This window comes from Ambystoma mexicanum, chromosome 6q, assembly GCF_040938575.1.
Source record: "Ambystoma mexicanum isolate Mex_15411 chromosome 6q, UKY_AmexF1_1, whole genome shotgun sequence".
NCBI lineage: Eukaryota > Metazoa > Chordata > Amphibia > Caudata > Ambystomatidae > Ambystoma > Ambystoma mexicanum.
The window spans coordinates 1,657,605,383-1,657,749,561 of NC_090937.1; positions in this window are offsets into that span (position 1 = coordinate 1,657,605,383).

Sequence of the window (144,179 nt, forward strand, 5' to 3'; positions counted from 1 at the left end):
GAGACCCAGATCATAGCCTGCAGCCTGGGCCAGGTAACTTACCTGCAGATATCCCAGATCATAGCCTGCAGCCTGGGCAGAGGTACCTTACCTGAAGATACCCCAGATCATAGCCTGCAGCCTGGGGACAGGGAACTTACCTGCAGATGCCCCAGATCATAGCCTGCATCCTATGCACAGGGAACTTACCTGCAGATACCCCAGATCATAGCCTGCAGCCTGGGCACAGGAAACTTACCTGCAGATACCCCAGATCATAGCCTGCAGCCTGGGCACAGGGAACCTACCTCCAGATACCCCAGATCATAGCCTGCAGCCTGGGCACAGGGAACTTAACTGAAGATACCCCAGATCACAGCCTGCAGCCTGGGCAAAGGGAACTTACCTGCAGATACCCCAGATCATAGCCTGCAGCCTGGGCACAGGGAACTTACCTGCAGATACCCCAGATCATAGCCTGCAGCCTGGGCAGAGGGAACTTACCTGAAAATACCCCAGATCATAGCCTGCCGCCTGGGCACAGGGAATTTACCTGAAGATACCCCAGATCATAGCCTGCAGCCTGGGCACATGGAACTTACCTGAAGATACCCCAGATCATAGCCTGCAGCCTGGGCCAGGGAACCTACCTGTAGATACCCCAGATCATAGCCCGCAGCTTGGAACAGGGAACTTACCTGCAGATACCCCAGATCATAGCCTGCAGCCTGGGCAGACGGAACTTACCTGCAGATACCCCAGATCATAGCCTGCAGCCTGGGCACAGGGATCATACCTGCAGATACACCAGATCATAGCCTGCAGCCTGGGCACAGGGAATTTACCCTCAGATACCCCAAATCATAGCCTGCAGCCTGGGCACAGGGAACTTACCTACAGAGACCCAGATCATAGCCTGCAGCCTGGGCCAGGTAACTTACCTGCAGATATCCCAGATCATAGCCTGCAGCCTGGGCAGAGGTACCTTACCTGAAGATACCCCAGATCATAGCCTGCAGCCTGGGGACAGGGAACTTACCTGCAGATGCCCCAGATCATAGCCTGCATCCTATGCACAGGGAACTTACCTGCAGATACCCCAGATCATAGCCTGCAGCCTGGGCACAGGAAACTTACCTGCAGATACCCCAGATCATAGCCTGCAGCCTGGGCACAGGGAACCTACCTCCAGATACCCCAGATCATAGCCTGCAGCCTGGGCACAGGGAACTTAACTGAAGATACCCCAGATCACAGCCTGCAGCCTGGGCAAAGGGAACTTACCTGCAGATACCCCAGATCATAGCCTGCAGCCTGGGCACAGGGAACTTACCTGCAGATACCCCAGATCATAGCCTGCAGCCTGGGCAGAGGGAACTTACCTGAAAATACCCCAGATCATAGCCTGCCGCCTGGGCACAGGGAATTTACCTGAAGATACCCCAGATCATAGCCTGCAGCCTGGGCACATGGAACTTACCTGAAGATACCCCAGATCATAGCCTGCAGCCTGGGCCAGGGAACCTACCTGTAGATACCCCAGATCATAGCCTGCAGCCTGGGCCTGGGAACCTACCTGCAGATACCCCAGATCATAGCCTGCAGCGTGGGCACATGGAACTTACCTGAAGATACCCCAGATCATAGCCTGCAGCCTGGGCACAAGGAACCTACCTGCAGATACCCCAGATCATAGCCTGCAGCTGGGCGAGGGAACCTACCCGCAGATACCCCAGATCATAGCCTGCAGCCTGGGCACATGGAACTTACCTGAAGATACCCCAGATCATAGCCTGCAGCCTGGGCACAAGGAACCTACCCACAGATACCCCGGATCATAGCCTGCAGCCTGGGCCAGGGAACCTACCTGCAGACACCCAACATCATAGCCTGCAACCTGGGCCAGGGAACCTACCTGCAGATAGCCCAGATCATAGCCTGCAGCCTGGGCACATGGAACTTACCTGAAGATACCCCAGATCATCGCCTGCTGCCTGGGCACAGGGAATTTACCTGCTGATACCCCAGATCATAGCCTGCAGCCTGGGCACAGGGAACTTACCTGCAGATACCCCAGATCACAGCGTGCAGCCTGGGCACAGGGAACTTACCTGAAGATACCCCAGATCATAGCCTGCAGCCTGGGCCAGGTAACTTACCTACAGATACCACAGATCATAGCCTGCAGCCTGGGCACAGGGAATTTACCTGCAGATACCCCAGATCATAGCCTGCAGCCTGGGCCAGGGAACTTACCTGCAGATACCCCAGATCATAGCCTGCAGCCTGAGCAGAGGGAACCTACCCAGATACCCCAGATCATAGCCTGCAGCCTGGGCACAGGGAATTTACCTGCAGATACCCCAGATCATAGCCTGCAGCCTGGGCACAGGGAACTTACCTGAAGATACCCCAGATCATAGCCTGCAGCCTGGGGACAGGGAACTTACCTGCAGATGCCCCAGATCATAGCCTGCATCCTATGCACAGGGAACTTACCTGCAGATACCCCAGATCATAGCCTGCAGCCTGGGCACAGGAAACTTACCTGCAGATACCCCAGATCATAGCCTGCAGCCTGGGCACAGGGAACCTACCTCCAGATACCCCAGATCATAGCCTGCAGCCTGGGCACAGGGAACTTACCTGAAGATACCCCAGATCACAGCCTGCAGCCTGGGCAAAGGGAACTTACCTGCAGATACCCCAGATCATAGCCTGCAGCCTGGGCACAGGGAACTTACCTGCAGATACCCCAGATCATAGCCTTCAGCCTGGGCAGAGGGAACTTACCTGAAAATACCCCAGATCATAGCCTGCCGCCTGGGCACAGGGAATTTACCTGAAGATACCCCAGATCATAGCCTGCAGCCTGGGCACATGGAACTTACCTGAAGATACCCCAGATCATAGCCTGCAGCCTGGGCCAGGGAACCTACCTGTAGATACCCCAGATCATAGCCTGCAGCCTGGGCCTGGGAACCTACCTGCAGATACCCCAGATCATAGCCTGCAGCGTGGGCACATGGAACTTACCTGAAGATACCCCAGATCATAGCCTGCAGCCTGGGCACAAGGAACCTACCTGCAGATACCCCAGATCATAGCCTGCAGCTGGGCCAGGGAACCTACCTGCAGATACCCCAGATCATAGCCTGCAGCCTGGGCACATGGAACTTACCTGAAGATACCCCAGATCATAGCCTGCAGCCTGGGCACAAGGAACCTACCCACAGATACCCCGGATCATAGCCTGCAGCCTGGGCCAGGGAACCTACCTGCAGACACCCCACATCATAGCCTGCAACCTGGGCCAGGGAACCTACCTGCAGATAGCCCAGATCATAGCCTGCAGCCTGGGCACATGGAACTTACCTGAAGATACCCCAGATCATCGCCTGCTGCCTGGGCACAGGGAATTTACCTGCTGATACCCCAGATCATAGCCTGCAGCCTGGGCACAGGGAACTTACCTGCAGATACCCCAGATCACAGCGTGCAGCCTGGGCACAGGGAACTTACCTGAAGATACCCCAGATCATAGCCTGCAGCCTGGGCCAGGTAACTTACCTACAGATACCACAGATCATAGCCTGCAGCCTGGGCACAGGGAATTTACCTGCAGATACCCCAGATCATAGCATGCAGCCTGGGCCAGGGAACTTACCTGCAGATACCCCAGATCATAGCCTGCAGCCTGAGCAGAGGGAACCTACCCAGATACCCCAGATCATAGCCTGCAGCCTGGGCACAGGGAACTTACCTGAAGATACCCCAGATCACAGCCTGCAGCCTGGGCAAAGGGAACTTACCTGCAGATACCCCAGATCATAGCCTGCAGGCTGGGCACAGGGAATTTACCTGCAGATACCCCAGATCATAGCCTGCAGCCTGGGCACAGGGAACTTACCTGAAGATACCCCAGATCATAGCCTGCAGCCTGGGCACAGGGAACCTACCTGCAGATACCCCAGATCATAGCCTGCAGCCTGGGCACAGGGAACTTACCTTAAGATACCCCAGATCATAGCTTGCAGCCTGGGCACAGGGAATTTACCTGAAGATACCCTATACCATAGCCTGCAGCGTGGGCACAGGGAACTTACCTGAAGATACCCCAGATCACAGCCTGAAGCCTGGGCCAGGTAACTTACCTGCAGATACCCCAGATAATAGCCTGCAGCCTGGGCACAGGGAACTTACCTGAAGATACCCCAGATCATAGCCTGCAGCCTGGGCCAGGTAACTTACTTGCAGATACCACAGATCACAGCCTGCAGCCTGGGCGCAGGGAACTTACCTGCAGATACCCCAGATCATAGCCTGCAGCTTGGGCCAGGTAACTTACCTGCAGATACCCAAGATCATAGCCTGCAGCCTGGGCCAGGTAACTTACCTGCAGATACCCCAGATCATAGCCTGCAGCCTGGGGACAGGGAACCTACCTGCAGATACCCCAGATCATAGCCTGCAGCCTGGGCACAGGGAACTTAACTGCAGATACCCCAGATTATAGCATGCAGCCTGGGCCACGTAACTTACATGCAGATACCCCAGATCATAGCCTGCAGCCTGGGCACACTGAATTTACCTGCAGATACCCCAGATCATAGCCTGCAGCCTGGGCACAGGGAACTTACCTGCAGATACCCCAAATCATTGCCTGCAGCCTGGGCACAGGGAACTCACCTGCAGATACCCCAGATCATAGCCTGCAGCCTGGGCACAGGGAAATTACCTGCAGACACCCCAGATCATAGCCTGCAGCCTGGGCACAGGGAACTTACCTGAAGATACACCTGATCATAGCCTGCAGCCTGGGCCACGTAACTTTCCTGCAGATACCCCAGATCATAGCCTACAGCCTGGGCCAGAGAACTTACCTGCAGATACACAGGTCATAGCCTGCAGCCTGGGCACACGGAATTTACCTGCAGATACCCCAGATCATAGCCTGCAGCCTGGGCACAGGGAACTTACCTGCAGATACCCCAAATCATTGCCTGCAGCCTGGGCACAGGGAACTTACCTGCAGATACCCCAGATCATAGCCTGCAGCCTGGGCACAGGGAACTTACCTGCAGACACCCCAGATCATAGCCTGCAGCCTGGGCACAGGGAACTTACCTGCAGATACACCTGATCATAGCCTGCAGCCTGGGCCACGTAACTTTCCTGCAGATACCCCAGATCATAGCCTGCAGCTGGGCCAGGGAACCTACCTGCAGATAGCCCAGATCATAGCCTGCAGCCTGGGCACATGGAACTTACCTGAAGATACCCCAGATCATCGCCTGCTGCCTGGGCACAGGGAATTTACCTGCTGATACCCCAGATCATAGCCTGCAGCCTGGGCACAGGGAACTTACCTGCAGATACCCCAGATCACAGCGTGCAGCCTGGGCACAGGGAACTTACCTGAAGATACCCCAGATCATAGCCTGCAGCCTGGGCCAGGTAACTTACCTGCAGATACCACAGATCATAGCCTGCAGCCTGGGCACAGGGAATTTACCTGCAGATACCCCAGATCATAGCCTGCAGCCTGGGCCAGGGAACTTACCTGCAGATACCCCAGATCATAGCCTGCAGCCTGAGCAGAGGGAACCTACCCAGATACCCCAGATCATAGCCTGCAGCCTGGGCACAGGGAACTTACCTGAAGATACCCCAGATCACAGCCTGCAGCCTGGGCAAAGGGAACTTACCTGCAGATACCCCAGATCATAGCCTGCAGCCTGGGCACAGGGAATTTACCTGCAGATACCCCAGATCATAGCCTGCAGCCTGGGCACAGGGAACTTACCTGAAGATACCCCAGATCATAGCCTGCAGCCTGGGCACAGGGAACCTACCTGCAGATACCCCAGATCATAGCCTGCAGCCTGGGCACAGGGAACTTACCTGAAGATACCCCAGATCATAGCTTGCAGCCTGGGCACAGGGAATTTACCTGAAGATACCGTATACAATAGCCTGCAGCCTGGGCACAGGGAACTTACCTGAAGATACCCCAGATCACAGCCTGAAGCCTGGGCCAGGTAACTTACCTGCAGATACCCCAGATAATAGCCTGCAGCCTGGGCACAGGGAACTTACCTGAAGATACCCCAGATCATAGCCTGCAGCCTGGGCCAGGTAACTTACTTGCAGATACCACAGATCATAGCCTGCAGCCTGGGCGCAGGGAACTTACCTGCAGATACCCCAGATCATAGCCTGCAGCTTGGGCCAGGTAACTTACCTGCAGATACCCAAGATCATAGCCTGCAGCCTGGGTCAGGTAAATTACCTGCAGATACCCCAGATCATAGCCTGCAGCCTGGGGACAGGGAACCTACCTGCAGATACCCCAGATCATAGCCTGCAGCCTGGGCACAGGGAACTTAACTGCAGATACCCCAGATTATAGCATGCATCCTGGGCCAGGTAACTTACATGCAGATACCCCAGATCATAGCCTGCAGCCTGGGCACACGGAATTTACCTGCAGATACCCCAGATCATAGCCTGCAGCCTGGGCAGAGGGAATTTACCTGCAGATACCCCAAATCATTGCCTGCAGCCTGGGCACAGGGAACTTACCTGCAGATACCCCAGATCATAGCCTGCAGCCTGGGCACAGGGAACTTACCTGCAGACACCCCAGATCATAGCCTGCAGCCTGGGCACAGGGAACTTACCTGCAGATACACCTGATCATAGCCTGCAGCCTGGGCCACGTAACTTTCCTGCAGATACCCCAGATCATAGCCTACAGCCTGGGCCAGAGAACTTACCTGCAGATACACAGGGCATAGCCTGCAGCCTGGGCCAGGTAACTTACCTGCAGATACCCCAGATCATAGCCTGCAGCCTGGGCACAGGGAACTTACCTGCAGATACCCCAGATCATAGCCTACAGCCTGGGCACAGGGAACTTACCTGCAGATACCCCAGATCATAGCCTGCAGCCTGGGCAGAGGGAACTTACCTATAGAGACTCAGATCATAGCCTGCAGCCTGGGCCAGGTAACCTACCTGCAGATACCCCAGATCATAGCCTGCAGCCTGGGCACAGGGAACATACCTGCAGATACACCAGCTCATAGCCTGCAGCCTGGGCACAGGGAACTTATCTACAGAGACCGAGATCATAGCCTGAGGCCTGGGCCAGTTAACTTACCTGCAGATACCAGATCATAGCCTGCAGCCTGGGCACAGGGAACTTAATTACAGATACCCCGGATCATAGCCTGCAGCCTAGGCACAGGGAAATTACCTGCAGATACACAGATCATAGCCTGCAGCCTGGACCAGGTAACTTACCTGCTGATACCCCAGAACATAGCCTGCAGCCTGGGCACAGGAAACTTACCTACAGACACCCAGATCATAGCCTGCAGCCTGGGCCAGGTAATTTACCTGCAGATACCCCAGATCATAGCCTGCAGCCTGGGCAGAGGGAACCTACCTGCAGATACCCCAGATCATAGCCTGCAGCCTGGGCACAGGGAACTTACCTGCAGATACCCCAGATCATAGCCTGCAGCCTGGGCACAGGAAACTTACCTGCAGATACCCCAGATCATAGCCTGCAGCCTGGGCACAGGGAATTTACCTGCAGATACCCCAGATCATAGCCTGCAGCCTGCGCACAGGAAACTTACCTGCAGATACCCCAGATCATAGCCTGCAGTCTGGGCACAGGGAACTTACCGCAGATACCCGAGATCATATCCTGCAGCCTGGGCATAGGGAACTTACCTACAGAGACCCAGATCATAGCCTGCAGCCTGGGCCAGGTAACTTACCTGCAGATACTCCTGATCATAGCCTGCAGCCTGGGCACAGGGAGCTTACCTGCAGATACCCCAGATCATAGCCTGCAGCCTGGGCATAGATAACTTACCTGCAGATACCCCAGATCATAGCATGCAGCCTGGGCACAGGGAACCTACCTGCAGATACACCAGATCATAGCCTGCAGTCTGGGCACAGGGTACTTACCTGAAGATACCCCAGATCATAGCCTGCAGCCTGGGCCAGGGAACTTACCTGCAGATACACAGGTCATAGCCTGCAGCCTGGGCCAGGTAACTTACCCAAAGATACCCCAGATCACAGCCTGCAGCCTGAGCACAGGGAACCTACCTGCAGATACCCCAGATCATAGCCTTCAGCCTGGGAACAGGGACTCAACCTGCAGATACCCCATATCATAGCCTGCATCCTAGGGACAGGGAACTTACCTGCAGATACCCCACATCATAGCCTGCAGCCTGGGCCAGGGAACCTACCTGCAGATACACAAATCATAGCCTGCAGCCTGAGCATAGGGAACCTACCTGCAGATTCACTAAATCATTGCCTGCAGCCTGAGCACAGGGAACTTACCTGCAGATACACAGATCATAGCCTGCATCCTAGCACAAGGAACCTGCCTGCAGATACCCCAGATTACAGCCTGCAGCCTGGCACAAGGAACTTACCTGCAGATACTCCTGATCATAGCCTTCAGCATGGGCACAGGGAACTTACCTGCAGATACACAGATCATAGGCTGCAGCCTGGACACAGGGAACTTACCTGCAGATACCCCAGAGCACAGCCTGCAGACTGAACACAGGGAACCTGCCTGCAGATACCCCAGATCATAGCCTTCAGCCTGGGTACAGTGACTCAACCTGCAGATACCCCATTCATAGCCTGCAGCCTGGGCACAGGGAACTTACCTGCAGATACCCTAGATCATAGCCTGCAGCCTGGGCAGAGGGAACTTGCCTGCAGATGCCCCAGATCATAGCCTGCAGCCTGGGCACAGGGAACTTACCTGCAGATACCCCTGATCATAGCCTGCAGCCTGGGCACATGGAATTTACCTGCAGATACCCAAGATCACAGCCTGTAGACTGGGCACAGGGAACTTACCTGCAGATACACCAGATCATAGCCTGCAGTGTGGGCACAGGGAACTTTCCTGCAGATACCCCAGATCATAGCCTGCAGCCTGGGCACAGGGAACTTACCTGCAGATACACCAGATCATAGCCTGCAGCTTGGGCACAGGGAACTTACCTACAGAGACCCAGATCATAGCCTGCAGCCTGGGGCAGGTAATTTACCTGCAGATACCCGAGATCACAGCCTGCAGCCTGAGCACAGGGAACCTACCTGCAGATACCCCAGATCATACGCTTCAGCCTGGGCACAAGGACTCAACCTGCAGATACCCCGTATCATAGCCTGCAGCCTGGGCACAGGGAACTTACCTGCAGATACCCCAAATCATTGCCTGCAGCCTGGGCACAGGGAACTCACCTGCAGATACCCCAGATCATAGCCTGCAGCCTGGGCACAGGGAAATTACCTGCAGACACCCCAGATCATAGCCTGCAGCCTGGGCACAGGGAACTTACCTGAAGATACACCTGATCATAGCCTGCAGCCTGGGCCACGTAACTTTCCTGCAGATACCCCAGATCATAGCCTACAGCCTGGGCCAGAGAACTTACCTGCAGATACACAGGTCATAGCCTGCAGCCTGGGCACACGGAATTTACCTGCAGATACCCCAGATCATAGCCTGCAGCCTGGGCACAGGGAACTTACCTGCAGATACCCCAAATCATTGCCTGCAGCCTGGGCACAGGGAACTTACCTGCAGATACCCCAGATCATAGCCTGCAGCCTGGGCACAGGGAACTTACCTGCAGACACCCCAGATCATAGCCTGCAGCCTGGGCACAGGGAACTTACCTGCAGATACACCTGATCATAGCCTGCAGCCTGGGCCACGTAACTTTCCTGCAGATACCCCAGATCATAGCCTGCAGCTGGGCCAGGGAACCTACCTGCAGATAGCCCAGATCATAGCCTGCAGCCTGGGCACATGGAACTTACCTGAAGATACCCCAGATCATCGCCTGCTGCCTGGGCACAGGGAATTTACCTGCTGATACCCCAGATCATAGCCTGCAGCCTGGGCACAGGGAACTTACCTGCAGATACCCCAGATCACAGCGTGCAGCCTGGGCACAGGGAACTTACCTGAAGATACCCCAGATCATAGCCTGCAGCCTGGGCCAGGTAACTTACCTGCAGATACCACAGATCATAGCCTGCAGCCTGGGCACAGGGAATTTACCTGCAGATACCCCAGATCATAGCCTGCAGCCTGGGCCAGGGAACTTACCTGCAGATACCCCAGATCATAGCCTGCAGCCTGAGCAGAGGGAACCTACCCAGATACCCCAGATCATAGCCTGCAGCCTGGGCACAGGGAACTTACCTGAAGATACCCCAGATCACAGCCTGCAGCCTGGGCAAAGGGAACTTACCTGCAGATACCCCAGATCATAGCCTGCAGCCTGGGCACAGGGAATTTACCTGCAGATACCCCAGATCATAGCCTGCAGCCTGGGCACAGGGAACTTACCTGAAGATACCCCAGATCATAGCCTGCAGCCTGGGCACAGGGAACCTACCTGCAGATACCCCAGATCATAGCCTGCAGCCTGGGCACAGGGAACTTACCTGAAGATACCCCAGATCATAGCTTGCAGCCTGGGCACAGGGAATTTACCTGAAGATACCGTATACCATAGCCTGCAGCCTGGGCACAGGGAACTTACCTGAAGATACCCCAGATCACAGCCTGAAGCCTGGGCCAGGTAACTTACCTGCAGATACCCCAGATAATAGCCTGCAGCCTGGGCACAGGGAACTTACCTGAAGATACCCCAGATCATAGCCTGCAGCCTGGGCCAGGTAACTTACTTGCAGATACCACAGATCATAGCCTGCAGCCTGGGCGCAGGGAACTTACCTGCAGATACCCCAGATCATAGCCTGCAGCTTGGGCCAGGTAACTTACCTGCAGATACCCAAGATCATAGCCTGCAGCCTGGGTCAGGTAAATTACCTGCAGATACCCCAGATCATAGCCTGCAGCCTGGGGACAGGGAACCTACCTGCAGATACCCCAGATCATAGCCTGCAGCCTGGGCACAGGGAACTTAACTGCAGATACCCCAGATTATAGCATGCATCCTGGGCCAGGTAACTTACATGCAGATACCCCAGATCATAGCCTGCAGCCTGGGCACACGGAATTTACCTGCAGATACCCCAGATCATAGCCTGCAGCCTGGGCAGAGGGAATTTACCTGCAGATACCCCAAATCATTGCCTGCAGCCTGGGCACAGGGAACTTACCTGCAGATACCCCAGATCATAGCCTGCAGCCTGGGCACAGGGAACTTACCTGCAGACACCCCAGATCATAGCCTGCAGCCTGGGCACAGGGAACTTACCTGCAGATACACCTGATCATAGCCTGCAGCCTGGGCCACGTAACTTTCCTGCAGATACCCCAGATCATAGCCTACAGCCTGGGCCAGAGAACTTACCTGCAGATACACAGGTCATAGCCTGCAGCCTGGGCTAGGTAACTTACCTGCAGATACCCCAGATCATAGCCTGCAGCCTGGGCACAGGGAACTTACCTGCAGATACCCCAGATCATAGCCTACAGCCTGGGCACAGGGAACTTACCTGCAGATACCCCAGATCATAGCCTGCAGCCTGGGCAGAGGGAACTTACCTATAGAGACTCAGATCATAGCCTGCAGCCTGGGCCAGGTAACCTACCTGCAGATACCCCAGATCATAGCCTGCAGCCTGGGCACAGGGAACATACCTGCAGATACACCAGCTCATAGCCTGCAGCCTGGGCACAGGGAACTTATCTACAGAGACCGAGATCATAGCCTGAGGCCTGGGCCAGTTAACTTACCTGCAGATACCAGATCATAGCCTGCAGCCTGGGCACAGGGAACTTAATTACAGATACCCCGGATCATAGCCTGCAGCCTAGGCACAGGGAAATTACCTGCAGATACACAGATCATAGCCTGCAGCCTGGACCAGGTAACTTACCTGCTGATACCCCAGAACATAGCCTGCAGCCTGGGCACAGGAAACTTACCTACAGACACCCAGATCATAGCCTGCAGCCTGGGCCAGGTAATTTACCTGCAGATACCCCAGATCATAGCCTGCAGCCTGGGCAGAGGGAACCTACCTGCAGATACCCCAGATCATAGCCTGCAGCCTGGGCACAGGGAACTTACCTGCAGATACCCCAGATCATAGCCTGCAGCCTGGGCACAGGAAACTTACCTGCAGATACCCCAGATCATAGCCTGCAGCCTGGGCACAGGGAATTTACCTGCAGATACCCCAGATCATAGCCTGCAGCCTGCGCACAGGAAACTTACCTGCAGATACCCCAGATCATAGCCTGCAGTCTGGGCACAGGGAACTTACCGCAGATACCCGAGATCATATCCTGCAGCCTGGGCATAGGGAACTTACCTACAGAGACCCAGATCATAGCCTGCAGCCTGGGCCAGGTAACTTACCTGCAGATACTCCTGATCATAGCCTGCAGCCTGGGCACAGGGAGCTTACCTGCAGATACCCCAGATCATAGCCTGCAGCCTGGGCATAGATAACTTACCTGCAGATACCCCAGATCATAGCATGCAGCCTGGGCACAGGGAACCTACCTGCAGATACACCAGATCATAGCCTGCAGTCTGGGCACAGGGTACTTACCTGAAGATACCCCAGATCATAGCCTGCAGCCTGGGCCAGGGAACTTACCTGCAGATACACAGGTCATAGCCTGCAGCCTGGGCCAGGTAACTTACCCAAAGATACCCCAGATCACAGCCTGCAGCCTGAGCACAGGGAACCTACCTGCAGATACCCCAGATCATAGCCTTCAGCCTGGGAACAGGGACTCAACCTGCAGATACCCCATATCATAGCCTGCATCCTAGGGACAGGGAACTTACCTGCAGATACCCCACATCATAGCCTGCAGCCTGGGCCAGGGAACCTACCTGCAGATACACAAATCATAGCCTGCAGCCTGAGCATAGGGAACCTACCTGCAGATTCACTAAATCATTGCCTGCAGCCTGAGCACAGGGAACTTACCTGCAGATACACAGATCATAGCCTGCATCCTAGCACAAGGAACCTGCCTGCAGATACCCCAGATTACAGCCTGCAGCCTGGCACAAGGAACTTACCTGCAGATACTCCTGATCATAGCCTTCAGCATGGGCACAGGGAACTTACCTGCAGATACACAGATCATAGGCTGCAGCCTGGACACAGGGAACTTACCTGCAGATACCCCAGAGCACAGCCTGCAGACTGAACACAGGGAACCTGCCTGCAGATACCCCAGATCATAGCCTTCAGCCTGGGTACAGTGACTCAACCTGCAGATACCCCATTCATAGCCTGCAGCCTGGGCACAGGGAACTTACCTGCAGATACCCTAGATCATAGCCTGCAGCCTGGGCAGAGGGAACTTGCCTGCAGATGCCCCAGATCATAGCCTGCAGCCTGGGCACAGGGAACTTACCTGCAGATACCCCTGATCATAGCCTGCAGCCTGGGCACATGGAATTTACCTGCAGATACCCAAGATCACAGCCTGTAGACTGGGCACAGGGAACTTACCTGCAGATACACCAGATCATAGCCTGCAGTGTGGGCACAGGGAACTTTCCTGCAGATACCCCAGATCATAGCCTGCAGCCTGGGCACAGGGAACTTACCTGCAGATACACCAGATCATAGCCTGCAGCTTGGGCACAGGGAACTTACCTACAGAGACCCAGATCATAGCCTGCAGCCTGGGGCAGGTAATTTACCTGCAGATACCCGAGATCACAGCCTGCAGCCTGAGCACAGGGAACCTACCTGCAGATACCCCAGATCATACGCTTCAGCCTGGGCACAAGGACTCAACCTGCAGATACCCCGTATCATAGCCTGCAGCCTGGGCACAGGGAACTTACCTGCAGATACCTCAGATCATAGCCTGCAGCCTGGGCCAGGGAACCTACCTGCAGATACTCCTGATCATAGCCTGCAGCCTGGGCACAGGGAGCTTACCTGCAGATACCCAAGATCATAGCCTGCAGCCTGGGCATAGATAACTTACCTGCAGATACCCCAGATCATAGCATGCAGCCTGGGCACAGGGAACCTACCTGCAGATACACCAGATCATAGCCTGCAGCCTGGGCCAGGGAACTTACCTGCAGATACACCTGATCATAGCCTGCAGCCTGGGCAGGTTTCTTACCTGCAGATACCCCAGATCATAGCCTGCAGCCTGGGCACAGGGAACTTACCTGGAGATACCCCAGATCATAGCCTGCAGCCTGGGCAGAGGGAACATACCTGTAGATACCCCAGATCATAGCCTGCAGCATGGGCATAGGGAACTTACCTACAGAGACCCAGATCATAGCCTGCAGCCGGGGCACAGGGAACTTACCTGCAGATCCCCCAGATCATAGCCTGCAGCCTGGGCCAGGGAACTTACCTGCAGATACACAGGTCATAGCCTGCAGCCTGGGCCAGGTAACTTACCTGCAGATACCCCATGTCATAGCCTGCAGCCTGGGCACAGGGAACTTACCTGCAGATACCCCAGATCATAGCCTGCTGCCTGGGCAGAGGGAACTTACCTATAGAGACTCAGATCATAGCCTGCAGCCTTGGCCAGGTAAATTACCTGCAGATACCCCAGATCATAGCCTGCAGCCTGGGCACAGGGAACTTACCTGCAGATACACCAGATCATAGACTGCAGCCAGGGCACAGGGAACTTACCTGCAGATACCCCAGATCATAGCCTACAGCCTAGGCACAGGGAAATTACCTGCAGATACACAGATCACAGCCTGCAGCCAGGGCGCAAGGAACTTACCTGAACTTACCCCAGATCATAGCCTGCAACCTGGGCATAGCCTGCAACTTACCTGCAGATACCCCAGGTCATAGCCTGCAACCTGGGCCAGGTAATTTACCTGCAGATACCCCAGATCATAGCCTGCAGCCTGGGCAGAGGGAACCTACCTGCAGAAACCCCAGATCATAGCCTGCAGCCTGGGCACAGGGAACTTACCTGCAGATACCCCAGATCATAGCCTGCAGCCTGGGCACAGGGAACGTACCTGCAGATACACCAGATCATAGCCTTTAGCCTGGGCGCTGGGAACATACCTGCAGATACCCCAGATCATAGCCTGCAGCCTGGGCACAGGTAACCCACCTACAGAGACCCAGATCATAGCCTGCAGCCTGGGCCAGGTAGCTTACCTGCAGATATCCCAGATCATAGCCTGCAGCCTGGGCAGAGGGCCCTTACCTGAAGATACTCCAGATCATAGCCTGCAGACTGGGGACAGGAAACTTACCTGCATATACCCCAGATCACAGCCTGCAGCCTGGACATAGGGAACTTACCTGAAGATACCCCAGATCACAGCCTGCAGCCTGAGCACAGGGAACCTACCTGCAGATACCCCAGACCATAGCCTTCAGCCTGGGCACAGGGACTCAACCTGCAAATACCCCATATCATAACCTGCATCCTAGGCACAGGGAACTTACCTGCAGATACCCCAGATCATAGCCTGCAGCCTGGGCCAGGGAACCTGGCTGCAGATACACAGATCATAGCCTGCAGCCTGAGCATAGGGAACCTACCTGCAGATTCACTAAATCATTGCCTGCAGCCTGAGCACAGGGAACTTACCTGCAGATACACAGATCATAGCCTGCATCCTAGCACAAGGAACTTACCTGCAGATACCCCAGATTACAGCCTGCAGCCTGGCACAAGGAACTTACCTGCAGATACTCCTGATCATAGCCTTCAGCATGGGCACAGGGAACTTACCTGCAGATACACAGATCATAGGCTGCAGCCTGGACACAGGGAACTTACCTGCAGATACCCCAGATCACAGCCTGCAGACTGAACACAGGAACCTGCCTGCCGATACCCCAGATCATAGCCTTCAGCCTGGGTACAGTGACTCAACCTGCAGATACCCCATTCATAGCCTGCAGCCTGGGCACAGGGAATTTACCTGCAGATACCCCAGATCATAGCCTGCAGCCTGGACACAAGGAACCTACCTGCAGATACCCCAGATCATAGCCTGCAGCCTGGGCAGAGGGAACTTGCCTGCAGATGCCCCAGATCATAGCCTGCAGCCTGGGCACAGGGAACTTACCTGCAGATACCCCTGATCATAGCCTGCAGCCTGGGCACATGGAATTTACCTGCAGATACCCCAGATCACAGCCTGTAGACTGGGCACAGGGAACTTACCTGCAGATACACCAGATCATAGCCTGCAGTGTGGGCACAGGGAACTTTCCTGCAGATACCCCAGATCATAGCCTGCAGCCTGGGCACAGGGAACTTACCTGCAGATACACCAGATCATAGCCTGCAGCCTGGGCACAGGGAACTTACCTACAGAGACCCAGATCATAGCCTGCAGCCTGGGCCAGGTAATTTACCTGCAGATACCCGAGATCACAGCCTGCAGCCTGAGCACAGGGAACCTACCTGCAGATACCCCAGATCATACCCTTCAGCCTGGGCACAAGGACTCAACCTGCAGATACCTCAAATCATAGCCTGCAGCCTGGGCAAGGGGCCTTACCTGCAGATACCTCAGATCATAGACTGCAGCCTGGGCCAGGGAACCTACCTGCAGATACCCCAGATCATAGCCTTCAACCTGGGCACAACCTGTAGATACCCCATATCATAGCCTGCAGCCTGGCACAAGGAACGTACCTGCAGATACTCCTGATCATAGCCTTCAGCATTGGAACTTACCTGCAGATAACCAGGTCATAGCCTGCAGCCTGAGCAAGGTAACATACCTGCAGATACCCCAGATCATAGCCTGCAGCCTGGGCACAGTGAACTTACCTGCAGATACCCCAGATCATAGCCGGCAGCCTGGGCATAGGGAACATACCTACAGATACCCCAGATCATAGCCTGCAGCCTGGGCACAGGGAACTTACCTGGAAATACCCCAGATCATAGCCTGCAACCTGGGCAGAGGGAACCTACCTGAAGATACCCCAGATCATAGCCTGCAGCCTGGGCAAAGGGAACTTACCTGCAGATACCCCAGATCACAGCCTGCAGCCTGAGCACAGGGAACCTACCTGCAGATACCCCAGATCATAGCCTTCAGCCTGAGTAAAGAGGCTCAACCTGCAGATACCCCATATCATAGCCTGCAGCCTGGACACAGGGATTTTACCTGCATATACCCCAGATCATAGCCCGCAGCTTGGAACAGGGAACTTACCTGCAGATACCCCAGATCATAGCCTGCAGCCTGGGCAGACGGAACTTACCTGCAGATACCCCAGATCATAGCCTGCAGCCTGGGCACAGGGATCATACCTGCAGATACACCAGATCATAGCCTGCAGCCTGGGCACAGGGAATTTACCCTCAGATACCCCAAATCATAGCCTGCAGCCTGGGCACAGGGAACTTACCTACAGAGACCCAGATCATAGCCTGCAGCCTGGGCCAGGTAACTTACCTGCATATATCCTAGATCATAGCCTGCAGCCTGGGCAGAGGTACCTTACCTGAAGATACCCCAGATCATAGCCTGCAGCCTGGGGACAGGGAACTTACCTGCAGATGCCCCAGATCATAGCCTGCATCCTATGCACAGGGAACTTACCTGCAGATACCCCAGATCATAGCCTGCAGCCTGGGCCAGGGAACCTACCTACAGATACACAGATCACAGCCTGCAGCCTGAGCACAGGGAACCTACCTGCAGATACCCCAGATCATAGCCTTCAGCCTGGGCACAGGGACTCAACCTGCAGATACCCCATATCATAGCCTGCATCCTAGGCACAGGGAATTTACCTGCAGATACACCAGATCATAGCCTGCAGCCTGGGCCAGGGAACCTACCTACAGATACACAGATCATAGCCTGCAGCCCGAGCATAGGAAACTTACCTGCAGATACACAGATCATAGCCTGCAGCCTGGGCACAGGGAACTTACCTGCAGATACACAGATTATAGCCTGCAGCCTAGACTCGGGGAACTTACCTACAGATACTCCAGATCATAGCCTGCAGCCTAGCACACGGAACTTACCTGCATATACCCCAGATTACAGCCTGCAGCCTGGCACAAGGAAATTACCTGCAGATACTCCTGATCATAGCCTTCAGCATGGGCACAGGGAACTTACCTGCAGATACACAGATCATAGGCTGCAGCCTGGACACAGGTAACTTACCTGCAGATACACAGATCATAGGCTGCAGCCTGTACACAGGGAACTTACCTGCAGATACCCCAGATCACAGCCTGCAGCCTGAACACAGGGAACCTGCCTGCAGATACCCCAGATCATAGCCTTCAGCCTGGGTACAGTGATTCAACCTGCAGATACCCCATATCATAGCCTGCAGCCTGGGCACAGGGAACTTACCTGCAGATACCCCAGATCATAGCCTGCAGTTTGGAACAGGGAACCTACCTGCAGATACCCCAGATCATAGCCTGCAGCCTGGGCAGAGGGAACCTACCTGCAGATACCCCAGATCATAGCCTGCAGCCTGGGCACTGGGAACTTACCTACAGATACCCCTGAACATAGCCTGCAGCCTGGGCACAGGGAATTTACCTGCAGATACCCCAGATCACAGCCTACAGACTGAACACAGGGAACTTACCTGCAGATACACCAGATCATAGCCTGCAGCGTGGGCACAGGGAACTAACCTGCAGATACCCCAGATCATAGCCTGCAGCCTGGGCACAGGGAACTTACCTGCAGATACACATATCATAGCCTGCAGCCTGGGCACAGGGAACTTACCTGCAGATACCCCAGATCATAGCCTGCAGCCTGGGCCAGGTAACATACCTGCAGATACCCCAGATCACAGCCTGCAGCCTGAGCACAGGGAACCTACCTGCAGATACCCCAGATCATACCCTTCAGCCTGGGCACAGGGACTCAACCTGCAGATACCCCATATCATAGCCTGCAGCTTGGGCGCAGGGAAGTTACCTGCAGATACCTCAGATCATAGCCTGCAGCCTGGGCCAGGGAACCTACCTGCAGATACCCCAGATCATAGCCTTCAACCTGGGCACAGGGACTCAACCTGCAGATAAACCATAGCCATAGCCTGCAGCCTGACACAAGGAACTTACCTGCAGATACTCCTGATCATAGCCTTCAGCATGGGCACAGGGAACTTACCTGCAGATACACAGGTCAGAGCCTGCAGCCTGAGCAAGGTAACATACCTGCAGATACCCCAGATCATAGCTTGAAGCTTGGGCACAGGGAACTTTACTACAGAGACCCAGATCATAGCCTGCAGCCTGAGCCAGGTCCCTTACCTGCAGATACCCCAGATCATAGCCTGCAGCCTGGGCAGAGGGAACGTACCTGCAGATACCCCAGATCATAGCCTGCAGCCTGGGCACAGTGAACTTACCTGCAGATACCTCAGATCATAGCCTGCAGCCTGGGCACAGTGAACTTACCTGCAGATACCCCAGATCATAGCCGGCAGCCTGGGCACAGGGAACATACCTGCAGATACCCCAGATCATAGCCTGCAGCCTGGGCACAGGGAACTTACCTGCAAATACCCCAGATCATAGCCTGCAGACTGGGCAGAGGGAACCTACCTGAAGATACCCCAGATCATAGCCTGCAGCCTGGGCAAAGGGAATTTACCTGCAGATACCCCAGATCACAGCCTGCAGCCTGAGCACGGGGAACCTACCTGCAGATACCCCAGATCATAGACTTCAGCCTGGGTACAGAGGCTCAACCTGCAGATACCCCATATCATAGCCTGGAGCCAGGGCACAGGGAACTTACCTGCAGATACCCCAGATCATAGCCTGCAGCCTGGAACAGGGAACCTACCTGCAGATACCCCAGATCATAGCCTGCAGCCTGGGCAGAGGGAACTTACCTGCAGATACCCCTGATCATAGCCTGCAGCCTGGAACAGGGAACCTACCTGCAGATACCCCAGATCATAGCCTACAGCCTGGGCTCCGAGAACTTACCTACAGAGGCCCAAATCATAGCCTGCAGCCTGGGCCAGGTAACTTACCTGCAGATACCTCAGATCATAGCCTGCAGCCAGGGCAGAGGGAACTTACCTAAAGATACCCCAGATTATAGCCTGCAGCCTGGGCACAGGGAACTTACCTGCAGATTCCCCTGATCATAGCCTGCAGCCTGGGTACAGGGAATGTACCTGTCGATACCCCAGATCATAGCCTGCAGCCTGGGAACAGGGCATTTACCTGCAGATACCTCAGATCACAGCCTGCAGCCTGAGCACAGGGAACCTACCTGCAGATACCCAAGATCATAGCATTCAGCCTGGGCACAGGGACTCAACTTGCAGAGACCCCATATCATAGCCTGCAGCGTGGTCACAGGGAACTTACATGCAGAATCCCCAGATCATAGCCTGCAGCCTGGGCCAGGGAACCTACCTGCAGATACTCATGATCAGAGCCAGCATCCTGGCACAGGGAATATACCAGCAGATACCCCTGATCATAGCCTACAGCCTGGCACAGGAAACATACCTGCAGATACCCCTGATCATAGCCTGCAGCCTGGCACAGGGATCTTACCTGCAGATACCCCAGATCATAGAGTGCAGCCTGGGAACAGGGAACTTACCTGCAAATACCTCAGATCATAGCCTGCAGCCTGGGCCAGGGAACCTACCTGCAGATACCCCAGATCATAGCCTTCAACCTGGGCACAGGGACTCAACCTGCAGATAAACCATAGCCATAGCCTGCAGCCTGACACAAGGAACTTACCTGCAGATACTCCTGATTATAGCCTTCAGCATGGGCACAGGGAACTTACCTGCAGATACACAGGTCAGAGCCTGCAGCCTGAGCAAGGTAACATACCTGCAGATACCCCAGATCATAGCTTGAAGCTTGGGCACAGGGAACTTTACTACAGAGACCAAGATGTTAGCCTGCAGCCTGAGCCAGGTCCCTTACCTGCAGATACCCCAGATCATAGCCTGCAGCCTGGGCAGAGGGAACGTACCTGCAGATACCCCAGATCATAGCCTGCAGCCTGGGCACAGTGAACTTACCTGCAGATACCTCAGATCATAGCCTGCAGCCTGGGCACAGTGAACTTACCTGCAGATACCCCAGATCATAGCCGGCAGCCTGGGCACAGGGAACATACCTGCAGATACCCCAGATCATAGCCTGCAGCCTGGGCACAGGGAACTTACCTGCACATACCCCAGATCATAGCCTGCAGACTGGGCAGAGGGAACCTACCTGAAGATACCCCAGATCATAGCCTGCAGCCTGGGCAAAGGGAATTTACCTGCAGATACCCCAGATCACAGCCTGCAGCCTGAGCACGGGGAACCTACCTGCAGATACCCCAGATCATAGCCTTCAGCCTGGGTACAGAGGCTCAACCTGCAGATACCCCATATCATAGCCTGGAGCCTGGGCACAGGGAACTTACCTGCAGATACCCCAGATCATAGCCTGCAGCCTGGAACAGGGTACCTACCTGCAGATACCCCAGATCATAGCCTGCAGCCTGGGCAGAGGGAACTTACCTGCAGATACCCCTGATCATAGCCTGCAGCCTGGAACAGGGAACCTACCTGCAGATACCCCAGATCATAGCCTACAGCCTGGGCTCCGAGAACTTACCTACAGAGACCCAAATCATAGCCTGCAGCCTGGGCCAGGTAACTTACCTGCAGATACCTCAGATCATAGCCTGCAGCCAGGGCAGAGGGAACTTACCTAAAGATACCCCAGATCATAGCCTGCAGCCTGGGCACAGGGAACTTACCTGCAGATTCCCCTGATCATAGCCTGCAGCCTGGGTACAGGGAATGTACCTGTCGATACCCCAGATCATAGCCTGCAGCCTGGGAACAGGGCATTTACCTGCAGATACCTCAGATCACAGCCTGCAGCCTGAGCACAGGGAACCTACCTGCAGATACCCCAGATCATAGCATTCAGCCTGGGCACAGGGACTCAACTTGCAGAGACCCCATATCATAGCCTGCAGCGTGGTCACAGGGAACTTACATGCAGAATCCCCAGATCATAGCCTGCAGCCTGGGCCAGGGAATCTACCTGCAGATACTCATGATCAGAGCCAGCATCCTGGCACAGGGAATATACCAGCAGATACCCCTGATCATAGCCTACAGCCTGGCACAGGAAACATACCTGCAGATACCCCTGATCATAGCCTGCAGCCTGGCACAGGGATCTTACCTGCAGATACCCCAGATCATAGAGTGCAGCCTGGGAACAGGGAACTTACCTGCAAATACCCCAGATCATAGCCTGCAGCATGGGCAGAGGGAACTTACCTGAAGATACCCCAGATCTTAGCCTGCAGCCTGGGCACAGGGAACTTACCTGCAGATACCCCAGATCACAGCCTGCAGCCTGAGCACAGGGAACCTACCTGCAGATACCCCATATCATAGCCTGCAGCCTGGGCAGAGGGAACGTACCTGCAGATACCCCAGATCATAGCCTGCAGTCTGGGCACAGGGAACTTAACTGCAGATACCGCAGATCATAGCCTGCAGCCTGGGCACAGGGAACTTACCTGCAGATACCCCAGATCACAGCCTGCAGCCTGGGTACAGGGAACTAAACTGCAGATACCTCAGATTATAGCATGCAGCCTGGGCCAGGTAACTTACCTGCAGATACCCCAGATCATAGCCTGCAGCCTGGGCACACAGAATTTACCTGCAGATACCCCAGATCATAGCCTGCAGCCTGGGCACAGGGAACTTACCTGCAGATACCCCAAATCATTGCCTGCAGCCTGGGCACAGGGAACTTACCTGCAGATACCCCAGATCATAGCCTGCAGCCTGGGCACAGGGAAATTACCTGCAGACACCCCAGATCATAGCCTGCAGCCTGAGCACAGGGAACCTTCCTGCAGATACACCAGATCATAGCCTGCAGCCTGGGCACAGGGAACTTATCTACAGAGACCGAGATCATAGCCTGAAGCCTAGGCCAGGTAAATTACCTGCAGATACTTCTGATCATAGCCTGCAGCCTGGGCACAGGGAACCTTCCTGCAGATACACCAGATCATAGCCTGCAGCCTGGGCACAGGGAACTTATCTACAGAGACCGAGATCATAGCCTGAAGCCTAGGCCAGGTAATTTACCTGCAGATACTCCTGATCATAGCCTGCAGCCTGGGCACTGGAAACTTACCTGCAGATAACCCAGATCATAGCCTGCAGCCTGGGCACAGGGAACTTACCTGCAGATACACCAGATCATAGCCTGCAGTCTGGGCACAGGGAACTTACCTACAGAGACCCAGATCATAGCCTGCAGCCTGGGCACAGGGAATATACCTGCAGATACACAAGTCAATGCCTGCAGCCTGGACCAGGTAACTTACCTGCTGATACCCCAGATCATAGCCTGCAGCCTGGGCACAGGGAATTTACCTACAGACACGCAGATCATAGCCTGCAGCCTGGGCCAGGTAATTTATCTGCAGATACCCCAGATCATAGCCTGCAGCCTGGGCAGAGGGAACCTACCTGCAGATACCACAGATCATAGCCTGCAGCCTGGGCACAGGGAACTTACCTGCAGATACCCCAGATCATAGCCTGCAGCCTTGGCAGAGGGAACCTACCTGCAGATACCACAGATCATAGCCTGCAGCCTGGGCACAGGGAACTTACCTGCAGATACCCCAGATCATAGCCTGCAGCCTGGGCACAGGAAACTTACCTGCAGATACCCCAGATCATAGCCTGCAGCCTGGGCACAGGGAACTTACCTGCAGATACACCAGATCATAGCCTGCAGTCTGGGCACATGGAACTTACCTGCAGATACCCCAGATCATAGCCTGCAGCCTGGGCACAGGGAACTTACCTACAGAGACCCAGATCATAGCCTGCAGCCTGGGCCAGGTAACTTACCTGCAGATACTCCTGATCATAGCCTGCAGCCTGGGCACAGGAAACTTACCTGCAGATAACCCAGATCATAGCCTGCAGCCTGGGCACAGGGAACTTACCTGCAGATACACCTGATCATAGCCTGCAGCCTGAGCCAGATAACTTACCTGCAGATACCGCAGATCATAGCCTGCAGCCTGGGCACAGGGAACATACCTGTAGATACCCCAGATCATAGCCTGCAGCATGGGCACAGGGAACTTACCAACAGAGACCCAGATCATAGCCTGCAGCCGGGGCACAGGGAATTTACCTGCAGATACCCCAGATCATAGACTGCAGCCTGGGCCAGGGAACTTACCTGCAGATACACAGGTCATAGCCTGCAGCCTGGGCCAGGTAACTTACCTGCAGATACACCTGATCATAGCCTGCAGCCTGGACACAGGGAACTTACCTGAAGATACCCCAGATCACAGCCTGCAGCCTGGACACAGGGAACTTACCTGAAGATACCCCAGATCACAGCCTGCAGCCTGGACACAGGGAACTTAACTGAAGATACCCCAGATCACAGCCTGCAGCCTGGACACAGGGAACTTACCTGAAGATACCCCAGATCACAGCCTGCAGCCTGGACACAGGGAACTTACCTGAAGATACCACAGATCACAGCCTGCAGCATGGGCACAGGGAACTTACCTGAAGATACCCCAGATCACAGCCTACAGCCTGGACACAGGGAACTTACCTGAAGATACCCCAGATCACAGCCTGCAGCCTGGGGACAGGGAACTTACCTGCAGATACCCCAGATCATAGCCTGCAGCCTGGGCACCCGGAATTTACCAGAAGATACCCCATGTCATAGCCTGCAGCCTGGGCAAAGGGAACTTACCTGCAGCTACCCCAGATCATAGGCTGCAGCCTGGGCCAGGTAACTTACCTGCAGATACCCCAGATCATAGCCTGCAGCCTGGGCACAGGGAACTTACCTGCAGATACCCCAGATCATAGCCTGCAGCCTGGGCAGAGGGAACTTACCTATAGAGACTCAGATCATAGCCTGCAGCCTGGGCCAGGTAACTTACCTGCAGATACACCAGATCATAGCCTGCAGCCTGGGCACAGGGAACTTACCTGCAGATACACCAGCTCATAGCCTGCAGCCTGGGCACAGGGAACTTATCTTCAGAGACCGAGATCATAGCCTGAAGCCTGGGCCAGTTAACTTACCTGCAGATACCAGATCATAGCCTGCAGTCTGGGCACAGGGAATTTACCTACAGATATCCCAGCTCATAGCCTGCAGCCTAGGCACAGGGAAATTACCTGCAGATACACAGATCATAGCCTGCAGCCAGGGCACAGGGAATATACCTGCAGATACATAGGTCCTAGCCTGCAGCCTGGACCAGGTAACTTACCTGCTGATACCCCAGATCATAGCCTGCATCCTGGGCACAGGGAACTTACCTACAGACACCCAGATCATAGCCTGCAGTCTGGGCCAGGTAATTTTCCTGCAGATACCCCAGATCATAGCCTGCAGCCTGGGCAGAGGGAACCTACCTGCAGATACCCCAGATCATATCCTGCAGCCTGGGCACAGGGAATTTACCTGCAGATACCCTAGATCGTAGCCTGCAGCCTGGGCCCAGGAAACCTACCTGCAGATACCCCAGATCATAGCCTGCAGCCTTGGCACAGGGAACTTACCTGCAGATACACCAGATCATAGCCTGCAGTCTGGGCACAGGGAACCAGATACCCCAGATCATAGCCTGCAGCCTAGGCACATGGAACTTACCTACAGATACTCCTGATCATAGCCTGCAGCCTGGGCACAGGGAGTTTACCTGTAGATACCCCAGATCATAGCCTGCAGCTTGGGCATAATAAACTTACCTGCAGATACCCCAGATCATAGCATGCAGCCTGGGCACAGGGAACCTACCTGCAGATACACCAGATCATAGCCTGCAGCCTTGGCACAGGGTATTTACCTGAAGATACCCCAGATCATAGCCTGCAGCGTAGGCCAGGGTACTTACCTGCCGATACACCTGATCATAGCCTGCAACCTGGGCCAGGGAACTTACCTGCAGATACCCCAGATCATAGCCTTCAGCCTGGGCACAGGGACTCAACTTGCAGAGACCCCATATCATAGCCTGCAGCGTGGTCACAGGGAACTTACCTGCAGATACCCAAGATCATAGCCTGCAGCCTGGGCCAGGGAACCTACCTGCAGATACACCAGATCATAGCCTGCAGACTGGGCAGAGGGAATTTAGCTGCAGATACCCCAGATCATAGCCTGCAGCCTGAGCACAGGGAATTTACCTGCAGATACACAGATCATAGGCTGCAGCCTGGACATAGGGAATTTACCTGCAGATACACAGATCATAGCCTGCAGCCTGGGCACAGGAACTTACCTGCAGATACCCATGATCATAGCTAGCAGCCTGGCACAGGGAATATACCAGCAGCTACCCCTGATCATAGCCTACAGCCTGGCACAGGAAACTTACCTGCAGATACCCCTGATCATAGCCTGCAGCCTGGCAACAGGAACTTACCTGCAGATACCCCTGATCATAGCCTGCAGCCTGGCAACAGGAACTTACCTGCAGATACCCATGATCCTAGCCAGCAGCCTGGCACAGGGAATATACCAGCAGATACCCCTGATCATAGCCTAAAGCCTGGCACAGGAAACTTACCTGCAGATACCCCTGATCATAGCCTACAGCCTGGCACAGGGATCTTACCTGCAGATACCCCTGATCATAGCCTGCAGCCTGGCACAGGGATCTTACCTGCAGATACTCCAGATCATAGCCTACTGCCTGGGCAAAGGGAACTTACCTGCAGATAGCTAGATCATAGACTGCAGCCTGGGCACAAGGAACTTACCTGCAGATACCCCAGATCATAGCTTGCAGCATGGTATATTGGACTTACCTGAAGATACCCCAGATCATAGCCTGCAGCCTGGACACAGGGAACTTGCCTGCAGATACCCCAGATCATAGCCTGCAGCCTGGACACAGGGAACTTACCTGAAGATAACCCAGATCATAGCATGCAGCCTGGACACAGGGAACTTACCTGCAGATACCTCAGATCATAGCCTGCAGCCTGGGCACAAGGAACTTACCTGAAGATACCCCAGACCATAGCCTGCAGCCTGGGCACAATGAACGTACTTGAAGATACCCCAAATCGTAGCCTGCAGCCTGGGCAGATGGAACTTACCTGCGGATACTCTTGATCATAGCTTGCAGCATGGGCACAGGGAACCTACCTGCAGATCCACAGATCATAGGCTGCTGCCTGTGCCAGGGAACTTACCTGCAGATACCCAGATCATAGCCTGCAGCCTGGGCCAGGGAAATACCTGCAGATACCCCTGATCATCACCTGCAGCCTGGGCCAGGGAACCTACCTGCAGATACCCCTGATCATCAACTGCATGCTGGGCACAGGGAATTTACCGGCAGATACCCCAGATCATAGTCTGCAGCCTGAGCATAGGGAACATACCTGCAGATATCCCAGATCATAGCCTGCAGCATGGGCACAGAGAACTTACCTGCAGATACCCCAGATCATAGCCTGCAGCCTGAGCACAGGGAACTTACCTGCAGATACACTAGATCATAGCCTACAGCCTGGCACAGGGAACTTACCTGCAGATACACAGATCAAAGCCTGCAGCCTGGGCCAGGGACTTAAACTGCAGATACCCTATATCATAGCCTGCAGCCTGAGCACAGGGAACTTACCTGCAGATACACTAGATCATAGCCTACAGACTGGCACAGGGAACTTACCTGCAGATACACAGATCAAAGCCTGCAGCCTGGGCCAGGGACTTAACCTGCAGATACCCTATATCATAGCCTGCAGCCTGGGCACATGGAACTTACCTGCAGATACACAGATCATAGCCTGCTGCCTAGACTCAGGGAAATTACCTGCAGATACTCAGATCATAGCCTGCAGCGTGTCACAAGGAACTTACCTGCAGATACCCCAGATCATAGAGTGCAGCCTGGGAACAGGGAACTTACCTGCAAATACCCCAGATCATAGCCTGCAGCCTGGGCAGAGGGAACTTACCTGAAGATACCCCAGATCATAGCCTGCAGCCTGGGCACAGGGAACTGACCTGCAGATACCCCAGATCACAGCCTGCAGCCTGAGCACAGGGATCCTACCTGCAGATACCCCAGATCATATCTTTCAGCCTGGGTACAGGGACTCAACCTGCAGATACCCCATATCATAGCCTGCAGCCTGGGCACAGGGAATTTACCTGCAGATACCCCAGATCATAGCCTGCAGCCTGGGCACAGGGAACTTACCTACAGAGACCCAGATCATAGCCTGTAGCCTGGGCCAGGTAACTTACCTGCAGATACTCCTGATCATAGCCTGCAGCCTGGGCACAGGAAACTTACCTGCAGATAACCCAGATCATAGCCTGCAGCCTGGGCACAGGGAACTTACCTGCAGATACACCTGATCATAGCCTGCAGCCTGAGCCAGATAACTTACCTGCAGATACCGCAGATCATAGCCTGCAGCCTGGGCACAGGGAACATACCTGTAGATACCCCAGATCATAGCCTGCAGCATGGGCACAGGGAATTTACAAACAGAGACCCAGATCATAGCCTGCAGCCGGGGCACAGGGAATTTACCTGCAGATACCCCAGATCATAGACTGCAGCCTGGGCCAGGGAACTTACCTGCAGATACACAGGTCATAGCCTGCAGCCTGGGCCAGGTAACTTACCTGCAGATACACCTGATCATAGCCTGCAGCCTGGACACAGGGAACTTACCTGAAGATACCCCAGATCACAGCCTGCAGCCTGGACACAGGGAACTTACCTGAAGATACCCCAGATCACAGCCTGCAGCCTGGACACAGGGAACTTACCTGAAGATACCCCAGATCACAGCCTGCAGCCTGGACACAGGGAACTTACCTGAAGATACCCCAGATCACAGCCTGCAGCCTGGACACAGGGAACTTACCTGAAGATACCACAGATCACAGCCTTCAGCATGGGCACAGGGAACTTACCTGAAGATACCCCAGATCACAGCCTGCAGCCTGGACACAGGGAACTTACCTGAAGATACCCCAGATCACAGCCTGCAGCCTGGGGACAGGGAACTTACCTGCAGATACCCCAGATCACAGCCTGCAGCCTGGGGACAGGGAACTTACCTGCAGATACCCCAGATCACAGCCTGCAGCCTGGGTACAGGGAACTAAACTGCAGATACCCCAGATCACAGCCTGCAGCCTGGGCACAGGGAACGTACCTGCAGATACCCCAAATCATTGCCTGCAGCCTGGGCACAGGGAACTTACCTGCAGATACCCCAGATCATAGCCTGCAGCCTGGGCACAGGGAAATTACCTGCAGACACCCCAGATCATAGCATGCAGCCTGAGCACAGGGAACCTTCCTGCAGATACACCAGATCATAGCCTGCAGCCTGGGCACAGGAAACTTACCCACAGAGCCCCAGATCATAGCCTGCCACCTGGGCACAGAGAACTTACCTGCAGATACACCTGATCATAGCCTGCAGCCTGGGCCAGGGAACTTACCTTCAGATACACAGGTCATAGCCTGCAGCCTGGGCCAGGTAACTTTCCTGCAGATACCCCAGATCATAGCCTGCAGCCTGGACACAGGGAACTTACCTGCAGACACCCCAGATCATAGCCTGCAGCCTGGGCACAGGGAACTTACCTACAGAGACCCAGATCATAGCCTGCAGCCTGGTCACAGAGAACTTACCTGCAGATACACCTGATCATAGCCTACAGCCTGGGCACAGGGAACTTACCTGCAGATACACAGGTCATAGTCTACAGCCTGGGCCAGGTAACTTACCTGCAGATACCCCAGATCATAGCCTGCAGCCTGGGCACAGGGAACTTACCTGCAGATACCCCAGATCATAGCCTGCAGCCTGGGCACAGGGAACTTACCTGCCGATACCCCAGATCATAGACTGCAGGCTGGGCAGAGGGAATTTACCTATAGAGACTCAGATCATAGCCTGCAGCCTGGGCAAGGTAATTTACCTGCAGATACCCCAGATCATAGCCTGCAGCTTGGGCACAGGGAACTTACCTGCAGATACACCAGCTCATAGCCTGCAGCCTGGGCACAGGGAACTTATCTACAGAGACCGAGATCATAGCCTGAAGCCTAGGCCAGGTAACTTACCTGCAGATACTCCTGATCATAGCCTGCAGCCTGGGCACAGGAAACTTACCTACAGATAACCCAGATCATAGCCTGCAGCCTGGGCACAGGGAACTTACCTGCAGATACACCAGATCATAGCCTGCAGTCTGGGCACAGGGAACTTACCTACAGATACCCCAGATCATAGCCTGCAGCCTAGGCACAGGGAAATTACCTGCCACAGGGAACTTACCTACAGAGACCCAGATCATAGCCTGCAGCCTGGGCACAGGGAATATACCTGCAGATACACAGGTCAATGCCTGCAGCCTGGACCAGGTAACTTACCTGCTGATACCCCAGATCATAGCCTGCAGCCTGGGCACAGGGAACTTACCTACAGACATGCAGATCATAGCCTGCAACCTGGGCCAGGTAATTTATCTGCAGATACCCCAGATAATAGCCTGCAGCCTGGGCAGAGGGAACCTATCTGCAGATACCACAGATCATAGCCTGCAGCCTGGGCACAGGGAACTTACCTGCAGATACCCCAGATCATAGCCTGCAGCCTGGGCAGAGGGAACCTACCTGCAGATACCACAGATCATAGCCTGCAGCCTGGGCACAGGGAACTTACCTGCAGATACCCCAGATCATAGCCTGCAGCCTGGGCACAGGAAACTTACCTGCAGATACCCCAGATCATAGCCTGCAGCCTGGGCACAGGGAACTTACCTGCAGATACACCAGATCATAGCCTGCAGTCTGGGCACAGGGAACTTACCTGCAGATACCCCAGATCATAGCCTGCAGCCTGGGCACAGGGAACTTACCTACAGAGACCCAGATCATAGCCTGCAGCCTGGGCCAGGTAACTTACCTGCAGATACTCCTGATCATAGCCTGCAGCCTGGGCACAGGAAACTTACCTGCAGATAACCCAGATCATAGCCTGCAGTCTGGGCACAGGGAACTTACCTGCAGATACCCCAGATCATAGCCTGCAGCCTTGGCACAGGGAACTTACCTACAGAGACCCAGATCATAGCCTGCAGCCTGGGCCAGGTAACTTACCTGCAGATACTCCTGATCATAGCCTGCAGCCTGGGCACAGGGAGCTTACCTGCAGATACCCCAGATCATAGCCTGCAGCCTGGGCATAGATAACTTACCTGCAGATACCCCAGATCATAGCATGCAGCCTGGGCACAGGGAACCTACCTGCAGATACACCAGATCATAGCCTGCAGCCTGGGCCAGGGAACTTACCTGCAGATACACCTGATCATAGCCTGCAGCCTGAGCCAGGTAACTTACCTGCAGATACCGCAGATCATAGCCTGCAGCCTGGGCACAGGGAACATACCTGTAGATACCCCAGATCATAGCCTGCAGCATGGGCACAGGGAACTTACCTACAGAGACCCAGATCATAGCCTGCAGCCGGGGCACAGGGAATTTACCTGCAGATACCCCAGATCATAGACTGCAGCCTGGGCCAGGGAACTTACCGGCAGATACACAGGTCATAGCCTGCAGCCTGAGCCAGGTAAGTTAGCTGCAGATACCCCAGATCATAGCCTGCAGCCTGGGCACCCGGAATTTACCAGAAGATACCCCATGTCATAGCCTGCAGCCTGGGCAAAGGGAACTTACCTGCAGCTACCCCAGATCATAGGCTGCAGCCTGGGCCAGGTAACTTACCTGCAGATACCCCAGATCATAGCCTGCAGCCTGGGCACAGGGAACTTACCTGCAGATACCCCAGATCATAGCCTGCAGCCTGGGCAGAGGGAACTTACCTATAGAGACTCAGATCATAGCCTGCAGCCTGGGCCAGGAAACTTACCTGCAGATACCCCAGATCATAGCCTGCAGCCTGGGCACAGGGAACTTACCTGCAGATACACCAGCTCATAGCCTGCAGCCTGGGCACAGGGAACCTATCTACAGAGACCGAGATCATAGCCTGAAGCCTGGGCCAGTTAACTTACCTGCAGATACCAGATCATAGCCTGCAGTCTGGGCACAGGGAATTTACCTACAGATATCCCAGATCATAGCCTGCAGCCTAGGCACAGGGAAATTACCTGCAGATACACAGATCATAGCCTGCAGCCAGGGCACAGGGAATATACCTGCAGATACATAGGTCATAGCCTGCAGCCTGGACCAGGTAACTTACCTGCTGATACCACAGATCATAGCCTGCATCCTGGGCACAGGGAACTTACCTACAGACACCCAGATCATAGCCTGCAGCCTGGGCCAGGTAATTCTCCTGCAGATACCCCAGATCATAGCCTGCAGCCTGGGCAGAGGGAACCTACCTGCAGATACCCCAGATCATATCCTGCAGCCTGGGCACAGGGAATTTACCTGCAGATACCCCAGATTATAGCCTGCAGCCTGGGCACAGGAAACTTACCTGCAGATACCCCAGATCATAGCCTGCAGCCTTGGCACAGGGAACTTACCTGCAGATACACCAGATCATAGCCTGCAGTCTGGGCACAGGGAACTTACCTGCAGATACCCCAGATCATAGCCTGCAGCCTAGGCACATGGAACTTACCTGCAGATACTCCTGATCATAGCCTGCAGCCTGGGCACAGGGAGTTTACCTGTAGATACCCCAGATCATAGCCTGCAGCTTGGGCATAAATAACTTACCTGCAGATACCCCAGATCATAGCATGCAGCCTGGGCACAGGGAACCTACCTGCAGATACACCAGATCATAGCCTGCAGCCTTGGCACAGGGTATTTACCTGAAGATACCCCAGATCATAGCCTGCAGCGTAGGCCAGGGTACTTACCTTCCGATACACCTGATCATAGTCTGCAACCTGGGCCAGGGAACTTACCTGCAGATACCCCAGATCATAGCCTTCAGCCTGGGCACAGGGACTCAACTTGCAGAGACCCCATATCATAGCCTGCAGCGTGGTCACAGGGAACTTACCTGCAGATACCCAAGATCATAGACTGCAGCCTGGGCCAGGGAACTTACCTGCAGATACACAGGTCATAGCCTGCAGCCTGAGCCAGGTAACTTAGCTGCAGATACCCCAGATCATAGCCTGCAGCCTGGGCACCCGGAATTTACCAGAAGATACCCCATGTCATAGCCTGCAGCCTGGGCAAAGGGAACTTACCTGCAGCTACCCCAGATCATAGGCTGCAGCCTGGGCCAGGTAACTTACCTGCAGATACCCCAGATCATAGCCTGCAGCCTGGGCACAGGGAACTTACCTGCAGATACCCCAGATCATAGCCTGCAGCCTGGGCAGAGGGAACTTACCTATAGAGACTCAGATCATAGCCTGCAGCCTGGGCCAGGTAACTTACCTGCAGATACACCAGATCATAGCCTGCAGCCTGGGCACAGGGAACTTACCTGCAGATACACCAGCTCATAGCCTGCAGCCTGGGCACAGGGAACTTATCTACAGAGACCGAGATCATAGCCTGAAGCCTGGGCCAGTTAACTTACCTGCAGATACCAGATCATAGCCTGCAGTCTGGGCACAGGGAATTTACCTACAGATATCCCAGCTCATAGCCTGCAGCCTAGGCACAGGGAAATTACCTGCAGATACACAGATCATAGCCTGCAGCCAGGGCACAGGGAATATACCTGCAGATACATAGGTCATAGCCTGCAGCCTGGACCAGGTAACTTACCTGCTGATACCCCAGATCATAGCCTGCATCCTGGGCACAGGGAACTTACCTACAGACACCCAGATCATAGCCTGCAGCCTGGGCCAGGTAATTTTCCTGCAGATACCCCAGATCATAGCCTGCAGCCTGGGCAGAGGGAACCTACCTGCAGATACCCCAGATCATATCCTGCAGCCTGGGCACAGGGAATTTACCTGCAGATACCCTAGATCATAGCCTGCAGCCTGGGCACAGGAAACCTACCTGCAGATACCCCAGATCATAGCCTGCAGCCTTGGCACAGGGAACTTACCTGCAGATACACCAGATCATAGCCTGCAGTCTGGGCACAGGGAACTTACCTGCAGATACCCCAGATCATAGCCTGCAGCCTAGGCACATGGAACTTACCTGCAGATACTCCTGATCATAGCCTGCAGCCTGGGCACAGGGAGTTTACCTGTAGATACCCCAGATCATAGCCTGCAGCTTGGGCATAAATAACTTACCTGCAGATACCCCAGATCATAGCATGCAGCCTGGGCACAGGGAACCTACCTGCAGATACACCAGATCATAGCCTGCAGCCTTGGCACAGGGTATTTACCTGAAGATACCCCAGATCATAGCCTGCAGCGTAGGCCAGGGTACTTACCTGCCGATACACCTGATCATAGCCTGCAACCTGGGCCAGGGACCTTACCTGCAGATACCCCAGATCATAGCCTTCAGCCTGGGCACAGGGACTCAACTTGCAGAGACCCCATATCATAGCCTGCAGCGTGGTCACAGGGAACTTACCTGCAGATACCCAAGATCATAGCCTGCAGCCTGGGCCAGGGAACCTACCTGCAGATACACCAGATCATAGCCTGTAGACTGGGCAGAGGGAATTTAGCTGCAGATACCCCAGATCATAGCCTGCAGCCTGAGCACAGGGAATTTACCTGCAGATACACAGATCATAGGCTGCAGCCTGGACATAGGGAATTTACCTGCAGATACACAGATCATAGCCTGCAGCCTGGGCACAGGAACTTACCTGCAGATACCCATGATCATAGCTAGCAGCCTGGCACAGGGAATATACCAGCAGCTACCCCTGATCATAGCCTACAGCCTGGCACAGGAAACTTACCTGCAGATACCCCTGATCATAGCCTGCAGCCTGGCAACAGGAACTTACCTGCAGATACCCCTGATCATAGCCTGCAGCCTGGCAACAGGAACTTACCTGCAGATACCCATGATCCTAGCCAGCAGCCTGGCACAGGGAATATACCAGCAGATACCCCTGATCATAGCCTAAAGCCTGGCACAGGAAACTTACCTGCAGATACCCCTGATCATAGCCTACAGCCTGGCACAGGGATCTTACCTGCAGATACCCCTGATCATAGCCTGCAGCCTGGCACAGGGATCTTACCTGCAGATACTCCAGATCATAGCCTACTGCCTGGGCAAAGGGAACTTACCTGCAGATAGCTAGATCATAGACTGCAGCCTGGGCACAAGGAACTTACCTGCAGATACCCCAGATCATAGCTTGCAGCATGGTATATTGAACTTACCTGAAGATACCCCAGATCATAGCCTGCAGCCTGGACACAGGGAACTTGCCTGCAGATACCCCAGATCATAGCCTGCAGCCTGGACACAGGGAACTTACCTGAAGATAACCCAGATCATAGCATGCAGCCTGGACACAGGGAACTTACCTGCAGATACCTCAGATCATAGCCTGCAGCCTGGGCACAAGGAACTTACCTGAAGATACCCCAGACCATAGCCTGCAGCCTGGGCACAATGAACGTACTTGAAGATACCCCAAATCGTAGCCTGCAGCCTGGGCAGATGGAACTTACCTGCGGATACTCTTGATCATAGCTTGCTGCCTGTGCCAGGGAACTTACCTGCAGATACCCAGATCATAGCCTGCAGCCTGGGCCAGGGAAATACCTGCAGATACCCCTGATCATCACCTGCAGCCTGGGCCAGGGAACCTACCTGCAGATACGCCTGATCATCAACTGCATGCTGGGCACAGGGAACTTACCGGCAGATACCCCAGATCATAGTCTGCAGCCTGAGCATAGGGAACATACCTGCAGATATCCCAGATCATAGCCTGCAGCATGGGCACAGAGAACTTACCTGCAGATACCCCAGATCATAGCCTGCAGCCTGAGCACAGGGAACTTACCTGCAGATACCTCAGATCATAGCCTGCAGCCTGGGCACAAGGAACTTACCTGAAGATACCCCAGACCATAGCCTGCAGCCTGGGCACAATGAACGTACTTGAAGATACCCCAAATCGTAGCCTGCAGCCTGGGCAGATGGAACTTACCTGCGGATACTCTTGATCATAGCTTGCAGCATGGGCACAGGGAACTTACCTGCAGATCCACAGATCATAGGCTGCTGCCTGTGCCAGGGAACTTACCTGCAGATACCCAGATCATAGCCTGCAGCCTGGGCCAGGGAAATACCTGCAGATACCCCTGATCATCACCTGCAGCCTGGGCCAGGGAACCTACCTGCAGATACGCCTGATCATCAACTGCATGCTGGGCACAGGGAACTTACCGGCAGATACCCCAGATCATAGTCTGCAGCCTGAGCATAGGGAACATACCTGCAGATATCCCAGATCATAGCCTGCAGCATGGGCACAGAGAACTTACCTGCAGATACCCCAGATCATAGCCTGCAGCCTGAGCACAGGGAACTTACCTGCAGATACACTAGATCATAGCCTACAGCCTGGCACAGGGAACTTACCTGCAGATACACAGATCAAAGCCTGCAGCCTGGGCCAGGGACTTAACCTGCAGATACCCTATATCATAGCCTGCAGCCTGAGCACAGGGAACTTACCTGCAGATACACTAGATCATAGCCTACAGACTGGCACAGGGAACTTACCTGCAGATACACAGATCAAAACCTGCAGCCTGGGCCAGGGACTTAATCTGCAGATACCCTATATCATAGCCTGCAGCCTGGGCACATGGAACTTACCTGCAGATACACAGATCATAGCCTGCTGCCTAGACTCAGGGAAATTACCTGCAGATACTCAGATCATAGCCTGCAGCGTGTCACAAGGAACTTACCTGCAGATACCCCAGATCATAGAGTGCAGCCTGGGAACAGGGAACTTACCTGCAAATACCCCAGATCATAGCCTGCAGCCTGGGCAGAGGGAACGTACCTGCAGATACCCCAGATCATAGCCTGCAGCCTGGGCACAGTGAACTTACCTGCAGATACCTCAGATCATAGCCTGCAGCCTGGGCACAGTGAACTTACCTGCAGATACCCCAGATCATAGCCGGCAGCCTGGGCACAGGGAACATACCTGCAGATACCCCAGATCATAGCCTGCAGCCTGGGCACAGGGAACTTACCTGCACATACCCCAGATCATAGCCTGCAGACTGGGCAGAGGGAACCTACCTGAAGATACCCCAGATCATAGCCTGCAGCCTGGGCAAAGGGAATTTACCTGCAGATACCCCAGATCACAGCCTGCAGCCTGAGCACGGGGAACCTACCTGCAGATACCCCAGATCATAGCCTTCAGCCTGGGTACAGAGGCTCAACCTGCAGATACCCCATATCATAGCCTGGAGCCTGGGCACAGGGAACTTACCTGCAGATACCCCAGATCATAGCCTGCAGCCTGGAACAGGGTACCTACCTGCAGATACCCCAGATCATAGCCTGCAGCCTGGGCAGAGGGAACTTACCTGCAGATACCCCTGATCATAGCCTGCAGCCTGGAACAGGGAACCTACCTGCAGATACCCCAGATCATAGCCTACAGCCTGGGCTCCGAGAACTTACCTACAGAGACCCAAATCATAGCCTGCAGCCTGGGCCAGGTAACTTACCTGCAGATACCTCAGATCATAGCCTGCAGCCAGGGCAGAGGGAACTTACCTAAAGATACCCCAGATCATAGCCTGCAGCCTGGGCACAGGGAACTTACCTGCAGATTCCCCTGATCATAGCCTGCAGCCTGGGTACAGGGAATGTACCTGTCGATACCCCAGATCATAGCCTGCAGCCTGGGAACAGGGCATTTACCTGCAGATACCTCAGATCACAGCCTGCAGCCTGAGCACAGGGAACCTACCTGCAGATACCCCAGATCATAGCATTCAGCCTGGGCACAGGGACTCAACTTGCAGAGACCCCATATCATAGCCTGCAGCGTGGTCACAGGGAACTTACATGCAGAATCCCCAGATCATAGCCTGCAGCCTGGGCCAGGGAATCTACCTGCAGATACTCATGATCAGAGCCAGCATCCTGGCACAGGGAATATACCAGCAGATACCCCTGATCATAGCCTACAGCCTGGCACAGGAAACATACCTGCAGATACCCCTGATCATAGCCTGCAGCCTGGCACAGGGATCTTACCTGCAGATACCCCAGATCATAGAGTGCAGCCTGGGAACAGGGAACTTACCTGCAAATACCCCAGATCATAGCCTGCAGCATGGGCAGAGGGAACTTACCTGAAGATACCCCAGATCTTAGCCTGCAGCCTGGGCACAGGGAACTTACCTGCAGATACCCCAGATCACAGCCTGCAGCCTGAGCACAGGGAACCTACCTGCAGATACCCCATATCATAGCCTGCAGCCTGGGCAGAGGGAACGTACCTGCAGATACCCCAGATCATAGCCTGCAGTCTGGGCACAGGGAACTTAACTGCAGATACCGCAGATCATAGCCTGCAGCCTGGGCACAGGGAACTTACCTGCAGATACCCCAGATCACAGCCTGCAGCCTGGGTACAGGGAACTAAACTGCAGATACCTCAGATTATAGCATGCAGCCTGGGCCAGGTAACTTACCTGCAGATACCCCAGATCATAGCCTGCAGCCTGGGCACACAGAATTTACCTGCAGATACCCCAGATCATAGCCTGCAGCCTGGGCACAGGGAACTTACCTGCAGATACCCCAAATCATTGCCTGCAGCCTGGGCACAGGGAACTTACCTGCAGATACCCCAGATCATAGCCTGCAGCCTGGGCACAGGGAAATTACCTGCAGACACCCCAGATCATAGCCTGCAGCCTGAGCACAGGGAACCTTCCTGCAGATACACCAGATCATAGCCTGCAGCCTGGGCACAGGGAACTTATCTACAGAGACCGAGATCATAGCCTGAAGCCTAGGCCAGGTAAATTACCTGCAGATACTTCTGATCATAGCCTGCAGCCTGGGCACAGGGAACCTTCCTGCAGATACACCAGATCATAGCCTGCAGCCTGGGCACAGGGAACTTATCTACAGAGACCGAGATCATAGCCTGAAGCCTAGGCCAGGTAATTTACCTGCAGATACTCCTGATCATAGCCTGCAGCCTGGGCACTGGAAACTTACCTGCAGATAACCCAGATCATAGCCTGCAGCCTGGGCACAGGGAACTTACCTGCAGATACACCAGATCATAGCCTGCAGTCTGGGCACAGGGAACTTACCTACAGAGACCCAGATCATAGCCTGCAGCCTGGGCACAGGGAATATACCTGCAGATACACAAGTCAATGCCTGCAGCCTGGACCAGGTAACTTACCTGCTGATACCCCAGATCATAGCCTGCAGCCTGGGCACAGGGAATTTACCTACAGACACGCAGATCATAGCCTGCAGCCTGGGCCAGGTAATTTATCTGCAGATACCCCAGATCATAGCCTGCAGCCTGGGCAGAGGGAACCTACCTGCAGATACCACAGATCATAGCCTGCAGCCTGGGCACAGGGAACTTACCTGCAGATACCCCAGATCATAGCCTGCAGCCTTGGCAGAGGGAACCTACCTGCAGATACCACAGATCATAGCCTGCAGCCTGGGCACAGGGAACTTACCTGCAGATACCCCAGATCATAGCCTGCAGCCTGGGCACAGGAAACTTACCTGCAGATACCCCAGATCATAGCCTGCAGCCTGGGCACAGGGAACTTACCTGCAGATACACCAGATCATAGCCTGCAGTCTGGGCACATGGAACTTACCTGCAGATACCCCAGATCATAGCCTGCAGCCTGGGCACAGGGAACTTACCTACAGAGACCCAGATCATAGCCTGCAGCCTGGGCCAGGTAACTTACCTGCAGATACTCCTGATCATAGCCTGCAGCCTGGGCACAGGAAACTTACCTGCAGATAACCCAGATCATAGCCTGCAGCCTGGGCACAGGGAACTTACCTGCAGATACACCTGATCATAGCCTGCAGCCTGAGCCAGATAACTTACCTGCAGATACCGCAGATCATAGCCTGCAGCCTGGGCACAGGGAACATACCTGTAGATACCCCAGATCATAGCCTGCAGCATGGGCACAGGGAACTTACCAACAGAGACCCAGATCATAGCCTGCAGCCGGGGCACAGGGAATTTACCTGCAGATACCCCAGATCATAGACTGCAGCCTGGGCCAGGGAACTTACCTGCAGATACACAGGTCATAGCCTGCAGCCTGGGCCAGGTAACTTACCTGCAGATACACCTGATCATAGCCTGCAGCCTGGACACAGGGAACTTACCTGAAGATACCCCAGATCACAGCCTGCAGCCTGGACACAGGGAACTTACCTGAAGATACCCCAGATCACAGCCTGCAGCCTGGACACAGGGAACTTAACTGAAGATACCCCAGATCACAGCCTGCAGCCTGGACACAGGGAACTTACCTGAAGATACCCCAGATCACAGCCTGCAGCCTGGACACAGGGAACTTACCTGAAGATACCACAGATCACAGCCTGCAGCATGGGCACAGGGAACTTACCTGAAGATACCCCAGATCACAGCCTACAGCCTGGACACAGGGAACTTACCTGAAGATACCCCAGATCACAGCCTGCAGCCTGGGGACAGGGAACTTACCTGCAGATACCCCAGATCATAGCCTGCAGCCTGGGCACCCGGAATTTACCAGAAGATACCCCATGTCATAGCCTGCAGCCTGGGCAAAGGGAACTTACCTGCAGCTACCCCAGATCATAGGCTGCAGCCTGGGCCAGGTAACTTACCTGCAGATACCCCAGATCATAGCCTGCAGCCTGGGCACAGGGAACTTACCTGCAGATACCCCAGATCATAGCCTGCAGCCTGGGCAGAGGGAACTTACCTATAGAGACTCAGATCATAGCCTGCAGCCTGGGCCAGGTAACTTACCTGCAGATACACCAGATCATAGCCTGCAGCCTGGGCACAGGGAACTTACCTGCAGATACACCAGCTCATAGCCTGCAGCCTGGGCACAGGGAACTTATCTTCAGAGACCGAGATCATAGCCTGAAGCCTGGGCCAGTTAACTTACCTGCAGATACCAGATCATAGCCTGCAGTCTGGGCACAGGGAATTTACCTACAGATATCCCAGCTCATAGCCTGCAGCCTAGGCACAGGGAAATTACCTGCAGATACACAGATCATAGCCTGCAGCCAGGGCACAGGGAATATACCTGCAGATACATAGGTCCTAGCCTGCAGCCTGGACCAGGTAACTTACCTGCTGATACCCCAGATCATAGCCTGCATCCTGGGCACAGGGAACTTACCTACAGACACCCAGATCATAGCCTGCAGTCTGGGCCAGGTAATTTTCCTGCAGATACCCCAGATCATAGCCTGCAGCCTGGGCAGAGGGAACCTACCTGCAGATACCCCAGATCATATCCTGCAGCCTGGGCACAGGGAATTTACCTGCAGATACCCTAGATCGTAGCCTGCAGCCTGGGCCCAGGAAACCTACCTGCAGATACCCCAGATCATAGCCTGCAGCCTTGGCACAGGGAACTTACCTGCAGATACACCAGATCATAGCCTGCAGTCTGGGCACAGGGAACCAGATACCCCAGATCATAGCCTGCAGCCTAGGCACATGGAACTTACCTACAGATACTCCTGATCATAGCCTGCAGCCTGGGCACAGGGAGTTTACCTGTAGATACCCCAGATCATAGCCTGCAGCTTGGGCATAATAAACTTACCTGCAGATACCCCAGATCATAGCATGCAGCCTGGGCACAGGGAACCTACCTGCAGATACACCAGATCATAGCCTGCAGCCTTGGCACAGGGTATTTACCTGAAGATACCCCAGATCATAGCCTGCAGCGTAGGCCAGGGTACTTACCTGCCGATACACCTGATCATAGCCTGCAACCTGGGCCAGGGAACTTACCTGCAGATACCCCAGATCATAGCCTTCAGCCTGGGCACAGGGACTCAACTTGCAGAGACCCCATATCATAGCCTGCAGCGTGGTCACAGGGAACTTACCTGCAGATACCCAAGATCATAGCCTGCAGCCTGGGCCAGGGAACCTACCTGCAGATACACCAGATCATAGCCTGCAGACTGGGCAGAGGGAATTTAGCTGCAGATACCCCAGATCATAGCCTGCAGCCTGAGCACAGGGAATTTACCTGCAGATACACAGATCATAGGCTGCAGCCTGGACATAGGGAATTTACCTGCAGATACACAGATCATAGCCTGCAGCCTGGGCACAGGAACTTACCTGCAGATACCCATGATCATAGCTAGCAGCCTGGCACAGGGAATATACCAGCAGCTACCCCTGATCATAGCCTACAGCCTGGCACAGGAAACTTACCTGCAGATACCCCTGATCATAGCCTGCAGCCTGGCAACAGGAACTTACCTGCAGATACCCCTGATCATAGCCTGCAGCCTGGCAACAGGAACTTACCTGCAGATACCCATGATCCTAGCCAGCAGCCTGGCACAGGGAATATACCAGCAGATACCCCTGATCATAGCCTAAAGCCTGGCACAGGAAACTTACCTGCAGATACCCCTGATCATAGCCTACAGCCTGGCACAGGGATCTTACCTGCAGATACCCCTGATCATAGCCTGCAGCCTGGCACAGGGATCTTACCTGCAGATACTCCAGATCATAGCCTACTGCCTGGGCAAAGGGAACTTACCTGCAGATAGCTAGATCATAGACTGCAGCCTGGGCACAAGGAACTTACCTGCAGATACCCCAGATCATAGCTTGCAGCATGGTATATTGGACTTACCTGAAGATACCCCAGATCATAGCCTGCAGCCTGGACACAGGGAACTTGCCTGCAGATACCCCAGATCATAGCCTGCAGCCTGGACACAGGGAACTTACCTGAAGATAACCCAGATCATAGCATGCAGCCTGGACACAGGGAACTTACCTGCAGATACCTCAGATCATAGCCTGCAGCCTGGGCACAAGGAACTTACCTGAAGATACCCCAGACCATAGCCTGCAGCCTGGGCACAATGAACGTACTTGAAGATACCCCAAATCGTAGCCTGCAGCCTGGGCAGATGGAACTTACCTGCGGATACTCTTGATCATAGCTTGCAGCATGGGCACAGGGAACCTACCTGCAGATCCACAGATCATAGGCTGCTGCCTGTGCCAGGGAACTTACCTGCAGATACCCAGATCATAGCCTGCAGCCTGGGCCAGGGAAATACCTGCAGATACCCCTGATCATCACCTGCAGCCTGGGCCAGGGAACCTACCTGCAGATACCCCTGATCATCAACTGCATGCTGGGCACAGGGAATTTACCGGCAGATACCCCAGATCATAGTCTGCAGCCTGAGCATAGGGAACATACCTGCAGATATCCCAGATCATAGCCTGCAGCATGGGCACAGAGAACTTACCTGCAGATACCCCAGATCATAGCCTGCAGCCTGAGCACAGGGAACTTACCTGCAGATACACTAGATCATAGCCTACAGCCTGGCACAGGGAACTTACCTGCAGATACACAGATCAAAGCCTGCAGCCTGGGCCAGGGACTTAAACTGCAGATACCCTATATCATAGCCTGCAGCCTGAGCACAGGGAACTTACCTGCAGATACACTAGATCATAGCCTACAGACTGGCACAGGGAACTTACCTGCAGATACACAGATCAAAGCCTGCAGCCTGGGCCAGGGACTTAACCTGCAGATACCCTATATCATAGCCTGCAGCCTGGGCACATGGAACTTACCTGCAGATACACAGATCATAGCCTGCTGCCTAGACTCAGGGAAATTACCTGCAGATACTCAGATCATAGCCTGCAGCGTGTCACAAGGAACTTACCTGCAGATACCCCAGATCATAGAGTGCAGCCTGGGAACAGGGAACTTACCTGCAAATACCCCAGATCATAGCCTGCAGCCTGGGCAGAGGGAACTTACCTGAAGATACCCCAGATCATAGCCTGCAGCCTGGGCACAGGGAACTGACCTGCAGATACCCCAGATCACAGCCTGCAGCCTGAGCACAGGGATCCTACCTGCAGATACCCCAGATCATATCTTTCAGCCTGGGTACAGGGACTCAACCTGCAGATACCCCATATCATAGCCTGCAGCCTGGGCACAGGGAATTTACCTGCAGATACCCCAGATCATAGCCTGCAGCCTGGGCACAGGGAACTTACCTACAGAGACCCAGATCATAGCCTGTAGCCTGGGCCAGGTAACTTACCTGCAGATACTCCTGATCATAGCCTGCAGCCTGGGCACAGGAAACTTACCTGCAGATAACCCAGATCATAGCCTGCAGCCTGGGCACAGGGAACTTACCTGCAGATACACCTGATCATAGCCTGCAGCCTGAGCCAGATAACTTACCTGCAGATACCGCAGATCATAGCCTGCAGCCTGGGCACAGGGAACATACCTGTAGATACCCCAGATCATAGCCTGCAGCATGGGCACAGGGAATTTACAAACAGAGACCCAGATCATAGCCTGCAGCCGGGGCACAGGGAATTTACCTGCAGATACCCCAGATCATAGACTGCAGCCTGGGCCAGGGAACTTACCTGCAGATACACAGGTCATAGCCTGCAGCCTGGGCCAGGTAACTTACCTGCAGATACACCTGATCATAGCCTGCAGCCTGGACACAGGGAACTTACCTGAAGATACCCCAGATCACAGCCTGCAGCCTGGACACAGGGAACTTACCTGAAGATACCCCAGATCACAGCCTGCAGCCTGGACACAGGGAACTTACCTGAAGATACCCCAGATCACAGCCTGCAGCCTGGACACAGGGAACTTACCTGAAGATACCCCAGATCACAGCCTGCAGCCTGGACACAGGGAACTTACCTGAAGATACCACAGATCACAGCCTTCAGCATGGGCACAGGGAACTTACCTGAAGATACCCCAGATCACAGCCTGCAGCCTGGACACAGGGAACTTACCTGAAGATACCCCAGATCACAGCCTGCAGCCTGGGGACAGGGAACTTACCTGCAGATACCCCAGATCACAGCCTGCAGCCTGGGGACAGGGAACTTACCTGCAGATACCCCAGATCACAGCCTGCAGCCTGGGTACAGGGAACTAAACTGCAGATACCCCAGATCACAGCCTGCAGCCTGGGCACAGGGAACGTACCTGCAGATACCCCAAATCATTGCCTGCAGCCTGGGCACAGGGAACTTACCTGCAGATACCCCAGATCATAGCCTGCAGCCTGGGCACAGGGAAATTACCTGCAGACACCCCAGATCATAGCATGCAGCCTGAGCACAGGGAACCTTCCTGCAGATACACCAGATCATAGCCTGCAGCCTGGGCACAGGAAACTTACCCACAGAGCCCCAGATCATAGCCTGCCACCTGGGCACAGAGAACTTACCTGCAGATACACCTGATCATAGCCTGCAGCCTGGGCCAGGGAACTTACCTTCAGATACACAGGTCATAGCCTGCAGCCTGGGCCAGGTAACTTTCCTGCAGATACCCCAGATCATAGCCTGCAGCCTGGACACAGGGAACTTACCTGCAGACACCCCAGATCATAGCCTGCAGCCTGGGCACAGGGAACTTACCTACAGAGACCCAGATCATAGCCTGCAGCCTGGTCACAGAGAACTTACCTGCAGATACACCTGATCATAGCCTACAGCCTGGGCACAGGGAACTTACCTGCAGATACACAGGTCATAGTCTACAGCCTGGGCCAGGTAACTTACCTGCAGATACCCCAGATCATAGCCTGCAGCCTGGGCACAGGGAACTTACCTGCAGATACCCCAGATCATAGCCTGCAGCCTGGGCACAGGGAACTTACCTGCCGATACCCCAGATCATAGACTGCAGGCTGGGCAGAGGGAATTTACCTATAGAGACTCAGATCATAGCCTGCAGCCTGGGCAAGGTAATTTACCTGCAGATACCCCAGATCATAGCCTGCAGCTTGGGCACAGGGAACTTACCTGCAGATACACCAGCTCATAGCCTGCAGCCTGGGCACAGGGAACTTATCTACAGAGACCGAGATCATAGCCTGAAGCCTAGGCCAGGTAACTTACCTGCAGATACTCCTGATCATAGCCTGCAGCCTGGGCACAGGAAACTTACCTACAGATAACCCAGATCATAGCCTGCAGCCTGGGCACAGGGAACTTACCTGCAGATACACCAGATCATAGCCTGCAGTCTGGGCACAGGGAACTTACCTACAGATACCCCAGATCATAGCCTGCAGCCTAGGCACAGGGAAATTACCTGCCACAGGGAACTTACCTACAGAGACCCAGATCATAGCCTGCAGCCTGGGCACAGGGAATATACCTGCAGATACACAGGTCAATGCCTGCAGCCTGGACCAGGTAACTTACCTGCTGATACCCCAGATCATAGCCTGCAGCCTGGGCACAGGGAACTTACCTACAGACATGCAGATCATAGCCTGCAACCTGGGCCAGGTAATTTATCTGCAGATACCCCAGATAATAGCCTGCAGCCTGGGCAGAGGGAACCTATCTGCAGATACCACAGATCATAGCCTGCAGCCTGGGCACAGGGAACTTACCTGCAGATACCCCAGATCATAGCCTGCAGCCTGGGCAGAGGGAACCTACCTGCAGATACCACAGATCATAGCCTGCAGCCTGGGCACAGGGAACTTACCTGCAGATACCCCAGATCATAGCCTGCAGCCTGGGCACAGGAAACTTACCTGCAGATACCCCAGATCATAGCCTGCAGCCTGGGCACAGGGAACTTACCTGCAGATACACCAGATCATAGCCTGCAGTCTGGGCACAGGGAACTTACCTGCAGATACCCCAGATCATAGCCTGCAGCCTGGGCACAGGGAACTTACCTACAGAGACCCAGATCATAGCCTGCAGCCTGGGCCAGGTAACTTACCTGCAGATACTCCTGATCATAGCCTGCAGCCTGGGCACAGGAAACTTACCTGCAGATAACCCAGATCATAGCCTGCAGTCTGGGCACAGGGAACTTACCTGCAGATACCCCAGATCATAGCCTGCAGCCTTGGCACAGGGAACTTACCTACAGAGACCCAGATCATAGCCTGCAGCCTGGGCCAGGTAACTTACCTGCAGATACTCCTGATCATAGCCTGCAGCCTGGGCACAGGGAGCTTACCTGCAGATACCCCAGATCATAGCCTGCAGCCTGGGCATAGATAACTTACCTGCAGATACCCCAGATCATAGCATGCAGCCTGGGCACAGGGAACCTACCTGCAGATACACCAGATCATAGCCTGCAGCCTGGGCCAGGGAACTTACCTGCAGATACACCTGATCATAGCCTGCAGCCTGAGCCAGGTAACTTACCTGCAGATACCGCAGATCATAGCCTGCAGCCTGGGCACAGGGAACATACCTGTAGATACCCCAGATCATAGCCTGCAGCATGGGCACAGGGAACTTACCTACAGAGACCCAGATCATAGCCTGCAGCCGGGGCACAGGGAATTTACCTGCAGATACCCCAGATCATAGACTGCAGCCTGGGCCAGGGAACTTACCGGCAGATACACAGGTCATAGCCTGCAGCCTGAGCCAGGTAAGTTAGCTGCAGATACCCCAGATCATAGCCTGCAGCCTGGGCACCCGGAATTTACCAGAAGATACCCCATGTCATAGCCTGCAGCCTGGGCAAAGGGAACTTACCTGCAGCTACCCCAGATCATAGGCTGCAGCCTGGGCCAGGTAACTTACCTGCAGATACCCCAGATCATAGCCTGCAGCCTGGGCACAGGGAACTTACCTGCAGATACCCCAGATCATAGCCTGCAGCCTGGGCAGAGGGAACTTACCTATAGAGACTCAGATCATAGCCTGCAGCCTGGGCCAGGTAACTTACCTGCAGATACCCCAGATCATAGCCTGCAGCCTGGGCACAGGGAACTTACCTGCAGATACACCAGCTCATAGCCTGCAGCCTGGGCACAGGGAACCTATCTACAGAGACCGAGATCATAGCCTGAAGCCTGGGCCAGTTAACTTACCTGCAGATACCAGATCATAGCCTGCAGTCTGGGCACAGGGAATTTACCTACAGATATCCCAGATCATAGCCTGCAGCCTAGGCACAGGGAAATTACCTGCAGATACACAGATCATAGCCTGCAGCCAGGGCACAGGGAATATACCTGCAGATACATAGGTCATAGCCTGCAGCCTGGACCAGGTAACTTACCTGCTGATACCACAGATCATAGCCTGCATCCTGGGCACAGGGAACTTACCTACAGACACCCAGATCATAGCCTGCAGCCTGGGCCAGGTAATTCTCCTGCAGATACCCCAGATCATAGCCTGCAGCCTGGGCAGAGGGAACCTACCTGCAGATACCCCAGATCATATCCTGCAGCCTGGGCACAGGGAATTTACCTGCAGATACCCCAGATTATAGCCTGCAGCCTGGGCACAGGAAACTTACCTGCAGATACCCCAGATCATAGCCTGCAGCCTTGGCACAGGGAACTTACCTGCAGATACACCAGATCATAGCCTGCAGTCTGGGCACAGGGAACTTACCTGCAGATACCCCAGATCATAGCCTGCAGCCTAGGCACATGGAACTTACCTGCAGATACTCCTGATCATAGCCTGCAGCCTGGGCACAGGGAGTTTACCTGTAGATACCCCAGATCATAGCCTGCAGCTTGGGCATAAATAACTTACCTGCAGATACCCCAGATCATAGCATGCAGCCTGGGCACAGGGAACCTACCTGCAGATACACCAGATCATAGCCTGCAGCCTTGGCACAGGGTATTTACCTGAAGATACCCCAGATCATAGCCTGCAGCGTAGGCCAGGGTACTTACCTTCCGATACACCTGATCATAGTCTGCAACCTGGGCCAGGGAACTTACCTGCAGATACCCCAGATCATAGCCTTCAGCCTGGGCACAGGGACTCAACTTGCAGAGACCCCATATCATAGCCTGCAGCGTGGTCACAGGGAACTTACCTGCAGATACCCAAGATCATAGACTGCAGCCTGGGCCAGGGAACTTACCTGCAGATACACAGGTCATAGCCTGCAGCCTGAGCCAGGTAACTTAGCTGCAGATACCCCAGATCATAGCCTGCAGCCTGGGCACCCGGAATTTACCAGAAGATACCCCATGTCATAGCCTGCAGCCTGGGCAAAGGGAACTTACCTGCAGCTACCCCAGATCATAGGCTGCAGCCTGGGCCAGGTAACTTACCTGCAGATACCCCAGATCATAGCCTGCAGCCTGGGCACAGGGAACTTACCTGCAGATACCCCAGATCATAGCCTGCAGCCTGGGCAGAGGGAACTTACCTATAGAGACTCAGATCATAGCCTGCAGCCTGGGCCAGGTAACTTACCTGCAGATACACCAGATCATAGCCTGCAGCCTGGGCACAGGGAACTTACCTGCAGATACACCAGCTCATAGCCTGCAGCCTGGGCACAGGGAACTTATCTACAGAGACCGAGATCATAGCCTGAAGCCTGGGCCAGTTAACTTACCTGCAGATACCAGATCATAGCCTGCAGTCTGGGCACAGGGAATTTACCTACAGATATCCCAGCTCATAGCCTGCAGCCTAGGCACAGGGAAATTACCTGCAGATACACAGATCATAGCCTGCAGCCAGGGCACAGGGAATATACCTGCAGATACATAGGTCATAGCCTGCAGCCTGGACCAGGTAACTTACCTGCTGATACCCCAGATCATAGCCTGCATCCTGGGCACAGGGAACTTACCTACAGACACCCAGATCATAGCCTGCAGCCTGGGCCAGGTAATTTTCCTGCAGATACCCCAGATCATAGCCTGCAGCCTGGGCAGAGGGAACCTACCTGCAGATACCCCAGATCATATCCTGCAGCCTGGGCACAGGGAATTTACCTGCAGATACCCTAGATCATAGCCTGCAGCCTGGGCACAGGAAACCTACCTGCAGATACCCCAGATCATAGCCTGCAGCCTTGGCACAGGGAACTTACCTGCAGATACACCAGATCATAGCCTGCAGTCTGGGCACAGGGAACTTACCTGCAGATACCCCAGATCATAGCCTGCAGCCTAGGCACATGGAACTTACCTGCAGATACTCCTGATCATAGCCTGCAGCCTGGGCACAGGGAGTTTACCTGTAGATACCCCAGATCATAGCCTGCAGCTTGGGCATAAATAACTTACCTGCAGATACCCCAGATCATAGCATGCAGCCTGGGCACAGGGAACCTACCTGCAGATACACCAGATCATAGCCTGCAGCCTTGGCACAGGGTATTTACCTGAAGATACCCCAGATCATAGCCTGCAGCGTAGGCCAGGGTACTTACCTGCCGATACACCTGATCATAGCCTGCAACCTGGGCCAGGGACCTTACCTGCAGATACCCCAGATCATAGCCTTCAGCCTGGGCACAGGGACTCAACTTGCAGAGACCCCATATCATAGCCTGCAGCGTGGTCACAGGGAACTTACCTGCAGATACCCAAGATCATAGCCTGCAGCCTGGGCCAGGGAACCTACCTGCAGATACACCAGATCATAGCCTGTAGACTGGGCAGAGGGAATTTAGCTGCAGATACCCCAGATCATAGCCTGCAGCCTGAGCACAGGGAATTTACCTGCAGATACACAGATCATAGGCTGCAGCCTGGACATAGGGAATTTACCTGCAGATACACAGATCATAGCCTGCAGCCTGGGCACAGGAACTTACCTGCAGATACCCATGATCATAGCTAGCAGCCTGGCACAGGGAATATACCAGCAGCTACCCCTGATCATAGCCTACAGCCTGGCACAGGAAACTTACCTGCAGATACCCCTGATCATAGCCTGCAGCCTGGCAACAGGAACTTACCTGCAGATACCCCTGATCATAGCCTGCAGCCTGGCAACAGGAACTTACCTGCAGATACCCATGATCCTAGCCAGCAGCCTGGCACAGGGAATATACCAGCAGATACCCCTGATCATAGCCTAAAGCCTGGCACAGGAAACTTACCTGCAGATACCCCTGATCATAGCCTACAGCCTGGCACAGGGATCTTACCTGCAGATACCCCTGATCATAGCCTGCAGCCTGGCACAGGGATCTTACCTGCAGATACTCCAGATCATAGCCTACTGCCTGGGCAAAGGGAACTTACCTGCAGATAGCTAGATCATAGACTGCAGCCTGGGCACAAGGAACTTACCTGCAGATACCCCAGATCATAGCTTGCAGCATGGTATATTGAACTTACCTGAAGATACCCCAGATCATAGCCTGCAGCCTGGACACAGGGAACTTGCCTGCAGATACCCCAGATCATAGCCTGCAGCCTGGACACAGGGAACTTACCTGAAGATAACCCAGATCATAGCATGCAGCCTGGACACAGGGAACTTACCTGCAGATACCTCAGATCATAGCCTGCAGCCTGGGCACAAGGAACTTACCTGAAGATACCCCAGACCATAGCCTGCAGCCTGGGCACAATGAACGTACTTGAAGATACCCCAAATCGTAGCCTGCAGCCTGGGCAGATGGAACTTACCTGCGGATACTCTTGATCATAGCTTGCTGCCTGTGCCAGGGAACTTACCTGCAGATACCCAGATCATAGCCTGCAGCCTGGGCCAGGGAAATACCTGCAGATACCCCTGATCATCACCTGCAGCCTGGGCCAGGGAACCTACCTGCAGATACGCCTGATCATCAACTGCATGCTGGGCACAGGGAACTTACCGGCAGATACCCCAGATCATAGTCTGCAGCCTGAGCATAGGGAACATACCTGCAGATATCCCAGATCATAGCCTGCAGCATGGGCACAGAGAACTTACCTGCAGATACCCCAGATCATAGCCTGCAGCCTGAGCACAGGGAACTTACCTGCAGATACCTCAGATCATAGCCTGCAGCCTGGGCACAAGGAACTTACCTGAAGATACCCCAGACCATAGCCTGCAGCCTGGGCACAATGAACGTACTTGAAGATACCCCAAATCGTAGCCTGCAGCCTGGGCAGATGGAACTTACCTGCGGATACTCTTGATCATAGCTTGCAGCATGGGCACAGGGAACTTACCTGCAGATCCACAGATCATAGGCTGCTGCCTGTGCCAGGGAACTTACCTGCAGATACCCAGATCATAGCCTGCAGCCTGGGCCAGGGAAATACCTGCAGATACCCCTGATCATCACCTGCAGCCTGGGCCAGGGAACCTACCTGCAGATACGCCTGATCATCAACTGCATGCTGGGCACAGGGAACTTACCGGCAGATACCCCAGATCATAGTCTGCAGCCTGAGCATAGGGAACATACCTGCAGATATCCCAGATCATAGCCTGCAGCATGGGCACAGAGAACTTACCTGCAGATACCCCAGATCATAGCCTGCAGCCTGAGCACAGGGAACTTACCTGCAGATACACTAGATCATAGCCTACAGCCTGGCACAGGGAACTTACCTGCAGATACACAGATCAAAGCCTGCAGCCTGGGCCAGGGACTTAACCTGCAGATACCCTATATCATAGCCTGCAGCCTGAGCACAGGGAACTTACCTGCAGATACACTAGATCATAGCCTACAGACTGGCACAGGGAACTTACCTGCAGATACACAGATCAAAACCTGCAGCCTGGGCCAGGGACTTAATCTGCAGATACCCTATATCATAGCCTGCAGCCTGGGCACATGGAACTTACCTGCAGATACACAGATCATAGCCTGCTGCCTAGACTCAGGGAAATTACCTGCAGATACTCAGATCATAGCCTGCAGCGTGTCACAAGGAACTTACCTGCAGATACCCCAGATCATAGAGTGCAGCCTGGGAACAGGGAACTTACCTGCAAATACCCCAGATCATAGCCTGCAGCCTGGGCAGAGGGAACTTACCTGAAGATACCCCAGATCATAGCCTGCAGCCTGGGCACAGGGAACTTACCTGCAGATACCCCAGATCACAGCCTGCAGCCTGAGCACAGGGAACCTACCTGCAGATACCCCAGATCATATCCTTCAGCCTGGGTACAGGGACTCAACCTGCAGATACCCCATATCATAGCCTGCAGCCTGGGCACAGGGAATTTACCTGCAGATACCCCAGATCATAGCCTGCAGCCTGGGCACAGGGAACTTACCTACAGAGACCCAGATCATAGCCTGCAGCCTGGGCCAGGTAACTTACCTGCAGATACTCCTGATCATAGCCTGCTGCCTGGGCACAGGAAACTTACCTGCAGATAACCCAGATCATAGCCTGCAGCCTGGGCACAGGGAACTTACCTGCAGATACACCTGATCATAGCCTGCAGCCTGAGCCAGATAACTTACCTGCAGATACCGCAGATCATAGCCTGCAGCCTGGGCACAGGGAACATACCTGTAGATACCCCAGATCATAGCCTGCAGCATGGGCACAGGGAACTTACCAACAGAGACCCAGATCATAGCCTGCAGCCGGGGCACAGGGAATTTACCTGCAGATACCCCAGATCATAGACTGCAGCCTGGGCCAGGGAACTTACCTGCAGATACACAGGTCATAGACTGCAGCCTGGGCCAGGTAACTTACCTGCAGATACACCTGATCATAGCCTGCAGCCTGGACACAGGGAACTTACCTGAAGATACCCCAGATCACAGCCTGCAGCCTGGACAAAGGGAACTTACCTGAAGATACCCCAGATCACAGCCTGCAGCCTGGACACAGGGAACTTACCTGAAGATACCCCAGATCACAGCCTGCAGCCTGGACACAGGGAACTTACCCGAAGATACCCCAGATCACAGCCTGCAGCCTGGACACAGGGAACTTACCCGAAGATACCACAGATCACAGCCTGCAGCATGGGCACAGGGAACTTACCTGAAGATACCCCAGATCACAGCCTGCAGCCTGGACACAGGGAACTTACCTGAAGATACCCCAGATCACAGCCTGCAGCCTGGGGACAGGGAACCTACCTGTAGATACCCCAGATCACAGCCTGCAGCCTGGGGACAGGGAACTTACCTGCAGATACCCCAGATCACAGCCTGCAGCCTGGATACAGGGAACTAAACTGCAGATACCTCAGATTATAGCATGCAGCCTGGGCCAGGTAACTTACCTGCAGATACCCCAGATCATAGCCTGCAGCCTGAGCACACGGAATTTACCTGCAGATACCCCAGATCATAGCCTGCAGCCTGGGCACAGGGAACGTACCTGCAGATACCCCAAATCATTGCCTGCAGCCTGGGCACAGGGAACTTACCTGCAGATACCCCAGATCATAGCCTGCAGCCTGGGCACAGGGAAATTACCTGCAGACACCCCAGATCATAGCATGCAGCCTGAGCACAGGGAACCTTCCTGCAGATACACCAGATCATAGCCTGCAGCCTGGGCACAGGAAACTTACCTACAGAGCCCCAGATCATAGCCTGCCACCTGGGCACAGAGAACTTACCTGCAGATACACCTGATCATAGCCTGCAGCCTGGGCCAGGGAACTTACCTTCAGATACACAGGTCATAGCCTGCAGCCTGGGCCAGGTAACTTTCCTGCAGATACCCCAGATCATAGCCTGCAGCCTGGACACAGGGAACTTACCTGCAGACACTCCAGATCATAGCCTGCAGCCTGGGCACAGGGAACTTACCTACAGAGACCCAGATCATAGCCTGCAGCCTGGTCACAGAGAACTTACCTGCAGATACACCTGATCATAGCCTACAGCCTGGGCACAGGGAACTTACCTGCAGATACACAGGTCATAGTCTACAGCCTGGGCCAGGTAACTTACCTGCAGATACCCCAGATCATAGCCTGCAGCCTGGTCACAGGGAACTTACCTGCAGATACCCCAGATCATAGCCTGCAGCCTGGGCACAGGGAACTTACCTGCCGATACCCCAGATCATAGACTGCAGGCTGGGCAGAGGGAATTTACCTATAGAGACTCAGATCATAGCCTGCAGCCTGGGCAAGGTAATTTACCTGCAGATACCCCAGATCATAGCCTGCAGCTTGGGCACAGGGAACTTACCTGCAGATACACCAGCTCATAGCCTGCAGCCTGGGCACAGGGAACTTATCTACAGAGACCGAGATCATAGCCTGAAGCCTAGGCCAGGTAACTTACCTGCAGATACTCCTGATCATAGCCTGCAGCCTGGGCACAGGAAACTTACCTGCAGATAACCCAGATCATAGCCTGCAGCCTGGGCACAGGGAACTTACCTGCAGATACACCAGATCATAGCCTGCAGTCTGGGCACAGGGAACTTACCTACAGATACCCCAGATCATAGCCTGCAGCCTAGGCACAGGGAAATTACCTGCCACAGGGAACTTACCTACAGAGACCCAGATCATAGCCTGCAGCCTGGGCACAGGGAATATACCTGCAGATACACAGGTCAATGCCTGCAGCCTGGACCAGGTAACTTACCTGCTGATACCCCAGATCATAGCCTGCAGCCTGGGCACAGGGAACTTACCTACAGACATGCAGATCATAGCCTGCGACCTGGGCCAGGTAATTTATCTGCAGATACCCCAGATCATAGCCTGCAGCCTGGGCAGAGGGAACCTATCTGCAGATACCACAGATCATAGCCTGCAGCCTGGGCACAGAGAACTTACCTGCAGATACCCCAGATCATAGCCTGCAGCCTGGGCAGAGGGAACCTACCTGCAGATACCACAGATCATAGCCTGCAGCCTGGGCACAGGGAACTTACCTGCAGATACCCCAGATCATAGCCTGCAGCCTGGGCACAGGAAACTTACCTGCAGATACCCCAGATCATAGCCTGCAGCCTGGGCACAGGGAACTTACCTGCAGATACACCAGATCATAGCCTGCAGCCTGGCAACAGGAACTTACCTGCAGATACCCCTGATCATAGCCTGCAGCCTGGCAACAGGAACTTACCTGCAGATACCCATGATCCTAGCCAGCAGCCTGGCACAGGGAATATACCAGCAGATACCCCTGATCATAGCCTAAAGCCTGGCACAGGAAACTTACCTGCAGATACCCCTGATCATAGCCTACAGCCTGGCACAGGGATCTTACCTGCAGATACCCCTGATCATAGCCTGCAGCCTGGCACAGGGATCTTACCTGCAGATACTCCAGATCATAGCCTACTGCCTGGGCAAAGGGAACTTACCTGCAGATAGCTAGATCATAGACTGCAGCCTGGGCACAAGGAACTTACCTGCAGATACCCCAGATCATAGCTTGCAGCATGGTATATTGAACTTACCTGAAGATACCCCAGATCATAGCCTGCAGCCTGGACACAGGGAACTTGCCTGCAGATACCCCAGATCATAGCCTGCAGCCTGGACACAGGGAACTTACCTGAAGATAACCCAGATCATAGCATGCAGCCTGGACACAGGGAACTTACCTGCAGATACCTCAGATCATAGCCTGCAGCCTGGGCACAAGGAACTTACCTGAAGATACCCCAGACCATAGCCTGCAGCCTGGGCACAATGAACGTACTTGAAGATACCCCAAATCGTAGCCTGCAGCCTGGGCAGATGGAACTTACCTGCGGATACTCTTGATCATAGCTTGCAGCATGGGCACAGGGAACTTACCTGCAGATCCACAGATCATAGGCTGCTGCCTGTGCCAGGGAACTTACCTGCAGATACCCAGATCATAGCCTGCAGCCTGGGCCAGGGAAATACCTGCAGATACCCCTGATCATCACCTGCAGCCTGGGCCAGGGAACCTACCTGCAGATACGCCTGATCATCAACTGCATGCTGGGCACAGGGAACTTACCGGCAGATACCCCAGATCATAGTCTGCAGCCTGAGCATAGGGAACATACCTGCAGATATCCCAGATCATAGCCTGCAGCATGGGCACAGAGAACTTACCTGCAGATACCCCAGATCATAGCCTGCAGCCTGAGCACAGGGAACTTACCTGCAGATACACTAGATCATAGCCTACAGCCTGGCACAGGGAACTTACCTGCAGATACACAGATCAAAGCCTGCAGCCTGGGCCAGGGACTTAACCTGCAGATACCCTATATCATAGCCTGCAGCCTGAGCACAGGGAACTTACCTGCAGATACACTAGATCATAGCCTACAGACTGGCACAGGGAACTTACCTGCAGATACACAGATCAAAACCTGCAGCCTGGGCCAGGGACTTAATCTGCAGATACCCTATATCATAGCCTGCAGCCTGGGCACATGGAACTTACCTGCAGATACACAGATCATAGCCTGCTGCCTAGACTCAGGGAAATTACCTGCAGATACTCAGATCATAGCCTGCAGCGTGTCACAAGGAACTTACCTGCAGATACCCCAGATCATAGAGTGCAGCCTGGGAACAGGGAACTTACCTGCAAATACCCCAGATCATAGCCTGCAGCCTGGGCAGAGGGAACTTACCTGAAGATACCCCAGATCATAGCCTGCAGCCTGGGCACAGGGAACTTACCTGCAGATACCCCAGATCACAGCCTGCAGCCTGAGCACAGGGAACCTACCTGCAGATACCCCAGATCATATCCTTCAGCCTGGGTACAGGGACTCAACCTGCAGATACCCCATATCATAGCCTGCAGCCTGGGCACAGGGAATTTACCTGCAGATACCCCAGATCATAGCCTGCAGCCTGGGCACAGGGAACTTACCTACAGAGACCCAGATCATAGCCTGCAGCCTGGGCCAGGTAACTTACCTGCAGATACTCCTGATCATAGCCTGCTGCCTGGGCACAGGAAACTTACCTGCAGATAACCCAGATCATAGCCTGCAGCCTGGGCACAGGGAACTTACCTGCAGATACACCTGATCATAGCCTGCAGCCTGAGCCAGATAACTTACCTGCAGATACCGCAGATCATAGCCTGCAGCCTGGGCACAGGGAACATACCTGTAGATACCCCAGATCATAGCCTGCAGCATGGGCACAGGGAACTTACCAACAGAGACCCAGATCATAGCCTGCAACCGGGGCACAGGGAATTTACCTGCAGATACCCCAGATCATAGACTGCAGCCTGGGCCAGGGAACTTACCTGCAGATACACAGGTCATAGACTGCAGCCTGGGCCAGGTAACTTACCTGCAGATACACCTGATCATAGCCTGCAGCCTGGACACAGGGAACTTACCTGAAGATACCCCAGATCACAGCCTGCAGCCTGGACAAAGGGAACTTACCTGAAGATACCCCAGATCACAGCCTGCAGCCTGGACACAGGGAACTTACCTGAAGATACCCCAGATCACAGCCTGCAGCCTGGACACAGGGAACTTACCCGAAGATACCCCAGATCACAGCCTGCAGCCTGGACACAGGGAACTTACCCGAAGATACCACAGATCACAGCCTGCAGCATGGGCACAGGGAACTTACCTGAAGATACCCCAGATCACAGCCTGCAGCCTGGACACAGGGAACTTACCTGAAGATACCCCAGATCACAGCCTGCAGCCTGGGGACAGGGAACCTACCTGTAGATACCCCAGATCACAGCCTGCAGCCTGGGGACAGGGAACTTACCTGCAGATACCCCAGATCACAGCCTGCAGCCTGGATACAGGGAACTAAACTGCAGATACCTCAGATTATAGCATGCAGCCTGGGCCAGGTAACTTACCTGCAGATACCCCAGATCATAGCCTGCAGCCTGAGCACACGGAATTTACCTGCAGATACCCCAGATCATAGCCTGCAGCCTGGGCACAGGGAACGTACCTGCAGATACCCCAAATCATTGCCTGCAGCCTGGGCACAGGGAACTTACCTGCAGATACCCCAGATCATAGCCTGCAGCCTGGGCACAGGGAAATTACCTGCAGACACCCCAGATCATAGCATGCAGCCTGAGCACAGGGAACCTTCCTGCAGATACACCAGATCATAGCCTGCAGCCTGGGCACAGGAAACTTACCTACAGAGCCCCAGATCATAGCCTGCCACCTGGGCACAGAGAACTTACCTGCAGATACACCTGATCATAGCCTGCAGCCTGGGCCAGGGAACTTACCTTCAGATACACAGGTCATAGCCTGCAGCCTGGGCCAGGTAACTTTCCTGCAGATACCCCAGATCATAGCCTGCAGCCTGGACACAGGGAACTTACCTGCAGACACTCCAGATCATAGCCTGCAGCCTGGGCACAGGGAACTTACCTACAGAGACCCAGATCATAGCCTGCAGCCTGGTCACAGAGAACTTACCTGCAGATACACCTGATCATAGCCTACAGCCTGGGCACAGGGAACTTACCTGCAGATACACAGGTCATAGTCTACAGCCTGGGCCAGGTAACTTACCTGCAGATACCCCAGATCATAGCCTGCAGCCTGGTCACAGGGAACTTACCTGCAGATACCCCAGATCATAGCCTGCAGCCTGGGCACAGGGAACTTACCTGCCGATACCCCAGATCATAGACTGCAGGCTGGGCAGAGGGAATTTACCTATAGAGACTCAGATCATAGCCTGCAGCCTGGGCAAGGTAATTTACCTGCAGATACCCCAGATCATAGCCTGCAGCTTGGGCACAGGGAACTTACCTGCAGATACACCAGCTCATAGCCTGCAGCCTGGGCACAGGGAACTTATCTACAGAGACCGAGATCATAGCCTGAAGCCTAGGCCAGGTAACTTACCTGCAGATACTCCTGATCATAGCCTGCAGCCTGGGCACAGGAAACTTACCTGCAGATAACCCAGATCATAGCCTGCAGCCTGGGCACAGGGAACTTACCTGCAGATACACCAGATCATAGCCTGCAGTCTGGGCACAGGGAACTTACCTACAGATACCCCAGATCATAGCCTGCAGCCTAGGCACAGGGAAATTACCTGCCACAGGGAACTTACCTACAGAGACCCAGATCATAGCCTGCAGCCTGGGCACAGGGAATATACCTGCAGATACACAGGTCAATGCCTGCAGCCTGGACCAGGTAACTTACCTGCTGATACCCCAGATCATAGCCTGCAGCCTGGGCACAGGGAACTTACCTACAGACATGCAGATCATAGCCTGCGACCTGGGCCAGGTAATTTATCTGCAGATACCCCAGATCATAGCCTGCAGCCTGGGCAGAGGGAACCTATCTGCAGATACCACAGATCATAGCCTGCAGCCTGGGCACAGAGAACTTACCTGCAGATACCCCAGATCATAGCCTGCAGCCTGGGCAGAGGGAACCTACCTGCAGATACCACAGATCATAGCCTGCAGCCTGGGCACAGGGAACTTACCTGCAGATACCCCAGATCATAGCCTGCAGCCTGGGCACAGGAAACTTACCTGCAGATACCCCAGATCATAGCCTGCAGCCTGGGCACAGGGAACTTACCTGCAGATACACCAGATCATAGCCTGCAGTCTGGGCACAGGGAACTTACCTGCAGATACCCCAGATCATAGCCTGCAGCCTGGGCACAGGGAACTTACCTACAGAGACCCAGATCATAGCCTGCAGCCTGGGCCAGGTAACTTACCTGCAGATACTCCTGATCATAGCCTGCAGCCTGGGCACAGGAAACTTACCTGCAGATAACCCATATCATAGCCTGCAGCCTGGGCACAGGGAACTTACCTGCAGATACACCAGATCATAGCCTGCAGTCTGGGCACAGGGAACTTACCTGCAGATACCCCAGATCATAGCCTGCAGCCTTGGCACAGGGAACTTACCTACAGAGACCCAGATCATAGCCTGCCGCCTGGGCCAGGTAACTTACCTGCAGATACTCCTGATCATAGCCTGCAGCCTGGGCACAGGGAGCTTACCTGCAGATACCCCAGATCATAGCCTGCAGCCTGGGCATAGATAACTTACCTGCAGATACCCCAGATCATAGCATGCAGCCTGGGCACAGGGAACCTACCTGCAGATACACCAGATCATAGCCTGCAGCCTGGGCCAGGGAACTTACCTGCAGATACACCTGATCATAGCCTGCAGCCTGAGCCAGGTAACTTACCTGCAGATACCGCAGATCATAGCCTGCAGCCTGGGCACAGGGAACATACCTGTAGATACCCCAGATCATAGCCTGCAGCATGGGCACAGGGAACTTACCTACAGAGACCCAGATCATAGCCTGCAGCCGGGGCACAGGGAATTTACCTGCAGATACCCCAGATCATAGACTGCAGCCTGGGCCAGGGAACTTACCGGCAGATACACAGGTCATAGCCTGCAGCCTGAGCCAGGTAACTTAGCCGCAGATACCCCAGATCATAGCCTGCAGCCTGGGCACCTGGAATTTACCAGAAGATACCCCATGTCATAGCCTGCAGCCTGGGCAAAGGGAACTTACCTGCAGCTACCCCAGATCATAGGCTGCAGCCTGGGCCAGGTAACTTACCTGCAGATACCCCAGATCATAGCCTGCAGCCTGGGCACAGGGAACTTACCTGCAGATACCCCAGATCATAGCCTGCAGCCTGGGCAGAGGGAACTTACCTATAGAGGCTCAGATCATAGCCTGCAGCCTGGGCCAGGTAACTTACCTGCAGATACACCAGCTCATAGCCTGCAGCCTGGGCACAGGGAACCTATCTACAGAGACCGAGATCATAGCCTGAAGCCTGGGCCAGTTAACTTACCTGCAGATACCAGATCATAGCCTGCAGTCTGGGCACAGGGAATTTACCTACAGATATCCCAGATCATAGCCTGCAGCCTAGGCACAGGGAAATTACCTGCAGATACACAGATCATAGCCTGCAGCCAGGGCACAGGGAATATACCTGCAGATACATAGGTCATAGCCTGCAGCCTGGACCAGGTAACTTACCTGCTGATACCCCAGATCATAGCCTGCATCCTGGGCACAGGGAACTTACCTACAGACACCCAGATCATAGCCTGCAGCCTGGGCCAGGTAATTTTCCTGCAGATACCCCAGATCATAGCCTGCAGCCTGGGCAGAGGGGACCTACCTGCAGATACCCCAGATCATATCCTGCAGCCTGGGCACAGGGAATTTACCTGCAGATACCCCAGATCATAGCCTGCAGCCTGGGCACAGGAAACTTACCTGCAGATACCCCAGATCATAGCCTGCAGCCTTGGCACAGGGAACTTACCTGCAGATACACCAGATCATAGCCTGCAGTCTGGGCACAGGGAACTTACCTGCAGATACCCCAGATCATAGCCTGCAGCCTAGGCACATGGAACTTACCTGCAGATACTCCTGATCATAGCCTGCAGCCTGGGCACAGGGAGTTTACCTGTAGATACCCCAGATCATAGCCTGCAGCTTGGGCATAAATAACTTACCTGCAGATACCCCAGATCATAGCATGCAGCCTGGGCACAGGGAACCTACCTGCAGATACACCAGATCATAGCCTGCAGCCTTGGCACAGGGTATTTACCTGAAGATACCCCAGATCATAGCCTGCAGCGTAGGCCAGGGTACTTACCTGCCAATACACCTGATCATAGCCTGCAACCTGGGCCAGGGAACTTACCTGCAGATACCCCAGATCATAGCCTTCAGCCTGGGCACAGGGACTCAACTTGCAGAGACCCCATATCATAGCCTGCAGCGTGGTCACAGGGAACTTACCTGCAGATACCCAAGATCATAGACTGCAGCCTGGGGCAGGGATCTTACCTGCAGATACACAGGTCATAGCCTGCAGCCTGAGCCAGGTAACTTAGCTGCAGATACCCCAGATCATAGCCTGCAGCCTGGGCACCCGGAATTTACCAGAAGATACCCCATGTCATAGCCTGCAGCCTGGGCAAAGGGAACTTACCTGCAGCTACCCCAGATCATAGGCTGCAGCCTGGGCCAGGTAACTTACCTGCAGATACCCCAGATCATAGCCTGCAGCCTGGGCACAGGGAACTTACCTGCAGATACCCCAGATCATAGCCTGCAGCCTGGGCAGAGGGAACTTACCTATAGAGACTCAGATCATAGCCTGCAGCCTGGGCCAGGTAACTTACCTGCAGATACACCAGATCATAGCCTGCAGCCTGGGCACAGGGAACTTACCTGCAGATACACCAGCTCATAGCCTGCAGCCTGGGCACAGGGAACTTATCTACAGAGACCGAGATCATAGCCTGAAGCCTGGGCCAGTTAACTTACCTGCAGATACCAGATCATAGCCTGCAGTCTGGGCACAGGGAATTTACCTACAGATATCCCAGCTCATAGCCTGCAGCCTAGGCACAGGGAAATTACCTGCAGATACACAGATCATAGCCTGCAGCCAGGGCACAGGGAATATACCTGCAGATACATAGGTCATAGCCTGCAGCCTGGACCAGGTAACTTACCTGCTGATACCCCAGATCATAGCCTGCATCCTGGGCACAGGGAACTTACCTACACACACCCAGATCATAGCCTGCAGCCTGGGCCAGGTAATTTTCCTGCAGATACCCCAGATCATAGCCTGCAGCCTGGGCAGAGGGAACTTACCTGAAGATACCCCAGATCATAGCCTGCAGCCTGGGCACAGGGAACTTACCTGCAGATACCCCAGATCACAGCCTGCAGCCTGAGCACAGGGAACCTACCTGCAGATACCCCAGATCATATCTTTCAGCCTGGGTACAGGGACTCAACCTGCAGATACCCCATATCATAGCCTGCAGCCTGGGCACAGGGAATTTACCTGCAGATACCCCAGATCATAGCCTGCAGCCTGGGCACAGGGAACTTACCTACAGAGACCCAGATCATAGCCTGCAGCCTGGGCCAGGTAACTTACCTGCAGATACTCCTGATCATAGCCTGCAGCCTGGGCACAGGAAACTTACCTGCAGATAACCCAGATCATAGCCTGCCGCCTGGGCACAGGGAACTTACCTGCAGATACACCTGATCATAGCCTGCAGCCTGAGCCAGATAACTTACCTGCAGATACCTATGATCATAGCCTGCAGCCTGGGCACAGGGAACATACCTGTAGATACCCCAGATCATAGCCTGCAGCATGGGCACAGGGAACTTACCAACAGAGACCCAGATCATAGCCTGCAGCCGGGGCACAGGGAATTTACCTGCAGATACCCCAGATCAGAGACTGCAGCCTGGGCCAGGGAACTTACCTGCAGATACACAGGTCATAGCCTGCAGCCTGGGCCAGGTAACTTACCTGCAGATACACCTGATCACAGCCTGCTGCCTGGACACAGGGAGCTTACCTGAAGATACCCCAGATCACAGCCTGCAACCTGGACACAGGGAACTTACCTGAAGATACCCCAGATCACAGCCTGCAGCCTGGACACAGGGAACTTACCTGAAGATACCCCAGATCACAGCCTGCAGCCTGGACACAGGGAACTTACCTGAAGATACCACAGATCACAGCCTGCAGCATGGGCACAGGGAACTTACCTGAAGATACCCCAGATCACAGCCTGCAGCCTGGACACAGGGAACTTACCTGAAGATACCCCAGATCACAGCCTGCAGCCTGGGGACAGGGAACTTACCTGCAGATACCCCAGATCACAGCCTGCAGCCTGGGGACAGGGAACTTACCTGCAGATACCCCAGATCACAGCCTGCAGCCTGGGTACAGGGAACTAAACTGCAGATACCCCAGATCACAGCCTGCAGCCTGGGCACAGGGAACGTACCTGCAGATACCCCAAATCATTGCCTGCAGTCTGGGCACAGGGAACTTACCTGCAGATACCCCAGATCATAGCCTGCAGCCTGGGCACAGGGAAATTACCTGCAGACACCCCAGATCATAGCATGCAGCCTGAGCACAGGGAACCTTCCTGCAGATACACCAGATCATAGCCTGCAGCCTGGGCACAGGAAACTTACATACAGAGCCCCAGATCATAGCCTGCCACCTGGGCACAGAGAACTTACCTGCAGATACACCTGATCATAGCCTGCAGCCTGGGCCAGGGAACTTACCTTCAGATACACAGGTCATAGCCTGCAGCCTGGGCCAGGTAACTTTCCTGCAGATACCCCAGATCATAGCCTGCAGCCTGGACACAGGGAACTTACCTGCAGACACCCCAGATCATAGCCTGCAGCCTGGGCACAGGGAACTTACCTACAGAGACCCAGATCATAGCCTGCAGCCTGGTCACAGAGAACTTACCTGCAGATACTCCTGATCATAGCCTACAGCCTGGGCACAGGGAACTTACCTGCAGATACACAGGTCATAGTCTACAGCCTGGGCCAGGTAACTTACCTGCAGATACCCCACATCATAGCCTGCAGCCTGGGCACAGGGAACTTACCTGCAGATACCCCAGATCATAGCCTGCAGCCTGGGCACAGGGAACTTACCTGCCGATACCCCAGATCATAGACTGCAGGCTGGGCAGAGGGAATTTACCTATAGAGACTCAGATCATAGCCTGCAGCCTGGGCAAGGTAATTTACCTGCAGATACCCCAGATCATAGCCTGCAGCTTGGGCACAGGGAACTTACCTGCAGATACACCAGCTCATAGCCTGCAGCCTGGGCACAGGGAACTTATCTACAGAGACCGAGATCATAGCCTGAAGCCTAGGCCAGGTAACTTACCTGCAGATACTCCTGATCATAGCCTGCAGCCTGGGCACAGGAAACTTACCTGCAGATAACCCAGATCATAGCCTGCAGCCTGGGCACAGGGAACTTACCTGCAGATACACCAGATCATAGCCTGCAGTCTGGGCACAGGGAACTTACCTACAGATACCCCAGATCATAGCCTGCAGCCTGGGCACAGGGAATATACCTGCAGATACACAGGTCAATGCCTGCAGCCTGGACCAGGTAACTTACCTGCTGATACCCCAGATCATAGCCTGCAGCCTGGGCACAGGGAACTTACCTACAGACATGCAGATCATATCCTTCAACCTGGGCCAGGTAATTTATCTGCAGATACCCCAGATCATAGCCTGCAGCCTGGGCAGAGGGAACCTATCTGCAGATACCACAGATCATAGCCTGCAGCCTGGGCACAGGGAACTTACCTGCAGATACCCCAGATCATAGCCTGCAGCCTGGGCAGAGGGAACCTACCTGCAGATACCACAGATCATAGCCTGCAGCCTGGGCACAGGGAACTTACCTGCAGATACCCCAGATCATAGCCTGCAGCCTGGGCACAGGAAACTTACCTGCAGATACCCCAGATCATAGCCTGCAGCCTGGGCACAGGGAACTTACCTTCAGATACACCAGATCATAGCCTGCAGTCTGGGCACAGGGAACTTACCTGCAGATACCCCAGATCATAGCCTGCAGCCTGGGCACAGGGAACTTACCTACAGAGACCCAGATCATAGCCTGCAGCCTGGGCCAGGTAACTTACCTGCAGATACTCCTGATCATAGCCTGCAGCCTGGGCACAGGAAACTTACCTGCAGATAACCCAGATCATAGCCTGCAGCCTGGGCACAGGGAACTTACCTGCAGATACACCAGATCATAGCCTGCAGTCTGGGCACAGGGAACTTACCTGCAGATACCCCAGATCATAGCCTGCAGCCTTGGTACAGGGAACTTACCTACAGAGACCCAGATCATAGCCTGCAGCCTGGGCCAGGTAACTTACCTGCAGATACTCCTGATCATAGCCTGCAGCCTGGGCACAGGGAGCTTACCTGCAGATACCCCAGATCATAGCCTGCAGCCTGGGCATAGATAACTTACCTGCAGATACCCCAGATCATAGCATGCAGCCTGGGCACAGGGAACCTACCTGCAGATACACCAGATCATAGCCTGCAGCCTGGGCCAGGGAACTTACCTGCAGATACACCTGATCATAGCCTGCAGCCTGAGCCAGGTAACTTACCTGCAGATACCGCAGATCATAGCCTGCAGCCTGGGCACAGGGAACATACCTGTAGATACCCCAGATCATAGCCTGCAGCATGGGCACAGGGAACTTACCTACAGAGACCCAGATCATAGCCTGCAGCCGGGGCACAGGGAATTTACCTGCAGATACCCCAGATCATAGACTGCAGCCTGGGCCAGGGAACTTACCGGCAGATACACAGGTCATAGCCTGCAGCCTGAGCCAGGTAACTTAGCTGCAGATACCCCAGATCATAGCCTGCAGCCTGGGCACCCGGAATTTACCAGAAGATACCCCATGTCATAGCCTGCAGCCTGGGCAAAGGGAACTTACCTGAAGCTACCCCAGATCATAGGCTGCAGCCTGGGTCAGGTAACTTACCTGCAGATACCCCAGATCATAGCCTGCAGCCTGGGCACAGGGAACTTACCTGCAGATACCCCAGATCATAGCCTGCAGCCTGGGCAGAGGGAACTTACATATAGAGACTCAGATCATAGCCTGCAGCCTGGGCCAGGTAACTTACCTGCAGATACCCCAGATCATAGCCTGCAGCCTGGGCACAGGGAACTTACCTGCAGATACACCAGCTCATAGCCTGCAGCCTGGGCACAGGGAACCTATCTACAGAGACCGAGATCATAGCCTGAAGCCTGGGCCAGTTAACTTACCTGCAGATACCAGATCATAGCCTGCAGTCTGGGCACAGGGAATTTACCTACAGATATCCCAGATCATAGCCTGCAGCCTAGGCACAGGGAAATTACCTGCAGATACACAGATCATAGCCTGCAGCCAGGGCACAGGGAATATACCTGCAGATACATAGGTCATAGCCTGCAGCCTGGACCAGGTAACTTACCTGATGATACCCCAGATCATAGCCTGCATCCTGGGCACAGGGAACTTACCTACAGACACCCAGATCATAGCCTGCAGCCTGGGCCAGGTAATTTTCCTGCAGATACCCCAGATCATAGCCTGCAGCCTGGGCAGAGGGAACCTACCTGCAGATACCCCAGATCATATCCTGCAGCCTGGGCACAGGGAATTTACCTGCAGATACCCCAGATCATAGCCTGCAGCCTGGGCACAGGAAACTTACCTGCAGATACCCCAGATCATAGCCTGCAGCCTTGGCACAGGGAACTTACCTGCAGATACACCAGATCATAGCCTGCAGTCTGGGCACAGGGAACTTACCTGCAGATACCCCAGATCATAGCCTGCAGCCTAGGCACATGGAACTTACCTGCAGATACTCCTGATCATAGCCTGCAGCCTGGGCACAGGGAGTTTACCTGTAGATACCCCAGATCATAGCCTGCAGCTTGGGCATAAATAACTTACCTGCAGATACCCCAGATCATAGCATGCAGCCTGGGCACAGGGAACCTACCTGCAGATACACCAGATCATAGCCTGCAGCCTTGGCACAGGGTATTTACCTGAAGATACCCCAGATCATAGCCTGCAGCGTAGGCCAGGGTACTTACCTGCCGATACACCTGATCATAGCCTGCAACCTGGGCCAGGGAACTTACCTGCAGATACCCCAGATCATAGCCTTCAGCCTGGGCACAGGGACTCAACTTGCAGATACCCCATATCATAGCCTGCAGCGTGGTCACAGGGAACTTACCTGCAGATACCCAAGATCATAGACTGCAGCCTGGGCCAGGGAACTTACCTGCAGATACACAGGTCATAGCCTGCAGCCTGAGCCAGGTAACTTAGCTGCAGATACCCCAGATCATAGCCTGCAGCCTGGGCACCCGGAATTTACCAGAAGATACCCCATGTCATAGCCTGCAGCCTGGGCAAAGGGAACTTACCTGCAGCTACCCCAGATCATAGGCTGCAGCCTGGGCCAGGTAACTTACCTGCAGATACCCCAGATCATAGCCTGCAGCCTGGGCACAGGTAACTTACCTGCAGATACCCCAGATCATAGCCTGCAGCCTGGGCAGAGGGAACTTACCTATAGAGACTCAGATCATAGCCTGCAGCCTGGGCCAGGTAACTTACCTGCAGATACACCAGATCATAGCCTGCAGCCTGGGCACAGGGAACTTACCTGCAGATACACCAGCTCATAGCCTGCAGCCTGGGCACAGGGAACTTATCTACAGAGACCGAGATCATAGCCTGAAGCCTGGGCCAGTTAACTTACCTGCAGATACCAGATCATAGCCTGCAGTCTGGGCACAGGGAATTTACCTACAGATATCCCAGCTCATAGCCTGCAGCCTAGGCACAGGGAAATTACCTGCAGATACACAGATCATAGCCTGCAGCCAGGGCACAGAGAATATACCTGCAGATACATAGGTCATAGCCTGCAGCCTGGACCAGGTAACTTACCTGCTGATACCCCAGATCATAGCCTGCATCCTGGGCACAGGGAACTTACCTACAGACACCCAGATCATAGCCTGCAGCCTGGGCCAGGTAATTTTCCTGCAGATACCCCAGATCATAGCCTGCAGCCTGGGCAGAGGGAACCTACCTGCAGATACCCCAGATCATATCCTGCAGCCTGGGCACAGGGAATTTACCTGCAGATACCCTAGATCATAGCCTGCAGCCTGGGCACAGGAAACCTACCTGCAGATACCCCAGATCATAGCCTGCAGCCTTGGCACAGGGAACTTACCTGCAGATACACCAGATCATAGCCTGCAGTCTGGGCACAGGGAACTTACCTGCAGATACCCCAGATCATAGCCTGCAGCCTAGGCACATGGAACTTACCTGCAGATACTCCTGATCATAGCCTGCAGCCTGGGCACAGGGAGTTTACCTGTAGATACCCCAGATCATAGCCTGCAGCTTGGGCATAAATAACTTACCTGCAGATACCCCAGATCATAGCATGCAGCCTGGGCACAGGGAACCTACCTGCAGATACACCAGATCATAGCCTGCAGCCTTGGCACAGGGTATTTACCTGAAGATACCCCAGATCATAGCCTGCAGCGTAGGCCAGGGTACTTACCTGCCGATACACCTGATCATAGCCTGCAACCTGGGCCAGGGAACTTACCTGCAGATACCCCAGATCATAGCCTTCAGCCTGGGCACAGGGACTCAACTTGCAGAGACCCCATATCATAGCCTGCAGCGTGGTCACAGGGAACTTACCTGCAGATACCCAAGATCATAGCCTGCAGCCTGGGCCAGGGAACCTACCTGCAGATACACCAGATCATAGCCTGCAGCCTTGGCACAGGGTATTTACCTGAAGATACCCCAGATCATAGCCTGCAGCGTAGGCCAGGGTACTTACCTGCCAATACACCTGATCATAGCCTGCAACCTGGGCCAGGGAACTTACCTGCAGATACCCCAGATCATAGCCTTCAGCCTGGGCACAGGGACTCAACTTGCAGAGACCCCATATCATAGCCTGCAGCGTGGTCACAGGGAACTTACCTGCAGATACCCAAGATCATAGCCTGCAGCCTGGGCCAGGGAACCTACCTGCAGATACACCAGATCATAGCCTGCAGACTGGGCAGAGGGAATTTAGCTGCAGATACCCCAGATCATAGCCTGCAGCCTGAGCACAGGGAATTTACCTGCAGATACACAGATCATAGGCTGCAGCCTGGACATAGGGAATTTACCTGCAGATACACAGATCATAGCCTGCAGCCTGGGCACAGGAACTTACCTGCAGATACCCATGATCATAGCTAGCAGCCTGGCACAGGGAATATACCAGCAGCTACCCCTGATCATAGCCTACAGCCTGGCACAGGAAACTTACCTGCAGATACCCCTGATCATAGCCTGCAGCCTGGCAACAGGAACTTACCTGCAGATACCCCTGATCATAGCCTGCAGCCTGGCAACAGGAACTTACCTGCAGATACCCATGATCCTAGCCAGCAGCCTGGCACAGGGAATATACCAGCAGATACCCCTGATCATAGCCTAAAGCCTGGCACAGGAAACTTACCTGCAGATACCCCTGATCATAGCCTACAGCCTGGCACAGGGATCTTACCTGCAGATACCCCTGATCATAGCCTGCAGCCTGGCACAGGGATCTTACCTGCAGATACTCCAGATCATAGCCTACTGCCTGGGCAAAGGGAACTTACCTGCAGATAGCTAGATCATAGACTGCAGCCTGGGCACAAGGAACTTACCTGCAGATACCCCAGATCATAGCTTGCAGCATGGTATATTGAACTTACCTGAAGATACCCCAGATCATAGCCTGCAGCCTGGACACAGGGAACTTGCCTGCAGATACCCCAGATCATAGCCTGCAGCCTGGACACAGGGAACTTACCTGAAGATAACCCAGATCATAGCATGCAGCCTGGACACAGGTAACTTACCTGCAGATACCTCAGATCATAGCCTGCAGCCTGGGCACAAGGAACTTACTTGAAGATACCCCAGACCATAGCCTGCAGCCTGGGCACAATGAACGTACTTGAAGATACCCCAAATCGTAGCCTGCAGCCTGGGCAGATGGAACTTACCTGCGGATACTCTTGATCATAGCTTGCAGCATGGGCACAGGGAACTTACCTGCAGATCCACAGATCATAGGCTGCTGCCTGTGCCAGGAAACTTACCTGCAGATACCCAGATCATAGCCTGCAGCCTGGGCCAGGGAAATACCTGCAGATACCCCTGATCATCACCTGCAGCCTGGGCCAGGGAACCTACCTGCAGATACCCCTGATCATCAACTGCATGCTGGGTACAGGGAACTTACCGGCAGATACCCCAGATCATAGTCTGCAGCCTGAGCATAGGGAACATACCTGCAGATATCCCAGATCATAGCCTGCAGCATGGACACAGAGAACTTACCTGCAGATACCCCAGATCATAGCCTGAGCACAGGGAACTTACCTGCAGATACACTAGATCATAGCCTACAGCCTGGCACAGGGAACTTACCTGCAGATACACAGATCAAAGCCTGCAGCCTGGGCCAGGGACTTAACCTGCAGATACCCTATATCATAGCCTGCAGCCTGAGCACAGGGAACTTACCTGCAGATACACTAGATCATAGCCTACAGACTGGCACAGGGAACGTACCTGCAGATACACAGATCAAAGCCTGCAGCCTGGGCCAGGGACTTAACCTGCAGATACCCTATATCATAGCCTGCAGCCTGGGCACATGGAACTTACCTGCAGATACACAGATCATAGCCTGCTGCCTAGACTCAGTGAAATTACCTGCAGATACTCAGATCATAGCCTGCAGCGTGTCACAAGGAACTTACCTGCAGATACCCCAGATCATAGAGTGCAGCCTGGGAACAGGGAACTTACCTGCAAATACCCCAGATCATAGCCTGCAGCCTGGGCAGAGGGAACTTACCTGAAGATACCCCAGATCATAGCCTGCAGCCTGGGCACAGGGAACTTACCTGCAGATACCCCAGATCACAGCCTGCAGCCTGAGCACAGGGAACCTACCTGCAGATACCCCAGATCATATCCTTCAGCCTGGGTACAGGGACTCAACCTGCAGATACCCCATATCATAGCCTGCAGCCTGGGCACAGGGAATTTACCTGCAGATACCCCAGATCATAGCCTGCAGCCTGGGCACAGGGAACTTACCTACAGAGACCCAGATCATAGCCTGCAGCCTGGGCCAGGTAACTTACCTGCAGATACTCCTGATCATAGCCTGCAGCCTGGGCACAGGAAACTTACCTGCAGATAACCCAGATCATAGCCTGCAGCCTGGGCACAGGGAACTTACCTGCAGATACACCTGATCATAGCCTGCAGCCTGAGCCAGATAACTTACCTGCAGATACCGCAGATCATAGCCTGCAGCCTGGGCACAGGGAACATACCTGTAGATACCCCAGATCATAGCCTGCAGCATGGGCACAGGGAACTTACCAACAGAGACCCAGATCATAGCCTGCAGCCGGGGCACAGGGAATTTACCTGCAGATACCCCAGATCATAGACTGCAGCCTGGGCCAGGGAACTTACCTGCAGATTCACAGGTCATAGCCTGCAGCCTGGGCCAGGTAACTTACCTGCAGATACACCTGATCATAGCCTGCAGCCTGGACACAGGGAACTTACCTGAAGATACCCCAGATCACAGCCTGCAGCCTGGACACAGGGAACTTACCTGAAGATACCCCAGATCACAGCCTGCAGCCTGGACACAGGGAACTTACCTGAAGATACCCCAGATCACAGCCTGCAGCCTGGACACAGGGAACTTACCTGAAGATACCCCAGATCACAGCCTGCAGCCTGGACACAGGGAACTTACCTGAAGATACCACAGATCACAGCCTGCAGCATGGGCACAGGGAACTTACCTGATGATACCCCAGATCACGGCCTGCAGCCTGGACACAGGAAACTTACCTGAAGATACCCCAGATCACAGCCTGCAGCCTGGGGACAGGGAACTTACCTGTAGATACCCCAGATCACAGCCTGCAGCCTGGGGACAGGGAACTTACCTGCAGATACCCCAGATCACAGCCTGCAGCCTGGATACAGGGAACTAAACTGCAGATACCTCAGATTATAGCATGCAGCCTGGGCCAGGTAACTTACCTGCAGATACCCCAGATCATAGCCTGCAGCCTGAGCACACGGAATTTACCTGCAGATACCCCAGATCATAGCCTGCAGCCTGGGCACAGGGAACGTACCTGCAGATACCCCAAATCATTGCCTGCAGCCTGGGCACAGGGAACTTACCTGCAGATACCCCAGATCATAGCCTGCAGCCTGGGCACAGGGAAATTACCTGCAGACACCCCAGATCATAGCATGCAGCCTGAGCACAGGGAACCTTCCTGCAGATACACCAGATCATAGCCTGCAGCCTGGACACAGGAAACTTACCTACAGAGCCCCAGATCATAGCCTGCCACCTGGGCACAGAGAACTTACCTGCAGATACACCTGATCATAGCCTGCAGCCTGGGCCAGGGAACTTACCTTCAGATACACAGGTCATAGCCTGCAGCCTGGGCCAGGTAACTTTCCTGCAGATACCCCAGATCATAGCCTGCAGCCTGGACACAGGGAACTTACCTGCAGACACCCCAGATCATAGCCTGCAGCCTGGGCACAGGGAACTTACCTACAGAGACCCAGATCATAGCCTGCAGCCTGGTCACAGAGAACTTACCTGCAGATACACCTGATCATAGCCTACAGCCTGGGCACAGGGAACTTACCTGCAGATACACAGGTCATAGTCTACAGCCTGGGCCAGGTAACTTACCTGCAGATACCCCAGATCATAGCCTGCAGCCTGGGCACAGGGAACTTACCTGCAGATACCCCAGATCATAGCCTGCAGCCTGGGCACAGGGAATTTACCTGCCGATACCCCAGATCATAGACTGCAGGCTGGGCAGAGGGAATTTACCTATAGAGACTCAGATCATAGCCTGCAGCCTGGGCAAGGTAATTTACCTGCAGATACCCCAGATCATAGCCTGCAGCTTGGGCACAGGGAACTTACCTGCAGATACACCAGCTCATAGCCTGCAGCCTGGGCACAGGGAACTTATCTACAGAGACCGAGATCATAGCCTGAAGCCTAGGCCAGGTAACTTACCTGCAGATACTCCTGATCATAGCCTGCAGCCTGGGCACAGGAAACTTACCTGCAGATAACCCAGATCATAGCCTGCAGCCTGGGCACAGGGAACTTACCTGCAGATACACCAGATCATAGCCTGCAGTCTGGGCACAGGGAACTTACCTACAGATACCCCAGATCATAGCCTGCAGCCTAGGCACAAGGAAATTACCTGCCACAGGGAACTTACCTACAGAGACCCAGATCATAGCCTGCAGCCTGGGCACAGGGAATATACCTGCAGATACACAGGTCAATGCCTGCAGCCTGGACCAGGTAACTTACCTGCTGATACCCCAGATCATAGCCTGCAGCCTGGGCACAGGGAACTTACCTACAGACATGCAGATCATAGCCTGCAACCTGGGCCAGGTAATTTATCTGCAGATACCCCAGATCATAGCCTGCAGCCTGGGCAGAGGGAACCTATCTGCAGATACCACAGATCATAGCCTGCAGCCTGGCAACAGGAACTTACCTGCAGATACCCATGATCCTAGCCAGCAGCCTGGCACAGGGAATATACCAGCAGCTACCCCTGATCATAGCCTACAGCCTGGCACAGGAAACTTACCTGCAGATACACCTGATCATAGCCTGCAGCCTGGCAACAGGAACTTACCTGCAGATATCCCTGATCATAGCCTGCAGCCTGGCAACAGGAACTTACCTGCAGATACCCATGATCCTAGCCAGCACAGGGAATATACCAGCAGATACCCCTGATCATAGCCTAAAGCCTGGCACAGGAAACTTACCTGCAGATACCCCTGATCATAGCCTACAGCCTGGCACAGGGATCTTACCTGCAGATACCCCTGATCATAGCCTGCAGCCTGGCACAGGGATCTTACCTGCAGATACTCCAGATCATAGCCTACTGCCTGGGCAAAGGGAACTTACCTGCAGATAGCTAGATCATAGTCTGCAGCCTGGGCACAAGGAACTTACCTGCAGATACCCCAGATCATAGCTTGCAGCATGGTATATTGAACTTACCTGAAGATACCCCAGATCATAGCCTGCAGCCTGGACACAGGGAACTTGCCTGCAGATACCCCAGATCATAGCCTGCAGCCTGGACACAGGGAACTTACCTGAAGATAACCCAGATCATAGCATGCAGCCTGGACACAGGTAACTTACCTGCAGATACCTCAGATCATAGCCTGCAGCCTGGGCACAAGGAACTTACTTGAAGATACCCCAGACCATAGCCTGCAGCCTGGGCACAATGAACGTACTTGAAGATACCCCAAATCGTAGCCTGCAGCCTGGGCAGATGGAACTTACCTGCGGATACTCTTGATCATAGCTTGCAGCATGGGCACAGGGAACATACCTGCAGATCCACAGATCATAGGCTGCTGCCTGTGCCAGGGAACTTACCTGCAGATACCCAGATCATAGCCTGCAGCCTGGGCCAGGGAAATACCTGCAGATACCCCTGATCATCACCTGCAGCCTGGGCCAGGGAACCTACCTGCAGATACCCCTGATCATCAACTGCATGCTGGGCATAGGGAACTTACCGGCAGATACCCCAGATCATAGTCTGCAGCCTGAGCATAGGGAACATACCTGCAGATATCCCAGATCATAGCCTGCAGCATGGACACAGAGAACTTACCTGCAGATACCCCAGATCATAGCCTGCAGCCTGAGCACAGGGAACTTACCTGCAGATACACTAGATCATAGCCTACAGCCTGGCACAGGGAACTTACCTGCAGATACACAGATCAAAGCCTGCAGCCTGGGCCAGGGACTTAACCTGCAGATACCCTATATCATAGCCTGCAGCCTGAGCACAGGGAACTTACCTGCAGATACACTAGATCATAGCCTACAGACTGGCACAGGGAACCTACCTGCAGATACACAGATCAAAGCCTGCAGCCTGGGCCAGGGACTTAACCTGCAGATACCCTATATCATAGCCTGCAGCCTGGGCACATGGAACTTACCTGCAGATACACAGATCATAGCCTGCTGCCTAGACTCAGGGAAATTACCTGCAGATACTCAGATCATAGCCTGCAGCGTGTCACAAGGAACTTACCTGCAGATACCCCAGATCATAGAGTGCAGCCTGGGAACAGGGAACTTACCTGCAAATACCCCAGATCATAGCCTACAGCCTGGGCAGAGGGAACTTACCTGAAGATACCCCAGATCATAGCCTGCAGCCTGGGCACAGGGAACTTACCTGCAGATACCCCAGATCACAGCCTGCAGCCTGAGCACAGGGAACCTACCTGCAGATACCCCAGATCATATCCTTCAGCCTGGGTACAGGGACTCAACCTGCAGATACCCCATATCATAGCCTGCAGCCTGGGCACAGGGAATTTACCTGCAGATACCCCAGATCATAGCCTGCAGCCTGGGCACAGGGAACTTACCTACAGAGACCCAGATCATAGCCTGCAGCCTGGGCCAGGTAACTTACCTGCAGATACTCCTGATCATAGCCTGCAGCCTGGGCACAGGAAACTTACCTGCAGATAACCCAGATCATAGCCTGTAGCCTGGGCACAGGGAACCTACCTGCAGATACACCTGATCATAGCCTGCAGCCTGAGCCAGATAACTTACCTGCAGATACCGCAGATCATAGCCTGCAGCCTGGGCACAGGGAACATACCTGTAGATACCCCAGATCATAGCCTGCAGCATGGGCACAGGGAACTTACCAACAGAGACCCAGATCATAGCCTGCAGCCGGGGCACAGGGAATTTACCTGCAGATACCCCAGATCATAGACTGCAGCCTGGGCCAGGGAACTTACCTGCAGATTCACAGGTCATAGCCTGCAGCCTGGGCCAGGTAACTTACCTGCAGATACACCTGATCATAGCCTGCAGCCTGGACACAGGGAACTTACCTGAAGATTCCCCAGATCACAGCCTGCAGCCTGGACAAAGGGAACTTACCTGAAGATACCCCAGATCACAGCCTGCAGCCTGGACACAGGGAACTTACCTGAAGATACCCCAGATCACAGCCTGCAGCCTGGACACAGGGAACTTACCTGAAGATACCCCAGATCACAGCCTGCAGCCTGGACACAGGGAACTTACCTGAAGATACCACAGATCACAGCCTGCAGCATGGGCACAGGGAACTTACCTGAAGATACCCCAGATCACAGCCTGCAGCCTGGACACAGGGAACTTACCTGAAGATACCCCAGATCACAGCCTGCAGCCTGGGGACAGGGAACTTACCTGTAGATACCCCAGATCACAGCCTGCAGCCTGGGGACAGGGAACTTACCTGCAGATACCCCAGATCACAGCCTGCAGCCTGGATACAGGGAACTAAACTGCAGATACCTCAGATTATAGCATGCAGCCTGGGCCAGGTAACTTACCTGCAGATACCCCAGATCATAGCCTGCAGCCTGAGCACACGGAATTTACCTGCAGATACCCCAGATCATAGCCTGCAGCCTGGGCACAGGGAACGTACCTGCAGATACCCCAAATCATTGCCTGCAGCCTGGGCACAGGGAACTTACCTGCAGATACCCCAGATCATAGCCTGCAGCCTGGGCACAGGGAAATTACCTGCAGACACCCCAGATCATAGCATGCAGCCTGAGCACAGGGAACCTTCCTGCAGATACACCAGATCATAGCCTGCAGCCTGGACACAGGAAACTTACCTACAGAGCCCCAGATCATAGCCTGCCACCTGGGCACAGAGAACTTACCTGCAGATACACCTGATCATAGCCTGCAGCCTGGGCCAGGGAACTTACCTTCAGATACACAGGTCATAGCCTGCAGCCTGGGCCAGGTAACTTTCCTGCAGATACCCCAGATCATAGCCTGCAGCCTGGACACAGGGAACTTACCTGCAGACACCCCAGATCATAGCCTGCAGCCTGGGCACAGGGAACTTACCTACAGAGACCCAGATCATAGCCTGCAGCCTGGTCACAGAGAACTTACCTGCAGATACACCTGATCATAGCCTGCAGCCTGGACACAGGGAACTTACCTGAAGATACCCCAGATCACAGCCTGCAGCCTGGACAAAGGGAACTTACCTGAAGATACCCCAGATCCCAGCCTGCAGCCTGGACACAGGGAACTTACCTGAAGATACCCCAGATCACAGCCTGCAGCCTGGACACAGGGAACTTACCTGAAGATACCCCAGATCACAGCCTGCAGCCTGGACACAGGGAACTTACCTGAAGATACCACAGATCACAGCCTGCAGCATGGGCACAGGGAACTTACCTGAAGATACCCCAGATCACAGCCTGCAGCCTGGACACAGGGAACTTACCTGAAGATACCCCAGATCACAGCCTGCAGCCTGGGGACAGGGAACTTACCTGTAGATACCCCAGATCACAGCCTGCAGCCTGGGGACAGGGAACTTACCTGCAGATACCCCAGATCACAGCCTGCAGCCTGGATACAGGGAACTAAACTGCAGATACCTCAGATTATAGCATGCAGCCTGGGCCAGGTAACTTACCTGCAGATACCCCAGATCATAGCCTGCAGCCTGAGCACACGGAATTTACCTGCAGATACCCCAGATCATAGCCTGCAGCCTGGGCACAGGGAACGTACCTGCAGATACCCCAAATCATTGCCTGCAGCCTGGGCACAGGGAACTTACCTGCAGATACGCCAGATCATAGCCTGCAGCCTGGGCACAGGGAAATTACCTGCAGACACCCCAGATCATAGCATGCAGCCTGAGCACAGGGAACCTTCCTGCAGATACACCAGATCATAGCCTGCAGCCTGGACACAGGAAACTTACCTACAGAGCCCCAGATCATAGCCTGCCACCTGGGCACAGAGAACTTACCTGCAGATACACCTGATCATAGCCTGCAGCCTGGGCCAGGGAACTTACCTTCAGATACACAGGTCATAGCCTGCAGCCTGGGCCAGGTAACTTTCCTGCAGATACCCCAGATCATAGCCTGCAGCCTGGACACAGGGAACTTACCTGCAGACACCCCAGATCATAGCCTGCAGCCTGGGCACAGGGAACTTACCTACAGAGACCCAGATCATAGCCTGCAGCCTGGTCACAGAGAACTTACCTGCAGATACACCTGATCATAGCCTACAGCCTGGGCACAGGGAACTTACCTGCAGATACACAGGTCATAGTCTACAGCCTGGGCCAGGTAACTTACCTGCAGATACCCCAGATCATAGCCTGCAGCCTGGGCACAGGGAACTTACCTGCAGATACCCCAGATCATAGCCTGCAGCCTGGGCACAGGGAACTTACCTGCCGATACCCCAGATCATAGACTGCAGGCTGGGCAGAGGGAATTTACCTATAGAGACTCAGATCATAGCCTGCAGCCTGGGCAAGGTAATTTACCTGCAGATACCCCAGATCATAGCCTGCAGCTTGGGCACAGGGAACTTACCTGCAGATACACCAGCTCATAGCCTGCAGCCTGGGCACAGGGAACTTATCTACAGAGACCGAGATCATAGCCTGAAGCCTAGGCCAGGTAACTTACCTGCAGATACTCCTGATCATAGCCTGCAGCCTGGGCACAGGAAACTTACCTGCAGATAACCCAGATCATAGCCTGCAGCCTGGGCACAGGGAACTTACCTGCAGATACACCAGATCATAGCCTGCAGTCTGGGCACAGGGAACTTACCTACAGATACCCCAGATCATAGCCTGCAGCCTAGGCACAGGGAAATTACCTGCCACAGGGAACTTACCTACAGAGACCCAGATCATAGCCTGCAGCCTGGGCACAGGGAATATACCTGCAGATACACAGGTCAATGCCTGCAGCCTGGACCAGGTAACTTACCTGCTGATACCCCAGATCATAGCCTGCAGCCTGGGCACAGGGAACTTACCTACAGACATGCAGATCATAGCCTGCAACCTGGGCCAGGTAATTTATCTGCAGATACCCCAGATCATAGCCTGCAGCCTGGGCACAGGGAACCTATCTGCAGATACCACAGATCATAGCCTGCAGCCTGGGCACAGGGAACTTACCTGCAGATACCCCAGATCATAGCCTGCAGCCTGGGCAGAGGGAACCTACCTGCAGATACCACAGATCATAGCCTGCAGCCTGGGCACAGGGAACTTACCTGCAGATACCCCAGATCATAGCCTGCAGCCTGGGCACAGGAAACTTACCTGCAGATACCCCAGATCATAGCCTGCAGCCTGGGCACAGGGAACTTACCTGCAGATACACCAGATCATAGCCTGCAGTCTGGGCACAGGGAACTTACCTGCAGATACCCCAGATCATAGCCTGCAGCCTGGGCACAGGGAACTTACCTACAGAGACCCAGATCATAGCCTGCAGCCTGGGCCAGGTAACTTACCTGCAGATACTCCTGATCATAGCCTGCAGCCTGGGCACAGGAAACTTACCTGCAGATAACCCATATCATAGCCTGCAGCCTGGGCACAGGGAACTTACCTGCAGATACACCAGATCATAGCCTGCAGTCTGGGCACAGGGAACTTACCTGCAGATACCCCAGATCATAGCCTGCAGCCTTGGCACAGGGAACTTACCTACAGAGACCCAGATCATAGCCTGCAGCCTGGGCCAGGTAACTTACCTGCAGATACTCCTGATCATAGCCTGCAGCCTGGGCACAGGGAGCTTACCTGCAGATACCCCAGATCATAGCCTGCAGCCTGGGCATAGATAACTTACCTGCAGATACCCCAGATCATAGCATGCAGCCTGGGCACAGGGAATCTACTTGCAGATACACCAGATCATAGCCTGCAGCCTGGGCCAGGGAACTTACCTGCAGATACACCTGATCATAGCCTGCAGCCTGAGCCAGGTAACTTACCTGCAGATACCGCAGATCATAGCCTGCAGCCTGGGCACAGGTAACATACCTGTAGATACCCCAGATCATAGCCTGCAGCATGGGCACAGGGAACTTACCTACAGAGACCCAGATCATAGCCTGCAGCCGGGGCACAGGGAATTTACCTACAGATACCCCAGATCATAGACTGCAGCCTGGGCCAGGGAACTTACCGGCAGATACACAGGTCATAGCCTGCAGCCTGAGCCAGGTAACTTAGCTGCAGATACCCCAGATCATAGCCTGCAGCCTGGGCACCCGGAATTTACCAGAAGATACCCCATGTCATAGCCTGCAGCCTGGGCAAAGGGAACTTACCTGCAGCTACCCCAGATCATAGGCTGCAGCCTGGGCCAGGTAACTTACCTGCAGATACCCCAGATCATAGCCTGCAGCCTGGGCACAGGGAACTTACCTGCAGATACCCCAGATCATAGCCTGCAGCCTGGGCAGAGGGAACTTACCTATAGAGACTCAGATCATAGCCTGCAGCCTGGGCCAGGTAACTTACCTGCAGATACCCCAGATCATAGCCTGCAGCCTGGGCACAGGGAACTTACCTGCAGATACACCAGCTCATAGCCTGCAGCCTGGGCACAGGGAACCTATCTACAGAGACCGAGATCATAGCCTGAAGCCTGGGCCAGTTAACTTACCTGCAGATACCAGATCATAGCCTGCAGTCTGGGCACAGGGAATTTACCTACAGATATCCCAGATCATAGCCTGCAGCCTAGGCACAGGGAAATTACCTGCAGATACACAGATCATAGCCTGCAGCCAGGGCACAGGGAATATACCTGCAGATACATAGGTCATAGCCTGCAGCCTGGACCAGGTAACTTACCTGCTGATACCCCAGATCATAGCCTGCATCCTGGGCACAGGGAATTTACCTACAGACACCCAGATCATAGCCTGCAGCCTGGGCCAGGTAATTTTCCTGCAGATACCCCAGATCATAGCCTGCAGCCTGGGCAGAGGGGACCTACCTGCAGATACCCCAGATCATATCCTGCAGCCTGGGCACAGGGAATTTACCTGCAGATACCCCAGATCATAGCCTGCAGCCTGGGCACAGGAAACTTACCTGCAGATACCCCAGATCATAGCCTGCAGCCTTGGCACAGGGAACTTACTTGCAGATACACCAGATCATAGCCTGCAGTCTGGGCACAGGGAACTTACCTGCAGATACCCCAGATCATAGCCTGCAGCCTAGGCACATGGAACTTACCTGCAGATACTCCTGATCATAGCCTGCAGCCTGGGCACAGGGAGTTTACCTGTAGATACCCCAGATCATAGCCTGCAGCTTGGGCATAAATAACTTACCTGCAGATACCCCAGATCATAGCATGCAGCCTGGGCACAGGGAACCTACCTGCAGATACACCAGATCATAGCCTGCAGCCTTGGCACAGGGTATTTACCTGAAGATACCCCAGATCATAGCCTGGAGCGTAGGCCAGGGTACTTACCTGCCGATACACCTGATCATAGCCTGCAACCTGGGCCAGAGAACTTACCTGCAGATACCCCAGATCATAGCCTTCAGCCTGGGCACAGGGACTCAACTTGCAGAGACCCCATATCATAGCCTGCAGCGTGGTCACAGGGAACTTACCTGCAGATACCCAAGATCATAGACTGCAGCCTGGGCCAGGGAACTTACCTGCAGATACACAGGTCATAGCCTACAGCCTGAGCCAGATAACTTAGCTGCAGATACCCTAGATCATAGCCTGCAGCCTGGGCACCCGGAATTTACCAGAAGATACCCCATGTCATAGCCTGCAGCCTGGGCAAAGGGAACTTACCTGCAGCTACCCCAGATCATAGGCTGCAGCCTGGGCCAGGTAACTTACCTGCAGATACCCCAGATCATAGCCTGCAGCCTGGGCACAGGGAACTTACCTGCAGATACCCCAGATCATAGCCTGCAGCCTGGGCAGAGGGAACTTACCTATAGAGACTCAGATCATAGCCTGCAGCCTGGGCCAGGTAACTTACCTGCAGATACACCAGATCATAGCCTGCAGCCTGGGCACAGGGAACTTACCTGCAGATACACCAGCTCATAGCCTGCAGCCTGGGCACAGGGAACTTATCTACAGAGACCGAGATCATAGCCTGAAGCCTGGGCCAGTTAACTTACCTGCAGATACCAGATCATAGCCTGCAGTCTGGGCACAGGGAATTTACCTACAGATATCCCAGCTCGTAGCCTGCAGCCTAGGCACAGGGAAATTACCTGCAGATACACAGATCATAGCCTGCAGCCAGGGCACAGGGAATATACCTGCAGATACATAGGTCATAGCCTGCAGCCTGGACCAGGTAACTTACCTGCTGATACCCCAGATCATAGCCTGCATCCTGGGCACAGGGAACTTACCTACAGACACCCAGATCATAGCCTGCAGCCTGGGCCAGGTAATTTTCCTGCAGATACCCCAGATCATAGCCTGCAGCCTGGGCAGAGGGAACCTACCTGCAGATACCCCAGATCATATCCTGCAGCCTGGGCACAGGGAATTTACCTGCAGATACCCTAGATCATAGCCTGCAGCCTGGGCACAGGAAACCTACCTGCAGATACCCCAGATCATAGCCTGCAGCCTTGGCACAGGGAACTTACCTGCAGATACACCAGATCATAGCCTGCAGTCTGGGCACAGGGAACTTACCTGCAGATACCCCAGATTATAGCCTGCAGCCTAGGCACATGGAACTTACCTGCAGATACTCCTGATCATAGCCTTCAGCCTGGGCACAGGGACTCAACTTGCAGAGACCCCATATCATAGCCTGCAGCGTGGTCACAGGGAACTTACCTGCAGATACCCAAGATCATAGCCTGCAGCCTGGGCCAGGGAACCTACCTGCAGATACACCAGATCATAGCCTGCAGCCTTGGCACAGGGTATTTACCTGAAGATACCCCAGATCATAGCCTGCAGCGTAGGCCAGGGTACTTACCTGCCAATACACCTGATCATAGCCTGCAACCTGGGCCAGGGAACTTACCTGCAGATACCCCAGATCATAGCCTTCAGCCTGGGCACAGGGACTCAACTTGCAGAGACCCCATATCATAGCCTGCAGCGTGGTCACAGGGAACTTACCTGCAGATACCCAAGATCATAGCCTGCAGCCTGGGCCAGGGAACCTACCTGCAGATACACCAGATCATAGCCTGCAGACTGGGCAGAGGGAATTTAGCTGCAGATACCCCAGATCATAGCCTGCAGCCTGAGCACAGGGAATTTACCTGCAGATACACAGATCATAGGCTGCAGCCTGGACATAGGGAATTTACCTGCAGATACACAGATCATAGCCTGCAGCCTGGGCACAGGAACTTACCTGCAGATACCCATGATCATAGCTAGCAGCCTGGCACAGGGAATATACCAGCAGCTACCCCTGATCATAGCCTACAGCCTGGCACAGGAAACTTACCTGCAGATACCCCTGATCATAGCCTGCAGCCTGGCAACAGGAACTTACCTGCAGATACCCCTGATCATAGCCTGCAGCCTGGCAACAGGAACTTACCTGCAGATACCCATGATCCTAGCCAGCAGCCTGGCACAGGGAATATACCAGCAGATACCCCTGATCATAGCCTAAAGCCTGGCACAGGAAACTTACCTGCAGATACCCCTGATCATAGCCTACAGCCTGGCACAGGGATCTTACCTGCAGATACCCCTGATCATAGCCTGCAGCCTGGCACAGGGATCTTACCTGCAGATACTCCAGATCATAGCCTACTGCCTGGGAAAAGGGAACTTACCTGCAGATAGCTAGATCATAGACTGCAGCCTGGGCACAAGGAACTTACCTGCAGATACCCCAGATCATAGCTTTCAGCATGGTATATTGAACTTACCTGAAGATACCCCAGATCATAGCCTGCAGCCTGGACACAGGGAACTTGCCTGCAGATACCCCAGATCATAGCCTGCAGCCTGGACACAGGGAACTTACCTGAAGATAACCCAGATCATAGCATGCAGCCTGGACACAGGTAACTTACCTGCAGATACCTCAGATCATAGCCTGCAGCCTGGGCACAAGGAACTTACCTGAAGATACCCCAGACCATAGCCTGCAGCCTGGGCACAATGAACGTACTTGAAGATACCCCAAATCGTAGCCTGCAGCCTGGGCAGATGGAACTTACCTGCGGATACTCTTGATCATAGCTTGCAGCATGGGCACAGGGAACTTACCTGCAGATCCACAGATCATAGGCTGCTGCCTGTGCCAGGGAACTTACCTGCAGATACCCAGATCATAGCCTGCAGCCTGGGCCAGGGAAATACCTGCAGATACCCCTGATCATCACCTGCAGCCTGGGCCAGGGAACCTACCTGCAGATACCCCTGATCATCAACTGCATGCTGGGTACAGGGAACTTACCGGCAGATACCCCAGATCATAGTCTGCAGCTTGAGCATAGGGAACATACCTGCAGATATCCCAGATCATAGCCTGCAGCATGGACACAGAGAACTTACCTGCAGATACCCCAGATCATAGCCTGAGCACAGGGAACTTACCTGCAGATACACTAGATCATAGCCTACAGCCTGGCACAGGGAACTTACCTGCAGATACACAGATCAAAGCCTGCAGCCTGGGCCAGGGACTTAACCTGCAGATACCCTATATCATAGCCTGCAGCCTGAGCACAGGGAACTTACCTGCAGATACACTAGATCATAGCCTACAGACTGGCACAGGGAACGTACCTGCAGATACACAGATCAAAGCCTGCAGTCTGGGCCAGGGACTTAACCTGCAGATACCCTATATCATAGCCTGCAGCCTGGGCACATGGAACTTACCTGCAGATACACAGATCATAGCCTGCTGCCTAGACTCAGTGAAATTACCTGCAGATACTCAGATCATAGCCTGCAGCGTGTCACAAGGAACTTACCTGCAGATACCCCAGATCATAGAGTGCAGCCTGGGAACAGGGAACTTACCTGCAAATACCCCAGATCATAGCCTGCAGCCTGGGCAGAGGGAACTTACCTGAAGATACCCCAGATCATAGCCTGCAGCCTGGGCACAGGGAACTTACCTGCAGATACCCCAGATCACAGCCTGCAGCCTGAGCACAGGGAACCTACCTGCAGATACCCCAGATCATATCCTTCAGCCTGGGTACAGGGACTCAACCTGCAGATACCCCATATCATAGCCTGCAGCCTGGGCACAGGGAATTTACCTGCAGATACCCCAGATCATAGCCTGCAGCCTGGGCACAGGGAACTTACCTACAGAGACCCAGATCATAGCCTGCAGCCTGGGCCAGGTAACTTACCTGCAGATACTCCTGATCATAGCCTGCAGCCTGGGCACAGGAAACTTACCTGCAGATAACCCAGATCATAGCCTGCAGCCTGGGCACAGGGAACTTACCTGCAGATACACCTGATCATAGCCTGCAGCCTGAGCCAGATAACTTACCTGCAGATACCGCAGATCATAGCCTGCAGCCTGGGCACAGGGAACATACCTGTAGATACCCCAGATCATAGCCTGCAGCATGGGCACAGGGAACTTACCAACAGAGACCCAGATCATAGCCTGCAGCCGGGGCACAGGGAATTTACCTGCAGATACCCCAGATCATAGACTGCAGCCTGGGCCAGGGAACTTACCTGCAGATTCACAGGTCATAGCCTGCAGCCTGGGCCAGGTAACTTACCTGCAGATACACCTGATCATAGCCTGCAGCCTGGACACAGGGAACTTACCTGAAGATACCCCAGATCACAGCCTGCAGCCTGGACACAGGGAACTTACCTGAAGATACCCCAGATCACAGCCTGCAGCCTGGACACAGGGAACTTACCTGAAGATACCCCAGATCACAGCCTGCAGCCTGGACACAGGGAACTTACCTGAAGATACCCCAGATCACAGCCTGCAGCCTGGACACAGGGAACTTACCTGAAGATACCACAAATCACAGCCTGCAGCATGGGCACAGGGAACTTACCTGATGATACCCCAGATCACAGCCTGCAGCCTGGACACAGGAAACTTACCTGAAGATACCCCAGATCACAGCCTGCAGCCTGGGGACAGGGAACTTACCTGTAGATACCCCAGATCACAGCCTGCAGCCTGGGGACAGGGAACTTACCTGCAGATACCCCAGATCACAGCCTGCAGCCTGGATACAGGGAACTAAACTGCAGATACCTCAGATTATAGCATGCAGCCTGGGCCAGGTAACTTACCTGCAGATACCCCAGATCATAGCCTGCAGCCTGAGCACACGGAATTTACCTGCAGATACCCCAGATCATAGCCTGCAGCCTGGGCACAGGGAACGTACCTGCAGATACCCCAAATCATTGCCTGCAGCCTGGGCACAGGGAACTTACCTGCAGATACCCCAGATCATAGCCTGCAGCCTGGGCACAGGGAAATTACCTGCAGACACCCCAGATCATAGCATGCAGCCTGAGCACAGGGAACCTTCCTGCAGATACACCAGATCATAGCCTGCAGCCTGGACACAGGAAACTTACCTACAGAGCCCCAGATCATAGCCTGCCACCTGGGCACAGAGAACTTACCTGCAGATACACCTGATCATAGCCTGCAGCCTGGGCCAGGGAACTTACCTTCAGATACACAGGTCATAGCCTGCAGCCTGGGCCAGGTAACTTTCCTGCAGATACCCCAGATCATAGCCTGCAGCCTGGACACAGGGAACTTACCTGCAGACACCCCAGATCATAGCCTGCAGCCTGGGCACAGGGAACTTACCTACAGAGACCCAGATCATAGCCTGCAGCCTGGTCACAGAGAACTTACCTGCAGATACACCTGATCATAGCCTACAGCCTGGGCACAGGGAATTTACCTGCAGATACACAGGTCATAGTCTACAGCCTGGGCCAGGTAACTTACCTGCAGATACCCCAGATCATAGCCTGCAGCCTGGGCACAGGGAACTTACCTGCAGATACCCCAGATCATAGCCTGCAGCCTGGGCACAGGGAACTTACCTGCCGATACCCCAGATCATAGACTGCAGGCTGGGCAGAGGGAATTTACCTATAGAGACTCAGATCATAGCCTGCAGCCTGGGCAAGGTAATTTACCTGCAGATACCCCAGATCATAGCCTGCAGCTTGGGCACAGGGAACTTACCTGCAGATACACCAGCTCATAGCCTGCAGCCTGGGCACAGGGAACTTATCTACAGAGACCGAGATCATAGCCTGAAGCCTAGGCCAGGTAACTTACCTGCAGATACTCCTGATCATAGCCTGCAGCCTGGGCACAGGAAACTTACCTGCAGATAACCCAGATCATAGCCTGCAGCCTGGGCACAGGGAACTTACCTGCAGATACACCAGATCATAGCCTGCAGTCTGGGCACAGGGAACTTACCTACAGATACCCCAGATCATAGCCTGCAGCCTAGGCACAAGGAAATTACCTGCCACAGGGAACTTACCTACAGAGACCCAGATCATAGCCTGCAGCCTGGGCACAGGGAATATACCTGCAGATACACAGGTCAATGCCTGCAGCCTGGACCAGGTAACTTACCTGCTGATACCCCAGATCATAGCCTGCAGCCTGGGCACAGGGAACTTACCTACAGACATGCAGATCATAGCCTGCAACCTGGGCCAGGTAATTTATCTGCAGATACCCCAGATCATAGCCTGCAGCCTGGGCAGAGGGAACCTATCTGCAGATACCACAGATCATAGCCTGCAGCCTGGCAACAGGAACTTACCTGCAGATACCCATGATCCTAGCCAGCAGCCTGGCACAGGGAATATACCAGCAGCTACCCCTGATCATAGCCTACAGCCTGGCACAGGAAACTTACCTGCAGATACCCCTGATCATAGCCTGCAGCCTGGCAACAGGAACTTACCTGCAGATACCCCTGATCATAGCCTGCAGCCTGGCAACAGGAACTTACCTGCAGATACCCATGATCCTAGCCAGCACAGGGAATATACCAGCAGATACCCCTGATCATAGCCTAAAGCCTGGCACAGGAAACTTACCTGCAGATACCCCTGATCATAGCCTACAGCCTGGCACAGGGATCTTACCTGCAGATACCCCTGATCATAGCCTGCAGCCTGGCACAGGGATCTTACCTGCAGATACTCCAGATCATAGCCTACTGCCTGGGCAAAGGGAACTTACCTGCAGATAGCTAGATCATAGACTGCAGCCTGGGCACAAGGAACTTACCTGCAGATACCCCAGATCATAGCTTGCAGCATGGTATATTGAACTTACCTGAAGATACCCCAGATCATAGCCTGCCACCTGGGCACAGAGAACTTACCTGCAGATACACCTGATCATAGCCTGCAGCCTGGGCCAGGGAACTTACCTTCAGATACACAGGTCATAGCCTGCAGCCTGGGCCAGGTAACTTTCCTGCAGATACCCCAGATCATAGCCTGCAGCCTGGACACAGGGAACTTACCTGCAGACACCCCAGATCATAGCCTGCAGCCTGGGCACAGGGAACTTACCTACAGAGACCCAGATCATAGCCTGCAGCCTGGTCACAGAGAACTTACCTGCAGATACACCTGATCATAGCCTACAGCCTGGGCACAGGGAACTTACCTGCAGATACACAGGTCATAGTCTACAGCCTGGGCCAGGTAACTTACCTGCAGATACCCCAGATCATAGCCTGCAGCCTGGGCACAGGGAACTTACCTGCAGATACCCCAGATCATAGCCTGCAGCCTGGGCACAGGGAACTTACCTGCCGATACCCCAGATCATAGACTGCAGGCTGGGCAGAGGGAATTTACCTATAGAGACTCAGATCATAGCCTGCAGCCTGGGCAAGGTAATTTACCTGCAGATACCCCAGATCATAGCCTGCAGCTTGGGCACAGGGAACTTACCTGCAGATACACCAGCTCATAGCCTGCAGCCTGGGCACAGGGAACTTATCTACAGAGACCGAGATCATAGCCTGAAGCCTAGGCCAGGTAACTTACCTGCAGATACTCCTGATCATAGCCTGCAGCCTGGGCACAGGAAACTTACCTGCAGATAACCCAGATCATAGCCTGCAGCCTGGGCACAGGGAACTTACCTGCAGATACACCAGATCATAGCCTGCAGTCTGGGCACAGGGAACTTACCTACAGATACCCCAGATCATAGCCTGCAGCCTAGGCACAAGGAAATTACCTGCCACAGGGAACTTACCTACAGAGACCCAGATCATAGCCTGCAGCCTGGGCACAGGGAATATACCTGCAGATACACAGGTCAATGCCTGCAGCCTGGACCAGGTAACTTACCTGCTGATACCCCAGATCATAGCCTGCAGCCTGGGCACAGGGAACTTACCTACAGACATGCAGATCATAGCCTGCAACCTGGGCCAGGTAATTTATCTGCAGATACCCCAGATCATAGCCTGCAGCCTGGGCAGAGGGAACCTATCTGCAGATACCACAGATCATAGCCTGCAGCCTGGCAACAGGAACTTACCTGCAGATACCCATGATCCTAGCCAGCAGCCTGGCACAGGGAATATACCAGCAGCTACCCCTGATCATAGCCTACAGCCTGGCACAGGAAACTTACCTGCAGATACCCCTGATTATAGCCTGCAGCCTGGCAACAGGAACTTACCTGCAGATACCCCTGATCATAGCCTGCAGCCTGGCAACAGGAACTTACCTGCAGATACCCATGATCCTAGCCAGCACAGGGAATATACCAGCAGATACCCCTGATCATAGCCTAAAGCCTGGCACAGGAAACTTACCTGCAGATACCCCTGATCATAGCCTACAGCCTGGCACAGGGATCTTACCTGCAGATACCCCTGATCATAGCCTGCAGCCTGGCACAGGGATCTTACCTGCAGATACTCCAGATCATAGCCTACTGCCTGGGCAAAGGGAACTTACCTGCAGATAGCTAGATCATAGACTGCAGCCTGGGCACAAGGAACTTACCTGCAGATACCCCAGATCATAGCTTGCAGCATGGTATATTGAACTTACCTGAAGATACCCCAGATCATAGCCTGCAGCCTGGACACAGGGAACTTGCCTGCAGATACCCCAGATCATAGCCTGCAGCCTGGACACAGGGAACTTACCTGAAGATAACCCAGATCATAGCATGCAGCCTGGACACAGGTAACTTACCTGCAGATACCTCAGATCATAGCCTGCAGCCTGGGCACAAGGAACTTACTTGAAGATACCCCAGACCATAGCCTGCAGCCTGGGCACAATGAACGTAATTGAAGATACCCCAAATCGTAGCCTGCAGCCTGGGCAGATGGAACTTACCTGCGGATACTCTTGATCATAGCTTGCAGCATGGGCACAGGGAACATACCTGCAGATCCACAGATCATAGGCTGCTGCCTGTGCCAGGGAACTTACCTGCAGATACCCAGATCATAGCCTGCAGCCTGGGCCAGGGAAATACCTGCAGATACCCCTGATCATCACCTGCAGCCTGGGCCAGGGAACCTACCTGCAGATACCCCTGATCATCAACTGCATGCTGGGCATAGGGAACTTACCGGCAGATACCCCAGATCATAGTCTGCAGCCTGAGCATAGGGAACATACCTGCAGATATCCCAGATCATAGCCTGCAGCATGGACACAGAGAACTTACCTGCAGATACCCCAGATCATAGCCTGCAGCCTGAGCACAGGGAACTTACCTGCAGATACACTAGATCATAGCCTACAGCCTGGCACAGGGAACTTACCTGCAGATACACAGATCAAAGCCTGCAGCCTGGGCCAGGGATTAACCTGCAGATACCCTATATCATAGCCTGCAGCCTGAGCACAGGGAACTTACCTGCAGATACACTAGATCATAGCCTACAGACTGGCACAGGGAACCTACCTGCAGATACACAGATCAAAGCCTGCAGCCTGGGCCAGGGACTTAACCTGCAGATACCCTATATCATAGCCTGCAGCCTGGGCACATGGAACTTACCTGCAGATACACAGATCATAGCCTGCTGCCTAGACTCAGGGAAATTACCTGCAGATACTCAGATCATAGCCTGCAGCGTGTCACAAGGAACTTACCTGCAGATACCCCAGATCATAGAGTGCAGCCTGGGAACAGGGAACTTACCTGCAAATACCCCAGATCATAGCCTGCAGCCTGGGCAGAGGGAACTTACCTGAAGATACCCCAGATCATAGCCTGCAGCCTGGGCACAGGGAACTTACCTGCAGATACCCCAGATCACAGCCTGCAGCCTGAGCACAGGGAACCTACCTGCAGATACCCCAGATCATATCCTTCAGCCTGGGTACAGGGACTCAACCTGCAGATACCCCATATCATAGCCTGCAGCCTGGGCACAGGGAATTTACCTGCAGATACCCCAGATCATAGCCTGCAGCCTGGGCACAGGGAACTTACCTACAGAGACCCAGATCATAGCCTGCAGCCTGGGCGAGGTAACTTACCTGCAGATACTCCTGATCATAGCCTGCAGCCTGGGCACAGGAAACTTACCTGCAGATAACCCAGATCATAGCCTGTAGCCTGGGCACAGGGAACTTACCTGCAGATACACCTGATCATAGCCTGCAGCCTGAGCCAGATAACTTACCTGCAGATACCGCAGATCATAGCCTGCAGCCTGGGCACAGGGAACATACCTGTAGATACCCCAGATCATAGCCTGCAGCATGGGCACAGGGAACTTACCAACAGAGACCCAGATCATAGCCTGCAGCCGGGGCACAGGGAATTTACCTGCAGATACCCCAGATCATAGAATGCAGCCTGGGCCAATGAACTTACCTGCAGATTCACAGGTCATAGCCTGCAGCCTGGGCCAGGTAAGTTACCTGCAGATACACCTGATCATAGCCTGCAGCCTGGACACAGGGAACTTACCTGAAGATTCCCCAGATCACAGCCTGCAGCCTGGACAAAGGGAACTTACCTGAAGATACCCCAGATCACAGCCTGCAGCCTGGACACAGGGAACTTACCTGAAGATACCCCAGATCACAGCCTGCAGCCTGGACACAGGGAACTTACCTGAAGATACCCCAGATCACAGCCTGCAGCCTGGACACAGGGAACTTACCTGAAGATACCACAGATCACAGCCTGCAGCATGGGCACAGGGAACTTACCTGAAGATACCCCAGATCACAGCCTGCAGCCTGGACACAGGGAACTTACCTGAAGATACCCCAGATCACAGCCTGCAGCCTGGGGACAGGGAACTTACCTGTAGATACCCCAGATCACAGCCTGCAGCCTGGGGACAGGGAACTTACCTGCAGATACCCCAGATCACAGCCTGCAGCCTGGATACAGGGAACTAAACTGCAGATACCTCAGATTATAGCATGCAGCCTGGGCCAGGTAACTTACCTGCAGATACCCCAGATCATAGCCTGCAGCCTGAGCACACGGAATTTACCTGCAGATACCCCAGATCATAGCCTGCAGCCTGGGCACAGGGAACGTACCTGCAGATACCCCAAATCATTGCCTGCAGCCTGGGCACAGGGAACTTACCTGCAGATACCCCAGATCATAGCCTGCAGCCTGGGCACAGGGAAATTACCTGCAGACACCCCAGATCATAGCATGCAGCCTGAGCACAGGGAACCTTCCTGCAGATACACCAGATCATAGCCTGCAGCCTGGACACAGGAAACTTACCTACAGAGCCCCAGATCATAGCCTGCCACCTGGGCACAGAGAACTAACCTGCAGATACACCTGATCATAGCCTGCAGCCTGGGCCAGGGAACTTACCTTCAGATACACAGGTCATAGCCTGCAGCCTGGGCCAGGTAACTTTCCTGCAGATACCCCAGATCATAGCCTGCAGCCTGGACACAGGGAACTTACCTGCAGACACCCCAGATCATAGCCTGCAGCCTGGGCACAGGGAACTTACCTACAGAGACCCAGATCATAGCCTGCAGCCTGGTCACAGAGAACTTACCTGCAGATACACCTGATCATAGCCTGCAGCCTGGACACAGGGAACTTACCTGAAGATACCCCAGATCACAGCCTGCAGCCTGGACAAAGGGAACTTACCTGAAGATACCCCAGATCACAGCCTGCAGCCTGGACACAGGGAACTTACCTGAAGATACCCCAGATCACAGCCTGCAGCCTGGACACAGGGAACTTACCTGAAGATACCCCAGATCACAGCCTGCAGCCTGGACACAGGGAACTTACCTGAAGATACCACAGATCACAGCCTGCAGCATGGGCACAGGGAACTTACCTGAAGATACCCCAGATCACAGCCTGCAGCCTGGACACAGGGAACTTACCTGAAGATACCCCAGATCACAGCCTGCAGCCTGGGGACAGGGAACTTACCTGTAGATACCCCAGATCACAGCCTGCAGCCTGGGGACAGGGAACTTACCTGCAGATACCCCAGATCACAGCCTGCAGCCTGGATACAGGGAACTAAACTGCAGATACCTCAGATTATAGCATGCAGCCTGGGCCAGGTAACTTACCTGCAGATACCCCAGATCATAGCCTGCAGCCTGAGCACACGGAATTTACCTGCAGATACCCCAGATCATAGCCTGCAGCCTGGGCACAGGGAACGTACCTGCAGATACCCCAAATCATTGCCTGCAGCCTGTGCACAGGGAACTTACCTCCAGATACCCCAGATCATAGCCTGCAGCCTGGGCACAGGGAAATTACCTGCAGACACCCCAGATCATAGCATGCAGCCTGAGCACAGGGAACCTTCCTGCAGATACACCAGATCATAGCCTGCAGCCTGGACACAGGAAACTTACCTACAGAGCCCCAGATCATAGCCTGCCACCTGGGCACAGAGAACTTACCTGCAGATACACCTGATCATAGCCTGCAGCCTGGGCCAGGGAACTTACCTTCAGATACACAGGTCATAGCCTGCAGCCTGGGCCAGGTAACTTTCCTGCAGATACCCCAGATCATAGCCTGCAGCCTGGACACAGGGAACTTACCTGCAGACACCCCAGATCATAGCCTGCAGCCTGGGCACAGGGAACTTACCTACAGAGACCCAGATCATAGCCTGCAGCCTGGTCACAGAGAACTTACCTGCAGATACACCTGATCATAGCCTACAGCCTGGGCACAGGGAACTTACCTGCAGATACACAGGTCATAGTCTACAGCCTGGGCCAGGTAACTTACCTGCAGATACCCCAGATCATAGCCTGCAGCCTGGGCACAGGGAACTTACCTGCAGATACCCCAGATCATAGCCTGCAGCCTGGGCACAGGGAACTTACCTGCCGATACCCCAGATCATAGACTGCAGGCTGGGCAGAGGGAATTTACCTATAGAGACTCAGATCATAGCCTGCAGCCTGGGCAAGGTAATTTACCTGCAGATACCCCAGATCATAGCCTGCAGCTTGGGCACAGGGAACTTACCTGCAGATACACCAGCTCATAGCCTGCAGCCTGGGCACAGGGAACTTATCTACAGAGACCGAGATCATAGCCTGAAGCCTAGGCCAGGTAACTTACCTGCAGATACTCCTGATCATAGCCTGCAGCCTGGGCACAGGAAACTTACCTGCAGATAACCCAGATCATAGCCTGCAGCCTGGGCACAGGGAACTTACCTGCAGATACACCAGATCATAGCCTGCAGTCTGGGCACAGGGAACTTACCTACAGATACCCCAGATCATAGCCTGCAGCCTAGGCACAGGGAAATTACCTGCCACAGGGAACTTACCTACAGAGACCCAGATCATAGCCTGCAGCCTGGGCACAGGGAATATACCTGCAGATACACAGGTCAATGCCTGCAGCCTGGACCAGGTAACTTACCTGCTGATACCCCAGATCATAGCCTGCAGCCTGGGCACAGGGAACTTACCTACAGACATGCAGATCATAGCCTGCAACCTGGGCCAGGTAATTTATCTGCAGATACCCCAGATCATAGCCTGCAGCCTGGGCACAGGGAACCTATCTGCAGATACCACAGATCATAGCCTGCAGCCTGGGCACAGGGAACTTACCTGCAGATACCCCAGATCATAGCCTGCAGCCTGGGCAGAGGGAACCTACCTGCAGATACCACAGATCATAGCCTGCAGCCTGGGCACAGGGAACTTACCTGCAGATACCCCAGATCATAGCCTGCAGCCTGGGCACAGGAAACTTACCTGCAGATACCCCAGATCATAGCCTGCAGCCTGGGCACAGGGAACTTACCTGCAGATACACCAGATCATAGCCTGCAGTCTGGGCACAGGGAACTTACCTGCAGATACCCCAGATCATAGCCTGCAGCCTGGGCACAGGGAACTTACCTACAGAGACCCAGATCATAGCCTGCAGCCTGGGCCAGGTAACTTACCTGCAGATACTCCTGATCATAGCCTGCAGCCTGGGCACAGGAAACTTACCTGCAGATAACCCATATCATAGCCTGCAGCCTGGGCACAGGGAACTTACCTGCAGATACACCAGATCATAGCCTGCAGTCTGGGCACAGGGAACTTACCTGCAGATACCCCAGATCATAGCCTGCAGCCTTGGCACAGGGAACTTACCTACAGAGACCCAGATCATAGCCTGCAGCCTGGGCCAGGTAACTTACCTGCAGATACTCCTGATCATAGCCTGCAGCCTGGGCACAGGGAGCTTACCTGCAGATACCCCAGATCATAGCCTGCAGCCTGGGCATAGATAACTTACCTGCAGATACCCCAGATCATAGCATGCAGCCTGGGCACAGGGAATCTACTTGCAGATACACCAGATCATAGCCTGCAGCCTGGGCCAGGGAACTTACCTGCAGATACACCTGATCATAGCCTGCAGCCTGAGCCAGGTAACTTACCTGCAGATACCGCAGATCATAGCCTGCAGCCTGGGCACAGGTAACATACCTGTAGATACCCCAGATCATAGCCTGCAGCATGGGCACAGGGAACTTACCTACAGAGACCCAGATCATAGCCTGCAGCCGGGGCACAGGGAATTTACCTACAGATACCCCAGATCATAGACTGCAGCCTGGGCCAGGGAACTTACCAGCAGATACACAGGTCATAGCCTGCAGCCTGAGCCAGGTAACTTAGCTGCAGATACCCCAGATCATAGCCTGCAGCCTGGGCACCCGGAATTTACCAGAAGATACCCCATGTCATAGCCTGCAGCCTGGGCAAAGGGAACTTACCTGCAGCTACCCCAGATCATAGGCTGCAGCCTGGGCCAGGTAACTTACCTGCAGATACCCCAGATCATAGCCTGCAGCCTGGGCACAGGGAACTTACCTGCAGATACCCCAGATCATAGCCTGCAGCCTGGGCAGAGGGAACTTACCTATAGAGACTCAGATCATAGCCTGCAGCCTGGGCCAGGTAACTTACCTGCAGATACCCCAGATCATAGCCTGCAGCCTGGGCACAGGGAACTTACCTGCAGATACACCAGTTCATAGCCTGCAGCCTGGGCACAGGGAACCTATCTACAGAGACCGAGATCATAGCCTGAAGCCTGGGCCAGTTAACTTACCTGCAGATACCAGATCATAGCCTGCAGTCTGGGCACAGGGAATTTACCTACAGATATCCCAGATCATAGCCTGCAGCCTAGGCACAGGGAAATTACCTGCAGATACACAGATCATAGCCTGCAGCCAGGGCACAGGGAATATACCTGCAGATACATAGGTCATAGCCTGCAGCCTGGACCAGGTAACTTACCTGCTGATACCCCAGATCATAGCCTGCATCCTGGGCACAGGGAATTTACCTACAGACACCCAGATCATAGCCTGCAGCCTGGGCCAGGTAATTTTCCTGCAGATACCCCAGATCATAGCCTGCAGCCTGGGCAGAGGGGACCTACCTGCAGATACCCCAGATCATATCCTGCAGCCTGGGCACAGGGAATTTACCTGCAGATACCCCAGATCATAGCCTGCAGCCTGGGCACAGGAAACTTACCTGCAGATACCCCAGATCATAGCCTGCAGCCTTGGCACAGGGAACTTACTTGCAGATACACCAGATCATAGCCTGCAGTCTGGGCACAGGGAACTTACCTGCAGATACCCCAGATCATAGCCTGCAGCCTAGGCACATGGAACTTACCTGCAGATACTCCTGATCATAGCCTGCAGCCTGGGCACAGGGAGTTTACCTGTAGATACCCCAGATCATAGCCTGCAGCTTGGGCATAAATAACTTACCTGCAGATACCCCAGATCATAGCATGCAGCCTGGGCACAGGGAACCTACCTGCAGATACACCAGATCATAGCCTGCAGCCTTGGCACAGGGTATTTACCTGAAGATACCCCAGATCATAGCCTGGAGCGTAGGCCAGGGTACTTACCTGCCGATACACCTGATCATAGCCTGCAACCTGGGCCAGGGAACTTACCTGCAGATACCCCAGATCATAGCCTTCAGCCTGGGCACAGGGACTCAACTTGCAGAGACCCCATATCATAGCCTGCAGCGTGGTCACAGGGAACTTACCTGCAGATACCCAAGATCATAGACTGCAGCCTGGGCCAGGGAACTTACCTGCAGATACACAGGTCATAGCCTGCAGCCTGAGCCAGATAACTTAGCTGCAGATACCCCAGATCATAGCCTGCAGCTGGGGCACCCGGAATTTACCAGAAGATACCCCATGTCATAGCCTGCAGCCTGGGCAAAGGGAACTTACCTGCAGCTACCCCAGATCATAGGCTGCAGCCTGGGCCAGGTAACTTACCTGCAGATACCCCAGATCATAGCCTGCAGCCTGGGCACAGGGAACTTACCTGCAGATACCCCAGATCATAGCCTGCAGCCTGGGCAGAGGGAACTTACCTATAGAGACTCAGATCATAGCCTGCAGCCTGGGCCAGGTAACTTACCTGCAGATACACCAGATCATAGCCTGCAGCCTGGGCACAGGGAACTTACCTGCAGATACACCAGCTCATAGCCTGCAGCCTGGGCACAGGGAACTTATCTACAGAGACCGAGATCATAGCCTGAAGCCTGGGCCAGTTAACTTACCTGCAGATACCAGATCATAGCCTGCAGTCTGGGCACAGGGAATTTACCTACAGATATCCCAGCTCATAGCCTGCAGCCTAGGCACAGGGAAATTACCTGCAGATACACAGATCATAGCCTGCAGCCAGGGCACAGGGAATATACCTGCAGATACATAGGTCATAGCCTGCAGCCTGGACCAGGTAACTTACCTGCTGATACCCCAGATCATAGCCTGCATCCTGGGCACAGGGAACTTACCTACAGACACCCAGATCATAGCCTGCAGCCTGGGCCAGGTAATTTTCCTGCAGATACCCCAGATCATAGCCTGCAGCCTGGGCAGAGGGAACCTACCTGCAGATACCCCAGATCATATCCTGCAGCCTGGGCACAGGGAATTTACCTGCAGATACCCTAGATCATAGCCTGCAGCCTGGGCACAGGAAACCTACCTGCAGATACCCCAGATCATAGCCTGCAGCCTTGGCACAGGGAACTTACCTGCAGATACACCAGATCATAGCCTGCAGTCTGGGCACAGGGAACTTACCTGCAGATACCCCAGAATATAGCCTGCAGCCTAGGCACATGGAACTTACCTGCAGATACTCCTGATCATAGCCTGCAGCCTGGGCACAGGGAGTTTACCTGTAGATACCCCAGATCATAGCCTGCAGCTTGGGCATAAATAACTTACCTGCAGATACCCCAGATCATAGCATGCAGCCTGGGCACAGGGAACCTACCTGCAGATACACCAGATCATAGCCTGCAGCCTTGGCACAGGGTATTTACCTGAAGATACCCCAGATCATAGCCTGCAGCGTAGGCCAGGGTACTTACCTGCCGATACACCTGATCATAGCCTGCAACCTGGGCCAGGGAACTTACCTGCAGATACCCCAGATCATAGCCTTCAGCCTGGGCACAGGGACTCAACTTGCAGAGACCCCATATCATAGCCTGCAGCGTGGTCACAGGGAACTTACCTGCAGATACCCAAGTTCATAGCCTGCAGCCTGGGCCAGGGAACCTACCTGCAGATACACCAGATCATAGCCTGCAGACTGGGCAGAGGGAATTTAGCTGCAGATACCCCAGATCATAGCCTGCAGCCTGAGCACAGGCAATTTACCTGCAGATACACAGATCATAGGCTGCAGCCTGGACATAGGGAATTTACCTGCAGATACACAGATCATAGCCTGCAGCCTGGGCACAGGAACTTACCTGCAGATACCCATGATCATAGCTAGCAGCCTGGCACAGGGAATATACCAGCAGCTACCCCTGATCATAGCCTACAGCCTGGCACAGGAAACTTACCTGCAGATACCCCTGATCATAGCCTGCAGCCTGGCAACAGGAACTTACCTGCAGATACCCCTGATCATAGCCTGCAGCCTGGCAACAGGAACTTACCTGCAGATACCCATGATCCTAGCCAGCAGCCTGGCACAGGGAATATACCAGCAGATACCCCTGATCATAGCCTAAAGCCTGGCACAGTAAACTTACCTGCAGATACCCCTGATCATAGCCTACAGCCTGGCACAGGGATCTTACCTGCAGATACCCCTGATCATAGCCTGCAGCCTGGCACAGGGATCTTACCTGCAGATACTCCAGATCATAGCCTACTGCCTGGGCAAAGGGAACTTACCTGCAGATAGCTAGATCATAGACTGCAGCCTGGGCAAAAGGAACTTACCTGCAGATACCCCAGATCATAGCTTGCAGCATGGTATATTGAACTTACCTGAAGATACCCCAGATCATAGCCTGCAGCCTGGACACAGGGAACTTGCCTGCAGATACCCCAGATCATAGCCTGCAGCCTGGACACAGGGAACTTACCTGAAGATAACCCAGATCATAGCATGCAGCCTGGACACAGGGAACTTACCTGCAGATACCTCAGATCATAGCCTGCAGCCTGGGCACAAGGAATTTACCTGAAGATACCCCAGACCATAGCCTGCAGCCTGGGCACAATGAACGTACTTGAAGATACCCCAAATCGTAGCCTGCAGCCTGGGCAGATGGAACTTACCTGCGGATACTCTTGATCATAGCTTGCAGCATGGGCACAGGGAACTTACCTGCAGATCCACAGATCATAGGCTGCTGCCTGCGCCAGGGAACTTACCTGCAGATACCCAGATCATAGCCTGCAGCCTGGGCCAGGGAAATACCTGCAGATACCCCTGATCATCACCTGCAGCCTGGGCCAGGGAACCTACCTGGAGATACCCCTGATCATCAACTGCATGCTGGGCACAGGGAACTTACCGGCAGATACCCCAGATCATAGTCTGCAGCCTGAGCATAGGGAACATACCTGCAGATATCCCATATCATAGCCTGCAGCATGGGCACAGAGAACTTACCTGCAGATACCCCAGATCATAGCCTGCAGCCTGAGCACAGGGAACTTACCTGCAGATACACTAGATCATAGCCTACAGCCTGGCACAGGGAACTTACCTGCAGATACACAGATCAAAGCCTGCAGCCTGGGCCAGGGACTTAACCTGCAGATACCCTATATCATAGCCTGCAGCCTGAGCACAGGGAACTTACCTTCAGATACACTAGATCATAGCCTACAGACTGGCACAGGGAACTTACCTGCAGATACACAGATCAAAGCCTGCAGCCTGGGCCAGGGACTTAACCTGCAGATACCCTATATCATAGCCTGCAGCCTGGGCACATGGAACTTACCTGCAGATACACAGATCATAGCCTGCTGCCTAGACTCAGGGAAATTACCTGCAGATACTCAGATCATAGCCTGCAGCGTGTCACAAGGAACTTACCTGCAGATACCCCAGATCATAGAGTGCAGCCTGGGAACAGGGAACTTACCTGCAAATACCCCAGATCATAGCCTGCAGCTTGGGCAGAGGGAACTTACCTGAAGATACCCCAGATCATAGCCTGCAGCCTGGGCACAGGGAACTTACCTGCAGATACCCCAGATCACAGCCTGCAGCCTGAGCACAGGGAACCTACCTGCAGATACCCCAGATCATATCCTTCAGCCTGGGTACAGGGACTCAACCTGCAGATACCCCATATCATAGCCTGCAGCCTGGGCACAGGGAATTTACCTGCAGATACCCCAGATCATAGCCTGCAGCCTGGGCCAGGGAACCTACCTGCAGATACCCCAGATTATAGCCTGCAGCCTGGGCAGAGGGAACGTACCTGCAGATACCCCAGATCATAGCCTGCAGCCTGGGCACAGGGAACTTACCTGCAGATACACTAGATCATAGCCTGCAGCCTAGACTCAGGGAATTTACCTGCAGATACTCCAGATCATAGCCTGCAGCCTAGCACAAGGAATTTACCTCAGATACCCCAGATCACAGCCTGCAGCCTGGCACAAGGAACTTACCTTCAGATACTCCTGATAAGAGCCTTCAGCATGGGCACAGGGACCTTACCTGCCGATACACAGATCATAGGCTGCAGCCTGAGCACAGGGAACTTACCTGCAGATACCCATGATCAAAGCCAGCAGCCTGGCACAGGGAACCTACCTGCAGATACCCCTGATCATAGCCTACAGCCTGGCACAGGGAACTTTCCTGCAGATACCCCTGATCATAGCCTGCAGACTGGACACAGGGACCTTGCCTGCAGATACCCCAGATCATAGCCTGCAGCCTGGGCACAAGGAACATACCTGCATATACCCCAGATCATTGCATGCAGCCTGGGCACAGGGAACTAACCTGCAGAGACCCTATATCATAGCCTGCAGCCTGGGCAGAGGGAACTTACCTGCAGATACCCCAGATCATAGCATGCAGCCTGGACACAGGGAACTTGACTGCAGATACCCCAGATCATAGCCTGCAGCCTGGACACAGGGAACTTGACTGTAGATACCCCAGATCATAGCCTGCAGCCTGGACACAGGGAACTTGACTGTAGATACCCCAGATCATAGCCTGCAACCTGGACACAGGGAACTTACCTGCAGATAACCCAGATCATAGCCTGCAGCCTGGACACAGGGAACTTACCAGAAGATAACCCAGATCATAGCATGCAGCCTGGACACAGGGTACTTACCTGAAGATAACCCAGATCATAGCCTGCAGCCTGGACACAGGGAACTTGACTGTAGATACCCCAGATCATAGCCTGCAGCCTGGACACAGGGAACTTGCCTGCAAATACCCCAGATCATAGCCTGCAGCCTGGACACAGGGAGCTTACCTGAAGATAACCCAGATCATAGCATGCAGCCTGGACACAGGGAACTTATCTGCAGATACCTCAGATCATAGCCTGCAGCCTGGGCACAAGGAACTTACCTGCAGATACCCCAGATCATAGCCTGCAGCCTGGGCAGAGGGAACTTACCTGCAGATACCCCAAATCATAGCCTGCAGCCTGGGCACAGTGAATTTACCTGCAGATACCCCAGATCATAGCCGGCAGCCTGGGCACTGGGAACATACCTGCAGATACCCCAGATCATAGCCTGCAGCCTGGGCACAGGGAACTTACCTGCAAATGCTCCAGATCATAGACTGCTGCCTGGGCAGAGGGAACCTAACTGAAGATACCCCAGATCATAGCCTGCAGCCTGGGCACAGGGAATTTACCTGCAGATACCCCAGATCTTAGCCTGCAGCCTGGAACAGGGAACCTACCTGCAGATACCCCAGATCATAGCCTGCAGCCTGGGCAGAGGGAAATTACCTGCAGATGCCGCAGACCATAGCCCGCAGCCTGGGCACAGGGAACTTACCTGCAGATACCCCTGATCATAGCCTGCAGCCTGGGCACAGGGAACTTACCTGCAGATACACCAGATCATAGCCTGCAGCGTGGGCACAGGGAACTTACCTGCAGATACACAGATCATAGTTTGCAGCCTGGGCACAGGGAATTTACCTACAGAGACCCAGATCATAGCCTGCAACCTGGGCCAGGTAACTTACCTGCAGATACCTCAGATCATAGCCTGCCGCCGGGGCACAGGGAACTTACCTGCAGATACCCAGATCACAGCCTGCAGCCTGAGTACAGGGAACCTGTGTGCAGATACCCCAGATCATAGCCTTCAGCCTGGGCACAGGGAATTTACCTGCAGATACCCCAGATCATAGCCTGCAGCCTGGGCACAGGAAACTTACCTGCAGATACCCCAGATCATAGCCTGCAGCCTTGGCACAGGGAACTTACCTGCAGATACACCAGATCATAGCCTGCAGTCTGGGCACAGGGAACTTACCTGCAGATACCCCAGATCATAGCCTGCAGCCTAGGCACATGGAACTTACCTGCAGATACTCCTGATCATAGCCTGCAGCCTGGGCACAGGGAGTTTACCTGTAGATACCCCAGATCATAGCCTGCAGCTTGGGCATAAATAACTTACCTGCAGATACCCCAGATCATAGCATGCAGCCTGGGCACAGGGAACCTACCTGCAGATACACCAGATCATAGCCTGCAGCCTTGGCACAGGGTATTTACCTGAAGATACCCCAGATCATAGCCTGCAGCGTAGGCCAGGGAACTTACCTGCTGATACACCTGATCATAGCCTGCAACCTGGGCCAGGGAAATTACCTGCAGATACCCCAGATCATAGCCTTCAGCCTGGGCACAGGGACTCAACTTGCAGAGACCCCATATCATAGCCTGCAGCGTGGTCACAGGGAACTTACCTGCAGATACCCAAGATCATAGCCTGCAGCCTGGGCCAGGGAACCTACCTGCAGATACACCAGATCATAGCCTGCAGCCTGGGCAGAGGGAATTTACCTGCAGATACCCCAGATCATAGCCTGCAGCCTGAGCACAGGGAATTTACCTGCAGATACACAGATCATAGGCTGCAGCCTGGACATAGGGAATTTACCTGCAGATACACAGATCATAGCCTGCAGCCTGGGCACAGGAACTTACCTGCAGATACCCATGATCATAGCTAGCAGCCTGGCACAGGGAATATACCAGCAGCTACCCCTGATCATAGAATACAGCCTGGCACAGGAAACTTACCTGCAGATACCCCTGATCATAGCCTGCAGCCTGGCAACAGGAACTTACCTGCAGATACCCCTGATCATAGCCTGCAGCCTGGCAACAGGAACTTACCTGCAGATACCCATGATCCTAGCCAGCAGCCTGGCACAGGGAATATACCAGCAGATACCCCTGATCATAGCCTAAAGCCTGGCACAGGAAACTTACCTGCAGATACCCCTGATCATAGCCTGCAGCCTGGCACAGGGATCTTACCTGCAGATACCCCTGATCATAGCCTGCAGCCTGGCACAGGGATCTTACCTGCAGATACTCCAGATCATAGCCTACTGCCTGGGCAAAGGGAACTTACCTGCAGATAGCTAGATCATAGCCTGCAGCCTGGGCACAAGGAACTTACCTGCAGATACCCCAGATCATAGCTTGCAGCATGGTATATTGAACTTACCTGAAGATACCCCAGATCATAGCCTGCAGCCTGGACACAGGGAACTTGCCTGCAGATACCCCAGATCATAGCCTGCAGCCTGGACACAGGGAACTTACCTGAAGATAACCCAGATCATAGCATGCAGCCTGGACAGAGGCAACTTACCTGCAGATACCTCAGATCATAGCCTGCAGCCTGGGCACAAGGAACTTACCTGAAGATACCCCAGACCATAGCCTGCAGCCTGGGCACAATGAACGTACTTGAAGATACCCCAAATCGTAGCCTGCAGCCTGGGCAGATGGAACTTACCTGCGGATACTCTTGATCATAGCTTGCAGCATGGGCACAGGGAACTTACCTGCAGATCCACAGATCATAGGCTGCTGCCTGTGCCAGGGAACTTACCTGCAGATACCCAGATCATAGCCTGCAGCCTGGGCCAGGGAAATACCTGCAGATACCCCTGATCATCACCTGCAGCCTGGGCCAGGGAACCTACCTGCAGATACCCCTGATCATCAACTGCATGCTGGGCACAGGGAACTTACCGGCAGATACCCCAGATCATAGTCTGCAGCCTGAGCATAGGGAACATACCTGCAGATATCCCAGATCATAGCCTGCAGCATGGGCACAGAGAACTTACCTGCAGATACCCCAGATAATAGCCTGCAGCCTGAGCACAGGGAACTTACCTGCAGATACACTAGATCATAGCCTACAGCCTGGCACAGGGAACTTACCTGCAGATACACAGATCAGAGCCTGCAGCCTGGGCCAGGGACTTAACCTGCAGATACCCTATATCAAAGCCTGCAGCCTGAGCACAGGGAACTTACCTGCAGATACACTAGATCATAGCCTACAGACTGGCACAGGGAACTTACCTGCAGATACACAGATCAGAGCCTGCAGCCTGGGCCAGGGACTTAACCTGCAGATACCCTATATCATAGCCTGCAGCCTGGGCACATGGAACTTACCTGCAGATACACAGATCATAGCCTGCTGCCTAGACTCAGGGAAATTACCTGCAGATACTCAGATCATAGCCTGCAGCGTGTCGCAAGGAACTTACCTGCAGATACCCCAGATCATAGAGTGCAGCCTGGGAACAGGGAACTTACCTGCAAATACCCCAGATCATAGCCTGCAGCCTGGGCAGAGGGAATTTACCTGAAGATACCCCAGATCATAGCCTGCAGCCTGGGCACAGGGAACTTACCTGCAGATACCCCAGATCACAGCCTGCAGCCTGAGCACAGGGAACCTACCTGCAGATACCCCAAATCATAGCCTGCAGCCTGGGCACAGTGAATTTACCTGCAGATACCCCAGATCATAGCCGGCAGCCTGGGCACTGGGAACATACCTGCAGATACCCCAGATCATAGCCTGCAGCCTGGGCACAGGGAACTTACCTGCAAATGCTCCAGATCATAGCCTGCAGCCTGGGCAGAGGGAAATTACCTGCAGATGCCGCAGACCATAGCCTGCAGCCTGGGCACAGTGAACTTACCTGCAGATACCCCTGATCATAGCCTTCAGGCTGGGCACACAGAATTTACCTGTCTATACCCCAGATCATAGCCTGCAGCCTGGGCAAAGGGAACTTACCTGCAGATACACCAGATCATAGCCTGCAGCGTGGGCACAGGGAACTTACCTGCAGATAGACAGATCATAGCCTGCAGCCTGGGCACAGGGAATTTACCTACAGAGACCCAGATCATAGCCTGCAGCCTGGGCCAGGTAACTTACCTGCAGATACCTCAGATCATAGCCTGCCGCCGGGGCACAGGGAACTTACCTGCAGATACCCAGATCACAGCCTGCAGCCTGAGTACAGGGAACCTGCGTGCAGATACCCCAGATCATAGCCTTCAGCCTGGGCACAGGGACTCAACCTGCAGAGACCCCATATCATAGCCTGCAGCGTGGTCACAGAGAACTTTCCTGCAGATACCCCAGATCATAGCCTGCAGCCTGGGCAGAGGGAACTTACCTGAAGATACCCCAGATCATAGCCTGTAGCCTGGGCACAGGGAACTTACCTGCAGATACCCCAGATCACAGCCTGCAGTCTGAGCACAGGGAACCTACCTGCAGATACCCCAGTCATTGCCTTCAGCCTGGGCACAGGGATTCAACCTGCAGAGACTCTATATCATAGCCTGCAGCCTGAGCACAGGGAACTTACCTGCAGATACACTAGATCATAGCCTACAGACTGGCACAGGGAACTTACCTGCAGATACACAGATCAAAGCCTGCAGCCTGGGCCAGGGACTTAACCTGCAGATACCCTATATCATAGCCTGCAGCCTGAGCACAGGGAACTTACCTGCAGATACACTAGATCATAGCCTACAGACTGGCACAGGGAACTTACCTGCAGATACACAGATCAGAGCCTGCAGCCTGGGCCAGGGACTTAACCTGCAGATACCCTATATCATAGCCTGCAGCCTGGGCACATGGAACTTACCTGCAGATACACAGATCATAGCCTGCTCCCTAGACTCAGGGAAATTACCTGCAGATACTCAGATCATAGCCTGCAGCGTGTCACAAGGAACTTACCTGCAGATACTCCAGATCATAGAGTGCAGCCTGGGAACAGGGAACTTACCTGCAAATACCCCAGATCATAGCCTGCAGCCTGGGCAGAGGGAACTTACCTGAAGATACCCCAGATCATAGCCTGCAGCCTGGGCACAGGGAACTTACCTGCAGATACCCCAGATCACAGCCTGCAGCCTGAGCACAGGGAACCTACCTGCAGATACCCCAGATCATATCCTTCAGCCTGGGTACAGGGACTCAACCTGCAGATACCCCATATCATAGCCTGCAGCCTGGGCACAGGGAATTTACCTGCAGATACCCCAGATCATAGCCTGCAGCCTGGGCCAGGGAACCTACCTGCAGATACCCCAGATTATAGCCTGCAGCCTGGGCAGAGGGAACGTACCTGCAGATACCCCAGATCATAGCCTGCAGCCTGGGCACAGGGAACTTACCTGCAGATACCGCAGATCATAGCCTGCAGCCTGAGCACAGGGAACTTACCTGCAGATACACTAGATCATAGCCTGCAGCCTAGACTCAGGGAATTTACCTGCAGATACTCCAGATCATAGCCTGCAGCCTAGCACAAGGAATTTACCTCAGATACCCCAGATCACAGCCTGCAGCCTGGCACAAGGAACTTACCTTCAGATACTCCTGATCAGAGCCTTCAGCATGGGCACAGGGAACTTACCTGCCGATACACAGATCATAGGCTGCAGCCTGAGCACAGGGAACTTACCTGCAGATACCCATGATCAAAGCCAGCAGCCTGGCACAGGGAACCTACCTGCAGATACCCCTGATCATAGCCTGCAGCCTGGCACAGGGAACTTACCTGCAGATACCCCTGATCATAGCCTGCAGACTGGACACAGGGACCTTGTCTGCAGATACCCCAGATCATAGCCTGCAGCCTGGGCACAAGGAACATACCTGCATATACCCCAGATCATTGCATGCAGCCTGGGCACAGGGAACTAACCTGCAGAGACCCTATATCATAGCCTGCAGCCTGGGCAGAGGGAACTTACCTGCAGATACCCCAGATCATAGCATGCAGCCTGGACACAGGGAACTTGACTGCAGATACCCCAGATCATAGCCTGCAGCCTGGACACAGGGAACTTGACTGTAGATACCCCAGATCATAGCCTGCAGCCTGGACACAGGGAACTTGACTGTAGATACCCCAGATCATAGCCTGCAACCTGGACACAGGGAACTTACCTGCAGATAACCCAGATCATAGCCTGCAGCCTGGACACAGGGAATTTACCAGAAGATAACCCACATCATAGCATGCAGCCTGGACACAGGGAACTTACCTGAAGATAACCCAGATCATAGCCTGCAGCCTGGACACAGGGAACTTGACTGTAGATACCCCAGATCATAGCCTGCAGCCTGGACACAGGGAACCTGCCTGCAAATACCCCAGATCATAGCCTGCAGCCTGGACACAGGGAGCTTACCTGAAGATAACCCAGATCATAGCATGCAGCCTGGACACAGGGAACTTATCTGCAGATACCTCAGATCATAGCCTGCAGCCTGGGCACAAGGAACTTACCTGCAGATACCCCAGATCATAGCCTGCAGCCTGGGCAGAGGGAACTTACCTGCAGATACCCCAAATCATAGCCTGCAGCCTGGGCACAGTGAATTTACCTGCAGATACCCCAGATCATAGCCGGCAGCCTGGGCACTGGGAACATACCTGCAGATACCCCAGATCATAGCCTGCAGCCTGGGCACAGGGAACTTACCTGCAAATGCTCCAGATCATAGACTGCTGCCTGGGCAGAGGGAACCTAACTGAAGATACCCCAGATCATAGCCTGCAGCCTGGGCACAGGGAATTTACCTGCAGATACCCCAGATCTTAGCCTGCAGCCTGGAACAGGGAACCTACCTGCCGATACCCCAGATCATAGCCTGCAGCCTGGGCAGAGGGAAATTACCTGCAGATGCCGCAGACCATAGCCTGCAGCCTGGGCACAGTGAACTTACCTGCAGATACCCCTGATCATAGCCTTCAGGCTGGGCACACAGAATTTACCTGTATATACCCCAGATCATAGCCTGCAGCCTGGGCACAGGGAACTTACCTGCAGATACACCAGATCATAGCCTGCAGCGTGGGCACAGGGAACTTACCTGCAGATACACAGATCATAGCCTTCAGCCTGGGCACAGGGAATTTACCTACAGAGACCCAGATCATAGCCTGCAGCCTGGGCCAGGTAACTTACCTGCAGATACCTCAGATCATAGCCTGCCGCCGGGGCACAGGGAACTTACCTGCAGATACCCAGATCACAGCCTGCAGCCTGAGTACAGGGAACCTGCGTGCAGATACCCCAGATCATAGCCTTCAGCCTGGGCACAGGGACTCAACCTGCAGAGACCCCATATCATAGCCTGCAGCGTGGTCACAGAGAACTTTCCTGCAGATACCCCAGATCATAGCCTGCAGCCTGGGCAGAGGGAACTTACCTGAAGATACCCCAGATCATAGCCTGCAGCCTGGGCACAGGGAACTTACCTGCAGATACCCCAGATCACAGCCTGCAGTCTGAGCACAGGGAACCTACCTGCAGATACCCCAGTCATTGCCTTCAGCCTGGGCACAGGGATTCAACCTGCAGAGACTCTATATCATAGCCTGCAGCATTGTCACAGGGAACTTACCTGCAGATACCTATGATCAAAGCCAGCAGCCTGGCACAGGGACCCTACCTTCAGATACCCCTGATCATAGCCTATAGCCTGGCATAGGGAACTTACCTGCAGATTCCCCTGATCATAGCCTTCAGACTGGACACAGGGAACATGCCTGCAGATACCCCAGGTCATAGCCTGCAGCCTGGGCACAGGGAACTTACCTGCAGATACCCCAGATCATAGCCTGCAGCATGGGCACAAGGAACATACCTGCAGATACCCTAGATCACAGCATGCAGCCTGGGCACAGGGAACTTACCTGCAGATACCCCAGATCATAGTCTGCAGCCTGGGCACAGGGAACATACCCGCAGATACCCCAGATCATAGCCTGCAGCCTGGGCACATGGAACTTACCTGCAGATACACAGGTCATAGCCTGCAGCCTAGACTTTGGGAACTTACCTGCAGATACTCCAGAGCATAGCCTGCAGCCTGGGCACAGGGACTTACCTGCAGATACACCAGATCATAGCCTGCAGCCTGGGCACAGGGAACTTACCTACAGAGACCCAGATCATAGCCCGCCCCCTGGGCACAGGGAATTTACCTGCAGATACCCCAGATCATAGCATGCAGCCTGGGCACAGGGAACTTACCTGCAGATACCCCAAATCATAGTCTGCAGCCTGGGCACAGGGAACATACCTGCAGATACCCCAGATCATAGCCTGCAGCATGGGCACATGGAACTTACCTGCAGATACACAGGTCATAGCCTGCAGCCTGGGCCAGGTAACTTACCTGCAGATACCCCAGATCATGGCCTGCAGCCGGGGCACAGGGAATTTACCTACAGACACCCAGATCATAGCCTGCAGCCTGGGCCAGGTAATTTACTTGCAGATACCCCAGATCATAGCCTTCAGCCTTGGCAGAGGGAACTTACCTGCAGATACCCCAGATCATAGCCTGCAACCTGGGCACAAGGAATCTACCTGCAGATACACAGATCATAGCCTGCAGCCTGGGACAGGTACCTTACCTGCAGATACCCCAGATCATAGCCTGCAGCCTGGGCCAGGTAACTTTACTGCAGATACCCCAGATCATAGCCTGCAGCCTGGGCACAGGGAACTTACCTGCAGATACCCCAGATCATAGCCTGAGGCATGGGCACAGGGAACTTACCTGAAGATACCCCAGATCATAGCCTGCAGCCTGGGCACAGGGAACTTACCTGAAGATACCCCAGATCATAGCCTGCAGCCTGGGCCAGTTAACTTACCTGCAGAGACCCCTGATCATAGCCTGCAGCCTGGGTGAACTTACCTGCAGATACACAGGTCATAGCCTGCAGCCTGGGCCAGGTAACATACCTGCAGATACCCCAGTTCATAGACTGCAGCCTGGGCACAGGGAACTTACCTGCAGATACACAGGTCATAGCCTGCAGCCTGGGCCAGGTACCTTACCTGCAGATACCCCAGATCATAGCCTGCAGCCTGGGCACAGGGAACTTACCTGCAGATACCCCAGATCATAGCCTGCCCCCTGGGCACAGGGAACTTACCTGCAGATACTCCAGATCATAGCCTGCAGCCTGGGCACAGGGACTTACCTGCAGATACACCAGATCATAGCCTGCAGCCTGGGCACAGGGAACTTACCTAGAGAGACCCAGATCATAGCCTGCCCCCTGGGCACAGGGAACTTACCTGCAGATACCCCAGATCATAGTCTGCAGCCTGGGCCAGGGAACATACCCGCAGATACCCCAGATCATAGCCTGCAGCCTGGGCACATGGAACTTACCTGCAGATACACAGGTCATAGCCTGCAGCCTGGGCCAGGTAACTTACCTGCAGATACCCCAGATCATGGACTGCAGCCGGGGCACAGGGAACTTACCTACAGACACCCAGATCATAGCCTGCAGCCTGGGCCAGGTAATTTACTTGCAGATACCCCAGATCATAGCCTTCAGCCTGGACAGAGGGAACTTACCTGCAGATAGCCCAGATCATAGCCTGCAACCTGGGCACAGGGAACCTACTTGCAGATACCCCAGATCATAGCCTGCAGCCTGGGCCAGTAAACTTACCTGCATAGACCCCTGATCATAGACTGCAGCCTGGGCTAACTTACCTGCAGATACACAGGTCATAGCCTGCAGCCTTGGCCAGGTAACTTACCTGCAGATACCCCATATCATAGACTGCAGCCTGGGCACAGGGAACTTACCTGCAGATACACAGGTCATAGCCTGCAGCCTGGGCCAGGTACCTTACCTGCAGATACCCCAGATCATAGCCTGCAGCCTGGGCCAGGTAACTTTACTGCAGATACCCCAGATCATAGCCTGCAGCCTGGGCACAGGGAACTTACCTGCAGATACCCCAGATCATAGCCTGCAGCATGGGCACAGGGAACTTACCTGAAGATACCCCAGATCATAGCCTGCAGCCTGGGCACAGGGAACTTACCTGAAGATACCCCAGATCATAGCCTGCAGCCTGGGCCAGTTAACTTACCTGCAGAGACCCCTGATCATAGCCTGCAGTCTGGGCGAACTTACCTATAGATACACAGGTCATAGCCTGCAGCCTGGGCCAGGTACCTTACCTGCAGATACCCCAGATCATAGCCTGCAGCCTGGGCCAGGTAACTTTACTGCAGATACCCCAGATCATAGCCTGCAGCCTGGGCACAGGGAACTTACCTGCAGATACCCCAGATCATAGCCTGCAGCCTGGGCACAGGGAATTTACCTGCAGATACCCCAGATCATAGCCTGCAGCATTGGCACAGGGAATTTACCTGAAGATACCCCAGATCATAGCCTGCAGCCTGGGCACAGGGAACATACCTGCAGATACCCAAAACATAGCCTGCAGCCTGGGCCAGGGAACCTACCTGCAGATACCCCAGATCATAGCCTGCAGCCTGGGCACAGGGAACTTACCTGCAGATACACAGGTCATAGCCTGCAGCCTGGGCCAGGTACCTTACCTGCAGATACCCCAGATCATAGCCTGCAGCCTGGGCCAGGTAACTTTACTGCAGATACCCCAGATCATAGCCTGCAGCCTGGGCACAGGGAACTTACCTGCAGATACCCCAGATCATAGCCTGCAGCATGGGCACAGGGAACTTACCTGAAGATACCTCAGATCATAGCCTGCAGCCTGGGCACAGGGAATTTACCTGAAGATACCCCAGATCATAGCCTGCAGCCTGGGCCAGTTAACTTACCTGCAGAGACCCCTGATCATAGCCTGCAGTCTGGGCGAACTTACCTGCAGATACACAGGTCATAGCCTGCAGCCTGGGCCAGGTAACTTACCTGCAGATACCCCAGTTCATAGACTGCAGCCTGGGCACAGGGAACTTACCTATAGATACACAGGTCATAGCCTGCAGCCTCGGCCAGGTACCTTACCTGCAGATACCCCAGATCATAGCCTGCAGCCTGGGCCAGGTAACTTTACTGCAGATACTCCAGATCATAGCCTGCAGCCTGGGCACAGGGAACTTACCTGCAGATACCCCAGATCATAGCCTGCAGCCTGGGCACAGGGAATTTACCTGCAGATACCCCAGATCATAGCCTGCAGCATTGGCACAGGGAATTTACCTGAAGATACCCCAGATCATAGCCTGCAGCCTGGGCACAGGGAACATACCTGCAGATACCCAAAACATAGCCTGCAGCCTGGGCCAGGGAACCTACCTGCAGATACCCCAGATCATAGCCTGCAGCCTGGTCCAGGTAACTTAACTGCAGATACCCCAGATCATAGCCTGCAGCCTGGGCACAGGGAATTTACCTGCAGATGCCCCATATCATAGTCTGCAGCCTGGCACAGGGAACTTACCTGCAGATACCCAATATCATAGCCTGCAGCCTGGGCCAGGTAACTTACCTGCAGATACCCCAGATCATAGCCTGCAGCCTGGCACATGGAACTTACCTGCAGATGCCCCATATCATAGCCTGCAGCCTGGGCCAGGTAACATACCTGCAGATACCTCAGATCATAGCCTGCAGCCTGGGCCAGGTAACTTACCTGCAGATACCCAGATCATAGCCTGCAGCCTGGGCACAGGGAACCTACCTGCAGATACACAGGTCATAGCCTGCAGCCTGGGCCAGGTAACTTACCTGCAGATACCCCAGATAATAGCCTGCGGCCTGGGCCAGGTAGCTTACCTGTAGATACCCCAGATCATAGCCTGCCGCCTGGTAACAGGGAATTTACCTGCAGATACACAGGTCATAGTCTGCAGCCTGGGCCAGGTACCTTACCTCCAGATTCCCCCAGATCATGGTCTGCAGCCTGGGCCAGTTAACTTAACTGCAGATACCCCAGATCATAGCCTGCAGCCTGGGCACAGGGAACTTACCTGCAGATACCCCAGATCATAGCCAGCAGATTGGGCAGATGGAACATACTTGAAGATACCCCAGATCATAGCCTGCAGCATGGGCACAGGGAACTTACCTGCAGACACCCCAGATCATAGCCTGCAGCCTGGGCACAGGGAACTTACCTGCAGATGCCCCATATCATAGTCTGCAGCCTGGCACAGGGAACGTACCTGCAGATACCCCATATCATAGCCTGCAGCATGGGCCATGTAACTTACCTGCAGATACCCCAGATCATAGCCTGCAGCCTGGCACATGGAACTTACCTGCAGATGCCCCATATCATAGCCTGCAGCCTGGGCCAGGTAACATACCTGCAGATACCTCAGATCATAGCCTGCAGCCTGGGCCAGGGAATTTACCTACAGATACTCCAGATCATAGCCTGCAGCCTGGGCACAGGGAACTTACCTGAAGATACCCCAGATCATAGCCTGCAGCCTGGACACAGGGAACATACCTGCAGATACCCCAGATCATTGCCTGCAGCCTGGCACAGGGAACTTACCTGCAGATGCCCCATATCATAGCCTGCAGCCTGGCACAGGGAACTTACCTGCAGATACCCCATATCATAGCCTGCAGCCTGGGCCAGTTAACTTACCTACATATACCCCAGATCATAGCCTGCAGCCTGGGCCAGTGAATTTACCTACAGATACTCCAGATCATAGCCTGCAGCCTGGGCACAGGGAACATACCTGCAGATACCCCAGATCATTGCCTGCAGCCTGGCACAGGGAACTTACCTGCAGGTGCCCCATATCATAGCCTCCAGCCTGGCACAGGGACTTACCTGCAGATACCCCATATCATAGCCTGCAGCCTGGGCCAGGTAACTTACCTGCAGATACCCCGGATCATAGCCTGCAGCCTGGGCCAGTGAATTTACCTACAGATACTCAGGATCATAGCCTGCAGCCTGGGTACAGGGAACAAACCTGCAGATACCCAGATCATAGCCTGCAGCCTGGGCCAGGTAACTTACCTGCAGATACCCCAGATCATAGCCTGCAGCCTGGGGATAGGGAACTTACCTGCAGATACCCCAGATCATAGCCTGCAGCCTGGGTACAGGGAACTTAACTGCAGATACCCCAGATTATGGCATGCAGCCTGGGCCAGGTAACTTACCTGCAGATACCCCAGATCATAGCCTGCAGCCTGGGCACACGGAATTTACCTGCAGATACCCCAGATCATAGCCTGAAGCCTGGGCACAGGGAACTTACCTGCAGATACCCCAAATCATTGCCTGCAGCCTGGGCACAGGGAACTCACCTGCAGACACCCCAGATCATAGCATGCAGCCTGAGCACAGGGAACCTTCCTGCAGATACACCAGATCATAGCCTGCAGCCTGGGCACAGAGAACTTACCTGCAGATACACCTGATCATAGCTTGCAGCCTGGGCCAGGGAACTTACCTTCAGATACACAGGTCATAGCCTGCAGCCTGGGCCAGGTAAACTTCCTGCAGATACCCCAGATCATAGCCTGCAGCCTGGGCACAGGGAACTTACCTGCAGATACCCCAGATCATAGCCTGCAGCCTGGGCACAGGGAACTTACCTACAGAGACCCAGATCATAGCCTGCAGCCTGGGCACAGAGAACTTACCTGCAGATACACCTGATCATAGGCTACAGCCTGGGCCAGGGAACTTATCTGCAGATACACAGGTCATAGCCTGCAGCCTGGGCCAGGTAACTTACCTGCAGATACCCCAGATCATAGCCTGCAGCCTGGGCACAGGGAACTTACCTGCAGATACCCCAGATCATAGCCTGCAGCCTGGGCACAGGGAACTTACCTGCCGATACCCCAGATCATAGACTGCAGCCTGGGCAGAGGGAATTTACCTATAGAGACTAAGATCATAGCCTGCAGCCTGGGCAAGGTAACTTACCTGCAGATACCCCAGATCATAGCCTGCAGCCTGGGCACAGGGAACTTACCTGCAGATACACCAGCTCATAGCCTGCAGCCTGGGCACAGGGAACCTATCTACAGAGACCGAGATCATAGCCTGAAGCCTGGGCCAGTTAACTTACCTGCAGATACCAGATCATAGCCTGCCGCCTAGACACAGGGAACTTACCTACAGATACCCCAGATCATAGCCTGCAGCCTAGGCACAGGGAAATTACCTGCAGATACACCGTTCATAGCCTGCAGCCAGGGCACAGGGAATATACCTGCAGATACACAGTTCATAGCTTGCAGCCTGGACCAGGTAACTTACCTGCTGATACCCCAGATCATAGCCTGCAGCCTGGGCACAGGGAACTTACCTACAGACACACAGATCATAGCCTGCAGCCTGGGCCAGGTAATTTACCTGCAGATACCCCAGATCATAACCTGCAGCCTGGGCACAGGTAACTTACCTGCAGATACCCCAGATCATAGCCTGCAGCCTGGGCAGAGGGAACTTACCTATAGAGACTCAGATCATAGCCTGCAGCCTGGGCCAGGTAACATACCTGCAGATACCCCAGATCATAGCCTGCAGCCTGGGCACAGGGAACTTACCTGCAGATACACCAGCTCATAGCCTGCAGCCTGGGCACAGGGAACTTATCTACAGAGACCGAGATCATAGCCTAAAGCCTGGGCCAGTTAACTTACCTGTAGATACCAGATCATAGCCTGCAGTCTGGGCACAGGGAATTTACCTACAGATATCCCAGATCATAGCCTGCATCCTAGGCACCGGGAAATTACCTGCAGATACACAGATCATAGCCTGCAGCCAGGGCACAGGGAATATACCTGCAGATACATAGGACATAGCCTGCAGCCTGGACCAGGTAACTTACCTGCTGATACCCCAGATCATAGCCTGCATCCTGGGCACAGGGAATTTACCTACAGACACCCAGATCATAGCCTGAAGCCTGGGCCAGGTAATTTACCTGCAGATACCCCAGATCATAGCCTGCAGCCTGGCAGAGGGAACCTACCTGCAGATACCCCAGATCATATCCTGCAGCCTGGGCACATGGAACTTACCTGCAGATACCCCAGATCATAGCCTGCAGCCTGGGCACAGGAAACTTACCTGCAGATACCCCAGATCATAGCCTGCAGCCTTGGCACAGGGAACTTACCTGCAGATACACCAGATCATAGCCTGCAGTCTGGGCACAGGGAACTTACCTGCAGATACCCCAGATCATAGCCTGCAGCCTGGGCACATGGAACTTACCTGCAGATACTCCTGATCATAGCCTGCAGCCTGGGCACAGGGAGTTTACCTGTAGATACCCCTGATCATAGCCTGCAGCTTGGGCATAAATAACTTACCTGCAGATACCCCAGATCATAGCATGCAGCCTGGGCACAGGGAACCTACCTGCAGATACACCAGATCATAGCCTGCAGCCTGGGCACAGGGTATTTACCTGAAGATACCCCAGATCATAGCCTGCAGCCTAGGCCAGGGAACGTACCTGCCGATACACCTGATCATAGCCTGCAACATGGGCCAGGGAACTTACCTGCAGATACCCCAGATCATAGCCTTCAGCCTGGGCAGAGGGAATTTACCTGCAGATACCCCAGATCATAGCCTGCAGCCTGGGCCAGGGAACCTACCTGCAGATACACCAGATCATAGCCTGCAGCCTGGGCAGAGGGAATTTACCTGCAGATACCCCAGATCATAGCCTGCAGCCTGAGCACAGGGAATTTACCTGCAGATACACAGATCATAGGCTGCAGCCTGGACATAGGGAATTTACCTGCAGATACACAGATCGTAGCCTGCAGCCTGGGCACAGGAACGTACCTGCAGATACCCATGATCATAGCCAGCAGCCTGGCACAGGGAATATACCAGCAGATACCCCTGATCATAGCCTACAGCCTGGCACAGGAAACTTACCTGCAGATACCCCTGATCATAGCCTGCAGCCTGGCAACAGGAACTTACCTGCAGATACCCATGATCATAGCCAGCAGCCTGGCACAGGGAATATACCAGCAGATACCCCTGATCATAGCCTGCAGCCTGGCAACAGGAACTTACCTGCAGATACCCCTGATCATAGCTTGCAGCCTGGCAACAGGAACTTACCTGCAGATACCCATGATCATAGCCAGCAGCCTGGCACAGGGAATATACCAGCAGATACCCCTGATCACAGCCTAAAGCCTGGCACAGGAAACTTACCTGTAGATACCCATGATCATAGCCTGCAGCCTGGCACAGGGATCTTACCTGCAGATACCCCTGATCATAGCCTGCAGCCGGGCACAGGGATCTTACCTGCAGATACTCCAGATCATAGCCTACTGCCTGGGCAAAGGGAACTTAACTGCAGATAGCTAGATCATAGCCTGCAGCCTGGGCACAAGGAACTTACCTGCAGATACCCCAGATCATAGCTTGCAGCATGGTATATTGAACTTACCTGAAGATACCCCAGATCATAGCCTGCAGCCTGGACACAGGGAACTTGCCTGCAGATACCCCAGATCATAGCCTGCAGCCTGGACACATGGAACTTACCTGAAGATAACCGAGATCATAGCATGCAGCCTGGACACAGGGAACTTACCTGCAGATACCTCAGATCATAGCCTGCAGCCTGGGCACAAGGAACTTACCTGAAGATACCCCAGACCATAGCCTGCAGCCTGGGCACAATGATCGTACTTGAAGATACCCCAAATCATAGCCTGCAGCCTGGGCAGATGGAACTTACCTGTGGATACTCTTGATCATAGCTTGCAGCATGGGCACAGGGAATTTACCTGCAGATACACAGATCATAGGCTGCTGCCTGTGCCAGGGAACCTACCTGCAGATACCCAGATCATAGCCTGCAGCCTGGGCCAGGGAAATACCTGCAGATACCCCTGATCATCACCTGCAGCCTGGGCCAGGGAACCTACCTGCAGATACCCCTGATCATCAATTGCATGCTGGGCACAGGGAACTTACCGGCAGATACCCCAGATCATAGCCTGCAGCCTGAGCATAGGGAACATACCTGCAGATATCCCAGATCCTAGCCTGCAGCATGGGCACAGAGACCTTACCTGCAGATACCCCAGATCATAGCCTGCAGCCTGAGCACAGGGAACTTACCTGCAGATACACTAGATCATAGCCTACAGCCTGGCACAGGGAACTTACCTGCAGATACACAGATCAAAGCCTGCAGCCTGGGCCAGGGACTTAACCTGCAGATACCCTATATCATAGCCTGCAGCCTGAGCACAGGGAACTTACCTGCAGATACACTAGATCATAGCCTACAGCCTGGCACAGGGAACTTACCTACAGAGACCCAGATCAAAGCCTGCAGCCTGGGAAAGGGAACTTACCTGCAGATACACTAGATCATAGCCTACAGCCTGGCACAGGGAACTTACCTGCAGATACACAGATCAAAGCCTGCAGCCTGGGTCAGGGACTTAACCTGCAGATACCCTATATCATAGCCTGCAGCCTGGGCACATGGAACTTACCTGCAGATACACAGATCATAGCCTGCTGCCTAGACTCAGGGAAATTACCTGCAGATACCCCAGATCATAGCCTGCAGCCTGGGCAGAGGGAACTTACCTGAAGATACCCCAGATCATAGCCTGCAGCCTGGGCACAGGGAACTTACCTGCAGATACCCCAGATCACAGCCTGCAGCCTGAGCACAGGGAACCTACCTGCAGATACCCCAGATCATATCCTTCAGCCTGGGTACAGGGACTCAACCTGCAGATACCCCATATCATAGCCTGCAGCCTGGGCACAGGGAATTTACCTGCAGATACCCCATATCATAGCCTGCAGCCTGGGCCAGGGAACCTACCTGCAGATACCCCAGATTATAGCCTGCAGCCTGGGCAGAGGGAACGTACCTGCAGATACCCCAGATCATAGCCTGCAGCCTGGGCACAGGGAACTTACCTGCAGATACCGCAGATCATAGCCTGCAGCCTGAGCACAGGGAACTTACCTGCAGATACACTAGATCATAGCCTGCAGCCTAGACTCAGGGAATTTACCTGCAGATACTCCAGATCATAGCCTGCAGCCTAGCACAAGGAATTTACCTCAGCTACCCCAGATCACAGCCTGCAGCCTGGCACAAGGAACTTACCTTCAGATACTCCTGATCAGAGCCTTCAGCATGGGCACAGGGAACTTACCTGCCGATACACAGATCATAGGCTGCAGCCTGGGCACAGGGAACTTACCTGCAGATACCCATCATCAAAGCCAGCAGCCTGGCACAGGGAACCTACCTGCAGATACCCCTGATCATAGCCTACAGTCTGGCACAGGGAACTTACCTGCAGATACCCCTGATCATAGCCTGCAGACTGGACACAGGGAACTTGCCTGTAGATACCCCAGATCATAGCCTGCAGCATGGACACAGGGACCTTGCCTGCAGATACCCCAGATCATAGCCTGCAACCTGGACACAGGGAACTTACCTGAAGATAACCCAGATCATAGCATGCAGCCTGGACACAGGGAACTTGACTGTAGATACCCCAGATCATAGCCTGCAGCCTGGACACAGGGAACTTGCCTGCAGATACCCCAGATCATAGCCTGCAGCCTGGACACAGGGAGCTTACCTGAAGCTAACCCAGATCATAGCATGCAGCCTGGACACAGGGAATTTACCTGCAGATACCTCAGATCATAGCCTGCAGCCTGGGCACAAGGAACTTACCTGCAGATACCCCAGATCATAGCCTGCAGCCTGGGCAGAGGGAACTTACCTGCAGATACCCCAAATCATAGCCTGCAGCCTGGGCACAGTGAATTTACCTGCAGATACCCCAGATCATAGCCGGCAGCCTGGGCACTTTGAACATACCTGCAGATACCCTAGATCATAGCCTGCTGCCTGGGCACAGGGAACTTACCTGCAAATAATCTAGATCATAGACTGCAGCCTGGGCAGAGGGAACCTAACTGAAGATACCCCAGATCATAGCCTGCAGCCTGGGCACAGGGAATTTACCTGCAGATACCCCAGATCATAGCCTGCAGCCTGGAACAGGGAACCTACCTGCAGATACCCCAGATCATAGCCTGCAGCCTGGGAAGAGGGAACTTACCTGCAGATGCCCCAGACCATAGCCTGCAGTCTGGGCACAGGGAACTTACCTGCAGATACCCCTGATCATAGCCTTCAGCCTGGGCATACAGAATTTACCTGTATATACCCCAGATCAAAGCCTGCAGCCTGGGCACAGGGAACTTACCTGCAGATACACCAGATCATAGCCTGCAGCGTGGGCACAGGGAACTTACCTGCAGATACACAGATCATAGCCTGCAGCCTGGGCACAGGGAATTTACCTACAGAGACCCAGATCATAGCCTGCAGCCTGGGCCAGGTAACTTACCTGCAGATACCTCAGATCATAGCCTGCCGCCTGGGCACAGGGAACTTACCTGCAGATACCCCAGATCACAGCCTGCAGCCTGAGTACAGGGAACCTGCGTGCAGATACCCCAGATCATAGCCTTCAGCCTGGGCACAGGGACTCAACCTGCAGAGACCCCATATCAAAGCCTGCAGCGTGGTCACAGGGAACTTTCCTGCAGATACCCCAGATCATAGCCTGCAGCCTGGACAGAGGGAACTTACCTGAAGATACCCCAGATCATAGCCTGCAGCCTGGGCACAGGGAACCTACCTGCAGATACCCCAGATCACAGCCTGCAGCCTGAGCACAGGGAACGTACCTGCAGATACCCTAGATCATTGCCTTCAGCCTGGGCACATGGACTCAACCTGCAGAGACCCTATATCAAAGCCAGCAGCCTGGACACAGGGAACTTACCTGCAGATTCCCCTGATCATAGCCTGCAGACTGGACACAGGGAACTTGCCTGCAGATACCCCAGATCATAGCATGCAGCCTGGGCACAGGGAACTTACCTGCAGATACCCCAGATCATAGTCTGCAGCCTGGGCACAGGGAACATACCCGCAGATACCCCAGATCATAGCCTGCAGCCTGGGCACATGGAACTTACCTGCAGATACACAGGTCATAGCCTGCAGCCTGGGCCAGGTAACTTACCTGCAGATACCCCAGATCATGGCCTGCAGCCGGGCACAGGGAACTCACCTACAGACACCCAGATCATAGCCTGCAGCCTGGGCCAGGTAATTTACTTGCAGATACCCCAGATCATAGCCTTCAGACTGGGCAGAGGGAACTTACCTGCAGATACCCCAGATCATAGCCTGCAACCTGGGCACAGGGAACCTACCTGCAGATACCCCAGATCATAGCCTGCAGCCTGGGCCAGGTAACTTACCTGCAGAGACCCCTGATCATAGCCTGCAGCCTGGGCGAACTTACCTGCAGATACACAGGTCATAGCCTGCAGCCTTGGCCAGGTAACTTACCTGCAGATACCCCAGATCATAGCCTGCAGCCTGGGCCAGGTAACTTTACTGCAGATACCCCAGATCATAGCCTGCAGCCTGGGCACAGGGAACTTACCTGCAGATACCCCAGATCATAGCCTGCAGCATGGGCACAGGGAACTTACCTGAATATACCCCAGATCATAGCCTGCAGCCTGGGCACAGGGAACTTACCTGAAGATACCCCATATCATAGCCTGCAGCCTGGGCACAGGGAACTTACCTGAAGATACCCCAGATCATAGCCTGCAGCCTGGGCCAGTTAGCTTACCTGCAGAGACCCCTGATCATAGCCTGCAGTCTGGGTGAACTTACCTGCAGATACACAGGTCATAGCCTGCAGCCTGGGCCAGGTAACTTACCTGCAGATACCCCAGTTCAGGGACTGCAGCCTGGGCACAGGGAACTTACCTATAGATACACAGGTCATAGCCTGCAGCCTGGGCCAGGTACCTTACCTGCAGATACCCCAGATCATAGCCTGCAGCCTGGGCCAGGTAACTTTACTGCAGATACCCCAGATCATAGCCTGCAGCCTGGGCACAGGGAATTTACCTGCAGATACCCCAGATCATAGCCTGCAGCATTGGCACAGGGAATTTACCTGAAGATACCCCAGATCATAGCCTGCAGCCTGGGCACAGGGAACATACCTGCAGATACCCAGAACATAGCCTGCAGCCTGGGCCAGGTAAGTTACCTGCAGATACCCAGATCATAGCCTGCAGCCTGGCACAGGGAACCTACCTGCAGATACACAGGTCATAGCCTGCAGCCTGGGCCAGGTAACTTACCTGCAGATACCCCAGATAATAGCCTGCAGCCTGGGCCAGGTAATTTACCTGTAGATACCCCAGATCATAGTCTGCAGCCTGGTAACAGGGAACTTACCTGCAAATACACAGGTCATAGTCTGCAGCCTGGGCCAGGTACCTTACCTCCAGATTCCCCCAGATCATGGCCTGCAGCCTGGGCCAGTTAACTTAACTGCAGATACCCCAGATCATAGCCTGCAGCCTGGGCACAGGGAACGTACCTGCAGATACCACAGATCATAGCCTGCAGCATGGGCAGATGGAACTTACTTGAAGATACCCCAGATCATAGCCTGCAGCATGGGCACAGGGAACCTACCTGCAGATACCCCAGATCATAGCCTGCAGCCTGGGCCAGGTAACTTACCTGCAGAGACCCCTGATCATAGCCTGCAGCCTGGGCGAACTTACCTGCAGATACACAGGTCATAGCCTGCAGCCTTGGCCAGGTAACTTACCTGCAGATACCCCAGATCATAGACTGCAGCCTGGGCACAGGGAACTTACCTGCAGATACACAGGTCATAGCCTGCAGCCTGGGCCAGGTACCTTACCTGCAGATACCCCAGATCATAGCCTGCAGCCTGGGCCAGGTAACTTTACTGCAGATACCCCAGATCATAGCCTGCAGCCTGGGCACAGGGAATTTACCTGCAGATACCCCAGATCATAGCCTGCAGCATGGGCACAGGGAACTTACCTGAAGATACCCCAGATCATAGCCTGCAGCCTGGGCACAGGGAACTTACCTGAAGATACCCCAGATCATAGCCTGCAGCCTGGGCCAGTTAACTTACCTGCAGAGACCCCTGATCATAGCCTGCAGTCTGGGCGAACTTACCTGCAGATACACAGGTCATAGCCTGCAGCCTGGGCCAGGTAACTTACCTGCAGATACCCCAGTTCATAGACTGCAGCCTGGGCACAGGGAACTTACCTATAGATACACAGGTCATAGCCTGCAGCCTGGGCCAGGTACCTTACCTGCAGATACCCCAGATCATAGCCTGCAGCCTGGGCACAGGGAATTTACCTGCAGATACCCCAAATCATAGCCTGCAGCATTGGCACAGGGAATTTACCTGAAGATACCCCAGATCATAGCCTGCAGCCTGGGCACAGGGAACATACTTGCAGATACCCAGAACATAGCCTGCAGCCTGGGCCAGGGAACCTACCTGCAGATATCCCAGATCATACCCTGCAGCCTGGGCACAGGGAACTTACCTGCAGATACCCAGATCATAGCCTGCAGCCTGGCACAGGGAACCTACCTGCAGATACACAGGTCATAGCCTGCAGCCTGGGCCAGGTAACATACCTGCAGATACCCCAGATAATAGCCTGCAGCCTGGGCCAGGTAACTTACCTGTAGATACCCCAGATCATAGTCTGCAGCCTGGTAACAGGGAACTTACCTGCAGATACACAGGTCATAGTCTGCAGCCTGGGCCAGGTACCTTACCTCCAGATTCCCCCAGATCATGGCCTGCAGCCTGGGCCAGTTCACTTAACTGCAGATACCCCAGATCATAGCCTGCAGCCTAGGCACAGGGAACTTACCTGCAGATACCCCAGATCATAGCCTGCAGCATGGGCAGATGGAACTTACTTGAAAATACCCCAGAGCATAGCCTGCAGCATGGGCACAGGGAACTTACCTGCAGATACCCCAGATCATAGCCTGCAGCCTGGGCCAGGGAACCTACCTGCAGATACCCCAGATCATAGCCTGCAGCCTGGGCCAGGTAACTTAACTGCAGATACCCCAGATCATAGCCTGCAGCCTGGGCACAGGGAACTTACCTGCAGATGCCCCATATCATAGTCTGCAGCCTGGCACAGGGAACTTACCTGCAGATACCCAGTATCATAGCCTGCAGCCTGGGCCAGGTAACTTACCTGCAGATACCCCAGATCATAGCCTGCAGCCTGGCACATGGAATTTACCTGCAGATGCCCCATATCATAGCCTGCAGCCTGGGCCAGGTAACATACCTGCAGATACCTCAGATCATAGCCTGCAGCCTGGGCCAGGTAACTTACCTGCAGATACCCAGATCATAGCCTGCAGCCTGGGCACAGGGAACCTACCTGCAGATACACAGGTCATAGCCTGCAGCCTGGGCCAGGTAATTTACCTGCAGATACCCCAGATAATAGCCTGCCGCCTGGTAACAGGGAACTTACCTGCAGATACACAGGTCATAGTCTGCAGCCTGGGACAGGTACCTTACCTCCAGATTCCCCCAGATCATGGCCTGCAGCCTGGGCCAGTTAACTTAACTGCAGATATCCCAGATCATAGCCTGCAGCCTAGGCACAGGGAACTTACCTGCAGATACCCCAGATCATAGCCTGCAGCATGGGCCAGGTAACTTACCTGTAGATACCCCAGATCATAGCCTGCCGCCTGGTAACAGGGAACTTACCTGCAGATACACAGGTCATAGTCTGCAGCCTGGGCCAGGTACCTTACCTCCAGATTCCCCCAGATCATGGCCTGCAGCCTGGGCCAGTTAACTTATCTGCAGATACCCCAGATCATAGCCTGCAGCCTAGGCACAGGGAACTTACCTGCAGATACCCCAGATCATAGCCTGCAGCATGGGCAGATGGAACTTACTTGAAGATACCCCAGATCATAGCCTGCAGCATGGGCACAGGGAACTTACCTGCAGATACCTCAGATCATAGCCTGCAGCCTGGGCCAGGGAACCTACCTGCAGATACCCCAGATCATAGCCTGCAGCCTGGGCCAGGTAACTTAACTGCAGATACCCCAGATCATAGCCTGCAGCCTGGGCACAGGGAACTTACCTGCAGATGCCCCATATCATAGTCTGCAGCCTGGCACAGGGAACTTACCTGCATATACCCAATATCATAGCCTGCAGCCTGGGCCAGGTAACTTACCTGCAGATACCCCAGATCATAGCCTGCAGCCTGGCACATGGAATTTACCTGCAGATGCCCCATATCATAGCCTGCAGCCTGGGCCAGGTAACATACCTGCAGATACCTCAGATCATAGCCTGCAGCCTGGGCCAGGTAACTTACCTGCAGATACCCAGATCATAGCCTGCAGCCTGGGCACAGGGAACCTACCTGCAGATACACAGGTCATAGCCTGCAGCCTGGGCCAGGTAACTTACCTGCAGATACCCCAGATAATAGCCTGCAGCCTGGGCCAGGTAACTTACCTGTAGATACCCCAGATCATAGCCTGCCCCCTGGTAACAGGGAACTTACCTGCAGATACACAGGTCATAGTCTGCAGCCTGGGCCAGATACCTTACCTCCAGATTCCCCCAGATCATGGCCTGCAGCCTGGGCCAGTTAACTTAACTGCAGATACCCCAGATCATAGCCTGCAGCCTGGGCACAGGGAACTTACCTGCAGATACCCCCAGATCATGGCCTGCAGCCTGGGCCAGTTAACTTAACTGCAGATACCCCAGATCATAGCCTGCAGCCTGGACACAGGGAACTTACCTGCAGATACCCCAGATCATAGCCTGCAGCATGGGCAGATGGAACTTACTTGAAGATACCCCAGATCATAGCCTGCAGCATGGGCACAGGGAACTTACCTGCAGATACCCCAGATCATAGCCTGCAGCATGGGCACAGGGAACTTACCTGCAGATACCCCAGATCATAGCCTGCAGCCTGGGCCAGGGAACCTACCTGCAGATACCCCAGATCATAGCCTGCAGCCTGGGCCAGGTAACGTAACTGCAGATACCCCAGATCATAGCCTGCAGCCTGGGCACAGGGAACTTACCTGCAGATGCCCCATATCATAGTCTGCAGCCTGGCACAGGGAACTTACCTGCAGATACCCAATATCATAGCCTGCAGCCTGGGCCAGGTAACTTACCTGCAGATACCCCAGATCATAGCCTGCAGCCTGGCACATGGAACTTACCTGCAGATGCCCCATATCATAGCCTGCAGCCTGGGCCAGGTAACATACCTGCAGATACCTCAGATCATAGCCTGCAGCCTGGGCCAGGTAACTTACCTGCAGATACCCAGATCATAGCCTGCAGCCTGGGCACAGGGAACCTACCTGCAGATACACAGGTTATAGCCTGCAGCCTGGGCCAGGTAACTTACCTGCAGATACCCCAGATAATAGCCTGCAGCCTGGGCCAGGTAACTTACCTGTAGATACCCCAGATCATAGCCTGCCGCCTGGTAACAGGGAACTTACCTGCAGATACACAGGTCATAGTCTGCAGCCTGGGCCAGTTACCTTACCTCCAGATTCCCCCAGATCATGGCCTGCAGCCTGGGCCAGTTAACTTAACTGCAGATACCCCAGATCATAGCCTGCAGCCTGGGCACAGGGAACTTACCTGCAGATGCCCCATATCAAAGTCTGCAGCCTGGCACAGCGAACTTACCTGCAGATACCCCATATCATAGCCTGCAGCCTGGGCCAGGTAACATACCTGCAGATACCTCAGATCATAGCCTGCAGCCTGGGCCAGGGAATTTACCTACAGATACTCCAGATAATAGCCTGCAGCCTGGGCACAGGGAACTTACCTGAAGATACCCCAGATCATAGCCTGCAGCCTGGACACAGGGAACTTACCTGCAGATACCTCAGATCATAGCCTGCAGCCTGGGCACAAGGAACGTACCTGAAGATACCCCAGATCATAGCCTGCAGCCTGAGCCCAAGGAACATACCTGCAGATACCCCAGATCATTGCCTGCAGCCTGGCAGAGGGAACTTACCTGCAGATGCCCCATATCATAGCCTGCAGCCTGGCACAGGGAACTTACCTGCAGATACCCCATATCATAGCCTGCAGCCTGGGCCACGTAACTTACCTGCATATACCCCAGATCATAGCCTGCAGCCTGGGCCAGTGAATTTACCTACAGATACTCCAGATCATAGCCTGCAGCCTGGGCACAGGGAACATACCTGCAGATACCCCAGATCATTGCCTGCAGCCTGGCACAGGGAACTTACCTGCAGATGCCCCATATCATAGCCTCCAGCCTGGCCCAGGGACTTACCTGCAGATACCCCATATCATAGCCTGCAGCCTGGGCCAGGTAACTTACCTGCAGATACCCCAGATCATAGCCTGCAGCCTGGGCCAGTGAATTTACCTACAGATACTCAGGATCATAGCCTGCAGCCTGGGTACAGGGAACAAACCTGCAGATACCCAGATCATAGCCTGCAGCCTGGGCCAGGTAACTTACCTGCAGATACCCCAGATCATAGCCTGCAGCCTAGGGACAGGGAACTTACCTGCAGATACCCCAGATCATAGCCTGCAGCCTGGGTACAGGGAACTTAACTGCAGATACCCCAGATTATAGCATGCAGCCTGGGCCAGGTAACTTACCTGCAGATACCCCAGATCGTAGCCTGCAGCCTGGGCACACGGAATTTACCTGCAGATAACCCAGATCATAGCCTGAAGCTTGGGCACAGGGAACTTACCTGCAGATACCCCAAATCATTGCCTGCAGCCTGGGCCAGGTAACTTAACTGCAGATACCCCAGATCATAGCCTGCAGCCTGGGCACAGGGAACTTACCTGCAGATGCCCCATATCATAGTCTGCAGCCTGGCACAGGGAACTTACCTGCAGATACCCAATATCATAGCCTGCAGCCTGGGCCAGGTAACTTAACTGCAGATACCCCAGATCATAGCATGCAGCCTGGCACATGGAACTTACCTGCAGATGCCCCATATCATAGCCTGCAGCCTGAGCCAGGTAACATACCTGCAGATACCCAGATCATAGCCTGCAGCCTGGGCACAGGGAACCTACCTGCAGATACACAGGTCATAGCCTGCAGCCTGGGCACAGGGAACTTACCTGCAGATACCCCAGATCATAGCCTGCCGCCTGGTAACAGGGAATTTACCTGCAGATACACAGGTCATAGTCTGCAGCCTGGGCCAGTTACCTTACCTCCAGATTCCCCCAGATCATGGCCTGCAGCCTGGGCCAGTTAACTTAACTGCAGATACCCCAGATCATAGCCTGCAGCCTGGGCACAGGGAACTTACCTGCAGATACCCCAGATCATAGCCTGCAGCATGGGCAGATGGAACTTACTTGAAGATACCCCAGATCATAGCCTGCAGCATGGGCACAGGGAACTTACCTGCAGATACCCCAGATCATAGCCTGCAGCCTGGGCCAGGGAACCTACCTGCAGATACCCCAGATCATAGCCTGCAGCCTGGGCCAGGTAACTTAACTGCAGATACCCCAGATCATAGCCTGCAGCCTGGGCACAGGGAACTTACCTTTAGATGCCCCATATCAAAGTCTGCAGCCTGGCACAAGGAACTTACCTGCAGATACCCCATATCATAGCCTGCAGCCTGGGCCAGGTAACTTACCTGAAGATACCCCAGATCATAGCCTGCAGCCCGGCACATGGAACTTACCTGCAGATGCCCCATATCATAGCCTGCAGCCTGGGCCAGGTAACATACCTGCAGATACCTCAGATCATAGCCTGCAGCCTGGGCCAGGGAATTTACCTACAGATACTCCAGATCATAGCCTGCAGCCTGGGCACAGGGAACTTACCTGAAGATACCCCAGATCATAGCATGCAGCCTGGACACAGGGAACTTACCTGCAGATACCTCAGATCATAGCCTGCAGCCTTGGCACAAGGAACGTACCTGAAGATACCCCAGATCATAGCCTGCAGCCTGAGCACAAGGAACATACCTGCAGATACCCCAGATCATTGCCTGCAGCCTGGCACAGGGAACTTACCTGCAGATGCCCCATATCATAGCCTGCAGCCTGGCACAGGGAACTTACCTGCAGATACCCCATATCATAGCCTGCAGCCTGGGCCACGTAACTTACCTGCATATACCCCAGATCATAGCCTGCAGCCTGGGCCAGTGAATTTACCTACAGATACTCAGGATCATAGCCTGCAGCCTGGGTACAGGGAACAAACCTGCAGATACCCAGATCATAGCCTGCAGCCTGGGCCAGGTAACTTACCTGCAGATACCCCAGATCATAGCCTGCAGCCTAGGGACAGGGAACTTACCTGCAGATACCCCAGATCATAGCCTGCAACCTGGGTACAGGGAACTTAACTGCAGATACCCCAGATTATAGCATGCAGCCTGGGCCAGGTAACTTACCTGCAGATACCCCAGATCGTAACCTGCAGCCTGGGCACACGGAATTTACCTGCAGATAACCCAGATCATAGCCTGAAGCTTGGGCACAGGGAACTTACCTGCAGATACCCCAAATCATTGCCTGCAGCCTGGGCACAGGGAACTTACCTGCAGATACCCCAGATCATAGCCTGCAGCCTGGGCACAGGGAACTTACCTGCAGACACCCCAGATCATAGCATGCAGCCTGAGCACAGGGAACCTTCCTGCAGATACACCAGATCATAGCCTGCAGCCTGGGCACAGAGAACTTACCTGCAGATACACCTGATCATAGCCTGCAGCCTGGGCCAGGGAACTTACCTTCAGATACACAGGTCATAGCCTGCAGCCTGGGCCAGGTAACCTCCCTGTAGATACCCAGATCATAGCCTGCATCCTGGGCACAGGGAACTTACCTGCAGATACCCCAGATCATAGCCTGCATCCTGGGCACAGGGAACTTACCTACAGAGACCCAGATTATAGCCTGCAGCCGGGGCACAGAGAACTTACCTGCAGATACACCTGATCATAGCCTACAGCCTGGGCCAGGGAACTTATCTGCAGATACACAGGTCATAGCCTGCAGCCTGGGCCAGGTAACTTACCTGCAGATACCCCAGATCATAGCCTGCAGCCTGTGCACAGGGAACTTACCTGCAGATACCCCAGATCATAGCCTGCAGCCTGGGCACAGGGAACTTACCTGCAGATACACCAGTTCATAGCCTGCAGCCTGGGCACAGGGAACCTATCTACAGAGACCGAGATCATAGCCTGAAGCCTGGGCCAGTTAACTTACCTGCAGATACCAGATCATAGCCTGCCGCCTAGACACAGGGAACTTACCTACAGATACCCCAGATCATAGCCTGCAGCCTAGGCACAGGGAAATTACCTGCAGATACACCGTTCATAGCCTGCAGCCAGGGCACAGGGAATATACCTGCAGATACACAGTTCATAGCTTGCAGCCTGGACCAGGTAACTTACCTGCTGATACCCCAGATCATAGCCTGCAGCCTGGGCACAGGGAACTTACCTACAGACACACAGATCATAGCCTGCAGCCTGGGCACAGGGAACTTACCTGCAGATACCCCAGATCATAGCCTGCAGCCTGGGCACAGGGAACTTACCTGCAGATACCCCAGATCATAGCCTGCAGCCTGGGCAGAGGGAACCTACCTGCAGATACCCCAGATCATAGCCTGCAGCCTGGGCAGAGGGAACCTACCTGCAGATACCCCAGATCATAGCCTGCAGCCTGGGCACAGGGAACTTACCTGCAGATACCCCAGATCATAGCCTTCAGCCTGGACACAGGGAACTTACCTGCAGATACCCCAGATCATAGCCTGCAGCCAGGGCACAGGGAACTTACCTGCAGATGCATCAGATCATAGCCTGCAGTCTGGGCACAGGGAACTTACCTGCAGATACCCCAGATAATAGCCTGCAGCCTGCGCACAGGGAACCTACCTACAGAGACCCAGATCATAGCCTGCAGCCTGGGCCAGGTAACTTACCTGCAGATACTCCTGATCATAGCCTGCAGCCTGGGCATAGGAAACTTACCTGCAGATACCCCAGATCATAGCCTGCAGCCTAGGCACAGGGAACTTACCTGCAGATACACCAGATCATAGCCTGCAGTCTGGGCACAGGGAACTTACCTGCAGATACCCCAGATCATAGCCTGCAGCCTGGGCACAGGGAACTTACCTACAGAAACCCAGATCATAGCCTGCAGCCTGAGCCAGGTAACATACCTGCAGATACCCAGATCATAGCCTGCAGCCTGGGCACAGGGAACCTACCTGCAGATACACAGGTCATAGCCTGCAGCCTGGGCACAGGGAACTTACCTGCAGATACCCCAGATCATAGCCTGCCGCCTGGTAACAGGGAATTTACCTGCAGATACACAGGTCATAGTCTGCAGCCTGGGCCAGTTACCTTACCTCCAGATTCCCCCAGATCATGGCCTGCAGCCTGGGCCAGTTAACTTAACTGCAGATACCCCAGATCATAGCCTGCAGCCTGGGCACAGGGAACTTACCTGCAGATACCCCAGATCATAGCCTGCAGCATGGGCAGATGGAACTTACTTGAAGATACCCCAGATCATAGCCTGCAGCATGGGCACAGGGAACTTACCTGCAGATACCCCAGATCATAGCCTGCAGCCTGGGCCAGGGAACCTACCTGCAGATACCCCAGATCATAGCCTGCAGCCTGGGCCAGGTAAATTAACTGCAGATACCCCAGATCATAGCCTGCAGCCTGGGCACAGGGAACTTACCTGTAGATGCCCCATATCAAAGTCTGCAGCCTGGCACAGGGAACTTACCTGCAGATACCCCATATCATAGCCTGCAGCCTGGGCCAGGTAACTTACCTGAAGATACCCCAGATCATAGCCTGCAGCCCGGCACATGGAACTTACCTGCAGATGCCCCATATCATAGCCTGCAGCCTGGGCCAGGTAACATACCTGCAGATACCTCAGATCATAGCCTGCAGCCTGGGCCAGGGAATTTACCTACAGATACTCCAGATCATAGCCTGCAGCCTGGGCACAGGGAACTTACCTGAAGATACCCCAGATCATAGCATGCAGCCTGGACACAGGGAACTTACCTGCAGATACCTCAGATCATAGCCTGCAGCCTTGGCACAAGGAACGTACCTGAAGATACCCCAGATCATAGCCTGCAGCCTGAGCACAAGGAACATACCTGCAGATACCCCAGATCATTGCCTGCAGCCTGGCACAGGGAACTTACCTGCAGATGCCCCATATCATAGCCTGCAGCCTGGCACAGGGAACTTACCTGCAGATACCCCATATCATAGCCTGCAGCCTGGGCCACGTAACTTACCTGCATATACCCCAGATCATAGCCTGCAGCCTGGGCCAGTGAATTTACCTACAGATACTCAGGATCATAGCCTGCAGCCTGGGTACAGGGAACAAACCTGCAGATACCCAGATCATAGCCTGCAGCCTGGGCCAGGTAACTTACCTGCAGATACCCCAGATCATAGCCTGCAGCCTAGGGACAGGGAACTTACCTGCTGATACCCCAGATCATAGCCTGCAACCTGGGTACAGGGAACTTAACTGCAGATACCCCAGATTATAGCATGCAGCCTGGGCCAGGTAACTTACCTGCAGATACCCCAGATCGTAACCTGCAGCCTGGGCACACGGAATTTACCTGCAGATAACCCAGATCATAGCCTGAAGCTTGGGCACAGGGAACTTACCTGCAGATACCCCAAATCATTGCCTGCAGCCTGGGCACAGGGAACTTACCTGCAGATACCCCAGATCATAGCCTGCAGCCTGGGCACAGGGAACTTACCTGCAGACACCCCAGATCATAGCATGCAGCCTGAGCACAGGGAACCTTCCTGCAGATACACCAGATCATAGCCTGCAGCCTGGGCACAGAGAACTTACCTGCAGATACACCTGATCATAGCCTGCAGCCTGGGCCAGGGAACTTACCTTCAGATACACAGGTCATAGCCTGCAGCCTGGGCCAGGTAACCTCCCTGTAGATACCCAGATCATAGCCTGCATCCTGGGCACAGGGAACTTACCTGCAGATACCCCAGATCATAGCCTGCATCCTGGGCACAGGGAACTTACCTACAGAGACCCAGATTATAGCCTGCAGCCGGGGCACAGAGAACTTACCTGCAGATACACCTGATCATAGCCTACAGCCTGGGCCAGGGAACTTATCTGCAGATACACAGGTCATAGCCTGCAGCCTGGGCCAGGTAACTTACCTGCAGATACCCCAGATCATAGCCTGCAGCATGTGCACAGGGAACTTACCTGCAGATACCCCAGATCATAGCCTGCAGCCTGGGCACAGGGAACTTACCTGCAGATACACCAGTTCATAGCCTGCAGCCTGGGCACAGGGAACCTATCTACAGAGACCGAGATCATAGCCTGAAGCCTGGGCCAGTTAACTTACCTGCAGATACCAGATCATAGCCTGCCGCCTAGACACAGGGAACTTACCTACAGATACCCCAGATCATAGCCTGCAGCGTAGGCACAGGGAAATTACCTGCAGATACACCGTTCATAGCCTGCAGCCAGGGCACAGGGAATATACCTGCAGATACACAGTTCATAGCTTGCAGCCTGGACCAGGTAACTTACCTGCTGATACCCCAGATCATAGCCTGCAGCCTGGGCACAGGGAACTTACCTACAGACACACAGATCATAGCCTGCAGCCTGGGCACAGGGAACTTACCTGCAGATACCCCAGATCATAGCCTGCAGCCTGGGCACAGGGAACTTACCTGCAGATACCCCAGATCATAGCCAGCAGCCTGGGCAGAGGGAACCTACCTGCAGATACCCCAGATCATAGCCTGCAGCCTGGGCAGAGGGAACCTACCTGCAGATACCCCAGATCATAGCCTGCAGCCTGGGCACAGGGAACTTACCTGCAGATACCCCAGACTATAGCCTTCAGCCTGGACACAGGGAACTTACCTGCAGATACCCCAGATCATAGCCTGCAGCCAGGGCACAGGGAACTTACCTGCAGATGCATCAGATCATAGCCTGCAGTCTGGGCACAGGGAACTTACCTGCAGATACCCCAGATAATAGCCTGCAGCCTGCGCACAGGGAACCTACCTACAGAGACCCAGATCATAGCCTGCAGCCTGGGCCAGGTAACTTACCTGCAGATACTCCTGATCATAGCCTGCAGCCTGGGCATAGGAAACTTACCTGCAGATACCCCAGATCATAGCCTGCAGCCTAGGCACAGGGAACTTACCTGCAGATACACCAGATCATAGCCTGCAGTCTGGGCACAGGGAACTTACCTGCAGATACCCCAGATCATAGCCTGCAGCCTGGGCACAGGGAACTTACCTACAGAAACCCAGATCATAGCCTGCAGCCTGGGCCAGGTAACTTACCTGCAGATACTCCTGATCATAGCCTGCAGCCTGGGCACAGGGAGCTTACCTGCAGATACCCCAGATCATAGCCTGCAGCCTGGGCACAGGGAACTTACCTACAGAAACCCAGATCATAGCCTGCAGCCTGGGCCAAGTAACTTATCTGCAGATACTCCTGATCATAGCCTGCAGCCTGGGCATAGATAACTTACCTGCAGATACCCCAGATCATAGCATGCAGCCTGGGCACAGGGAACCTACCTGCAGATACACCAGATCATAGCTTGCAGCCTGGGCCAGGGAACTTACCTGCAGATACACCTGATCATAGCCTGCAGCCTGGGCCAGGTAACTTACCTGCAGATACCGCAGATCATAGCCTGCAGCCTGGGCACAGGGAACATACCTGTAGATACCCCAGATCATAGCCTGCAGCATGGGCACAGGGAACTTACCTACAGAGACCCAGATCATAGCCTGCAGCCGGGGCACAGGGAATTTACCTGCAGATACCCCAGATCATAGACTGCAGCCTGGGCCAGGGAACTTACCTGCAGATACACAGGTCAAAGCCTGCAGCCTGGGCCAGGTAACTTACCTGCAGATACCCCAGATCATAGCCTGCAGCCTGGGCACCCGGAATTTACCTGACGATACCCCATGTCATAGCCTGCAGCCTGGGCAAAGGGAACTTACCTGCAGATACCCAGATCATAGGCTGCAGCCTGGGCCAGGTAACTTACCTGCATTTACCCCAGATCATAGCCTGCAGCCTGGGCACAGGGAACTTACCTGCAGATACCCCAGATCATAGCCTGCAGCCTGGGCAGAGGGAACTTACCTATAGAGACTAAGATCATAGCCTGCAGCCTGGGTCAGGTAACTTACCTTCAGATACCCCAGATCATAGCCTACAGCCTGGGCACAGGGAACTTACCTGCAGATACACCAGCTCATAGCCTGCAGCCTGGGCACAGGGAACTTATCTACAGAGACCGAGATCATAGCCTGAAGCCTGGGCCAGTTAACTTACCTGCAGATACCCCAGATCATAGCCTGCAGCCTGGGCAGAGGGAACTTACCTATAGAGACTAAGATCATAGCCTGCAGCCTGGGTCAGGTAACTTACCTTCAGATACCCCAGATCATAGCCTACAGCCTGGGCACAGGGAATTTACCTACAGATATCCCAGATCATATCCTGCAGCCTAGGCACAGGGAAATTACCTGCAGATACACAGATCATAGCCTGCAGCCAGGGCACAGGGAATATACCTGCAGATACATAGGTCATAGCCTGCAGCCTGGACCAGGTAACTTACCTGCTGATACCCCAGATCATAGCCTGCATCCTGGGCACAGGGAACTTAGCTACAGACACCCAGATCATAGCCTGCAGCCTGGGCCAGGTAATTTACCTGCAGATACCCCAGATCATAGCCTGCAGCCTGGGCAGAGGGCACCTACCTGCAGATACCCCAGATCATATCCTGCAGCCTGGGCACAGGGAACTTACCTGCAGATACCCCAGATCATAGCCTGCAGCCTGGGCACAGGAAACTTACCTGCAGATACCCCAGATCATAGCCTGCAGCCTGGGCACAGGGAACTTACCTGCAGATACACCAGATCATAGCCTGCAGTCTGGGCACAAGGAACTTACCTGCAGATACCCCAGATGATAGCCTGCAGCCTGGGCACATGGAACTTACCTACAGAGACCCAGATCATAGCCTGCAGCCTGGGCCAGGTAACTTACCTGCAGATACTCCTGATCATAGCCTGCAGCCTGGGCACAGGGAGCTTACCTGCAGATTCCCCAGATCATAGCCTGCAGCCTGGGCATAGATAACTTACCTGCAGATACCCCAGATCATAGCATGCAGCCTGGGCACAGGGAACCTACCTTCAGATACACCAGATCATAGGATGCAGCCTGGGCACAGGGTACTTACCTAAAGATACCCCAGATCATAGCCTGCAGCCTAGGCCAGGGAACTTACCTGCCGATACACCTGATCATAGCCTGCAACCTGGGCCAGGGAACGTACCTGCAGATACACAGGTCATAGCCTGCAGTCTGGGCCAGGTAACTTACCTGCAGATACCCCAGATCATAGCCTGCAGCCTGGGCACAGGGAACATACCTGTAGATACCCCAGATCATAGCCTGCAGCATAGGGACAGGGAACTTACCTACAGAGACCCAGATCATAGCCTGCAGCCGGGGCACAGGGAACTTACCTTCAGATACCCCAGATCATAGCCTGCAGCCTTGGCCAGGGAACGTACCTGCAGATACACAGGTCATAGCCTGCAGCCTGGGCCAGGTAACTTACCTGCAGATACCCCAGATCATAGCCTGCAGCCTGGGCACAGGGAACTTACCTGCAGATACACCAGATCATAGCTTGCAGCCTGGGCACAGGGAACTTACCTGCAGATACCCCAGATCATAGCCTACAGCCTAGGCACAGGGAAATTACCTGCAGATACACAGATCACAGCCTGCAGCCTGGGCACAGGGAACTTACCTACAGACACACAGGTCATAACCTGCATCCTGGGCCAGGTAACTTACCTGCTGATACCCCAGATCATAGCCTGTAGCCTGGGCACAGGGAATTTACCTGCAGATACCCCAGATCAAAGCCGGCAGCCTTGGCAGAGGGAACTTACCTGCAGATACCCCAGGTCATAGCCTGCAGCCTGGGCCAGGTAATTTACCTGCAGATACCCCAGATCATAGCCTGCAGCCTGGGCAGAGGGAACCTACCTGCAGATACCCCAGATCATAGCCTGCAGCCTGGGCACAGGGAACTTACCTACAGAGACCCAGATCATAGCCTGCAGCCTGTGCCAGGTAACTTACCTGCAGATACCCCAGATCATAGCCTGCAGCCTTGCACAGGGAACGTACCTGCAGATACACCAGATCATAGCCTGCAGCCTGGGCACAGGGAACTTACCTGCAGATACCCCAGATCATAGCCTGCAGCCTGGGCACAGGTAACTTACCTACATAGACCCAGATCATAGCCTGCAACCTGGGCCAGGTAACTTACCTGCAGATATCCCAGATCATAGCCTGCAGCCTGGGCAGAGGGACCTTACCTGAAGATACCCCAGATCATAGCCTGCAGCCTGGGGACAGGGAACTTACCTGCAGATACCCCAGATCACAGCCTGCAGCCTGAGCACAGGGAACCTACCTGCAGATACCCCAGATCATAGCCTTCAGCCTGGGCACAGGGACTCAACCTGCAGATACCCCATATCATAGCCTGCATCCTAGGCACAGGGAACTTACCTGCAGATACCCCAGATCATAGCCTGCAGCCATGGCCAGGGAACCTACCTGCAGATACACAGATCATAGCCTGCAGCCTGAGCATAGGGAACCTACCTGCAGATTCACTAAATCATTGCCTGCAGCTTGGGCACAGGGAACCTACCTGAAGATACACAGATCATAGCCTGCAGCCTGGGCACAGGGAACTTAACTGCAGATATACAAATTATAGCCTGCAGCCTAGACTCGGGGAACTTACCTGCAGATACTTCAGATCATAGCCTGCAGCCTAGCACAAGGAACTTATCTGCAGATACTCCTGATCATAGCCTTCAGCATGGTCACAGTTAACTTACCTGCAGATACACAGATCGTAGGCTGCAGCCTGGACACAGGGAACTTACCTGCAGATACACAGATCATAGGCTGCAGCCTGGACACAGGGAACTTACCTGCAGATACTCCAGATCACAGCCTGCAGACTGAACACAGGGAACCTGCCTGCAGATACCCCAGATCATAGCCTTCAGCCTGGGTACAGTGACTCAACCTGCAGATACCCCAGATCATAGCCTGCAGCCTGGGCACAGGGAACTTACCTGCAGATACCCCAGATCATAGCCTGCAGCCTGGAACAGGGAACCTACCTGCAGATACCCCAGATCATAGCCTGCAGCCTGGGCAGAGGGAACTTGCCTGCAGATACCCTAGATCATAGCCTGCAGCCTGGGCACAGGGAACTTACCTGCAGATACCCCTGATCATAGCCTGCAGCCTGGGCACAGGGAACTTACCTGCAGATACACCAGATCATAGCCTGCAGCCTGGGCACAGGGAACGTACCTGCAGATACCCCTGATCATAGCCTGCAGCCTGGGCACAGGGAACTTACCTGCAGATACCCCTGATCATAGCCTGCAGCCTGGGCACAGGGAATTTACCTGCAGATACCCCAGATCACAGCCTGCAGACTGGGCACAGGGAACTTACCTGCAGATACACCAGATCATAGCCTACAGAGTGGGCACAGGGAACTTACCTGCAGATACCCCAGATCATAGCCTGCAGCCTGGCCACAGGGAATTACCTGCAGATACACATATCATAGCCTGCAGCCTGGGCACAGGGAATTTACCTACAGAGACCCAGATCATAGCCTGCAGCCTGGGCCAGGTAATTTACCTGCAGATACCCCAGATCACAGCCTGCAGCCTGAGCACAGGGAACCTACCTGCAGATACCCCAGATTATACCATTCGGCCTGGGCACAGGGACTCAACCTGCAGATACCCCAGATCATAGCCTTCAGCCTGGGTACAGTGACTCAACCTGCAGATACCCCATATCATAGCCTGCAGCCTGGTTACAGGGAATTTACCTGCAGATACCCCAGATCATAGCCTGCAGCCTGGAACAGGGAACCTACCTGCAGATACCCCAGATCATAGCCTGCAGCCTGGGCAGAGGGAACTTGCCTGCAGATACCCCAGATCATAGCCTGCAGCTTGGACACAGGGAACTTACCTGCAGATACCCCTGATCATAGCCTGCAGCCTGGGCACAGGGAATTTACCTGCAGATACCCCAGATCACAGCCTGCAGACTGGGCACAGGGAACTTACCTGCAGATACACCAGATCATAGCCTGCAGCCTGGGCACAGGGAACTTACCTGCAGATACCCCTGATCATAGCCTGCAGCCTGGGCACAGGGAACTTACCTGCAGATACCCCTGATCATAGCCTGCAGCCTGTGCACAGGGAATTTACCTGCAGATACCCCAGATCACAGCCTGCAGACTGGGCACAGGGAACTTACCTGCAGATACACCAGATCATAGCCTACAGCGTGGGAACAGGGAACTTACCTGCAGATACCCCAGATCATAGCCTGCAGCCTGGGCACAGGGAATTTACCTACAGAGACCCAGATCATAGCCTGCAGCCTGGGCCAGGTAATTTACCTGCAGATACCCCAGATCACAGCCTGCAGCCTGAGCACAGGGAACCTACCTGCAGATACCCCAGATTATACCCTTCAGCCTGGGCACAGGGACTCAACCTGCAGATACCCCATATCATAGCCTGCAGCCTGGCACAGGGAATTTACCCGCAGAGACCCCTGATCATAGCCTGTAGCCTGACACAGGGAACTTACCTGCAGATACCCCTGATCATAGCCTGCAGCCTGGGCACAGGGAACTTACGTGCAGATACCCCAGATCATAGCCTGCAGCCTGGCACGGGGAACTTACCTGCAGATACCCCAGATCATAGCCTGCAGCCTGGGCACAGGGAACGTACCTGCAGATACCCAAGATCATTGCCTGCAGCCTGGGCAAATGGAATTTACCTGCAGATTCTCCAGATCACAGCCTGTAGCCTGGGCCAGGAAATCTACCTGCAGATACCCCAGATCAAACCTGCAGCCTAGGCCAGGGAACTTACCTGCCGATACCCCAGATCATAGTCTGCAGCCTGGGCCAGGGAACTTACCTGCATATACCCCAGATCATAGCCTGCAGCCTGAGCACAGGGAAATTACCTGCAGATACCCCTGATCATAGCCTGCAGCCTGACACAGGGAACCTACCTGCAGATACCCCAGATCATAGCCTGCAGCCTGGGCACAGGGAATTTACCTGCAGATACCCGTGATCATAGCCTGCAGCCTGGGCCAGGGAACTGACCTGCAGATAACAAGATCATAGCCTGCAGCCTGAGCACAGGGAACTTACCTGCAGATACCCAGATCACAGCCTGCAGCCTGGGCACAGGGAACTTACCTGCAGATAGCCTGATAATAGCCTGCAGTTTGGGCACAAAGAACTTACCTGCAGATTCCCCAGATCACAGCCTGCAGCCTCGACACAGGGAACTTACCTGCAGATACCCCTGATCATAGCCTGTAGCCTGGGCCAGGCAACTGACCTGCAGATACCAAGATCATAGCCTGCAGCCTGAGCACAGGGAACTTACATGCAGATACCCCAGATCACAGCATGCAGCCTGGGCACAGGGAGCTTACCTGCCAATAGCCTGATCATAGCCTGCAGTTTGGGCACAAATAACTTACCTGCAGATTCCCCAGATCACAGCCTGCAGCCTCGATACAGGGAACTTACCTGCAGATACCCCTGATCATAGCCTGCAGCCTGACACAGGGAACCTACCTGCAGATACCCCAGATCATAGCCTGCAGCCTGGGCACAGGGAATTTACCTGCAGATACCCCTGATCATAGCCTGCAGCCTGGGCCAGGGAACTGACCTGCAGATACCAAGATCATAGCCTGCAGCCTGAGCACAGGGAACTTACCTGCAGATACCCCAGATCACAGCCTGCAGCCTGGGCACAGGGAACTTAACTGCAGATAGCCTGATCATAGCCTGCAGTTTGGGCACAAAGAACTTACCTGCAGATTCCCCAGATCACAGCCTGCAGCCTCGATACAGGGAACTTACCTGCAGATACCCCTGATCATAGCCTGCAGCCTGGGCCAGGGAACTTACCTGCAGATACCCCTGATCATAGCCTGCAGCCTGGGCACAGGGGACTTACCTGAAGATACCACAGATCATCACTTGCAGCATGGGCACAGAGAACCTACCTGCAGATACCTCAGATCATAACCTACAGCCTGGTCACAGGGAACCTACCCACACATACGCCAGATCATAGCCTGCAGCCTGGCACAGGGAACTTATCTGCAGATAACCCTGATCATAGCCTGCAGCCTGGCACAGGGAACATACCTGCAGAGACCCCTGATCATAGCCTGCAGCCTGGCACATGGAACTTACCTGCAGATACCCCTGATCATAGCCTGTAGCCTGGGCCAGGGAACTGACCTGCAGATACCAAGATCATAGCCTGCAGCCTGAGCACAGGGAACTTACCTGCAGATACCCCAGATCACAGCCTGC